Source organism: Cannabis sativa, chromosome X (genome assembly GCF_029168945.1).
Source record: "Cannabis sativa cultivar Pink pepper isolate KNU-18-1 chromosome X, ASM2916894v1, whole genome shotgun sequence".
NCBI lineage: Eukaryota > Viridiplantae > Streptophyta > Magnoliopsida > Rosales > Cannabaceae > Cannabis > Cannabis sativa.
Genome location: NC_083610.1, coordinates 76,826,321 through 76,970,499, shown reverse-complemented (window position 1 = coordinate 76,970,499; position 144,179 = coordinate 76,826,321). Strand labels below are relative to the sequence as shown.

Genomic DNA, 144,179 nt, shown 5'->3' with positions numbered 1-144,179 from the left:
GGTCCTTTGGACCAGTTCAGGTCCAAGATAATGTCTCTGTCCAGCCTCATCCCAGTGGATAGGCGATTGACATCTCCTACCATACAACATCTCGTAAGGTGCCATACCAATGGTACTCTGATAACTGTTATTATATGAAAACTCAATCAAGGGTAGGAACTTGCTCCAAGATCCTTCAAAATCTATTACACATGCTCGCAACATGTCTTCCAATATCTGAATGGTTCTTTCAGACTGACCATCTGTCTGAGGGTGAAAAGCTGTACTGAATCTCAACTTGGTTCCCATAGCTTTCTGTAAACTCTCCCAGAACTTGGAAGTAAATTTTGGATCACGATCTGAAATAATTGACTTTGGGGCACCATGGAGTCTCACTATTTCCTTAATGTACAATTCAGCATACTGTTCCACAACATAAGTCACTCACATAGGTAAAAAGTGCGCTGACTTGGTGAATCTATCCACTATCACCCATATGGAATCATATAACCCAATAGTCCTAGGCAACCCCACTACAAAGTCCGTAGTTATATCTTCCTATTTCCATTCAGGTATTCTCAAGGGCTGAAGTAAACCTGCTGGCCTTTGATGTTCAGCCTTAACCTAGTGACATGTTAAATAATTTGAAACATATTCAACAATATCACTCTTCATTCCCGGCAACCAATATATTGCCTTGGTGTCATTTGAAAGGAAAATGAAAAATAATTTTTAAGTTTTTACTTTTTAATTTTATTTATTTATTTTATTTTATTATTTATAAATTATTTTATAGTATTTAAACTATCAAAATGATGTGGACTAATAAAAATTTATTATGTGTATACAAGTATATTTGTCAACAATATATATTGGCACTTAATTGAATAGAGTTGTAAATAATATAACAGAAGTGAGATTTACAGGTTTTACCAACAAAAAAAAAATCTATTTGTGGAGTTAAGTGTTACAAATTGTATGATTCAAGTAATTTTGCTCCAATACAATAAACTTTATCACATTTACTATTTAATCGCAGGGCCGGCTAGAGGGTGGGGCAGCCGGGGCCTCGGCTCCAGGCCCCACAATTTTGGAGGTCCCAAAAAATAAATTAAAATAAATAAATATACATATAAAAACATATAATATATAAATATTTAACTTTACAAATTACATGAAAAATGTGTAGAACATATGATAAGTGGAGCTTTTATTGGCCTTGAGGTTCAAAGTTTGATCCTTTCCTTAATCACCTTTTATAATAAATAAATATTTAACTCTACAAATTACATGAAAATTGTGTAGAACATATGGTAAGTGGAGCTTTTATTAGCCTTGAGGTTCAAGGTTTTATATATATATATAAAAATATATTAAAGTACTTTTAATTTTAAAATATTAATGTACATTTTTAACGATATTATTAATAATAAACAAAATTGATATTTATTATCTATTTTTTTTCTAAATATATATAATTTAAACACATTTTTTTTCTTTTAAATGTGCTAAATATATAGCACTTCAATAGAGATGTTCTTAGTAATTAAATATTATTTATTACATAGAGATAAAAGAATTAAAATTGATATTGTGTCAAAATTTAATTAAAATTTATTTTTAATTTTTATTAAAAAAAATGTCTCGTTTCAAATGTCGTTCATGTGCCTCTCATCACTTTAAGATGGCCATGTTTAATCGATATCTCTATTTTTCTAAAGAATAAAAAATGTTTAAACGAGAGATACTACTACTAGTACAATATTATAATAGTAATAATAATATGTAATGATGATAAGAATTGGTGGAAGGACAAAGGAAGAAGGAAGGAGAAAGAAAGTTTAATCCTAACGCAAGGTATAGAAATAGTAATAGTAGAGCTCATTAGGTGGGGCCCACCTCTACCCTTGCTGTTGCTGCTCTCAATTGCAACTTCATTCATTCATTATGCCACCCTCACTTTTAATTATCCCTTCTTTTCAAAACTTTCGGTCTAACTTTTCAACTCTTTCCTTTCCTTCTTCTTCTTCTATACAAATTATGGTTTCTTCATTTTCATCTTAATGATCATCATAATTATGCATATTGAGTTTGTGGAGTACTTTAAGTTGGGTATACTAAACAAATAAAATCAAATCAATTTCTATTTTATTTATTTTCTTTCACTTTGAGTTGGTTGAGTAGTGAGAAATTAAAACAAAAGAAAATAGAAATTTATCATAGTCCCATAGATTATAGATAATAACAATAAAATATAGTAAGGAGCTACCAACAACAACAACTACTACTATTACTAATAATAAGAAAGAAAGAAGGAAACTTTGGCACTTAAGCACTAGGCACTAGCCAATAGGCGAAAGGGCATTTACTAATATAACTGGCAAAGGGCTCACAAGTTGATGTTATGATTGGATCATGAAACACAGCTCGTGGCCTTTTTTAATAAGCCTTTAACTTTCTATTCTTTTCTTTTTATATTTTAAAAAAGAAATAGTTTGTTAAGATAGGAATGAAGAGTGAGGAATATTAATTACAAAAATAAATAGCATCTTTTACCATATCTCAACTATAAGTCTATAACTCTCCAAGAGTTTTGTCCAATGATTTATTTTATTTTTTTATTTTTTAAATTATCTCAAACACTGTGTAAAATACTTGCTAATATTCTTTTCACTTAAATTTTGTTGATTCAATTTGCTTATATGTTTATAAGTCACATATATAGTTGCAGTTCAAAGTTAATTTAATACTTAAACTACCCACCCAATTAATATTAAAAAAATTAGCTCTAAATATATATATTTTTGTTATTCATCCTTAGATTATTATTATGCATTTGTTTTTTATCTGTTTAGTGTTATATCACTAAATTATTTAACAAAATAAAAATAATATAACTAGAGAAGTAGATTCATAAGTTGTGTAGATGTGATTTTGTTTGGATTTCATGTTGTTAGAGATATTATTACAATGGAAGAAAATCAAGACATTATAACACTATTGCAATATATTACAAGGATCAACAAAGAGATTAAATAAATGTTACAACAACATAATATACAACATATATACACTATATATATTACATATAAGAAATATAGAAGAAGATAAGAACACATGTAATATTAAATATGTATATATATAACAAGAGAATAATATATATACACTCACTCACAACCTTGAGTGTAGATTAGTAGGGATCACCATGACTTGAACAAGGTATTACACCTTTGTCCAAAAGCTTATTTCCCCCTATCTCTAAGCACTAAGGGAACTCTCTAGGAAATAGCTTTGGGAATTATCAAGCCTTAGGGTTTTCTAGCAAAGTGTTTTCTTGATAGAAAACTTCTTCTCCAAAATGAGCACCTTAGACCTCTTTATATAGTGTTTAGGATATCATCACCATTTGAAATTCAAACTCATAACCCCATAGATGTTATGGACTCAAATGTAACTCCTACACACACCATAACTCCTATAGCATTAAGAATTTCAAATTAAGAGGTGTAACATCTTTTTACACTCTTAATGTTGGTGATGATGGTGGAGGTTACTCATAGTAACAAGTAATTCCCAAATGTTACAAAAAGATGACAACTAATATACATTGTCATATGTTACATATTATTAGTTTATTACACATATTTAATCTATATATTATATTATTATAAATAATATAACAATCCCCCACTAGATTAAATATTATCTCTTTAGTAACAAACTTGTAACTTTTGTAACATTTATTTAATCAATCAAAAATATTATATCAAAATATAACATTCCCCCACTTTGATTGACTAAATACACACTTTTAAGAAGTCTTGCTTAGGTGCATTAGATAAAATGTCTTTCGACTTGAATTTTATTTTAGTGTAATTACCACAAAGTTTGATGAAATTTTGGTTGCCGTAGCATTGAACCATTATTCCTTTAATACAAACCGGTGATAACACACACACCCTCGCTAATGCTCACTTGAGACCGCATGTCTCGCTCTTGCACCGTTAATGGCCATGTGCAAAATTCCAATTCATGGACTCTCTAGAGAATAACTCCCAATTCTCATAAGAGGCGGCACCACCTCTAGTCCATATAGGTGGATTTTTAGTGTATCACCACTGTTTAGACACTTCTTAAGCTTAAGTGAGTTTTCTTAAGCTTAAGCTCCATTAAAAAACCTTTCGGTTTTAACCCTCAATTTTCACCACATGTACTCATTCATAGATGAGACAATTGAGTACCATATTTACTCTATTGACTTGTTATTACCTATTGAACTTAAGACTAGATGTTTACTAGTGTTAAGATAGGTTACCATCAATGAGCAAAACACTAAGGGAGTTTAGGTCTCATCCCTCAAAAATTCATGCTTTAATCTTGTACGGAGATTAAGCAATTTGTTATAACCTCTCACTATTGATTCCATGTGAATCATGCATGCCAAAATATAGTATTCACTTTGTGACCACTTTTCTCCTTAAGTACTTAAGCTTTGAAAATTCAATCATAAAAGATTAATTTTCACACAACTCAAATTCTCAATAATTTTGATACCAAACATATCAAAAATACACCAATTTAGACACCAAACATGTGTAAATTTTCATATTTTATTTTTAGACACCAAGTATGTCTAAACTTTCTCATATTAGAGTATACACCCCCACACTTTCACATTTCATTATCAAGACAATATCTTGATTTTAAAATATAGAAGACCACTTTGTCTCTATAATTCTTTTAATTAACTTCCTTCTTGAAATTATTTTCACTTAACTTTGACACCAAAATATGTCAAAATTTTACATATACACATAGCCAAATTTGATTTAGAATTTGAATTCAAAATCAAATAAATTAATCAATAATGTCTCAACACATTTTGATTAAATTTGTGGCTCACCCCCACATTTTTACCATAAAGTGTATATAAAATATCACTTTTGTGTATTTTCCTCTTCAAATGACTCTTTAAGGCCACTTTAAAAATACCATTTGACATTTTTAATTTTCTCAACAAAACTAAAATATCAAACTCACATTACTACTCATAAAATAATGTGATTATTTTTACTCATAATTTTAAGGTTATCTCCTTATTGAGATTAGCCCAAAATTATACCAAAGTTAACAAAATTCTCATCAATTTTGTTCACAACTTTGATCATTTAAGATTCAAAATTGCTTCTCTAATTTTGTTATCTTTTCACTATTTTTGAATCCACATTGATTCATTTACTTTTGAGTCCAAAATTGCTCTTCCAATTTATGGCTCATTTCACAAGTTTGGATTCACTTTTAATCCATTTGTTCTTGCTTATGACAATGCAAGTCCAATAAAAGTGTAACTCTCATAGTCCACTTTTTCTTATCTCAAATATGAGATGATTATCTCTTATAACCCAATAAAAGATGTCACTCTCAAAAGCCATCTTTTATTATCTCATAAAGTGAGATGTTCACTACCAAATTGAAAAAGAATTTAAAATATTCTTTATTCACAAAATAGACGATAATAATTTCCACATCAATAGCAATAAACACTATTATATTATTACTATCAACATTATTGTCATGCTATGTAACTCATATATTAATATAATATGTATGTTACTAATCAACATCTCATATGTAACATACACATAATATCAATATTAAATTCACAATATATATGTTACATATCTCATATATATAACATATATACTATAATATACATATATATCATATACACATAATATATACATTAATTACACAACTATATATGTTACATACCTCACACATATATAACATATATATACACATTAATATACATGATATATATTATATACACATATATAACATATATTATGTATGCATGTCTCATATAAATACATAAAAATAATTATTTCTACATATTTAATCTCACTAATATATATTATATCACATGCTCTACATATATATAATATATATTACTCATATATATACATGTTATATATTATATATCTCACATAAATACATAAAATAACATGATATAAATTTCAAATATCATATATATAATATGATATAAACACATGATTACATATATATAACTCATATATATATAATATATATTACTATTATATAAAATATAGTAAATCACATAATATATACCACCATGCTCACCCATGAATGATTTTTACATAAAATCTCTTATCCTTGTATTCTCACAATCTTGATTTATCACCTCTTCTATTGAAAAGGGATAAGCTTTTGATTGTTAGAGATATTATTACAATGGAAGAAAATCAAGACATTATAACACTATTGCAATATATTACAAGGATCAACAAAGAGATTAAATAAATGTTACAACAACATAATATACAACATATATACACTATATATATTACATATAAGAAATATAGAAGAAGATAAGAACACATGTAATATTAAATATGTATATATATAACAAGAGAATAATATATATACACTCACTCACAACCTTGAGTGTAGATTAGTAGGGATCACCATGACTTGAACAAGGTATTACACCTTTGTCCAAAAGCTTATTTCCCCCTATCTCTAAGCACTAAGGGAACTCTCTAGGAAATAGCTTTGGGAATTATCAAGCCTTAGGGTTTTCTAGCAAAGTGTTTTCTTGATAGAAAACTTCTTCTCCAAAATGAGCACCTTAGACCTCTTTATATAGTGTTTAGGATATCATCACCATTTGAAATTCAAACTCATAACCCCATAGATGTTATGGACTCAAATGTAACTCCTACACACACCATAACTCCTATAGCATTAAGAATTTCAAATTAAGAGGTGTAACATCTTTTTACACTCTTAATGTTGGTGATGATGGTGGAGGTTACTCATAGTAACAAGTAATTCCCAAATGTTACAAAAAGATGACAACTAATATACATTGTCATATGTTACATATTATTAGTTTATTACACATATTTAATCTATATATTATATTATTATAAATAATATAACACATGTAAACTAGTAATTCTTCGTCTATGTATACTAATTGATTTATATCCTTCATGTATTTTATTGGTGTTACCCGCATCTCTGGACAAGAGACGTGACATACGACTAAAGCTCAATAGGCTTTAGGTCCGTTGTTTAGTCTAAGAAGTGTGTGATTAAGGTACATGTTATTAATTTCATAATCAATTGATAATGAGATAAATAATTCATTTTAACAATTTATTTCTATATATTAATAATTTATTTCTATATATTAATAATGTAACTCTAATATTTTTAAAAGGTACATCATAGAATTTTTATATTTGCATGATTTTCATAATTGAGTTAGACATTTTATAACAAAATGAAAATTAAGAAACAAAACTCTCCAAGTATATTTTAGTTGGGCGGGACAATTCCTAATTATCTAAATATAATAATAGTATTTAAATAAAGAGTGGGAGAAAAAAGAATGAAAGTTATAAGAGACTCTCTTCTCTTGTGACCACATTACAAAAAAGGATTGTAGATACATAAAATAAAGTATTGTTTCTTTCTTTTCTTTTTTCAACCCAAAAAGAAAAAGAAAAAGAAAAGAAAGAAAGAAAGCTGTCAATAATACCTTCTTTCTTTCATTCTTTTTTAAAAACCATCCCAAAAGAACAGAACAGAGCTCAGTTGGAATAAACACAAGATCTAAAGACACACAAAATTTTTTTGCAGAAGAAAATGAAAGGAAGAGAAACCAAAGGAGCTCCTGCTGCAGCAGATCTCTTGGTTTGCTTTCCATCTCGGGCCCACTTAACCCTAATGCCTAAACCCATTTGTAGTCCAGCAAGGTCCTCTGACCCCAACAACCACCATCACCGCCACCGCCACCATCATCTCCATCATCACCTTAAGAAATCAATCACCAGAGGTAGTAATGGTCAAGCCAGTCCTGTTTTATGGGCTAAACCCAAGTCTTCAACGGGAACAGAGCTTGTCTCGGAACCCACTTCACCGAAAGTCACCTGCGCCGGCCAGATCAAAGTCCGGCACAAGACGAGCAACTGTAAGAGCTGGCAATCGGTGATGGAAGAGATTGAGAGGATGCACAATAGTAGGAAACAGAAGAAAGCTCGGCCTGGTTGGTCTGAGGCTCTTGGGATCAAGAAGGATGTTATGCAATTCCTCACTTGTCTCAGAAACATTCGCTTTGATTTTCGATGTTTTGGCTCGTTTCATAATGGAGCTGATATAACGACTGACGATGAGGACGAATTAGAAGAAGAAGAAGACGACGAATTAGAAGAAGAAGATGATGATGGTGAAACTAATCGTACCGAGTCTGAAGCTTCTAGAACAGTTTTCTCCAAATGGTATATGGTTTTACAAGAAGAACAGAGTAATAACAATGGGTTTTCTAAAGATGATCGTATGATGAAAATAGAAGAAGAAGAGGATGAAAAAGGATCGACCGGCGGTGAAGTTGCTGTTCCCCCGGCGAATGCATTGATGCTCATGAGGTGTAGGTCTGCTCCGGCGAAAAGTTGGTTAGAAGAAAAGCAAGAAGAAGAAGAAAAAGCAAAACAATCAGAAGAAGAAGAAGAAGAAATAGTAGGAGAGAAAAAGATTAGCAAGAACAGTTTGAAGTGTTTAATGGAAGCAGAGAATAATGAGTTAGTGGTGATGAGATACGACACTGATTTTTACAAGATTTCTTCTGATATTGCCAAGGAGACTTGGGTCGTTGGTGGGATTAGAGATCCATTCTCCAGGAGTCGAAGTTGGAAGAGATGATTTACTCCTTACCTTACTCTTTTATTATTATTATTATTATAAATAATTTCAATGTCTTTTAATTTTGATTTTTTTGGGTTGTTTAATTTGTTCTTGAAGGTTTTTTTTTTATTATTATTATTTCTTTTATGAGAAGAGTGAAAATGAAAGAGAGTGATGGTGTACAGCTTTTTTTTTGGGGGGGTTATTTAACCTTAAAAAGTACTGGATTAGAATTGTGTACAGCTTTTCTTTCCTCGATTTTTCGATAAAGATTTTGCTGCTTTGTACATTTTGGTGTTATATATATGGATGTATATTTGTATTTGACTTTTTTTTTTATTTCACTTATTATTGTTATTATTTCCAATTCCATTTATTTAAAAACAAAACAATATTTTATTTTTTTTGTGATAAACATGTTATCTCTATTCTCTTCTCACAAATTAGATTTCCACCGCGGTTGTTGTCGGAGCAATACTTTCATGTCTGGCTAATCCAACTAATATATTGAAAAACATCCAAAAATATGGATCCTAATTTTCAGGTAGTGCTCTACATTGGGTGATCTATTTTTCTTATAAATATCGGTCTATTTTCTTACACAAGGTCGAATTCTAACTTTACTTTCTCACTTATTCAAAAAAAAAACTTTACTTTCTCACTTTTTTTAATAATTAATAAGATAACCACTGAATTATATTTAATATTTTAGTTTTAATTACTTTTTACTTAAAAATACTCAAATACCTATAATATATTGTGATCGCTATAGCTCGTCATTTTAGTCGCAAAAATTAACGAGAAAGTTATCGCGCTTTTTGAGAATTGTACCTTGTAGGGTTGTCACCATAGTGTAATTTTACTTCTATTTTAATATAAGTTTAGCGATCATGCTACATAGGACACAAAAATGATACGGGATGTTACACGTTTAACATGACACAAAATTTATACGAGTTGTTTTCGTGTTCGTGTTTTATTAATTTTTCATGTCACGGGTTATGTTCAAATGACCCAAGCATAACATAATGACACTGAAAATAACAATTTAACTTACAATACGCTAACACAATACGAATATAATAAAGAATTTTGCAAATTCGACACGACACAAAATGTATCTTAATCATGTTAATGTCTGTGTTATAATATTTTGGTGTCACGAGCCATATTTGTGTCAGCAATTTTTCAATAAATTTGAGACCTCATTATCATGGCATGAATTGTAACCCTAGTTGAAAAACTGCTAGCCTAAATACTTGGTGGAGGGAACATAGATTGAATTTTATATACTTTTTAAAAGCTCAATAGTAACAACATTGTGTGTTTTTTATAATTTTTTGCTTAACATTAACAACAATGTTGATAATAAAGAAAAGCGTCGATGGTGTTGTTGTTGAAAATGATATAGAAAGTACCGATAATAATGTAGAATATTAAATCATATAATTTCTTTTATATTATTATTTGTGTGTGAGCTTGGTACAATAAAATACATTTTGTTCATATTTTGTGTTAAGTTTCAGCAAATAATTTTTATAAATATATTTCTTCATATTCTGAGTTATTTTCTCTCATATAATAATAATAATAATAATAATAATAATAATAATAATAATAATAATAATAATGAGACGAAAACAACCAACTTACCCTCACACTTATGGGCCTAGCTCTATTAAGCCAATATCAAAGTTTGGGGGCCTAGGCCGACTGTGAGTTTACTTTACGCAAGTCTGTTTAGGTGTGGTTTGATATGCTTATATACCAATTAGTCTAAAAGCATTTTGTTTTTAGTTGCATAGATGTGATTTTGTTTGGTTTACTTGTAAACTAGTATGTTAGAATATAACAGTTAGTTATTCTGTTAGTGGTTACTTTCAGTTAAATCTGTTATAGTTAGTTAGGTGACAAACAGTTGTAATCTTTTATTCTCTTGATTCTCTGTATTGTATTACAACAGTATAAATAAAGGCACACTCAATCTGGTTTAGATTGAGCATTCATTTCATTCAATTCACTTCCATCCTCTTCTCTCTGTTTCTCTAGTTTGCTCAAAGTCTGAACTCCATATTTGAGAGTTCTTACATAGTAGTTCTTCGTCTATGTATACCAATTGGTTTATAAGCTTCATGTATTTTAATAGTGTTATTTGTTTAAAAATACTACTTTTATTAATCAATTAATTAAATTTACCTTTAATTTTATATTTAATTGAAACATACTTCTTTTTATATGTATTGGACCTAAAATACTCTGACATAAGAGAGTCACATGGAGAGTATCTTGAAGTAACTGGGGTAAAATTAATACAATATTTAAAAACTGAGGTAAAAATGATAGACTTTAAAAAAGAGGGTAAAAATAAAAGAGGACAATATAAAAAGAGTATAAAATAGGCTTTACGCTCATTATTTGGCCCAAAATGACTAACGAGTTTTTCTCATCCATAAAGATAAGTCTGGACTTCGTGTCCGAATCTCATATGAATCTCTGGATTCAAAAGTTTCCCAAATATAACAGTAATATCACAAATGGTACTTAACTTAAAAGAATCTCAGAGTACAAAAACACCTTCAAGGGTCATTCGGGGATGGAAACTGGACGGATATCCGAGAAAATTTACAGTCTTAAAAGTTGTCTACATGGTACGCCTCTGACATGATTTTGAGAAATTTGGAGATCTGTCCCCTCTACCAACATTTGGAAGGGTACACTACAAAAAGGAAATCACCTTTTGGAGGGACACGCCCCCATTCTAACATTCCTTCCCCAACGACGTCGCACGTCCTCACCTGTCACTGTCAATAGTGTTGGGAATATTTTAGCAGGATCTAGATATACTAACAAGTATGTTGAATTAACATCATAAATATGAATATCTCTAAAATAATAAAATTAAACACATAAGAGTTTAGAAAACCTTACATTGATGGAAGCGGAATAATATGACTCCTTCCGCTCAGATCTCTAACCCTTGTTCCTTTCTGCCGCAGAGTATTATCAAGATCTGAGCTTGAATCTCTTTCTATCCTTCGGGTTGGTTACCACCATCTTTCGCACTATGATTGAGTACTTGACTTGCTGTGTGTGGGCATGGCACTCTATCACTAAGGGCGAATTGGTTGAAGAACAATTAAGGAGGTTTCGAAATCAGTATAGAAGGTGTCTCTCATCTACTAGTTGTCTAATAGAGTTAGAAACTAGATTTGGCAAGTTGAAAGAGTTGGATGAGATGAGAGAATCATGATCCTTTTATAGTGTTTCAACTAGGGCTTAGGTTTCAATTATATGGATTAAAAAGAATAAAATATTGTGTAAAAATTCACTAGAGTGGTTGCCCACTTAAGGACCACTTTCTAGTTATAATTTTGCCACTTTATTTCAACCACTTATTCTTCTTTCAATAATACCATATTTTCCAATTTCAAATCTATAAATGCCAAAGCTATTTATTTAATAATTATAATTAATTATCAAATTAAATTATCATTTATATTATTTATTAATTAGACCATACAAAGTCTCTTAATTAATAAATTAACCCCAAAAACTCTTTTCTTCACATTATGCCCTTGCTTAGTGAAAATTTATAAATAAGACATAGTCTAATTTTAAAATTATAATTGATTAATTAAGACCAATTAACTGAGTCTGCAAGCAGTATTATCTCAACTAGTGCAGGACCATGGGCCTATATAGCCTAGCTTCCAATAAGCAGAACTAGGTTATGATTTAGATGTAAATATCTGCTAGATCCATAGATATAAGATCAACCACTTATTAATTTCGCCTTGCGCCACTATAGATTTAGAATTGCACTCTCAATTATATAGAATGCTCTATATGTACGAGGATATAGATACGTTATGATTATCTATTGTTATAATCCTTGTTGCCCCTGATTTTGCCCAATATACGTGGACCAACCGGATGAGGACACGTGGATCAAACAGCTTAACATTTAAATTATTTGCTAAGTCTTTATGTAATAAGGCAGCATCCGGGACATGCCTCCCGGAGAAGACATAGGGAGCCCCATACGCTCCCGGAAGCCCAAGTAATACTAAGGCATCTCCGCGAGGTGTCAGGCTTCCCCTGAGCAATCAAGTCGCATTTAATGCCGCATGGGAGGAAACGTGTTGGGACTGCTACACGCAATAAAGTCTGACGGCACAACCCCCAATCTGCAGCTACGAAGTAATGATCATTTAAGTCTATTGACGGCTACACTGTGAAGAGTCACATCAGTCAAAAGACAATAAGGACATTCCACATAAAAGCCCTACAGCACCTAGGGATTTGACCATGCATTACTCATGGTATATTCATTGGGAATGCCCAACTTTATGGATACTTACAGATACACATGTACAATAATTCTGGGGATCACCCCACCAAAAACACTATAAATACCCCCTCAAAGCTCATTAAATGGGGTCGAGAATCTTGGGTTGCATAAGAGCAAGAAGAGTAAATACTCACCAAGAACATTCTCTGTATTTATAAAGAGTAAACACTCACCAAATACATTCTCTGTATTAAATACATCCATAAATAATATAGACTCGTGGACTAAGGCTCATTAACGCCCCAACCACGTAAAAATCCTTCTCTAATTTTCTTACAGCTCTCTAATCTTATAATATTTTATTGGTTGCCGAAAACCTCGGTCAACATTTTGGTGCTTTCATTGAGAGCTGAAGAAAGCTTCTGCAAAAATACACTTCACTTTACAAAAATGGTGGAGACTAGAAGTACTCGTCAACCTCGCCCTCTAGAGGATGCTCAAGATCCAAATGAGGAAGACGTAGCCTCAAGAGCAGCTGAGGGTTTTAAGGAAGAAGAAGGAATTCCTGATGATGACTACGAGGGAAACCTCGATGAGTATGCCTACGATGAAGGTAGCTACTCAGAGTTGGTGCTTCTAAGGCAAAAAGCTATCGATCACGAAGCTGAGATCGAAGCCCAAAAAGCACAAAACCAAAAAATGCAAGAAGTGATGCTGGCCATGCAAAAAGCCATGGAGGCGGCTGTCATCCACGTGCATCCCAAGGTAATGACTGCTGGACTCGGCAAGGAACCAGAGGAATCCTCGCCTAGCACCCAACAACAAAAGTCTAGGGAGCCTAGCCCCATAAGGTATCCCGCTGAAGGGAACCAAAAGAAAAACCCTACCTCTACCCCTGGGCAAAAGAAAAAGGCGCAGGATCCATGAAAGGTCCGCTCAGATTTCCCGAAAGGGAAAGGTCCGCAGAGGGGCAAGCTCCAAAAAGGGAGTCTTGGCCCTCAGGATCGAGAGGACCGAAAAAGCGTTTCCGTGCACCAGGAGCCCGGAGGTAGAGGAAGAAGAGGACAGAGATGTCCTCCCGTTGATTTGAGAAATCAAATCAATGGGAATCAAGGTGACCTCCGGGATCACCTTGACCAAAAAAGATACGAGCCCGCGGTCTCCACGAGTACGTTAAATGAAGGAATCATGGCGGAACTCGCCATACTCTGAAAAGATATTGCCCTGTTGTCGAGTGAATTTCGCAACACCAAATTATATTGTATTATTAATAACAAGAAGAATTTTATGTGTAAAGACAAGCGCGACTATTCAACCTAGAATGGCGAGTACTCGACTGGGAATGGGAAAAAATCAACGAAAGCTGGAATATAACAATAAGACAGAGAATTATAGTGGTTCAGTCAGATTATGATCTGCTTAGTCCACTGTAGCAAGGGATTCGTAGGTGCCATTTCATGGTGGATCACCTCTTTATATACAAAGCAGGTGTCCAATCGGTTACACAAGGATCACATTCATTGTTAATCCATTATTTACATATTGAATTGCAATAATTAAACTCAAGCAACGTTAACATTAATAAATGAACGATAGTTATCAAGTCCATCAACGTATGCGTCTTCCACATCTGCGAGTTGACTGTTCATGTCCCGTTGTTGAGCTCGCAAGGTCATCAGTACGTTTGGAACGTCAGCGCCCTTAGGTAATTGCCTCTTGTAGACATCGCATGTCGAGCTGGTAGAGCCTAATCATGCGAGTCTATATCGGTTTGTCAGGGCTATTTGGTCGTTGGGACCAAATCGCATCATAGAGAGGTTGTCTCTATGCTTTCGCAGAAATATAGAGGGGATACTCGCATATGTCCTGACACATGCGAGTTGGATCTACCCTGCATAATGCGAATTACGGTTATGTGATCCGACTTAGGTCGTACTCGCAATATCTCGCTGGTTTTATCCTAGGCGAGGTCTAAACTTCGAGAAGTCTCTCACGGACATTTCAGCTTTCATTGGAAATCTGAATACACGTGTCCTTTAAATAGGAGTCTGGTCTCGAGTTTCTAGGTGAGAGAAATCTCACTATAACACATGCCCCTAGTTTCGCGATGTGGCAGGTGCGGTCACAGAGGGAAACTATTGCTCGAGAGACAGGTGAAGGGTTGTCACGAGGAGGTGACCTTTTGGTTGTCCCATCGAGGGTTTCAAAAAACGACGGCTGTAATTATTACCTTTTATTGCATTTATGGTGCCACGTCACAAAAACTCCTCGGTTTTCGTGTAGGCGTGGCCATCGTTGGCCGTTGGATTGGGTGACCTTAGGCATTCCGGTTGCCACGTGTCGTGATCCCAATTAGTGAGGGATATGGGTATTTAAACCCTTTGATACGAATCAAATCCCCCATTTTTACCTCTTGTTTCTTAACTTCCTTCTTCCCTCCCTTACAAAGACTTCAAAACCGTTTTCATACTTTGCCCGGATTTCTACCGTTCTTCTAAAGTATCCTCAATCTCAGGAGTGATCGAGAGCAACCGCAGGAACAACTTGCCAAAACTAAAGGTTAGTTTCGAGTTCCATTGTGCTTTTTGCTTTCTGTGTTTGAGAAAGAATTTTTTTTTTCTGGGTTTTGGTATTTTGAGGCTTTTAGGAATGTATGTTGGTAAGGGATATGTATGAGGTTACGTTTTTTGGGTAAAAACTGGGTAATCCTATGAAAAATGACCTGTAAATCGGAATAACCGCATACTGTATAAGAAATATTTAAATAGGCGTTGTTTCATACTTTGAATACTCGCGGGTATTCGGATGAACAGTTTGAATACTCGCACACTGACAGAACTTATTTACTTCTGATTATTGGCTAGATCTTTTAGGATTTTATATGCTGTGAGTCGAATTGCGAGAGTATTAATCGCTATTCCAAATGGTGGGTGTGTCACAGTATTCTAGTGGTCATATATGCGGTTATATGCCCGTTGAGATACTGTGATACACCCAGCCATTTGCGACATGCGTTAATATTCAAATGAGCGTACTCCTTGGCTAATAGGTAGTCTCGGAACGGTGGGAGTAACTCAGTAATTTCAGGGTCAGGCTTGAGAACGCATGCCCCTTGAGTAACTGAGTTTCTCCTAGCCGTTTCTGGAGATATATCACTTGGCCCAGGATGCGCGACTTACTCGCATCTCTACTCGCATAAAAATGGGGTGGTCAGCATTCGTAAGGATGTTGACCATTCTAGCAACTGCGATTTTATAGTTTTAATGCGGGTGAGATCACTTATTTTTGTTTTCACACATTCATCACGCTGAAAAGATCTTCTATCTTTCAAATGAGCGACCTGTCGGATAGCCAACTGCTCGGCTCGGGAGGCCATGTATTCGATGGCGACGATGACCAGGAGGAAGACAGTTTTCTCCCAACTTCTATTTCAGAAGAGGAGGTCGCACCAATAGAGCTAGGCCCGATGTCTTCTGCAGACATCGAAAGAAAGGTGCAGGAACTCGCCGAACCTGGGGCCATCGACATTCGAGACAGCGAGTCTACGGTGTCGGCCCGCGACTACCTTATTCACTCGAGGCATGCTCCTGACGTCGAGGTCGAAGAGATGGACGATGACTGGACGGCCCCAGCTCGCGAATCAAGCGAGGATGAAGAAGAGGCGGAAGGGAGTGGGACAGACTCGGTCGATGACACCCAGCTGAACGAGCCTTTCGCGTGCAAGGATTTGATTTTGAGGGTTACCAAATTAGATTTCACTACCTTTACAAGATTAAACCTGCTGCGTCTTGCGTTTCAGCGACCTAAACCGACTCAGAGGGCGCACCTTCCTTTTACCAACCCTGCGATTATTCCCACAGAGGATGTGGTAGTCTCAATACCCATTCTCCGATGTGGGGTATCAGTCCCTTTCCACCCCTTCATCGCAGCCATCCTTAAACGGTACGGTGTATCACCCTTCCAACTAACTCCAAAAAGTTATCGCACTGCCCTAGCCTTTTACGCGATGTATATGGAGTACGTTCATAGGGCTTCCTCGGTAGAAGAGTTCAGCTATTTCTACGATATAAAAAGCGTAGGCCTTCATAACGGTTTCTACTGCTTTAGCAAATGGGCGACTTCTGAAATCAATGGAGTAGAAGGGATGGTGTCGAATATGGGAGACTGGAAATCAAAATGGTTTTATGTCTTCAAAGTCCCTGGGATTAGAACTGACTTTAATCGCAGACCTAGTACGTCGCGCCTTTTCTAACTTAGGCATTTTCTGCATTACTTTGAGTTTTTTATGCTAATTCACTCTTTCTTGTTCTCGCAGATAGACCAGCTCGACCCGCATTTGACGCAACTCGCAGAGAAACAGCTGAAATCCTCGGGAGCCTTCCGGTATAAGATCGCGACTGGCGATTACTGTGTACGACTGCCAAGCTGGGAGAACACCAGCTGATTCCAGAGAGCGCAAGTCTTCAAAGAGAGCCAGTATACAAAGAACCATCTGAGAGACAACAAGAGCGGATAGACAAACGCCTCTCCAAGCAAACTTCTCGACCAGTCTCAGGTAATTTATCTCATGTTATAAATTGATGCCTTGAATTTTATTTATACTTATCTTTTATTTATCCTCCCAGAAATGACTTTTTTGAAGTCCGCGCCCGTCCTTAAAATCAAGCCGAAGAGTGGAACAGCGACGACATCGCCCGTTATCGCCCAGAAGAGGAAGAGCGATGTTGTAGCTACTCTTGCCGCAGATTCTTCCAAGAAGCTGGCTAAGACCACGCAGGACAAAGGGAAGAAGGTCATGATCGAGCCAACTGTCCGAGCCCGCGATTTTCTAGCTATGCAGGAGAAGTTCGTGGGCGAGGAGTTCATATCCAAGGCGGAGAAGATCCCTTCTGAGGAGCTTGTTCCGCGTTCTGTGGAGTTGGCGTCGCAGTCGATGACTCTGTTTATGAAAGCTGTTGCCGCTGGTTCTAAGGAGGCTGACTCGCTGAAGAGGCACAATGCTCAGCTCCATGAGAACATGAAGAGACTGAAACAAGAGGCGGCTAGAAAGGACAAAGAGCTCGAAGACCTTCGCAAGTCTAAGGAGCAGGCTGAGCTCGAGGCTAAAAACTCTCAGGCGAAGATCGAGGAGATGGCTCGCGACTTGGAGGTCGAGAAGGAGAATGGGAAGAAACAGTATGATCAGGCAGTTTCTGATTATATTTACACCACTCTTTCCAAAATCCTAGACTTCGACTTCTCTATCCTCGGAGCAGAAGCCGCTGAGATGGCCGAGGCTTTTCGCGCCATGTCGCCCACTCAAACCCAAGGTGGTGGAGGGAATCTTCCTGAGGAGGCTGAGGGTGCGGATGCTGAGGAAGTCGAGAACGAGGCCGTTAGCAAAGTCGCGGATGAAACTGCTCCTGCTGCTCCAGATGCTTGACTCTTCTCTATGCTTAAACTGTTATGCTTTTTGAATTTACTTTTTTTTTAGTTTTTTTGCGGTACGGGGGTACTCGCACTCTGTACTTAGACAAATTTGCATTTTACTTTGGACAAATTTATATCCTCGCGGGGATAATTATCCTTTAACATTTTCGCAGTACACGGGTACTCGCGTTTTTAATATATATATATGCGACTTTAATTACAGCTTGGTGTAATAAGTAGAAATATTTACAATTACAAGTCTTTGACAAAATTTGAAAATTTAACAAACATGAGTCATTTCCTTTATATAATCAATAGTACATTCTGGCATATATACCCCCCTATACTTAGGATTTTTTTTTTTATGAAAAATGTCTAAGTATAAGTACAAGAGTGAACATAGTTTAATAATGCAAGTACTATTGATAATATAATTTTAAACTCTCGCCATTCCAAGCTCGTGGAATCGCAGTACCATCGAGTGTTGCGAGTAGGTATGTGGCATCACTAATTTTTTCCGCGATGAGATATGGTCCTTCCCAATTATCCCCAAAGACCCCATGTGTTGGGTTCTTGGTATTTGGCATTACCCTTCTAAGGACCAAGTCTCCTGCTCGCAGGACCTTTACTTTCACCTTGGAGTTAAAGTATCTTGCAGTTCACTGCTGGTAAGCCGCATTTTTTAAGTGCGCTTGATCACGCTTTTCCTCCAGAAGATCAAGGCAGAATAGTTGTTTCTCGTCGTTCTGCGAGATGTTGAAAACATCTCTGCGTAGGGAACCTGCCCCGATCTCAACTGGCAACATGGCCTCGCACCCGTAAGAAAGTGAGAAGGGTGTTTCGCCAGTTGTAGATCGAGGAGTTGTATTATAAGACCATAGGACTTGCGGTAACTCATCTGGCCAAGCCCCTTTGCGATCTTCTAGTTTCCCTTTAATAGTGTGTTTGATTATTTTGTTAACAGCTTCAGTCTGTCCATTGCTTTGCGGGTAAGCAACCGCGGAGAATGCCTTTTTGATTCCCAAATCGTCGCATAGTTGTCGCATCTCTTTACAATCAAACTGTATTCCATTGTCTGAGATGAGTTTGTATGGAATGCCAAAGCGACAAATGATGGAGGTATAGACAAACTCGCGCAATTTTGTTGCTGTGATGGTTGCGAGTGCTTTGGCTTCGGCCCACTTCGTGAAGTAATCTACTGCGACTACCGCATATTTGACTCCACCTTTCCCTTTAGGTAACTCGCCGATTTAGTCAATCCCCCATATTGCAAAGGGCCACGGACTTGTGATAGAATGGAGGTTACTTGGAGGTTGGTGGGTATATGTGGCTATTCGCTGGCACCTGTCACACTTCTTCGCAAATGCGAGAGCATCTTGTCGCAAGGTTGGCCAGTAATACCCTTGCCGCATGATTTTCAATGCAAGGGAGTTACCTCCGGTATGATTGCCACAAATCCCTCCGTGTACCTCGCGAAGTATATAACCACAATCTTCCCCGCTAATGCATTTGAGCAGAGGTTGACTAAAACTTCTGCGATACAACCTTTGGTCATATATTACATAACGGGCGGCTCGCTGTCGCAACTTTCTTGCTTCTATTTTGTCATCAGGCAAGAGCCCCTTTTCCAGATATGCGACGATAGGAGTCATCCAGGTGATCTCCTGAACAGTATTTATTTCCATGATCACCTCTTGATTTATAGTTGGGTGAGCCAATACATCTACCGGAATCACATCGAGCAATTCGGCTTCTCTAGTTGAGGCCAAACGGGCCAGTGCGTCTGCGTGTGAATTTTGAGCACGCGGTACTCGAGACACGACTACCTTTTTGAACTTCTGCATTATTTCACAGACAATGGCTAAATATTTAACCAATCTCCCGCCTCTTGCCAGATATTCTCCATTCACCTGGCATACCATGATTTGCGAGTCGCTAAAAGCCTGAAGGTACTCGACTTTCATTTCGAGAGCGAGTTTCAATCCTGTGATTAATGCTTCATACTCGGCTTCATTGTTAGATGCAAAAAATTCAAAACGTAAAGCAGCATGTACCTTAAAATTATTGGGACTGATTAACAAGATCCCACTACCAGAGCCTTCGCTATTTGAGGCTCCATCAACGTACAATGTCCACGTCTCTCTGTTCGCTATAGCAATGTCGCTTCTATCTTCTATGAGTGCTACCACGGTGCTGGGAAATTCAAGTATAAAATCTGCCAAGGCTTGCCCCTTGATCGCAGTTCTTGGTTTATACTTGATGTCGAACTGACTCAACTCCATCGCCCATTTCAAAAACCTCCCCGATGCTTCTGGTTTTTCCAGAACTTGCCTTAAGGGGTAGTTCGTCAAAACTTCAATACTGTGAGCCTGGAAATAAGGTCGCAATTTTCTTGACGATATTATCAAGGCAAATGCCACCTTTTCCATTTGGGGATAATGTTACGAAAATTCTGTTTATTACGCAAGTGTACGTATCAAGTAGTATCCCACGCAAGTGAGGTCGAACCACAGGGAATTGGATTAAGTACTACTAAACTATACTTATGATTCTATTTGGTAAAATAATAAGTTTGCAATTTTAAAAGTAAATAACTCAGAAATTAAAGAGAAAACAAACGAAGATTAATCAAGATAAGAGATTAGGGAGGTGAATCCTGTTGATAAGCTACCAACGTTAATACCTAATTGCTATCCTTATCTCAATGTAAAAGACAGATTATAAATTAACCTAACTCTTTTCAGATCTTTTAGGTTCTAAATAATATGTTCTCTAATTAACTTCTTAATTAGATCAACACAAAATCAGCATTAAGCAATAATCTATTAGTCACTAAGGCTATGTAAATACTTTCGTTTTACATCAAAACCTAGACTATCCAAATTTTAGCATTCCCAATTCTCACTTTTCAGATTTCGAATTAGGATCATAGAACATGTAAAAGGTGATCAAGCTTGCACATGAAATTAAACACAAATAAAGATAGTATTCACACATAAGATGAAGGAATGGCAATTATTTATTAACTAGGCATAAACTTAAACAACAATCATCATCCTCCCTTATTGGGAAATTTAGTTCATAATAACTCTAAAAACATCCATGATTAATTCAGAAATAAAAACAAACATAAAGAAGAATAAAAAGGGTAAAAGAAAGAAACTAGAAGGTGGTATCGCTCCGGGTCTTCAAGATAGCTTCCTCTCCACTTGCCTCCACTATTAGGTCTGTTTTTGCTTAGTTCTGACCTTCAATGTCGTATTCCTTATATAGGGATGAGTGGTGAGCCTCCAATTGAGTGAAAAATCAAAATTAGGTCAAATCTGCGATTTCCGTACCTAGTCGCGACTAGCATTTAAGCTGGTCGCGACTACAGGCAAAACTCGAAAAACCGAGTTTCTGCCAAACTCACGAAGTCGCGACCAGGGTCTCTGGAGGTCGCGACTACTGATGCTTCTGGAACCGAATTTTCCAATTTTTTTCCAAGTTTGTCCCAGTTTTTCGCCATTTGACTGAATTCGAACTTTAACACCCCGGGAACCTGAAATAATGAAAATCAAGCGTAAAACTGCTCCAAAAGATACCAATAGACGAGATAATGCTAACTTTAAAGACCCGAAATATAGGTTAATTATAACCTAACAAAATCCCCCAAACTAGATTCTTACTCGCCCCCGAGTAAGATAAAAAAAACTAACTACGCTATCAGATAATCACTACGCTGCTGACTCATGCTCTGTTTTCTTCCTTGCATAAACTAGAATTTTGATCCTACTAACTCTAACAATTAACTCGGATGCTCAATTAATAACACTATGTACAACTGCAACAATCTACTCAAATATGAAACATCGTTATAAAAGTTTTACTCTTTCCATTAGTTCCACAGCTCGATAACTCATAAGCTTGCATGTTTACCTTTCTCCACTAATGTTGACAGTATTCTTTGGAATCATTAGGTCTTTTCAAGGCTTAGGTAATATGGCTCAGATATTCAGGGATAGGCAAGAGACAATTTTGGCTCAAGATATCATAAGCACACAAACAGAACCCCCAAGCTTTTTACTTTTCTTTTTCTAAACCCCATACTGTTCCCAAGTTTACCAAGATTGAGAGAAGATACATTTCTTTATTTTCCAACATTACTGAAATCATATTCTTTACTTCTTTTTTTTTTTCTCAATGCTTTGTTTTTTTCTTTTTTTTTTCAGTGACATTGAATTACACAATTTTTTTTCTTCTTTCCTCTCAATCTTACACAAATTTTTCTCCCTCTCACTATTTCGTCACACTAAATGTTTCTTTTCCCCCAAACTAATCATATAGCTTATGATATCACGGATAATTATGGTGAGAATAAAAATTAATAGTGTGGTTGCAAAATTTCAAATCAGTGGGTGAAAACACAACAAGTTAAGGCTCAAAAGGGTAACTAGGGATACACATTATGGTAGGCTTGAAAGGCTCAAATTATCCAACAAATGCCTAAGTCATATTCCAATTGAACACTATCAAGGATTTCGCCTCAAAAGAATAAACATGCAAGTTCTAAGCTATCCTGTCAATCTTACCACAAACCATAGTAAAACAGTTATAACAATTTTCACAAATTGAGTATTTGCAGAAAAACACAGGTTTCTAAGCATCCAAACTAATCCAAAGAGTTAACAAAATCAAGCACACAGTTATTTCACAGTTTCAGATCACATCACACTAATCAGCAGTATACAACTATCATCAAGCTTATTGCCATTCCTTAACTAAAGCAAAAAACTAAAACATAAAATTAAAATGCAGAAATTAAAGTGTAGAATTTAAAATTTTTAAGCCTCTCCCCCCAAACTAAATATTACATTGTCCCCAATGTATACAGTAATATGCAGAGAGAAGAAACTTACCTGAGACCCTTTCAGAAAGGGTTGGGTGGTGGCGGCTGGTCATAGGGATAGAACCGAGGAGGTTGTGCCAAGTAGTTCGGGTCATCAATCCCAATGTTCATTCGGTTGATGAGAGAGTTGAGTTGCTGAACTTGTCCCTCATCATAGATACTCCTCTGCACCATGTATTGTTGCATGTGGTTGTTCTGCTGAATTATGTAACTCAGCTGTGCATGAGTGTATTGTGTTGTAGGATCGATGGGCCCAGGCAATTGTAGTGGTTGCTCCTCTTCTTCTTCTTCAACACTAGGCTCACGTTGCCGCCTACGCCCTTGCGGTGCATCAGGTGGTGGCTGACCATAGGGGTGTGGCTCTTTTAGCCTGTTGACAAAGGCGATGTCCATCTTGCAAAGTGGCAACACCGTGTTGTCAAACTCTAACTGGGGAACTTCATATGCCCCGCAGAGTTCTGTGATAACTCCCGCCAAACCAAAACCACCTCCCGTGGCTCCTTGCACGATTTGGTCAATGCTTTGCCTTATGACTTGTCCAATGTTAATGTTGTACCCCTTCATTATGGCGTACACATATTTTAGGCGATCCATTTGGACATCGGAAAAATGCTTGTTGGGCACTAACCGAGCACTCACAAAGTACAGCCATGTTTTTGCCACCGGGTTCAGCTCACACCGGTATAGAATATTGGGCGACCCCTCGGTACCATCATTGTCATGGAACCTCAACCCAGGAAATCCCACTGTCTCCGCGACATCCACCATATCAAACTGCTCTTCCTCCTCAATAATTCGGAGGCGTTGTTCCTCCCTAGTGTAATATGGGACAGAGAACATCACATTGAATGCGTCAGCAGTGGTGGGAACTTTCTTTCCACGAACCTTCACTTCCCCATTCTGGCGGTCGGGCCAATTCGCAAGGAATTCACAGGCCATAGTAACATTAGCCCGATCCCGAGTATCCACAAAGCTTCCCCACTTCATTCTCTCAATTTGCGCTCTGATCGTTTCAAACCGAGGTTGGCGCCTCAATGGATTTTCCGGGAATTCAATACCCCGATCTTCAATATAAGCTCTATTCTTCAACCTTACGAAGCGATTGTGGGCCTCGATACTACCAAAGCGGGTTCTATCAAAACCCGTTGGTGGTGGGTTCGAAGACGAACCTTCCTCAACATTCCTAGTCCTCTTTGGTGCCATTTTTTTCTTTTTTTTTTCAAAATTTTTTTTTCGAATTTTTTTTTTTTTTTTTCTGAAACTTTTTTTTTCTAAAACTTTTTTTTTCTAAGAAAAATTGGGCAGCACCTCCCCTTAAATTTTCTCTATCCCAAAAATAAAAATTCACTCAAACAATATTCCCAAACACTCAATACCACAATACAATAATAATAAACCCAATATCATCAATATTTTTGCACCACACACATTTATATCACTCAAAATCTAAAAGTAATTAATCAAATTCTTGAAAGAATGAAGAAAGTGATACTTACAAACCCGAAAAAGCTTTACTCCACCTCCATTGTTGAATGTTCTTGAAAGCTTGAGGTTGAGGGTGAAAACAATGGTGATTTTTGGATTTGGGTAATTTTTTTGGTGTGGGTTTTGATGATATGTGTAGATTGTTGAGTGAAATTGGGTTTTTGATTAGATTGGGTTTAAGGAATTTGAGAAAAGATGAAAAGATTGAAGATTGGAGATGAAAAATTGAATTTTTGAGATGAAAATAGGGTAGGGTCGGCTGAGAGGATTTGAAATTTGAATTTGGTTTGTGTAGGGTTGAATGAGGGGGAAAGTGTGAATTTATAGAAATTCTAGTCAGCAAGTCGCGACTTGGCCTAAGGCTAGTCGCGACTAGCTAACGATGAAAATTCAGGCCTTTCTGGAAAATCAGCAAGTCGCGACTGAGGTCGCGACTTGAGAAATAGGTCGCGACTAGGCTTAATGCTAGTCCCGACTACTGGGCTTCAGGTCGAAAATAATTTTTTTTTTTTTTCACGATTCAATTAAAAAGAAATAATGTCTGGTACTAATCTAAAAATTGAAAATACTAACAATATTAAAGCAGACTAAAACATAATCAAAAGTTTAACAAAATAATACTTGGGTTGCCTCCAAGAAGCGCTGTGTTTATCGTCATACAGCTAGACGCTGAGCCTTGCACTTCAAAGTGGCGCCAAGATCATGGCGGACTTGGCTTGGTCAAAATGACCTCCCAAGTAGAGCTTTAAACGCTGTCCATTGACTTTGAAAGTTGTTGGACTTTCACCTTTTAACTCCACCGCTCCATAAGGAAACACCTTGACCACCGTGAATGGTCCCGACCATCTTGATTTCAACTTTCCAGGAAACAGTTTCAGCCTTGAATTAAAAAGTAACACTTGCTGCCCTGGTTGAAACTCTTTCCGTATTAGACCTTGATCATGCCACTTTTTAGTTCTCTCCTTGTATATCTTTGCATTTTGATAGGCTTCGTTCCGAAACTCATCTAGCTCATTTAGCTGTAACAGTCTTTTCTCCCCTGCAGCTTTTAGTTCCATGTTAAGAGTCTTCATGGCCCAAAAAGCCCTATGCTCTAACTCCACCGGTAAATGACAAGCCTTTCCAAAAACCAACCGATATGGGGACATGCCAATCGGTGTTTTGAAAGCTGTTCTGTATGCCCACAGTGCGTCATCTAACTTCCTTGACCAATCTTTCCTTGATCTTTGCACTGTTTTCTCTAGAATCATCTTAATCTCTCGGTTAGAGATTTCAGCTTGGCCATTACTTTGGGGATGGTATGGTAAAGCAGTTCGATGTCGGACACCATATCTTGAAAGAAGTGCTTCAAACTGCTTGTTACAGAAGTGGCTCCCTTCATCGCTTACAATTGCTCGAGGAGTACCAAACCGAGTAAAAATGTTCTTTTGTAAGAAGCGGAGAACTGTCTTTCCATCATTTTGAGGTGTAGCTGAAGCTTCGACCCATTTAGACACATAATCAACAGCCAAAAGAATGTACTGATTGCTAAAGGATGAAGGAAAAGGACCCATAAAGTCTATTCCCCATACATCAAACAATTCAACTTCTAAAATTCCTGTTAAAGGCATCTCGTTTCTTCTTGAGATATTACCTGTTCGTTGACAACGATCACATGCCTTTACAAAAGTAGTAGCATCCTTGAATAGCGTTGGCCAAAAGAATCCACTTTGCAACACCTTTGCAGCTGTTCTATTTCCACTAAAATGTCCCCCACATGGTAAAGCATGACAGTGATTTAGGATAGAATACATCTCCTCTTCAGGCACACATCTCCTTATGATCTGATCAGCGCAGTGCTTGTAGAGGATTGGTTCTTCCCAATAGTAATGTTTCACCTCAGAAAAGAATTTCTTCAATTGTTGACGCGAAGGCTCGGGTGGAGTTATTTTTGCAGCCAAGAAATTAACATAGTCAGCGTACCATGGTACCATCAGGTTTTCCCTCACACTAAAGAGTTGTTCATCAGGAAATTGCTCATTTATTTGTACCTCCTTTGTATTCTGACTTTCTTGCAGCTCTAATCTTGACAAGTGGTCTGCTACCAGGTTCTCGGTGCCCTTTTTATCTTTTATCTCTAAGTCGAACTCTTGAAGTAAAAGTACCCACCGAATCAGTCTTGGTTTTGCATCCTTCTTGGTCATAAGGTATTTGATTGCTGAATGATCTGTGTAGACAATTACCTTATTTCCAATCAGGTAGGGTCGAAATTTGTCACAAGCAAACACTATTGCCAGCATTTCTTTCTCTGTAGTGGCGTAATTTAATTGAGCATCATTCAGAGTTCTGTCAACTCTTTGACCCAGAACCGCTCCAATGGCATAGTCACTAGCATCACACATCAACTCAAACGGCAGTTCCCAATTTGGTGAAGTTACTATCGGTGCTGTAATCAATTTCTCCTTTAAAATCTTGAAAGCTTTTAAAGAATCTTCTCCGAACTCAAATGGAACTCCATTTACAAGTAAGCTCGATAAAGGTTTTGAGATTTTAGAGAAGTCCTTGATAAATCTACGGTAGAAGCTAGCATGTCCCAGGAAACTCCTCACTCCTTTTACAGAAACTGGAGATGGCAAATTTTCTATTGTTGAAACCTTTGCCTTATCCACCTCAATTCCTGCCTTTGAAATTTTGTGCCCAAGAACAATTCCTTCTGTTACCATAAAGTGGCACTTCTCCCAGTTTAACACCAAGTTAGACTTCTCGCACCTTGTTAGTACTTTTTCCAGATTTTCCAAACAATGATCAAAGGAAGAACCAAACACTGAGAAATCATCCATAAAAATTTCAATACAAGATTCAATCAAATCTGAAAAAATAGCCATCATACACCTTTGGAAAGTGGCAGGGGCGTTGCACAAGCCGAAGGGCATTCTTCTGAAAGCAAAGGTACCATAGGGACATGTGAAAGTAGTCTTCTCCTGATCTTCAGGTGCTATAGCTATCTGGTGGTATCCAGAATATCCATCAAGAAAACAGTAATATTCTTGCCCCGCTAATCTGTCTAGCATTTGATCAATGAAGGGCAAAGGGAAGTGATCTTTTCTTGTTGCTTTGTTGAGTTTCCTATAATCGATGCAGATCCTCCAACCAGTGACTGTTCTTGTAGGAATCAACTCATTCTTTTCATTCTTGATCACCGTCATTCCACCTTTCTTCGGGACCACTTGCACCGGGCTAACCCACTTACTATCTGAAATAGGATAAGCAACTCCAGCATCCAACCACTTAACTACTTCTTTTCTGACTACTTCTTTCATGGGTGGATTGAGCCTTCTTTGAGCATCAATAGTTGGTTTGGCGTTGTCTTCCATGAGAATTCGATGCATCACTGTTGAAGGACTGATTCCTTTAACATCACCCAGTGTCCAAGCGATGGCCTTGTTATGAGCTCGAAGTACCCTCAAAAGTCTATCAGTTTCCACATCAGAGAGAGAAGCTGAAACAATAACTGGCAGCTTTTTATCTTGACCCAAAAACTCATACCTCAAGTGACTAGGAAGCACCTTCAATTCAAGTTCTGGGGGCTTTTCAGTAGATGGCTTTAGCTCTTTTGGAACCGCTCCCAATTCCTCAAAATATCTTCTGTTCAAAGGCCCATAGGAATCAAGCCACTTCACATACCCCATGACCTCTTGTCCTTCTTGCTCCGTCAATTCATCTTCAGTTAGACTCAGTTCAAGAGGATCATCTAGCAGCTTTTCCTCACTCACCATTTCATCAAGCAAATCAATGAAGAAACAGTTATCACTTGCCTTTGGGTACGTCATAGCCTTTAGCACATTAAAGACCACTTCTTCTCCTTGGACTCTCAGCTTTAATTCACCCTTCTGAACATCGATTAAGGCTTGGCCAGTTGCCAAGAATGGTCTCCCAAGAATAATTGGGACATTGCTATCTTCTTCCATATCCAAAACGATGAAATCAGCTGGAAAGATGAACTTATCAACCTTAACTAACACATCCTCAATGACTCCTCTAGGATGGGCTAGTGATCGGTCCGCCAATTGGAGAGTTACTGTTGTTGGCTTTGCTTCACCCAATTGCAGTCTTTTAAACACCGATAGAGGCATCAAGTTAATGCTAGCTCCCAAGTCACAAAGTGCATTTATTCCCTCAATTTTTCCTATAGTACAAGGAATAGTGAAACTCCCTGGATCTCTGAGTTTAGGATGGAGTTTCTTCTGTAGGATGGCGCTGCACTCTTCAGTTAGAGCAACTGTCTCATAATCCTCCATCTTTCTCTTCTTTGACAGGATTTCCTTCATAAACTTCACATAACTTGGCATCTGCTCTAAAGCTTCAGCAAAGGGAATGTTAATGTGAAGTCTTTTGAACACTTCCAGGAATTTGGTGAACTGGTTGCTAAGCTTGACTTTCTAAGCCTTTGAGGGTATGGTATTTTTACATGGTGATCAATATTAGTTGGTGGAGACTGCTGTGGCTGTGTTTGACTATCAGTAGCCTTCGTTGGAGTGGGTGTTGGGGTCGACATCGGTTGCTCTTCATTCTCCTTTTCTCCATTCACTAGTTGTGGCATTTCAGGACCATCATAATTTTTACCGCTTCTCAGGGTAATTGCCTTGCAGTTTTCCTTGGGGTTTACTTCTGTTGTGCTAGGCAAATTCCCTTGAGGACGGGTTGCTACTTGAGTTGCTAGTTGGCCCATCTGTGTCTGCAGGTCTTTGATTGAAGATCTAGTTTTAGTCATGAATTGAAGGAGTAAATCTGTCTGCAAACTAGAATTTCCACCAGAGGTTTGTTGCTGATTAAACTGTTGATTCTGATTCTGATTCTGATTTCATTGCTGATAGAACCCACTGTTTCTTCAGTTATTACCCTGGTTGAACCCATAGTTGTTGTTGTTGTTCTGTGAATAGTTTCCAATGGCTTTAGCTTCATCCATTGGCAAATCATCCACATCAGCTTGGCATTCTGAAAAGTGATGGCTTCCCCCACATAACTCACACACAACTTGGGCTTGTTTAGCTTGCCCTGCAATTATCTTTGTCAATGCCTCAACCTGTGCTGTTAACTTTGTGATGGCATCGACCTCTAACACACCAGCTACCTTCTTTGATTGACTCCTCTCAGTTGGCCACTGTTGATTGTTTAGAGCCATCTCCTCCAATAGATCATAAGCCTCATTAGCACTCTTCCTCATAAAGGCTCCTCCAGCTGCAGCATCTATTAAAGTTCTTGTGTTTCCTACCAACCCATTGTAGAAGTTGTGGACCAGCATCCACTTCTCTATACCATGGTGAGGGCACTTTCTGATCAGATCTTTAAACCTCTCCCAAGCCTCATGGAGAGATTCATTATCTTGTTGGCAGAAGTTATTAATTTCTCCTCTCAGCTTTGCAGACTTGGCTGGAGGAAAGAACTTTGACAAGAATTTCGTTGCCAGATCATTCCAGGTGGCGATAGAGTTGGGTGGCAAGGAGTTTAGCCAACTCTTGGCTCGTTCTCTAAGAGAGAATGGGAACAGTCTCAGTCGAATAGCATCATCACTAACTCCATTAACTTTAAAGGTTTCACACAGTTCCATGAAGTTAGAGAGATCCAGATTAGGATCTTCAGAAGGGAGGCCACCAAACTGAACTGAAGACTGCACCATCTGAAGTATGGCAGGTTTGATCTCAAAGTTATTTGCATCCACTGCCGGTGGCCTGATACACGACTGCACTCCCGTCAGAGTAGGGAGAATGTAATCTCTCAAGCTGCGGCCATTAGCTTGATCTTCTACTGCGCCACCATTGTTACCGTTATTGCCTCCATTGTTTGCAGCATTGGCAGCCATGATGTCTGAAGTTTCAGCAGTTGCTGAAACTCCCTCTTGCCTCTTGTTCTTTCGGTTTCTCCTACAAGTTTTCTCGATTTCGGGATCAACTGGTAATATCACTGCTTGTCCTTGACGGCGCATACACTTATGATTCCTGAAATAGATCACAAAAATATTGCAAGAAAAAGGTTAGAAAAATTAGCAAGAGAAAATATACCAAAGTAGAAGTTAGTATAATTTTGTGTAATATTAATCTTTAAACAATTCCCCGGCAACGGCGCCAAAAACTTGTTACGAAAATTCTGTTTATTACGCAAGTGTACGTATCAAGTAGTATCCCACGCAAGTGAGGTCGAACCACAGGGAATTGGATTAAGTACTACTAAACTATACTTATGATTCTATTTGGTAAAATAATAAGTTTGCAATTTTGAAAGTAAATAACTCAGAAATTAAAGAGAAAACAAACGAAGATTAATCAAGATGAGAGATTAGGGAGGTGAATCCTGTTGATAAGCTACCAACGTTAATACCTAATTGCTATCCTTATCTCAATGTGAAAGACAGATTATAAATTAATCTAACTCTTTTCAGATCTTTTAGGTTCTAAATAATATGTTCTCTAATTAACTTCTTAATTAGATAAACACAAAATCAGCATTAAGCAATAATCTATTAGTCACTAAGGCTATGTAAATACTTTCGTTTTACATCAAAACCTAGACTATCCAAATTTTAGCATTCCCAATTCTCACTTTTCAGATTTCGAATTAGGATCATAGAACATGTAAAAGGTGATCAAGCTTGCACATGAAATTAAACACAAATAAAGATAGTATTCACACATAAGATGAAGGAATGGCAATTATTTATTAACTAGGCATAAACTTAAACAACAATCATCATCCTCCCTTATTGGGAAATTTAGTTCATAATAACTCTAAAAACATCCATGATTAATTCAGAAATAAAAACAAACATAAAGAAGAATAAAAAGGGTAAAAGAAAGAAACTAGAAGGTGGTATCGCTCCGGGTCTTCAAGATAGCTTCCTCTCCACTTGCCTCCACTATTAGGTCTGTTTTTGCTTCGTTCTGACCTTCAATGTCGTATTCCTTATATAGGGATGAGTGGTGAGCCTCCAATTGAGTGAAAAATCAAAATTAGGTCAAATTTGCGATTTCCGTACCTAGTCGCGACTAGCATTTAAGCTGGTCGCGACTACAGGCAAAACTCGAAAAACCGAGTTTCTGCCAAACTCACGAAGTCGCGACCAGGGTCGCGACCAGGAAAAAGGGTCGCGACCTGGCTCTCTGGAGGTCGCGACTACTGATGCTTCTGGAACCGAATTTTCCAATTTTTTCCAAGTTTGTCCCAGTTTTTCGCCATTTGACTGAATTCGAACTTTAACACCCCGAGAACCTGAAATAATGAAAATCAAGCTTAAAACTGCTCCAAAAGACACCAATAGACGAGATAATGCTAACTTTAAAGACCCGAAATATAGGTTAATTATAACCTAACAGATAACGCGTCTCGGCATCCAGTAATCGCTTACTGACATAATACACCGGGTATTGATGTCCTTGGTCCTCGCGTATTAGTACCGAACTAATCGCATATTCTGACACGGCTAAATAGATGGATAGGACTTCACCAGTCATTGGCTTTGACAAGATCGGAGGTTGCCCCAAGTGTATTTTTAAAGTTTGAAAGGCTTGCTCGCACTTTTCGGTCCAATGGAACTTTTTGTTGCCTTTCAAAATCTGAAAAAACTCCTTGCACTTATTAGAAGATCTGGATATAAAGCGGTTTAAAGCTGCGACTTTACCTGCGAGGTTTTGAACCTCCTTTGGCTTGGTTGGTGATGGCATTTCCACCAATGCCCTGATTTTCGCAAGATTGGCTTCTATTCCTCGCTGATTAACCATGAACCCAGGGAATTTCCCAGAGCCAACTCCAAAGACACATTTCAGAGGGTTTAACCGCATCTTATACCGTCGTAGTATATCAAACATGGTCTGTAAGTGGGCAATATGATCCTTCGCATGTTGAGATTTTACGAGCATATCGTCAACATATACCTCCATGGTTTTTCCAATGAGATCTGCGAACATCATGTACACTAGCCTTTGATAAGTCGCACCTGCGTTTATTAAACCAAAAGGCATTACTTTGTAACAGTATAGTCCTCGATCAGTAATGAACGAGGTATGCTCCTGGTCTGGTTCATACATCGGGATTTGATTATATCCCGAGTATGCGTCCATGAAACTCAAGAGTTCATGACCTGCAGTGGCATCAACAAGCTGGTCAATGCTAGGAAGGGGAAAGCTGTCTTTGGGACAGGCTTTGTTTAGATCTGTAAAGTCAACACATGTGCGCCATGAGCCATTAGGCTTAGGCACAAGTACGGGGTTCGCTAACCAATTGGGGTAAAACGACTCCCGTATAAAGCCGCAGGCAAGGAGGCGGTCAACTTCTTCTTTTAGCGCTTGGTACCTCGCGGGGTCCATTTTGCGGCGCTTTTGTCGAACACCTCGCACCTCGGGGTCAATGTTCAAGCGATGACACATGACTTGCGGAGATATCCCGACCATATCTGAGTGTTTCCAAGCAAAAACATCAAGATTTTGCTTTAAAAAGGTCGTTAATTGTTCTCGCAGCTGAAAATTTAATTTAGAACCAATTTTTAAAACTTTATTATTATCTACAGGATCTATAGGTACCTCAATTGTGTCTTCCGCGGCTTGGGCTGCGGCGGTGTGATCGAGGATTCTTGGATCCAAGTCTGGTTCATCTATGTGCGGTACTCCTCGATTCTGAGGATATCCTGGCGAGGAGGTGGTGCCTCCAAAAGATAGATAACATTTACCGTCCTTCTCTTTGCGAGTTTAACTGCCGTGTTGTAGCATTCCCGCGATTCTGCTTGGACTCCCCGCACAGAACCTACTCCAGCGGGAGTAGGGAACTTCATTGTCAGATCGAGGTTATGATTTTCATCTCCTTCAGGATCGGTCGACCAATTACGGCGTTATACGCTGAGTACTGGTCGATTACTGCGAAGTCCGCCATTGACTTGGCTGTTACTGGGGCAGTTCCTAAAGTGATTGGGAGTTTGATCATTCCTTTTATTGTTATGAAGTCTCCCATAAAACCATAAATGCTCGACGTCATAGGTCGCAGATCCTTCTCCTACAACCCCATTTGTTTGAATGCTTGGAAATTCAGCAGATTCACTGAACTCCCATTGTCGACAAGTATGCGATGGACATTATCCCCGCCAATATTGGCGATTATGACTAGTGCATCGGAATGCGGGTGATGGACCCATCTCGCATCACTCTCCATGAAGGTGATGTCGTCGCATTCCTTCTTAAACAGCTTCTCGGGCCGCTCACTAAGATTGCTCACATTGGTGAGCGGCTTCTCCTTGGCTTCTCTAGCATATCACTCTTGTGACCTGCGAGAGTCCCCTGCGATATGAGGTCCTCCAATAATAGTTAGGATGCTGCGAGGTGTTCTGGAGCCACTCACATTTTGGCTTTCTCCTTTGTCATCCGCTTGGGGACGACTTTCCTCGCTCTTCTTATACTTGTCGAACTTCCCTCTCCGAATTAGCTCCTCGATTTCATCCTGCAAGACCCAACATTCTAAGGTAGTGTGACTAATGTCCTTGTGGTACTTACAGAATTTTTTAGGGTCTCTCCTGTCGCGGTTTCCCCTGATGGGGGGCGGCTTCTTGAAGATTCCGTTTCTTTCTTCGATTGCGTAGATATGGTCTCAGGAGACTGCAAGTTTAGTATAGTTGACGAAACGAGGTCCACCTTTCCTTTTCGGCGAGGATTCCTTCTTTGGAGGAGACTTGGCCAACTTCGGACTTCGCTATCTCCGCGGGCTGCGTCTCCATGGGCTTCGACCCCTGGAGTTCTTCCCTCGGGGACTGCGAGATCGTGAACGCGGTATAGGTGACCGGTGTTTGTCCTTTCCCTTCTCTAACTCTGCTAGAGAATTCTCGATTCTCTTGTGGGGTTCGGCCATGGCGAAGAATTCAACTAAGGATTCGGGCCTTCGAGCTTGTAACTCCTTCCAAAAGTCGGTCCTCGGCAAGATACCTGTTATCAGCATGCAAACAAGCGAAGACTCGGGAGCCTTCTCGACTTTTGTTACTTCTGCATTAAAGCGTTTAAAATAGTCTTGTAAAGACTCACCAGGTTCTTGTTTGATGTTGGCCAAAGTCGTATAAGGTGGCCTATACGTCATTGTGGCCTGGAAATGTGTGAGGAATAAGTCGACGAAGGTTTCCCACGTCGATATCGACGCCTCAGGTAATTGGGTAAACCAATCATGGGCATTTTCCTCGAGTGTTGCTGCTAGAATGCGGCACTTTGCGAGCTGTGGTACCTGATCCACTTCCATTATAGTATTAAATTTTTCAAGATAATCTATCGGGTTAGAAGTACCTTTATATTTGAGGGATCCAGATAGACGAAACCCCTTTGGTAGTTGAGCCTGTCGCACTTCTGTAGTGAAGGGCGAGGTACCATGCAACTTGTATATGAGCTTCCGTTGCTGCTCGAGCATTTTCAAAGCCTGCAGAAGCATGCTTTGGTCAATCCCTCCAGTCGCAGGAGCCGGGGATGCTACGGCTGCGGGACTTGCAACTACTGCAGCGAGATTTGCTGGGACATTGATCCCATTGGTCGCGATCGCCGCGGTAGGCGGGTTATTATAAGTGTTGGCACCCTGATCCTCCGCATGGGGATCACGGAGTGTCTCAGTATTACGTGGGACGCGAGAGCGTGCCCTAAAAACTGCGTTGAGGTGATCACGCAGATCACCTCGATGTACCTGGTAATGTCCTCCCTGTTGCGTCTGTACAGAGCCGGACCTTGTGTACCTGCTTGGAGTGCGACCATGCGATGACGAAGAGGCTGATTCTGCGTCGTTGTCTCTTGATGGTCGACTGCGAGGATTACGCCGTTCAGGGTCTTCATCAAATTGTGTGCTTTGGTTTGGATACCTTACGGATTGATCCCTCGATGTTGGATGGTTCAGGTCCAAACCTTCAAGGTTGGTTCTCCGTTCCCTGCGTACACGGTTAGTATGACGTCTAGAAGTCGTTACTTGAGGGTTATCGGTGCGAATAGCAGGAACTCGAGGAGGGCGTCCGGCTCGGTTTTGTCCATCTACTTCGGCCTGTAGCGCGCGTAGTTGATCCTGAATCGCAGCATATTGATCAGTGGTGAGCTGGATCATTCCCTCGGATACCACTGCCGGATTAACAGGGGGAAAATTCATAGTTGCTGGTGGCGTGGATGTGTCCCCGACTTGAGGGTCAGTTGTTTCTGGGAATAGGTTGAGAGGTCTGATATTGCTTCTCCCTACTCCGCCGTTAATGACGTCCACAGGTGGCACTCCAGTTCTAGATAATGGTACGTTCATCATCCCAATGTTGATGGACCCGTTGTTAGCTCCTCCGTTGGTATGATTTCCAGCCATGATGATATTCTTCTTTAAAATGAATGAAATCTTAGCCGATTTCCCACAGACGAAGCCAAATGTTGTCGAGTGAATTTCGCAACACCAAATTATATTGTATTATTAATAACAAGAAGAATTTTATGTGTAAAGACAAGCGCGACTATTCAACCTAGAATGGCGAGTACTCGACTGGGAATGGGAAAAAATCAACGAAAGCTGGAATATAACAATAAGACAGAGAATTATAGTGGTTCAGTCAGATTATGATCTGCTTAGTCCACTGTAGCAAGGGTTTCGTAGGTGCCATTTCATGGTGGATCACCTCTTTATATACAAAGTAGGTGTCCAATCGGTTACACAAGGATCACATTCATTGTTAATCCATTATTTACATATTGAATTGCAATAATTAAACCCAAGCAACGTTAACATTAATAAATGAACGACAGTTATCAAGTCCATCAACGTATGCGTCTTCCACATCTGCGAGTTGACTGTTCATGTCCCGTTGTTGAGCTCGCAGGGTCATCAGTACGTTTGGAACGTCAGCGCCCTTAGGTAATTGCCTCTTGTAGACATCGCATGTCGAGCTGGTAGAGCCTAATCATGCGAGTCTATATCGGTTTGTCAGGGCTATTGGGTCGTTGGGACCAAATCGCATCATAGAGAGTTGGTCTCTATGCTTTTGCAGAGATATAGAGGGGATACTCGCATCTGTCCTGACACATGCGAGTTGGATCTACCCTGCATAATGCGAATTATGGTTATGTGATCCGACTTAGGTCGTACTCGCAATATCTCGGTGGTTTTATCCTGGGCGAGGTCTAAACTTCGAGAAGTCTCTCACGGACATTTCAGCTTTCATTGGAAATCTGAATACACGTGTCCTTTAAATAGGAGTCTGGTCTCGAGTTTTTAGGTGAGAGAAATCTCACTATAACACGCCCGAGTCTCCCGGAGACAAAAAGGGGACGACTCTGACAGACTGTGAGGACCGGGAGCCATGTGCTAAGCACATCCTGGAAGTCGAGCTCCCCAAGAACTTTAAGATGCCCGAAACGGCAGCTTATACCGGGAACTCCGATCCAAGCGACCACTTGTCGCTGTTTAATCGTGTCATGACGGTCATGAGAGTCAGCAATGCCGCGAAATGTCTGTGCTTCCCGCTTACTCTAAGCGGGTCCGCGGAGGAATGGTTCAAGAAGTTAGAACCAGGATCCGTGGGTTGTTGGAACAAGTTACAGACCAACTTCCGAAGACAATTTGTCGCCGCACGAAAGGTCAACCTGGAGGTCAGTGCCTTGACTAACATCAAGCAACTGCCCACCGAGACCTTGAAAAACTACATAAAGAGGTTCCGAGAGGAAGCCTCGAAGACCAAGAAAGTTGATGACGGACAGCAGCTTGCCCTTCTCCAGGCAGGCATCCGTACAGGAACTCCCTTCTGGAACGAACTACAACAAGAGGGGGCTGCTAGCCTTCAGGACTTCTAGAAGAGAGTCCAAAAATATATCAACCTTGAAGAGGCCCAAATAGTGGCCTATGGAGGATACTATACCACCGGGATAGCAGGGTACATGCCCGAAGCACCGCCCTCGGGTACTGTCCCGACCGCGGCTCCATCGATGAGCGGCATATAGTTCTCTGCTACTCCTGGATATAGTCAGGGCCAGGCCTTGGCACCCGCATCATCCCATTTTGGAAATCCCTCAGGGATAAATGGACAAGCTCCCTCACACTCTGCTCCAACCACTAGCCTGGCAGGCCCTTCCCAGGGCTCAAAGAGTAAACGATCCTCCAAAGGCAGCACCCGGACAGAGGAGAAATGCCAAAAAAAAGGGATACACTCCCCAGTACACCCAGTACACGGAGCTGACGGACTCCCAAGAGCGTGTGTACTTTGCTACTAGGCAAAATACGCACTACCGGAGACCACCTCCTTTATACAAGGATAGCTCCCGGAGGGATCCAAACAAAAGATGCGAGTACCACAACGACATTGGTCATAGCACCAACGAATGTAAGAATCTCAAAGACGAGATTAAAAACCTGATCCGATTGGGCCACCTCTATGAGTGGATCAAGAGTCGGCTGCCTCACCTCAATCCGGGCCAGGCGACAGGGGTTGTGCCCCAGGGAACACCGGGGGGTGCAACAGGAGTATTGGCTCCAGTTGCTCCCGCGGGCGATGCCCAACACATCCCCGGTCTGCCGACCAGACCCAACGGGAGGGTAGCCATGATCTCCCGAGGACCCCATATTGGAGGAACCACCCGCAAAGAACTAAAGCGATACGCGGGGGCCGTAAAGCACAATGAGGTTTGGGAGGTTACTCAACTCCCAGCTTAAAGGCCCCGGCTGATGGATCAATCCATCACGTTCACGGAAGAAGACGCCAATAAAGTGGTGGCCAGAGTCTTGATTGACAATGGAAGTTCCGTGAACTTACTTTTCAAGGAGGCCTTCACTGCAATAGGCCTGACGGACCGAGACCTCTCACCCAGTGGTTCCCAACTCACGGGGTTTAATGGAACGATGCTTATCCCAATGGGAAAAGTGAGACTTCCAGTCACCTTGTGCTCGGACACCCCCAGAGCACATTCAAGTACTGCACTTTTGTGGTGGTGGACTGCCCGACCGCTTACAACGCGATCCTCGGCCGACCGGCCCTGGTAGACTTTGGCACAGTCACATCCATTCGGCACCTGTGCTTAAAGTTCCCTACCCAGGAAGCTGGAATAGGGACGGTGAGAGGAAATCAGGGGGAGGCAAGGCAATGTTACAATTTTGCAACCTACCTGCCCGTACTGATGGTCCGGGAAACCATTGAGCCAGAAATGGCTGAAGAAGATGAGTTGGATCCCCGAGTGGGGCTCGAAAAAATTGTGAAACCAATGGAGGATGTCGACGAAATATCAGTGTGCGACCTCGACTCCACCAAAGTACTCCGGCTGGGAAAGAGCCTAGATCCGGAGGAAAAAGAAAAAATAATAAAAACACTGAAGGGTGCCATCGACATTTTTGCATGGCGCCAAGAGGACATGACTGGCATAAGTCCCCACGTCATTACCCACGTCCTCAACATCAACCCGGACATGCCACCAGTCCAACAAAAGCGACGCCCTCTCGACTCGGTAAAGGCCGAGGCCCTAGAGAAAGAGGTGGACAAGCTTCTGACGAACAGCATGATCCGCGACGTATACTACCCGGAATGGCTAGCCAATCCGGTCCTGGTGCCCAAGCCGAACGGAACTTGGCGAGTTTGTATAGATTTCACCGATCTAAACAAAGCTTGTCCGAAGGACTGCTTCCCGCTGCCCAGGATCGACCAGATGGTAGATGCCACTTCCAGATTCAAATTACTATCCTTCATGGACGCCTACGCCGGGTATAACCAAATAAAGATGCACACGGCGGACCAAGAGTGCACTAGCTTCAGGACCGATAAGGGGGTATACTGCTACCTAGTCATGCCTTTCGGACTGAAGAACGCTGGAGTGATCTACCAAAGAATGGTCAAACGGATGTTCAAAGGCCTCTTGGGACGAAACATGGAGGTATACGTGGGCGATATGCTCGTCAAGTCTAAAGCATGCAATAGCCATGCAGATGACTTAGAGGAGTGTTTTGAGGTAGTCTGGAGATACGGCATGAAGCTCAATCCAAAGAAATGCACCTTTGGGGTCAAATCGGGGAAGTTCCTAGGCTTTATCGTCAGCCAGAGGGGGATTGAGGCAAACCCAGAAAAAATCCAAGCTCTCCTGAGCATGCCATTTCCCAAAAAGCATAAAGATGTGCAGAGCCTAACCAGAAAGGTTGCTGCCCTGAGCCATTTCATCTCCCGGTCTACAGACAAGTGCATCCCCTTCTTCAACATACTGAAGAAGTGTCAAAAGTTTGAGTGGTCAGACGAGTGCGAGGAGGCATTCAAAAAGTTGAAAGAACATATGGCCAAGCCTCCTATCCTATCAAAGCCCGTTCTCGGAGAGGACCTATTCATATATTTGGCCGTCTCCGAGCACGCGGTCAGCGCTGCCCTAGTCCAGGAGGAAGAAAAAAACTCAACATCCCGTGTACTATGTTAGCAAGCGCATGGTAGGAGCGGAAACAAGGTACCCCATCATCGAGAAACTGGTTTTCTGCCTCCTGATGGCCTCAAGAAAATTAAGGCCCTATTTCCAAGCACATCCGATCAAGGTACTGACCAACCACCCACTCCGGCAAGTCCTCCAAAAACCAAAAGCATCCGGTAGGCTCCTCAAGTGGGCAATGGAGTTAAGTCAGTTCGACTTACACTACATTCCCCGAATCTCCATAAAAGGCCAAGCCTTGGCAGACTTCATTACCGAATGTAATGAAGCAGAGGCAACCGCAAATGCGCCAACACCATCGGTCCCCACATGGAGAGTATTTGTGGACGGAGCCTCCAATGAAAATGGATCCAGAGCGTGGGTGGCAATGATATCCCCGACCGGACTGCGACTCCAAACAGCCCTACAGTTCGACTTCTCAGCTTCAAACAATGAGGCCGAATACGAGGCCTTGATAGCAGGGCTGAGGCTAGCGAAAGCCGTAGGGGCCAAGAGAGTGGAAGTCTACAGTGACTCCCAGCTGGTCGTAAATGAGATATCGGGAGATTACCAAATGCGTGGCGAGCGAATGGCCGCGTATGTAACAATAGTCCGGGAACTACTCCACGAGTTCACGGACTACAAAGTAGAAAGAATCCCCCGGGAAAAGAACGCTCACGCAGACTGTCTGGCTAAGTTAGCTTCAGATAGTGAAATCGAAGGGCTGGGGGTAGTACCAGTGGAACGCTTGGCAGAGCCAAGCATCAAAGTAAAAGAGGCCATAACAACGGTTGGGCAAGAACCCAGCTGGATGGTCCCCATCATAGAATACATAACAAAAGGTGAGTTGCCCCAAGAAAGGGCACTGTCTCGAAAGATTCAGTATCAGGCTCATCGTTATGTAATGATGGATCAAATTCTCTACCGAAGAGGACTCAGCATGCCTTATTTAAGGTGTGTATCGGACCCTGAAGCTAGACAAATCATGCTAGAGGTCCACGAAGGGTTCTGTGGAGATCATACAGGAGGACCCAGTCTCTCAAAGAAAATATTGAGACAGGGATACTTCTGGCGAACAATGAAAAAAGATTGTATAGACTACGTCCAAAAGTGTGATTCGTGCCAAAGGTTCGCGAACATACCGAGAGCTCCTCCCAATGAAATTACCCTGATGACTAGTCCCTGGCCCTTCGCGGTTTGGGGAATAGATCTTATTGGGTCCCTGCCAACAGGAAAGGGAGGAGTAAAGTATGCAATAGTAGCAGTAGACTACTTCACCAAATGGACGGAGGCTAAGCCCATGAAGACTATAACTGCTAAAAAAGCACTAGACTTTGTTATCAAAAACATAGTGTGTCAATATGGCCTGCCTCACAAAATAGTCTCTGACAATGGAAAGCAATTTGATTGCGAAGAATTTACTGACTTCTGCAACCAACACGGAGTAGTAAAAAGCTTCTCCGCGGTGGCAAGGCCATAAACAAACGGACAAGCAGAAGCAGTCAATAAAATCCTAAAGGTTACCCTAAAGAAAAAGCTGCTGGCCTGCAAAAACATCTGGCCCGAAGAGTTGCCAAGAGTGTTATGGGCCTACCGGACGATCACCTCAGAAAATATTACCAATAGCCAAAAATGTAACTTAGACTTTGTTTAAAGAGTTTGTACCGTCTAAGTGTATACAGCCTCCGCATGTTAAATAAAACTGAGTGCCTTAAAAACAAAGTTTCTATGCCACTCAGGGGGGTACTAAGGTATACCACACAGACAGACAAAAAACAGGCTAAGTAAAATATCCTGACCCAAAGGGCAGGTAAAAAAAAAAAGAAGTATGCACAAAAAAGAAAAAAAAAGCATATGTATAAACATCCTGACCCAAAGGGCAGGTCCAAAAGAAAGATATGTGCATCAAATAAGATCATATATAAATATATAAAAATCCTAGCCCTAAGGGCAGGTCAAAAAATATATACAAAGGGCCCGGGGACAGGCCTTAACCAATGTTCCCCCTTAAATAAAAACAGCTATGAAAATGAAAATTGTCTTAAATACAAGATAATTGGCTGTAAATAAAAAAAAAAAAGAGAAAAGTAAGATAAGAAAAATCTTGGTTGAACTCGGAGCGGCCTAGTCGATGCGAGGAGGAAGGCGAGGACCAATGCGCGCCTCCAGCATGGCATCGAGCTTCTTCTTCTTCTCCCGGAATTTTGCAATCATCTCTGCGGGTTTGGGATAGAAGTTAAGCTTGATATTCTGGTCATTTGTAGACCAGGCCATGTAGACGCCATCGTCGAAACGCTTGACGCACCGGCTGCAGGAGGTGGGAGAAAGGAGCTCATCTTTCTTAGCCTTCTTCAAGGCTTGGTCTTTAAAGTCCTTGAGCTCCTTCAGCTCCACGGCCAGGTTGGCCCTAGACTACAAGTCTGCCTGGTGAACTTCCTTTAAGGACTTCACCTTGGCAGCCATTTCATCCAAGGCTTCCCTAGCCTCCCGAAGCTCACGCTTGGCCTTAGCAGCAGCCTCGCCCTCCGCCCTCAGCTCCTCCTGGTGCTTGGCCTCCAGCCTATCCCTCCGAAGGGCCTCCTCCCGGATCATCGCCTCCGCTTGTGCCTCCCTCCGCTTGGCCTCTTCCTCACTGGCCTTGGCAAAGGCCTCCCGGCGCTCGGCATCCTCCTGGTAAATCCGCCTTTCAACAGTCAAATCCTGAAGTTCTTCATGACTTCGTCCATGCCCCCAAAGTAGGACAAGATGAAGCCATGGTTAATTAGGTTCTTGGAAAGGCGGTCGGCCTCGGCAGCAAGCTGGGAAAAGATACAAGTATGAGTAAAAGTCCTTAAGAGAAAATAATGAGGAAAAAAGTAAACTACGAAATACTTACCACGGTGAGGGAGTGGCTGAGATCCTGGACTTGGAAGATGGAGTTCAAGGATGCACAAGCAGCGAACCGCTTGGGTGCACACCGGGTAAGCTGAGACGCAAACTCGCCGGTCATCTCCGCGGCAAAGGGAGCTAGGGTGGGCCCGAGGAAACGACCGAACCAATCCGACAGGGGGTCGAAGTTTAGATCCCACGGATTCTGGTAGTTCGGATCGTTAAGGGTATTTTTCATTTCAACTCGCAAAACCCTCCTCAAAGCCTCCACGTCAGCATGCCCCCGGGAGTACTTGTCCATGGCGTAGTTGTGTTTAGCTATCCGGAGTTCCTGTCTCGCCTCATCTCCAGGAACCGGAGTCAGCACTATGTTGGGAGGCGCTGTATGTTCCTCCACCTCGGGAGAGATCCCGGAATCAAGTGCGGGGGCCGGAGTATCAGCTCTCCGCTGCCGCTTGGGCACCTCCTCGGCAACCATCTTGCCTTTGCGCTTGCGAATCAGAGCAACTTCTTGCTCTTCTTCACTTTCTTCAACTTCCTCAGGAAGAGCCCATTGCTTTTCTTGACCTTCTTCAGCTTCCTCGGGAAGCACCTCCTCCTCATCCACTAAGTCAATAGTGTCTGGAGGAGCACTGGAAGAAGCTTTCAAAGGAGTGGCCACCTGGGAAGAAGTTAAAGGAAGCAGAGCTTCAGGAGTGTGAGCTCCGGCAAGTTCAGCCAAAATGGCATCCATGGAATTACCTGCTACAACAAAATTGAAAAAGCAAGTGTTAGAATATCCATGGAAAACAGTAAACACTCAAATAAAGCAATCAAGCTAGTCCTACCCTGACTCTCTAATTCGGCCCTAGCAAAGTTCCGAATCTTAACGCTGGCAGCATCATCCCCGAGATAGCTCCGAAGGCCGGAACCAGCTGGAAGAAATGTAGGCCGAAGGGTCCAAGGGAACGGGCTCCGGAGGACCAGAACCCATCCGGGATCGACCTAGGAAATCTCCTAAGTTGGAAAAATAATAATCCTTCATATGGTCTCCCCACCGGGTCGAGGGCATCCTAAACCTATGGAGACGCTAATCGAATCCTACAGGCCTAAGACTGGCATATTTGCCAACATAAGGAACATAATGTACTGCTAAAGGAGACTTACCAGAGCCAGAAGTGCTGGCGCCAGGAGCCCCAGTGTTTGGCACCTAAACCGAAGGCTTTGGCCTAGGAGCCCTCCTCTCAGACGGGCTCCCAATGCGAAGGGGCTTCCCAGCGATCGCCTGGCTTCTCCTCTCGACCGGGCTCCCCACTCGAAGGGGCCTCTCGGAAGCTGCCTGGGCCTTAGAATAAGCCTTCTCCTGGACCTTCCGGTAGAGATATTCCTGGTACTTCTTCTCTGCGGTGGCGATGAGTTCATCCCGGAAGGTCCTCTCCGCAACAGGCACCCTCACATTCAGACAGATAACCTTAGAAAGGTTAGAGTCCTCCACTGATTGGTGTGGCAGGATAAGCTTGGCCTTCCGGCAATTCTCCATCGTGACTAGGCCCCCGACGTCAAGTTCCGCCTGGTCGTAGGTTGCAAAGACCTGGGCCCTCCGGAGAAAGACCTGAGTAGGCGTGGTCCGCTCATAGGGGGGAATCCTAACCCACTCTGTGAGAAGCTCCGGGTGCTTCACTGCTCGGAACCCGGAGGAGAAGAAAAAGCGGTGGCGATACTCCTTAACATGAGTTTGCCTATTATAAGGGACCACCCCATCATTGGAAGGGTGGGCCCGGAATCCGTAAAAACCATCTTTAAATTTGTCCCCCTTCTTGGGGACAGAAACAAGTTCATAAAAATACAAAATCTCCGTCGGACTGGGAGAGCCCCATCCCCGGGCGGAGTAAAAAATAAACAAGCCTGAAAGCAGGCGGTATGCTTGAGGAATCAGTTGGTATGGCGCAAGGCCGACAAAAACTAAAAAATTAATAAAATAGTCTTGGAGAGGAAGCATGGCCCCGGCCATCAGGTGCGTCTGGCTCCAAGCCCCGAAGCCGCCATAGTTATGGTTGGGCGTCTCCGCATCTCGGGGCGGCCGGTGATACGTCCCGGATGTTGAGGGTTTGATTCCAGCCACCTCCACGATGTTCTCCAGCTGGTGGGGGCAGGTTAGGGTGGAATGAAGCTCAGCCGCCTCCCATCCTGTGGCCCGAGACTTATACCCCTCCTGGGCAACGGGACCCAATGAGACGTCTTCGAGGATAGCCAGACGCTTACCGCTCTTCTTGGACGACTTTAAACCGGACGCAAACATGTTTTGATTCTGAAAAAAGAGTTAAGATTCCAGCAGTTAGGCCCCATACCAAACCCTAAACCAAAAAAAGGGAATGGGGGTCCCCTAACCACTGGAAAGAGGCCCCTTCGGGACATCTGTCAACCAGAAAACCCTAGAAGGATTTCTAGACAAAAGTCGGGTGCAAAGAACTCACAGAAGGCAACATTGCGCGTAAAAGAAAAAGAAAGGGCAGAAAATCGAGAAAAACAAAGTCTTCTCTATGCCCTAGAAGACCAGTACACAAAGAGCGTATGGTCCTTTGCAAAAATAACAACAAGTACGTGACAAGAGTAACCCTAACACCAGAGAAGATGAATCTAGACTTGTTACGTGAAAAATTCAAAAGAATACATTCCCAGAAACTTCAGATACCAAACCCAGAAAAAATAAACAGATAAGTAAAGCATGCCATGTACACAAACAGTAAAGCAAGGGATGCGAGAAACTTACAGTGAAGTGTTGAAACTGGGGGTTCTGTTGTCGATCAAACAAAGGAAAGGTAGATTGACAGTGGTGAATGAAGGTTAACAGGGAAATTTGTAAAGTGTTCGAAGGTGTTCTCTTGGTCTGAGGATTTTTTCTCTCTGGGAAACTCGAGCAAAGTTGGCAAGAAATGGGAAGTAACCGAAAAGAAGGAAAGGTGGTGGCTTTTATAGGCAAGAATGCATGAGGAACAGGCATTATCACCTACCAATCGAACGGCTGGGGAGGCGCACGATTCGAATTCCCAAAAATCAACGGTTGGATTGATTCGTAATTAAGGCGGTGGAAACGTTCAAGTATCCGTCTGACACCATTAATGCGCCGTATCAATCAATGGGCGTGAAACGAATCGACCTCTGCAAAAAGTGAATCGCTGCATTAAAGGCTATCATTAAATACACCTTCATGCGCTCAAAGCTCGTGCCAGGAAACCGAGGAGTCGACCGGAGGCACTTGAACAAGCCTTGTTTTATTTTTCAAATAAACAAGGCTTGGGGGGTAAATGTTGCCCCTGATTTTGCCCAATATACGTGGACCAACCGGACGAGGACACGTGGATCAAACAGCTTAACATTTAAATTATTTGCTAAGTCTTTATGTAATAAGGTAGTATCCGGGACATGCCTCCCGGAGAAGACATAGGGAGCCCCATACGCTCCCGGAAGCCCAAGTAATACTAAGGCATCTCCGCGAGGTGTCAGGCTTCCCCTGAGCAATCAAGTCGCATTTAATGCCGCATGGGAGGAAACATGTTGGGACTGCTACACGCAATAAAGTCTGACGGCACAACCCCCAATCTGCAGCTACGAAGTAATGATCATTTAAGTCTATTGACGGCTACACTGTGAAGAGTCACATCAGTCAAAAGACAATAAGGACATTCCACATAAAAGCCCTACAGCACCTAGGGATTTGACCATGCATTACTCATGGTATATTCATTGGGAATGCCCAACTTTATGGATACTTACAGATACACATGTACAGTAATTCTGGGGATCACCCCACCAAAAACACTATAAATACCCCCTCAAAGCTCATTAAATGGGGTCGAGAATCTTGGGTTGCATAAGAGCAAGAAGAGTAAATACTCACCAAGAACATTCTCTGTATTTATAAAGAGTAAACACTCACCAAATACATTCTCTGTATTAAATACATCCATAAATAATATAGACTCGTGGACTAAGGCTCATTAACGCCCCAACCACGTAAAAATCCTTCTCTAATTTTCTTACAGCTCTCTAATCTTATAATATTTTATTGGTTGTCGAAAACCTCGGTCAACAATCCTAATAGTCAAAGATCCTCTATAGATGATCTACACTGAATAGGGACAAATATACCGTTCTACCCTTCAATGTATTTTATCCTTAAAACACTTAGCTAGTTATAAATGTTATTTCACTAAACTAATATAATTACTAAAATGAGATCTCAATCATTTATCTCTATTAAGCCAAGATTGAAGGAAATCATCATTTCACTTCTAAATACTTATAGAGGTAATAGATTCCATATCTTAAATCAGCGCTCTCACTCAATTGAACTACCATGTTCTTAAGATGTAAATATCTGCTAGATCCATTGGTTAGCTCCCACGAACAACTTGAAGAACATAAATAATACAACTAAGTTAAACCTAACCATATCAAGATTAAGATCCATAGATATAAGATCAACCAGTGATATTTGTTGGAATTTATTTTACCAGGATCTTAGATCTACTCACAAGTATGTTGTTTAACACCCTAAATATGAACTTTCTAAAACGATAAAAAAACACATATAAAGTTAAGAAAACCTTACATTGGTTGCAGCGGAATAATGTCTCCTTCCACTCAGATCTCTAACCCTTGTATCCTTTTGGTCGCAGAGTATTATCAAGATCTGAGCCCAAATATCCTTCTCTTTGTGTGTGATCCTTCACAGTCTTCCAATCTATGATTGAGGTACCACTTGCTGTGTGTGGGCACTACTCTATCACTAAGGTTCGAAATTGAAAAGAGGAAAAGAGAGAGGGATAGGGTCGGCTACAGAGAGAGAAGTGGAAGGCTCAGTTTTTCTGAAAAAGCAATCTTTGATTTTCTGAGAAAAAGGTTATTTTGAACTGAGCCATCACTTTCTATTTATAGGCAACTACTAGGTTTAGGTTAGTAATTATTTGGCATTAAAATAATGAAAATATCAATTTGAAAAACCTGCTTAAGTGGCCGGCCAAGGTGTCTATTGGGCCTTACTTGGTTTTTGCAGTTTTCACAATTTTTATTTCTATTTTCTCAAAAACGCCAATTTTCCAATTCTAACATTTTAAATGCCAAAACTAATTATTTAATAACTAAAATAGATTATTAAATAATATTGTCATTTAAATTAATTATTAATTAGACATATAAAGTCTATTAATTAATAAATAAACCTAGAATCTCTTTTTTTTACAATTTCACCCCTGCTTAGTGAAAATTCACAAATCAGACATAGTCTAACTTTAGAATTATAATTGATTAATCACAAATCAATTATTGAGTCTTACAAGCAGTATAGCCTCAACTAGAATGGGGACCATGGATCTATATGCTGAGCTTCCAATAAGTGAACCGAATTTACTAAGTAAATCCCTACTTATTAATTCCTTGTAGAATCCACTCTTAGAACTTAGAATTGCACTATCAGACTTATATAGAGCATATTATATGTTCCACGATATAGATATGCTATCTCATTTAACCATTGTTATAATCTTATTGTGATCAAAGATCCTCTATATAGATGATTTACATCGAGATGGGATAATTTTACCGTTTTCACCCCTCAACGTATTTTGCCCCTTAAAACACTTAGCTACCTGTAAATGATGTTTAGTGATCTAAGAATTAGTCACTTAAACAAGAGCTCATCCATTTACTTCTATTTAGCTAAGCTCGAAGGGAATCATCACTTGACTTCTATACACCAGTAGAAGCTATAGATTCCATATTTATGTTCAGCACTCCCACTCAATCATACTATCATGTTCCCAAAATATACGTATCACCCTGACCCAAAAGTAGGCTTAACTAATAAATCAAAGAACATGAATAGAACTCTTGAGTTGAGCCTAAGCATATCAGGATTTAGATTCTTTTAATCTTAAGATCAACTACTGATATTGACTTGGAAAGATATAATGGTAAGTTTATAATATCTTAACTAAGTTCAATATCGGTCCAGTCCAATGTATACTCCATACATTCGAAACTAGCATACTTTACCAACGTCCTGGAAAGAACATAACACTTACTCCAAGTGTAAGTACACATCATCGCTGATTATCACATCAGTGTAAATCCAAAACACTGATGAAACAGGGACTTAGTCTTTTGATTCATATAATCACAATCACATTCCACTGTGTTGACAATACTGTAATTGTGAATAAACATATGATCTGGACTTAACAGATTTTGTGTGTAAATGTAATAAACATATTAAACCATTAGCATGTAAAATTCATGCAAACATAAATCACTTCAAATTTCTTATATTGATAACTAATCAGATTGTAAAGGGTTTTATTTAGGGCACAAAACCCAACAATATTGTCTTAGAAAGATATAACGGTAAGTTAATGATATCTTATCCAAGATCAATATCAGTCCAATCCAATGTATACTCTATACATCCGATACTGGTAAACTTTGCCAATATCCTAGAAAGGAAATAACACTTATCCTAGGTGTAAGTATACCTTATCGCCGATTATCGTGTCAGTCTAAATCGAGTGTATTGATAAATCATGGGACTTAAACTTATGAGCATATAATCATGATTATATTCCACCATGCTGACGACACTATAATCATGAACAAATATATATATATGTTCTGGACTTAATAGAATCCATACATTAAATATAATCATGAAATAAATAATGTGAACCATGCAACAAAGAATGATTTCTGATCTTTTATTAATTAGTAATCTCATTATATTGAAGTAGGTTTTAGTTAGGGAAGACAACCCAACAAACTCCCACTTCCACTAATATAAAACTAAATTTGCATTTCAATTAATCTCAATACAACCTTTCTCCACCATTACATATCTGTAATCACAAAATCACAACCTTTCTCCACCATTATATATCCTTAATAGGATCTGACAGGTTGTATTCAATACAACCTTTCTATACTATTACATATTCTCTCTGTAATAGGATCTGAAAAGTTGTATTCAATACAACCTTTCTCCACCATTACATATTCTCTCTGTAATAGGATCTGACAGATTGTATTCAATACAACCTTTCTCCACCATTACATATTCTCTCTGTAATAGGATCTGACATTTTGTATTCAATACAACCTTTCTCCACCATTACATATCCTTAATCACAAAATCCTTGATATTGTAAAATTCCTCTCTATATATCTACTCCTCTAGGGATACTGAATTCTTTACTTTTTGGCAACTACTTCTGTGTTAGTCAGAAAGCAACACTAGTAGTTAATTCATTATTGGTACAATGCAGGGCCGGCCCAAGCATTTTGGGGGCCTTGTGCGAAATTTTAAAATTGGGCCCTTTAGGAAAAAAAAAAACAAACAAAACAAAACCATGTACATTAAAACTACAATTTTGTTAGTAGCTTTTTTTAAAAAAAAAATTGCTTCATAAATTTTCAATTATTTTTTTTTTATTTATGTATAAATAATAGGAAAAAAAAGAAAAAAAAAATAGGCCCTTTAAAAAAAAATGGGCCTTAAAAAAATGGGGGCCTTGTGCAATGGCCCAAGCTGCCCAATGCTTGGGCCGACCCTGGTACAATGCCAAAAACTGTATAGAACTTTCTAAAGGTTGAATAAGTATCTTTCTTGCCACTTTAACATTCAGTCTCACTAGTAGAGTTAGAGATTCAAATAGGTTTTTACACTTCTCCAAAATCACTTCTCCACCCCTAGAGTAATCACCATCTCATTAGTAAACTTTCTAGCATCAAGCAAGTCTAGAAGTCTCATTTAGTGTAGTCTAAGAGTATTAAAACATCAACCTTATCGACTAACATATAGTTCCTCTTCTTGATCTTAAGATTTATTTAATTATCTTCCAATGTTCCTTTCTTGATTAATCTGATACCTACTCATTTCTCCCACTCAACAGCAGGTGTCTGGTATAATGTATTGCAAAGCATACCCGAGACCTCACACCATTGATCCTAAGGAATTCTTTCCTTGGCCTTATCTTTTCTGAAATAGTTGAAACTTTTCCTTAGATAAATAAAATCTATGTCTAGGAGCCAAAAAGCTTCCTATAGAGCTAGCCATTAAAGAAAAAAAATGCTCCAGCATCTTACTAAAGTAAGTTGCTTGCACTAGAGTAATTAAATCACCAGGCATACCACAAGCCATAGGTTTAGATAATCTTAAAACTATAATACTAGGAACAGGAAGTTTTGCTATGTCCATTGAATAGACTTGTCAAAATTTTCTTTCTTGTCCTTGCAATAGAAAGCCTTTGGTTACTCCATATGAATGGTTTTAACCATAGTTCTCTTGGCTTTGCTTCTTAGTTCCTTAATCTGACTATCCATTACTTGTTTAAACTAACAATAGATTTTTAATCACAAGTGTCTTCCAAGTCATGACAGGGTGAATTCCTTGAAACCCTCCCACTACGACAAGGTACCGTGACTATCTGTCTAAGAACCTAAGTGGTATTGTCCTCATCAGTTGTGTCAATACAACAGAGGCAGTGGGATCATCTTATATAGAATACGATGATAGAACATTTTAGAATAGAATAGTATCTCCTCTACTTTGTTACTTTATTTTTAGATTTAGTCATATTCTTAGAAAAGTAATATTTGTTGAAACAAATACGTTCTTATCTTAATGACCATAGGATGGTCCACCCCTAATGACTTAGAGTAGCTATCAAACTTGTAAAACTTAGTTAACAGTTCTAGCTTTTCTTAAGTTCATGATCAGGACATCCATGAATCTAGTAATGGTTTACACTAAGTACACAACCATTCCATCATTTTGAAGTTTTCCTATCACTAGGTATATGCCTAGAAGGACTTAGGCAGCTATAGTAACTAATCATAGACCTTATACTATCATCAATATGCAAATCAAATTTCTATGGAGGTAAGCTTGGATATAATTCGAAGTTCAACTTAATGAGCTTTGAATTGCATATCTACCAAATATTTCTCCACCCCTATCAGTTTGCAAGATCTTTAATCACTTACATTAATGTTTTTTAACATTGCTAGAAATTCATGAAATTTCCCAAACATTTCAAATTTCTTAGCATAAGGTAAAATCTAGAGTAATTGTCTAAAGAATTTAATGATAACTCATATCCAATCCTAAATGTACATCCTTATGTTCAAATACAGATGATCCTACTTTCAAGTAGATTGTTATAGTGAGATTTCTCTCACCTAGAATCTCGAGACCAGACTCCTCTTTTTTAGGACACGCGTATTCAGATTCCCAATGAAAGCTGAAATGTCCGTGAGAGACTTCTCGAAGTTTTGACCTCGCCCAGGATAAGACCAGCGAGATATTGCGGGTGCGACCTAATTCATACCGCATAACCATAATCCTCATCATGCAGGGTAGACCCAACTCGCTTATGTCAGAACATGTGCGAGTGTCTCCCTCTATACCTCCGCGACGAGTATGGAGACCGATGCCCTATGAGGTAGTTTTTGGTCCCAGTGACCCAACAGCCCTAACAGACCAATATAAGTTCGCATGTCCAGATGTTACCAGCTTCAACATGCGACGTCTACAACGGGCAATTACTTAAGGACGCAGGCGTTCCAAACGTATGTGCGATCCTACGAGCTCAACCGACGGAACATGAACGGTCAACTCGCAGATGCGAAAGACGCATACGTTGATGAATTCAGTAACTGTCATACATTTATTAATGTTAACGTTGTTTGAGTTTAGTCATTGCAATTCAATGTGTAAATAATGGATTAACAATAAATGTGATCCTCATGTAACCGATTGGGCACCTGCTTTGTATATAAAGGGGTGATCCACCGTGAAAATGCACCTACGAATCCCTTGCTACGGTGGACTAGCGAACGAAATGCGGCGAACCACTTTATAATTCACCGTCTCATTTATTTTTCCAGCTTTGTTGTTTACTCTCGCATTCCTATTCGAGTACTCGCCATTCTAGGTTGACTACTCGCATTTGTCATCTCTCAAATAATTCTCTCTTTTACCAGTTAAATTGTATTTTTTGGTGTTGCGAAATATCAGTAACAACATAGATGTAGGCATGTTTTCTCTTTGCAGAGAATGATTTTGTCAAAACCACTATGAACAAGATACAAATTTCATAGATATAATATTGCGGTTATGGTCCTTTGATGACTTAGGTTTAGTTACAATAAAGAGTTCTTAGAATAGTCCAAGTAGATCCTGGTCACAAAATACAAAACTCATATTCCATACATAAACATACAATTCGAATCTATTCACAGAAAATAGATATTAACAACTTGGGAAAGTTATACTGAATGTTTAATGTATTTTTTTTAGAAATTGAAATTTAAAATTTTTATTTGGAATCTAAAATTTAAAATCAAAAACTTAAATTTATACTAAATAATCCTTGAGTAATGATTCTTTCTTGGACCACCACTACTGAATATGGTTTATTAATGTGATGAAGTTTTCTCATCCTTATCTATGTATGGACTCTTTTTTTTTTTTTTTGAAATTACTTCATATATTAGTTTTTATTTATTTTTTTTTTTAAATTTACGATTTGAGTTGTTCTAATACCTTTTTTCAGTGGTTTCTATGTGAGTTGCTATTTAGATTTTAGTTGCAATTTAGGTTGTTCCATTAATTCATATACGGACTTCGATGTGAAATTTCCTGAAAAATACAGAAAAAAAAAAAACTAATTTAAAGTGTAAAAATAAAAAAAAATAATAAAAAAAAAAAACCCATTTTTTTTCTTCATAAGAAGGTGACAATACTTAGTATTACACTTGTCCTACACCCCTTGTCAAAATAATCGAATTAAACTGAAACGAATTTCACTCTTAACAGTTGGAAAATTTATTGTTGAAGACTGCATACAATCATATTTTGTAAATTAAAAAAGAAATATACAATCAATTAACGAAATAGTTGCAAAGCCACATCAGTAAAAATAATTAATAACCTATGGGGTGTTCAAAAATTTGAGGATTTTTCTGTATATTAAAAAAGTGTGTGTGAGTGTGAGTGTTCAAGTAGTACTGCTGTACCATTTGACTGAGTTCTCTAATAGTTCATGGTTGTTGCCTGGAATTTCCTGAACCCTGGAACCATTTTTGTATATCTTAAAGGTTGGAATGGTGGTTACTCCTTCTGTTTTGACCAAGTAAGGGTAGTCCTCCACTTCTACCTTGAGGAAATTCACTGATGGGAATCTCTTGCACACTTGTTCCAATGCTTGAAACACTCTTTTTTGTTTTGCTTTGTTACAAAACAACACTACACACATTCCTGTCGTCACGTTATTCAAAAAAAAAAAAAAAGAAAACCACTCATTAGTCTCTACTCTCTCTCTTTCCTATTATTCTATGTATGTATACAAATCATATGAATAAGAAGAATAATTAATAACCAGGTGAAGTTACTATGTGTCTGAAACGTTCAGTGCTGGAGATTGAAACCAAGTTGGATCCCAACTTCATGTCCTTAATGTCTTCACCATGTTGTCTTTCGAGTTGGATTTTAGCCTCAAACAAAGCTCGCCCAACTTCTTCATTCCCTGGCATCTCTCTTATAAGAAATTCGTAATCTTGAATTGCAGCTTCCCACCTCTCCAACTAATTAATCATACAATCTTACCAATCAGTCATAGGCATTTTTATTTTACAAAAATACCATATTTCACACATATATAAAGTTTTTTTAAAAAATCTATTTATTTTATAAACATGTTATATTTTAAATTTTAACAATTATATAATAAAAAATAAAAAAAAAATATATATAATTGTTTTCCTTTAGAAAGATATTTTATTACGGGGAATTTTCATTTTTTATAGTGTTTTTTGGCAAAATTTACAAAGATATAATTTTTATGAGAAAACTTAAAAAACAGTTTTAAGTAATAAAGTTAGAGTAACTAGAAGGTAGCCAGTTACTTCCTTAGGGTAACTTAACTTAATACTTTTTTTTACACATTTTTATTTTTTTCTTTTTTTCCAGCTGGTGCTCCAATCAGTGCTTGATTTTTCCTTTCAAATATTAAGAGTTAAGAGAGAGAGAGAAAGCATATGTGGGTTGGCTTGGTTTGCATTACCTTGGCATTAGAGTCGGCTCTACGTAGCCTGGCCTTGCTATAAGAAGGCTGTACAACAAGAGCTGCAGTGCAGTCTTCAATGGCCTTTTCGAATTGGATGAGCTTAGCGCGACAAGCTGCCCGGTTGCATAGTAAAACAGAGTTGTACGGATCTTGTTCTAGTCCTTGACTGTATACAACACAGGCATGGGAGTACTTTTCCGCCTTGAACAGAAGATTACCCGTTGATCGTGCCGATGAAACCGCTTTGGCTCTCTTTACTGATGTCATGATCTCCTTGTTATTTGGATCAAGTTTTGCTGCTTCTTCAGCTGCCACTACAGCATCATCAAACCTGTTTTTCAAAACAAGACAAAATACATATACCATTATACAAGCATTTTTTTTTTTTTTATCATTTTCAATTGTGAAAACTAGCTGATCTGATTGTTATACAGAAAGGAAGAAGAACCCGAAAGAGTTAAAACTTCACTTAGATTATTAGATCAAGTGGGGTTGGAATAAATTGAAATTGATCAAGTGGGGCTGGATGTTACTTTTATATATACTAATTTTTAATCTAAAGCATAATCATTACGTTCTTAATTTGGAATTGTCTCTTGCTTACCCCCTCTCCCCCATTTTTTTTTTAATTAAAAAGAAGTGGAGTGCTTTGTTGAAGTTTGCTAATGGTGGAGATAAGCTTTAAATGGAATCAAATGGCAGGGACCCCAATCTGATTGTGGTTTCATCAAAAATAGATAGCATGTATATTGAATGCCCCCTTTAGAAATATCCTTAATTAGAAATGGAAAATTGTTAGTTATATTGGTAATGTACTCATTACACTTGTGAAAACAATGTAATATCTTATTATGTGGCATAGCACTGCAAAAGAGTCCCTTTTTTCAATTTCAGAATTCGTTTCATTCTTATTATGAAGGTTAATCACAACATTATTGATAGTAATTGTGTCAAACCCAACCTGCCAGAAGCCAAGTAAACTTGGGATCCAATCATTAACCGGTAAGCACTAGAAGGCATGCCAAAGAAGTTGGTGCAAACATCAATGCTGAAATTGGCTCCCTTTTGGTATATGGCGTATGCCTCTTCATGTCTTAAAAGCCTAAACAGAGCCTCTGCTTGTAAAGTAAACAACTTGAACAAACAAAGCACAAATTAACGTTAGATTGTAATCTTGTTAAACAAGACATGGTATTAAAATTTGAAAAAGAGTTGAGGCCAACCAGTGGAGCTGAATTGGCACCAGAGGATATTGCAAATTGGGTCTCTGTCAACAAAGTATTCCAGTTTTGGAGTTTACGAGCTTCGTCACAACTCAGTAGACATCTTTCAAGAGCTTCAGCTTTGTACGTGTCTTTTGTGTTAGTATAAGGCCCAGATTGTTTGTAGTAATACAAAGCTTTCTCTGCCTGTCCCAACCTGAAACGAATTTTAGTTTGACACAGTTTCAAAACACAGAAAATAGACACAAAGAAATATGAATAATAATATATATATATATATATTATATATATATATATATACCTGAGATACAATGTTCCCAAACGATGATGAGCTCTGTGATAAGAAGGGTCAATTCTAATGGCTTCGTTACATTCACAAATTGCTTCAATAAGTCGTCCCAAACCAATCAAAGCAGCACTTTTGTTGCTGTGATAAGCTGCCTTACTGGAGTCCAAAGCAATGGCTCGATTATACAAAGCCAAAGCATCTTTAAATCTTCCTTCCTTGTATGCCTCATTTCCCATTCTCTTCAACGCTTCAGGCTCCAACTTATTATTCGAAATCCCTCGAAACTCATCACTGTTGTTCCTCACAATGTTTCCATAGCCATTTTTGCTAGTTGCATAGCTCATCTCTTGATGAACTTGAAGGCTTTTAGAAAGTGCCAAAATAGTACTTCTAGACGAACAGGTTGGAGGAGTAGTGGTATTATTACTCAACGGTTGCTTCAAGTTACCCAAATTGTTATGTCCCAACACCATCCCACCATTAATATTAATATTGGTGGTACTTGTTTTGGACAGAGCTTTGGTATCGTTAACTCGAGCGAGTTGGAGAGAATTATTGGGTGTGGACTCTCTTATTCTCAGCTTTCTCTCTTCCCCTGAACCATTAGATTTGGAGGAAGAAGTTGAGCTTCTTGCAGCGTCTGAGATTCTCCTCCCTTGAATTTTCCTCTGTGAAACTGAATTCCTAGTGGGTTTTTGGTGTAGTTTCATCACAGCTTCAATGGTGGGCTCTGGCGAGGTGGTGCTTCTATTTTTGTGGGAGCCATGATTGTTGGGCTTGTTGGGGTTTTCAGAGCTTGTTAGTGAATGAACAGCAGGGGATTTTTTGGACCAGTGGCTCCAACGGTTGAAAATTCCACTCATGAAACCACAACCAAACTCATTGCTTATTCTGTAATTGGCAATTTCTGCCATTACTGCTATCTTTCTGGGCTATGAAACTATAAATCAGAAAACAACTCGAGAGAGAGAGAGAGTAGAAGGAGACAAATATGTTAGGAAAAATATGGTTGAACATATAAACAAAATGGAAGTGTCATAGAAATAGGAATATTTATATATATTACAAAAAAAAAAAAAAAGATTGGCTTGTCTGTGAAGGAAGAAGAATTTATGTTTCAATATACTCCATCTGTGTGTGTATATATATAGGGGAGTATACATATGTTTATAATTTCATGGCCTCCTAGAGTGGCTTCCAAGAAATCAACTTTATTTTTGGGAAAAAATAACATGTAGGGTCAAGGATATCTTGTGAAAATTCCTACAAAGGATTTTCTTCCCTCTTAAACATAATTAAGTGCCTTAATGTTAATAAAAATTAACCACATGACTAGTGCAACTGTTCATAATTGACAACTTAAAAGTGATATTTAAGACTTGAATTAGTATGATTACATTACAAAGTTGTTGATCAATCTTTACTAGTCAAAATTATTATTGTTGTTGATGAAAGCAGCTCATTACTCATTATACATTTAAGAGTCAATATTCTCTTAAAATTAACCACACTGTAATTTAATTTTCACTTTTCATTTGAAATATACGTAGGCTTCCTTTTTTTGTCAACTTTCTTTTTATTATTGGTATTGTTAAGTGAGCAACACAACTGAAAATTCAATTCATTGAGCCGACCTCAAATATTGCTTTTCAATAAATTGAGGGAGATGTGACTTTCCATGTTAGAACAAATAAATTTAGAGCATTATTATTGGATATTAGTGGTGTTTAACATTTTTTATAGGTAGCAATTTAAGATTAATTAATGATATTTTCTAAAAGTTTTCTTTTAAGCTATATGAGACTAGTATTTAATTACATCAATAGGAGTATGATACCAAGAAAGATACTAAACACAACAGTATGCAAACAACTTTTTTTTTTTTTTTGAAAAAGAACTAGAGAACTTTCAATAAAGAAGCAGATACAGAGTTTAGATACAAAATAATCAGGCCAATATGGAAGGTAAAGAACCATTCCAGATATACTCATTGTCTAATCCTAAGCTTGCTTTAGCATGATAATGAGCTAACGTATTGCTATCCCGTAGTACATGAACTATAAACAAGTTAGGATTGAACAACAATAAGTTGTTAATACAATTAATAACATCACTAAGAACAGAATTATTACAATAAGAGCTATTAATCTTATTCACCACATTTTTGCAATCTGGAGCAATAATCGAAATCGGCAACTTGACTGCTTGAATCCAAGATATAGCTACTAGGATCGCTTTACCCTCTATCACTTCAGGAGGAATCACACCTGTACAAGGAGTTACAAATCATGCCTTTAGATGATCACCATCATCCCCAGCCATAACTCCATAACTGTGCCTCTTGAAAACAAAATTAATAGTTGCGTCAGTATGGACTATCCATCGCCCGAGAAGAAGCCGAGATACCTGGTTACTCATATTTTTCATGTGTGCTGACAATTTAAATTGTCCACAATGAGCATTAACATATTCATACAGATAATTGGCAGCATAATCAAAAAGTTGCGTGAGAGAAAATCCCATTTTATTATGAAATATATTATTACGTTGATTCTATATTGCCTAGATGAAGCAGAATAGTAGAGCCAAATTATATTTATCATAGAAGTCAAAAGCACTAGCAATAAACATATGCATGTCACTATCTTTATGTGTATTATAATAACTGAAAAACATGGAGTGTTTCTAGGCTTTTTTAGCATGACTACATTCAAGGATAGCATGTTTCACAGTGTCCGTTTTGACAAATGGGACAAATCAGAGAGGGAATGATATGACAAAAAGATAGAGAAGAGGCAACATGTATTGAATGGGAGAGAGCTCGCCAGATCAAGTGTTTAACCTTTGGGGGTGCACCAGAAGACCAGATTTTAGACCAGAAACACTTACAGGCATCATGTGAGGAAACAATGGGCATATCCCTAGATTTAAGAGCTAAATAGTAAGTAGTTTTGACATTGAAATTCCCTGTAGGGTCAGGACCCCAAATCAAATTATCCTTACAATTCTGTCCAGAAATTGGGACACAAAGGATTTCCTCAATGAGTGCGCTATCAAAATAGCTATGGAGCTTACCCAGATCCCAATCACCAGAAGGGGAAATGAAAAAATATAAGCTAGAATCAGGAGGGGAAGAAGAGGAATACGATTTGAATTGAAAGCCAGGAAGCCAATGATCCTCTAAAGTATTAATATCCATACCATTTCCCACTTTCCAAATTACTCCTCTAAGAGAAAGAGGGCCTATGACCAGAAACAGCCTCAAGGATGGAGAAATTAAGAAAATAACGAGCTTTAAGGGTAAGACTCAATAAAGAATCGAGGTTTTTAAGAACTCTCCAAGCTTTCTTAGCAAACATGGCCTAATTAAAATGAGTTAAAGATTGAAAGCCCAATCCTCCCACAAACTTAGATTGACAAACACTTTGCCAGTTTTTCCAATGGACTTTACAAGATTCATTGGAGGATCCCCACCAGAATTTAGAAATCAGGGATTCAATTTCTTTACAAATCTTGGTGGGAATATGAAAATAGGCCATAGCATATGAGGGAATAGCTTGAAGGACACCTTTAACAAGTGTTTCCTTACCCGCCCTTGAAAACTATTTATGATTCCAGGTTTGAATTATGGTGGCAATTTTATCTTTAAGAAAGGTGAAAGCAGGGTATGTCACACGAGAAAGACATTGAGGCAACCCAGATACTTAGTAATGAAATGCCTATTTTCAAGATGAAAGGTATGAAATAATAGATCTCTAACTTCAGTATGAGTATTCAGAGAGAACAAAATAGAAGACGTGGAAAAATTTATCATTTGTCCTGAGGCTTTTGAGTAAGTAGTAAGCGTATGATGCAAGGCCTCACAAGAATGTTGATTAGCTAAACAAAACAAAAGGCTATCATTGGCAAAGAGAAGGTGAGATATGGGTGGAGCAATTCTAGAGATAAAAATGCCCCAAAGAAGTCCCCTCCCCTAATAATTCCTAAGAATTGTAGAAAGGCCCTCAGAACAAAGAATGAAAAGATAGTGGGACAATGGATCACCTTGCCTAAGGCCATAAGTGGGCCGGATGGTTCCACTGACATGACCATTAACAGAGAAAGAGATAGAAGCAGTGGTCAGGCATTTAAAAATAAGGGAGACAAAGTGGACAGGAAAGTTATAATGGAACATAAGATGCCGTAGGAAATCCCATTCAACCCAAACCTTTAGCAATGTTGAGCTTAAGGGCAACCCACCCCTGCTTACCTACTTTCCTATTAGTGATAGCATGCACCGGCTCATTAGCTATAAGAATGTTATCATGAATGACATGACCCGAAACAAAAGCACTTTGACAATGGGAGATAATCTTTCCCAGAACCAGCTTAAGCCTATTGGCAAGAATTTTGAATATGACTTTGTAAAGAGTAGTGCAAAGGCTAATGGGCCTAACATCTTTTAACATATTGGCATGCTGCTTTTTAGGAATTAGAACAATAAGGATAGAATTAATATCAGTAAAATCTGCACCCCTATTAAGGCAATCAAGGATAGCATTGGTGAATTCATCACCTAAAACAGACCAATTTTTTTGATAGAGAAACACATTAAGACCATCTAAACCTACAACCTTCTCCCCTAAAAGCTGGAAAACAGCTTTTCTCACCTCATCGGCAGTGAAATCCTGAGCAAGAAACTCAATTTCTTGGTCCTCAAGCACAGGTCCCAAAGAAGCAAAAATTGAAGCAGCAGCTTCAATATCACTGCCTTGGGAGGAGAAAAGGTCAGAAAAATAGAAAGTTATCCAATCAGCAATACCATCTTGGGTGTTGACAACAGTTCCATCTTCAGTCTTAAGGTACTTAATATGATTGGACTTTTTTTGAGAAGTGGCATACTCATGAAAAAAAAAATTACATTCTTATCCCCCACATTAAGCCATCTAACTCTAGCCCTTTGTTTCCAATATATTTCCTCCTGATAAAGCATTGCATCTAACATAAATTGTAACTGAATGAGTCTATAGTTATCATCCTAAGTGAGAACATCTTTATTTTGGATACTATTAATGTCATGAATAAGATGTTGGATTCTAGCCTGAAAAAGGTGGTTACTGTTTTTATTCCAACCCTAAGAGAGGAAATGCAGCAATTTTGCTTAGCAAGGAAACTATGAAAATGGCTACCTGAAGAGGAATGGGTATTACACTCTTTCCAAGTAGTATCCACCAAGGTGTAAAAACAAGGGTCCTCAAGCCAATTATTTTCAAATCTAAACCTTTTATTAATAAAGTTGAGAGGATTAGGATTGGTATTGGTTAAAACAAGCTTTAAGGCACGATGATCTGAACCATAAAAACCTAAGTGATGGAGACTATTATCTGAATAGAGGTCACACCAGGATTCAGAAACCACAACCCAGTCTAACTGTTCTCTCACCGTTTTATTAGTCCAAATATATTTGTTAGCAACATAAGGGAGAGGGCATAGCAAAATTTGCAAAAAAGGTCATGGAAACCTGATCAAGGAGGCTACCCCATATTTTATCGTTATTGAAAAGATAATTATTAAAATCCCCAATAATCAACCACATGAATATATGTGGAAACAATGTTAATATATATATATATGGAAGAGGTTTCAATGGTTACATTTTAATTGTAACCATGATGGTTACATTTTTTTAAACCATTGGATTACTATTAAATGGTTGTGATTAATTTGGAAATTAAATAAAAATAAATAATAAATAACTTGTAACCTGAAAGTAACCTAATCATTTATTTCCTTATAAAACTTTAATTAAAATTAATTATATTTTAAAATTAAATTAATTATAATTATTAATTAATTTTTTGCAATTTATTACTATATAAGGATCTTTTAGCAATTTATTTTTTTATACTTAAATTATTTAAAATTTTATAGCAAAACTTTTTATAATTTAAAATTATACACATATAATTTCATAATTTAAATTTTATTATACTTGTAATCTTAATTTTAAATTATTACACTTAATTATTTAATTTTTTTATTTAAATATTTAAAAAGTAAAAAATGAAATAAGTTGAAGGATTTTTTAGAAAAAAAAATGGTTGCACTTGTTATCGATTGATTAGCTTGAAGCATCATACTTAGTTCATATAATTGTAACAAAATAATTAAATATAATTTAAAAATAATTAATTATTTGAAAATTTATTATAAGAAGAGAATTTTAATTTGTGTCAAAAGAAGTTTAATTTTTGTAAAATAAATAAATTTTATTGTAAATGTTATAATTAAATGGCTTAATTATTAAAATAATTCAAGTAAGGATTTAAATATAAATATTAATTGCTAAAAGAGGTCTTGTTGAATATTTAATTAATTATTTTAAGAAAATAGTTAATTATAATTAATTAATTCTAAAAAAAGAATGTCTACTATTTAATTAATTATTTTAAGAAAATAGTTAATTATAATTAATTATTTTAAGAAAATAGTTAATTATAATTAATTAATTCTAAAAAAGGAAAGTCTACCTATTAGTAACCTGCTATTACAGGTCAAAAAAAATGTAACCATATGGTTACAATAAAAATGTAACCATGGAATAGTCACCCATATATATATATATATATATATATGGAACCACATGAATTGTACTAAAAAAAATAAACGATTGAGATTGTCAACTTCCAACTATTGATATATGCAAATCTCACTAACATGTGTAGATTTGCAAAATAAAAGAGAAAAAAATTAGTAATTAGAATAATTAGTAATTTTACTTTAGAATTTTTGATGCTACTTGATTTTGCTACTTATGTTGAAATCTTTTCTTACTTTTATATTTAAATATTGACATGTTTTTGTAAATTAACAATTTTATTCTTAAATTTTGATAACTATCAAATCATACCACTCAAAATAAAATAAGAAAGATTCAACATTTTATTTTTAGTAAATGTTAAAAAATTAATTTAGATCTTAAAAAAATCATTTTAAATGATTAAGAAAATAAAAAAAATTAGTAAAACTAATTAAGTAATTTAAAAATTATTAATTTTTATATATAAAAAAAATCTATTTAGATCTAGAAAAAAGTAGTTTGAAATTCAATTTTTGCATAACTAATTGTTATGGGAACAAATTTATGTTTATTTTTTTTTTCCAAAAATTTAAACTTGTTTAAATAAACATAAAAAAAATTTAGTGTAATTTTTATTTTACTTTTTTAAAAAGTAACTTCATAATTTAATTTCTAATTTTTTATTTTATTTTTTATGATATGAGTTTGTAAATATAAATAAGCTTGATTTTTTCTTTACAAAATCATAGTTTATTTAAATTATTTATTGGGTTTTCAATAATTTTAGTTTAATATTTTAAAATATGTGTTTATAAATAAAATAATGTTTGAAAATATATATATATTTTTTGAAATAATTTAAGTTTCTTAAGTAAAATTAATATATTTTTTTATTAATTTAATACTCTTATCAAGTTTTTTGATGATTTTTTCTATATATATTTTTAATTTTTAGAAAAAGATAGGAAACCTAATAGAATGGATAATGCATGATTATGTAACTATTATATTTAAGGAAAATTTTTTAATAAGTCATATATTTTAGGGAGTAAAATCATATAGTATTAAAAGTTTAGTGGGCAAAAATACTATGAAGTATAGATCTTCCAAGATGTTGGTGTTTCATTTTGATATTTCTAAATGAATAAATATAAGTAGTGAGCTTGGAGATCACTATATATGATCTACTAAAATTTAATATCACAATTTATAATGTGAGTATATTTTATAATTAATAGTATATATAAAATAATTGGATAACTAAGAATAAATTAATTAGTAACTAAAATAATATTAACCATTTTTGAAATATTATGTGAGTGAAACTAAATATTGAGTTTGAATATAATAAAGGGTAAATAATATTTTGGACCCTGTATTTTGTAAAAGTTACTAATTTGACCATCTGTTTTGTAAAATTATAAATTGGATTCTTTATTTTCCAAAATGATAAAAATAGGATCCTGAACTTAATTTTCAACAATTTTATTTTTTGATATAACCAATTTTAAAACAATTTTTAACACGAACAGATACAGAAAATATAACTAGTTTTGTCATAACATCTCTAGATCGAATTATTATAAAGTATTATTTTGATAAAAAAAATTAGTTCAGGGTCCTATTTGTACAATTTTAGAAAATACAAGGTTCATTTTTTTATTTAACAAAATAGATGATCAAATTGGTAACTTTTAAAAAATATAGGGTCTAAAATAGTATTTATTCTATAATTAATTAGACTTAATGTAATCAAAAATTTTAATATTATGATAATATTCCTATATTTTAAATTTTTACTTTAACAAAAAGGGTTAGGCTAGCTACTAGTAGTCAAGACAAAGTAAATTAAATTTAAATATGATTTAATTTTTTTTTTAAAAAAAAGTTAAATATGATTGACCTAAGTAACATTAGTAATAATGAGTTATTAATTAGCAACTTCTTATATTGCTTATTAAATTATTTGGACTCTTAAAGCAATTTATTTTAGCATTTCACTTTTAAATAAGGATGGAAATTTGAAAATTGGAAAGAAAATCCATGGCGGCAGTCCATTTGAGAATAAAAATATTAATAATTAGGATTAAGCTGGTAACCTTTTTTTCTTTTCTCTTTCACAAAAAAGAGCATGGTGTCTATTATTATTTTGATTTATATTTATAACAGAATGCTTTATCTTGAAATCGCGTGACCCAAATTAGACCTTGTTGTTGGTGAATCTAATCAGTGGTTATTTAGTTTGAGAAAATAAAAATGAAAATGAATTAATATATAGATGTTTAATTAGATTTTAGAACAGAGACGGCAATTAATTAAGGAACTGTTTGGCCTGGACCACAATTTACAACAGTATTATTGATAACCAGCTGTAACCTTTTCCTATCCTAATTAATTTGGTTTCTTTTATTTCTTTCCATCGTTATACATTTTATTTATTTTGGTTCTTCTAATCTAAACAATAATATCCCTATCTTTTTCTTTTTGGTCTTTGGAACATTTTTTTGTCGTCTTTCTAACAAATATTATAATAAAAATAAAATCAACGAACTTTTTTTTTAGTCGTAGAATGTTTTTAATAGATCGTTCAAGAACAATTCGTGGGAAATATGGGATAGAAAGATATATATATATATAGATATGATTTTATTCACAGTATTCCGTGATGTACGACAGCCGTTAGATGAGTGATTAATTTGATTTGAGAGTTGAAATTGATGTAGAAATAATTAAGACTAAAAAATAGTAACGTAGTCTGACACTCGTACCTTCAGACCCATCTAATATACTACGGAATACATTCCGTAAAAATATATCACCGAACAAAATCGTGTCCCATATATATATATATACAGAAGAAAAAGAATATTATGTATATATGTGTGTCTTCAAATCAACCTACAATAATGATAATACATATTCTCATTGTGTATTTATTTATAATTATTATTAGTCGGTGCCGGCTTGTAATAACCCTCTCAACATAGAAACAAAGAAATCCCAACCCACAATTCTCTAAAGGCTTCTCATCTATCATAATTAAATTATCTTCTTTAAATTTTTTAAATCATTAAAATAAATTTCGAATTAAGATTATTTAATTTAAGAATTATTATTTAATTTTACTAATAAAAATTCAAGAATATAATTTATATAATTAAACAAATTTTAAATCAAACAATTTTAATAATATAGAAGAAATTTTTTAACGATGAGAAAAGTTAAGAAAAAGCTTAATTATAATCAAACTTAAGACAAATCATTAATAATTAGTTAGCACGTAAAAACAGTTAATTAAGGTCTAATTAAGAATTTTGATATTATTAATATATAATAGACTCAAACTAAACTCCTATCTCGTCTACTTTCAGTGTATTTATATATATAGTTTAGGTATACTCTCCTTTAAAATTAAATACAAATTATAAATTGATGAATATTAGATTAATTATGTGAATATTGTTAGATTTTTTTTTATGAATGATATGAATATATATGATTGAAAACATATATGTACTATGAAAAAAATGATGCTATTGATTTATTGAACTTTAATTTCACACAATTTTTGAATCTACAAAAGAAAACCAACTAGTTTCTGTAGGTAATCAGGCTTCTAAGATCTTTCTTTACCTTTTTTAAATGAAGTTTTTTACAAAATGAATGAGGAGTTTGGGAACCGACAATACTCTATATTTATAGATAATATACTTTATCATTATTTGTGTTATATTAATTGTGTAAATATTTTGACAATTAATTTTAAAAAATCAAATTGGAAAATAAAATTATAATCTAACTATATTTATAACTAGCATGTTACTAATACTTAGTATGTATATATATATATATATATATGGGTGACTATTCAATGGTTACATTTTTATTGTAACCGTATGGTTACATTTTTTTTTTAACCTGTAATAGCAGGTTACTAATAGGTAGACTTTCCTTTTTTAGATTTAATTAATTATAATTAACTATTTTCTTAAAATAATTAATTAAATAGTAGACATTCCTTTTTTAGAATTATTTAATTATAATTAACTATTTTCTTAAAATAATTAATTAAATATTTAACAAGACCTCTTTTAGCAATTAATATTTATATTTAAATCCTTACTTGAATTATTTTAATAATTAAGTCATTTAATTATAATATTTACAATAAAATTTATTTTTTTTTACAAAAATTAAACTTCTTTTGACACAAATGAAAATTCTCTTCTTATAATAAATTTTCAAATAATTAATTATTTTTAAATGATATTTAATTATTTTGTTACAATTATATGAATTAAGTATGAGGCCTCAAGCTAATCAATCGATAACAAGTGCAGCCTTTTTTTTCTAAAAAATCCTTCAACTTATTTCATTTTTTACTTTTTAAATATTTAAATAAAAAAATTAAATAATTAAGTGTAATAATTTTAAAATTAAGATTACAAGTATAATAAAATTTAAATTATGAAATTATATGTGTATAATTTTAAATTATAAAAAGTTTTGCTATAAAATTTTAAATAATTTAAGTATAAAAATATAAATTGCTAAAAGATCTTTATATAGTAATAAATTGCAAAAAATTAATTAATAATTATAATTAATTTAATTTTAAAATATAATTAATCTTAATTAAAGTTTTATAAGGAAATAAATGATTAGGTCACTTTCAGGTTACAAGTTATTTATTATTTATTTTTATTTAATTTCCAAATTAATCACAACCATTTAATAATAATCCAATGGCTTAAAAAATGTAATGAGCGATTCTGAATAAAAATGTAACTATCAAACCTCTTCCATATATATATATATATATATATGTATATATATATAGGTTAATAGGTGGGGTGGTACTACTCACTCATATGTTTGTACCGTACAAATTAATTGTAATTAGAAAGGAGGAATATAGTTGAAAAGGTTAGGAAATGGCCAAGTAAATGCTAACATATACTTTTATTATTATTGGAAAGGAACGTAAACAAGGCAAGATCAAGCAATGTTGCTTATATGATCATTATTTATTATTAGTATAGCTATAGTCTATAGAGAGGGACCAACCTTAAATCTATCCAATAAATTGTGAGACATACAGTACTATTTGCCGACAAATTAATTGAAAGAATTTGTACATTATTCTTTTAACAGGGTCATTATAGTAACAGGGAAGACAAAGTAGACTTAAAGTTGGGGCACTAAGACTGAGTAGCCGATTTATACATATATATGAATCATACACCTTGGGACCTAACTATAACTAAAAGCCAAGAATGTAGTCAGACTTTACAACTTTGACAAAATTATATTTATATACTGATTTTAATTAAAATATATAAAAAAAATAAGGAACATAATGATGCCATAATATTTTAGCTATAGTTTACTAAAAAAGAAAAAAAAAATTGTTAAAATATATTATCAATGTCGAATATCATCTTTAGTATCATATCGTTAGTGATGTAATTAAGTATCAAATCTTATATAATTTTAAAAAATAAAATATAAAAAAAATATTGCTAACTAATCATAAAGTATCACCTACAAAATATATTATGCACTACTAATATCTATTAGTAATATTATTTACAAAAGTATATTTATAGTGCCATTTTAATTTGACAAAAGTTGTAGTGGTGACTCAGTTTGTTTATTTTTTTTTTTTAAAAAAAAAAAAAAAATAGTTGTGCTATAACTATATTTACTAAATTGCAAAAAATTAATTTTTAAAAAAATTTATAAAGAAACTACACTTAAAAACTTGAAAACTAAAGCTGATAAAACTTAAATTTTAAAAAGGGTTGTTATGGTTATGGACTTTGATTAAAAAATTCTAAAAAAAAATTATTTGTACTAAAATATATTTACTTATTTAAAAATAAAAGTATTTAAAATAAATTATATTATAATAAGTCAATAACATTTAAATCTTTGATTTTTTTATTTTATTTAAAAAAATATTTATATTTATTGGATATATAATTTCTTATGTTATCAAACCACATAAATTAGATAAATTAGATGTTTTCTATTTTTTTTATAACAGATTAGGGTTTCTTTTATACTTATATTTTTTTTTCTTAAATGTGACAAAAAATAATTTGAAAATACAAATGCATAAAAATTTATATTTTGGAAGAAAAACTAATAAATAATGATACAAAAATAAAAATTCTATAATTTTTATATATTTGTAATTGTAATAAATTAATTTATAATATAATTATCATTATAAATAGAATCTTAACAATTCACAACAAATATATAATTTATTAAATATTTAGTGCAATTTCTCTTTACAGTTCATGTTGCATCTACTTTTTTCTCACAGTACAATTACAACTAATTTTTTATAATATAACTGTCCCAAACTAGTCCTAGCAAGTCTAAAACTCAAATTCCCTAGAAAGAAAGATAAAGAAGATTAAGAAGAAGAAGAAAGTAAGATAAAACTAAATAACATCATCGACTTTGGTAAGGTAAAAGAAAAGTCAATTGAGATTGAGTTTGAGTATTGACATATATAACTATGTACAAATTGACATGATGACATGTAAAATTTTGTTTAATTATTGTTAGGATATTAATTTAAGTCCCATATAAGAAGAGTAGGCAAAAGTTATCTTATATATGCTCTACTAATTCTCTTAGTATGTAGATTTTTAGGAAAGTGCTCAAAAATATTATATTAATGTGAGAATTAAAGTGAGGTAGCGGCCCAATATAGTAGAAAAACAGGACCCAACAAGTGATATTTATAGGGAAACTTACAAAAATACTATAATTGGGATTAACTTTTACAAAAATACTGTCACACGAAAATCTTTTCAAAAATACTGTGTTTTTATAAAACACCAGTAAAACATAAAGCAGAACAACTCAAAACAACAGTAGAACACCAGTAAAACACCAGTAGAATACCAGTGAAAACTTAACACAGTATACTGCAGTACGAAACTTATAAAAAAATACAGTAAAAAAGTAAAAAATACCGCCTGGCAGTATTTTTGTAAAAAAATGGCGAAAGTTAGTATACCATGAAAATTTCTCTATTTATATGGTGTCTTGTATTGAAAGTCTACCTGATATTGCGGTAATCAGGAAGCGTGTCCCGTTGATGATTATGACGCGGTACAAGATGGAGATTGGTGTTTAGGGCCTGTGTTGAAAATCTTCCTGAAATAGTTTATGGTTAGAACATGATTTTTCGTTAGTGATAGCGACAGCACAATGTGGTTTCGCTGGAGGGGAGGTCACGAGTATGTAGTCCTTGGTTTGAGGAGAGGAGTGTTGGGGTATCAATCTGTCCTACATCAAAATAATAGGCACGAGTTTCCTTTAATACATGTTCCAACAACTCCATTAGTATGAGGCATTTTGGAAAAGTACCAAAAATAAAACTGTGAGAACTTAAGCCCAAAGCAAACAATATCATACTAATGTGGCCTGTGTAGAAAATCTTCCTGACAAAGTTGATGGTCAAAGATTTTTCTTTTGTGATAGCTCTTAAATTAAATATATTTCAATTGAAAATGATGATATTTATTGAATAACATTCAAAAAAAAAAATCAAAAAATATACTTAATCAAAAATAAAAACTAAGTATACTTTTTGTGAACTTTTCAGCACGTAAGTATACGTATCGTTCACAAGTAATAGACTCACAAGAGTGAGGTCGATCCCAGAAGGACTATAATTAATTACCAAACAATTAAATTTCTTATTTTATTTGGTGACATTAAAAATAAGAAAAGATATTTTATATCTGCTAAAAAAATAAAGAAAACAAATAATTAAGGTAAAATTAATGATGATTAAAGCATAAGGTGATTAATTTTGATTGAATATACTTTATTTGGTTTAATATAATTTTATTCTCAAATTTTGATTTTCATGTGATATTGGATTTACTAAAGAAACTTATATTCGAACTAGGACTTATAAATCTCAATCTACATGCTAACTTTCTACTCTCGTGATAAATTTAACAAATAGGTGGCATTAAGCATAAAAATCTTAAATGCTACACAAACCTTATAGGTACTCTCATGCTATATCAAAATTTGTGTCTATTTCACTATAGCATAATCAATACTTACTTCCCAGATTTAGCATTGAAACCATAAAATATTTAATTGGTGATCAAGCAATTAAAAGTAACTAAATACGAATGAAATAGATACACATAGAAAATTGGGGAAGAACTAAATCATATTAAAACCAAAATAAAGTGTCAAACAATCTCCATTAATAACCTAATAAAAAGTATAGCTACTCATAATCATTGTAAATAACTCACAACAATTAATTAAGAACATAAGAAAGAAGTAGAAGAAAAGAACTCGCTGAAAAATATTGATAAAAGTCTCAATAGCTACTTTCTACTTCAATTTTCGTCTCTAATGATTGTTGGTTTAAAACGTGTCAAGAGGGTTCACTATATAGCCTCTCAGTAGGGTTAAAACCCTAATTTTCGTCATTTAAAACAGGTGGGTCGCGACACTACCTTGTGTTGGAAGTTATTTTACCAGAATCTAGATATACTAACAAGTATGATTATATTCTATTAATCTAACACCCTAAATATGAATTTTCTAAAATAATAAATTAAACACATATAAAGTTGTAGAAAACCTTAATTGGTGGTAGTGGAATAATATGACTCTTTCCGTTTAAATCTCTAACCCCTATTCCTTTCTGTCGCTGAGTAATAACAAGAGGTGAACCTGAATCTCCTTCAAGTGTTGGAATTCTTTACAATCTTCCACACTATGATTGGGTACTGACTTGATATGAGTGGGCAAGGTACTATTATCACTATAGGGACGAAATTTAGAGAGAGAAGAAGAGAACTTGAAAATTAGAGAGGAGTCTCTCTTTTCTATTTTCTAACAGATCATAGACTTATGAACAGTTATCAGGTTATGATTCTGTCATGTTATATTTATAGGCTTTTATCTAGGGTTATGTCTAAATTATATGGTGTAAAAAAAGATAAAAAATGGCTTAAAATTCACTTAAGTGGCCGGCCACTTAGTGGACTCCATTAAATTTCAATTTTGCCATTTATTTAATGATTCATCTTTTTCTTTCACAAATAAAATATTTTAATTTTAAACATTTAAATATCAAATCTATTTATTTAATAATTACAATTAATTATCAAATAAAATTTTCATTTAACTTATTTATTAATTAGACCTTACAAAGTCTCTTAATTAACAAATAAACCCTAAAACCTTTTTTCTTCTCAATTAAGCCCTTCTTTAGTGAAAATTCATAAATAAGACATAGTCTAATTTAGAATTCTAATTAGTTAATTAAAAATAATTAACTGAGTCCACAAGCCAATATTATCTCAACGAGTGTGGGAACCATGGGCCTATATAATCAAGCTTCCAATAAATAGATTTTCCCTAACTTATTCATTTCTCCTGAGTCCACTATAGATTTAGAATTGCACTCTTAATTATATAAAACACCCTACATATTCTAAGATATAGATACACTATTAATTATCTATTGTTATAATCCAAATAATCAAATATCCTCCATAAATAATTTACATCGAGCACGGATAAATTTACCGTTCTATGCCTCAATGTATTATTTTATCCTTAAAATACTTAGCTTCCTATAAATGATATTTCAGTAAACTAAAATTATTACCAAAATAAGAGCTCTTTCATTTATCTCTATTAAGCCAAGCTCAAATAAAATTATCATTTCACTTCTATGTCAATATAGAAGTTATAGATTCTGTATCTATGATTAGTGCTCCCACTCAATTTTACTACCATGTTCCCAAGATATAAGTATTTGGTCGATCTAATTGGTCAGCTTTAAAGAACAACTCAAGGAACATAAATAACACAGTTGAGATCGAACCTAACTATCTCAGGATTAAGATCTATTGATCTAAAATCAACTAAGTGATATTGACTTAGAAAGATATAACGGTAAGTTTATGATATCTTATCCAAGTTTAATATCGGTCCAGTCTAATGTATACTCCATACATCCGATACTAGCATACGTTACTAATATCCTATAAAGGACATAACACTTATCCAAGGTGTCAGTAAACTTTATCATTGATTATCACATCAGTGTAAATCTAGTGCACTGATGAATCATGGGACATAAACTTTGAAGCATATAATCACACTTACCTTCCACTCTAATAATATCATTGTAATTGTGAATAACTATATGTTCTGGATTTATCATTTTGTACATTAAACTATAATCATGAAAATAACATGTTAACTTAAATGACTTCTAATCTTCTATTGATAGCAAATAAGATTATATTGAAATAGATTTTATTTAGGGCATAAAATCCCAACAAATTCTCACTTGCACTAACATAAAACTAGAAGTGTATTTCAATAAATCCATTGTCTTGATATCCGTATCAAGTATAGTGTGTTTCACTATACCCAAATAACGAAAACTGTAAGGCTGTGATAAGCAATAGCTTTCTCCATCATTACTTCATTTGTGTTCATAGAATATTATGCAATATTATTTTCCTTATATGTATTACTCCTCTAAAGATACTAAAATTCTTTACTGTTTGATAAGTGCATCTGGATTTATGGAAGACACATCTCTAATTCTATCTAAAATGGAATAGAGATAAAACAATCAAGAACTTTCTTCAATTTGAATAACTTTCTAGTGTCTTTCAAAAGAAACTCAGTTGTTTAGCTTCACTGGTGGAACTAAATTATTATAGATGGGTTTTTACACCCTTCAAGAATAATTCCTTCACCCTTAGAGTAACCATCATCTCTGATATTAAGTTCTAAGTGAATGTAGATATAAAGATTCTATATATACACCCCTATCATCTAACATATAGGTCACTTTCAGAGACTCTTTGTTGATTGTCTCCAAATATTCTTTATTTGATTACATCTTTGATGGCTCCCACTCAACAGTAGGAGTCTGGTTTAATGCATACACAAGTGTGCATTTAACCTCTTACTATTGATACTTAGGGATATCTTGTTGTGACATTTTATCTTAATCTAAAAATATAAATTTCTTCTTGACTAAGCCATCAACATAGCATTCTAGTATTAACAATAATGTAAAATATTTGCTTTAGATTAAGTAATCAATAGAGATACCATAAAATATTTCATAAGGACCAGGAAATGTGCTTAAATCTTTTGAATAGACATTGGAAATTTTCCTATCTTATGCTCATTATTCTGATAAATTATTGCTATCTATATGAATGGTTAGAGTAACTTTTCTTTTACTTTATTTTTAAAGTTCATTTCTTGCACATATCATAGTAGGTTATCACTAGTGTCATCCAAATAATAACGAATTGGAATTTTAAAATCCTCCCACTAAGATAAGGTGCAGTGATTTTATGTCCATGGACTTTTAATGGTATCAATTTATTAAGGGATCTCAATCCATGGCAGATTATCTAAAGATGAAAAGGATGTGGGCTGACTCCTTAGCTCTTGCAGGTGAACCTTACCCTGAGAGACATCTTATTTCTAACATTTTATCTGGTTTAGATGCAGAGTATTTATCCATTGTTGTCCTGATTGAGTCTCAGGCCAATACCACTTGGAAGCAACTGCAAAGTATGTTGTTAAGCTTCAATAGTCGACTTGAGAGGCTTAATGTTCTCTCATCAAGTAGCAAGTTGGTAGGAAATGCCTCTGCAAATTTTGCCCAGAAACTTGGATCGAGTGGTCATCCAATACGGGAGGACAGAGGAGGTTCAACACAGGTCGAAATCATGGTCGAGGACAACAAAACACTGGTTACACAAGAGGAGGTAGGTATAGAGGAAGAGGTCAAGGGGGTAGAAGCACTGGTCCCAAACCAACTTGCCAGGTGTGCGGCAAGTATGGACACTGGTCCCATGACGAAAGCTACATGGGAAACCAGCCAAATACTGCAGGAAACCAAGACAAGCATTTATCTGCTCTTGTAGCAACACCTGAGATGCTCAATGACGACTCATGGTATGCTGACAGTGGTGCAAGTAAACACCTAACAGCTGATGCTAACAAGCTGCAAACCAAGACCGAATATGAGGGTAAGGAGTTAATCACAATTGGTGATGGCAGCCAACTACCTATTTCACACATTGGTACAGGTTATATTCCAACAAACACTTCAAACTCCCTACTGTTGAATAATATGTTGCATGTACCTAGCATATCCAAAAATCTTATTAGTGTTTCAAAACTGACAGCTGACAATAATGTCTCAATTGAATTTTTCTCTGATTTTTGTTGTGTTAAGGATCAAAGCATCGGGAAAGTGGTTCTGCAAGGGACTCTTAAAGATGAATTGTATCAACTCAACTCATCACCAAAGCCACACAAGTTCACTGCCCTTTTTCTGCTGTTGCTGTTAACAAGCCACCCGTTACTCATGTTAATCATCATTCCCTAAAAGACATTTGGCATAGGCGTCTAGGACATCCATCTGTTAATGTTTTAAATCAAGTCCTTAGAATGTCAAATGTAAAATTTCCTTTGAATGAAACTCAACACTTTTGTGGTGCTTGTCAATATGGTAAATCGCATGCACTACCTTTTCAGAATTCTTTGTCTAAAGCTACTAGTTTACTTGACTTAGTGCACACTGATTTATGGGGGCCTGCCCCATAACATCACACACTAATTTCATATACTATATACACTTCCTCGATGACCATAGCAGGTATACATGGCTATACCTTCTTAAAAATAAATCAGCTGCATTGCAAGCATTTATTTAGTTCAAAGCTATGGTAGAAACTCAATTTGGGAGGAAAATAAAAACACTGAGAAGTGATTCACGTGGGGAATATCAGGCTTTTTCAAGTATAGTAGCACAAAATGGCATATTGTTTGACCATTCCTGCCCAAATACTTTAGCTCAAAATGGTCGAGCCGAACGAAAACATCACCACATTGTTGAAACAGGACTTACACTCCTTACACATGCAGCAATGCCTCAAAAATATTGGTCTCATGCATTTCAGACTGCTGTCTATTTAATTAATAGACTTCCAACCTCTGTTCTTAATCACAAAACTCCTATGAGGTTTTGTACTCAAACAACATGATTATAAGTTGTTGAGGGTATTCAGTTCAGCTTGTTTTCCCTGCCTTCGAACTTAACAAACTCATAAATTTCAGTATCACTCCACTAAGTGTGTAAACTTAGGGTATAGTGATGTTCATAAAGGTTACAAGTGTCTCAGCTCGCATGGTCATATATATCTCAAGACATGTCATTTTTAATGAAAAAGAGTTTCCTTGTCAACACGGTTTTTTTAATAATTATCAGCCAGAAAAAGAAGTGACACTCTCTATCCCTCACTCGTGGATTGATTTACCATTCAATACAATGTCATCTCAGTCCCATGCAGCATAACCTTCCCAGGATTCTTTCTCACAAGATCAGGTAACACCCTCTTTTGATCATGGTTGACCTATCTTTGCTGTACCATTTCATACTTTAGATTTGTTTTCCCAAGAATCACCTAGTTCAGCTACTGCTAGCCCTGTCACTACTACACATCAGCCACCTGATCATGCAACTTCACCCATTCAACATCCACCTCCTCGAGATATATCACCCGTGACACAACCTGCTCCTCTCATCTCTTAACACCCTATGATTACCTGTGGCAAAGCAGGCATTTTCAAGCCACGGGTCCTTGTGTCACAGGCTGCTTCATCTCCTCCTACACCTGGTGTACCTCTTACTGTTCAAGAGGCACTCCACCATGAGGGGTGGAATTCTGCTATGAACACTGAAATGGCAGCGTTACGACGCAAGAGAACATGGGTGCTTGTGCATCCTTCACCTCACTTAAATGTTTTTGGAAATAAGTGGGTTTACACGGAAAAATTTGATGCAAATGGGGTACTTCAGAGGCTTAAGGCACGGTTGGTGGCTAAAGGATTTCATCAAAGGCCTGGGGTAGATTTTGGTGAGACTTTCAGTCCCGTCATCAAATAATCCACAGTTCGTGTTGTCTTGACTATTGTAGTTGCACACAATTGGGACATAAGGCAATTAGACATTAATAACGCCTTCTTAAATGGTACATTGGATGAAGATGTATATATGGTACAACCTCAAGGATTTGAAGACCCAAACAAGCCACATTATGTCTGCAAATTGCAGAAATCTATCTACGGCTTGAAACAAGCCCCTAGGGTCTGGTATGAGCAACTGAAAAACACACTATTGTAGTGGCAATTCGTGAACTCGAAGGCTCCCTCTTCATTCTTTATGCTGAAACATTCTGAGTATGTCATTATGGTCTTGATTTATGTCGATGATATTATCGTGACATGGAGCAAATCAAGGGAGTTAGAAAGCTTCATATCACGGCTAAACAAGACCTTTTCACTAAAGGATCTAGGGGGCTACATTACTTCCTAGGCATTGAGGTTTTTCGAGATGATACGGGGTTGTATTTGTCACAGGAAAAATATGTATCTGAACTTCTACAAAGAGTGAATATCGTCAACCTAAAGCCAAGTCCAACACCTATGACAGCAGGCAAACCTATGTCCATTCATGATGGTGAACCAATGGTCGATCCCTCTCACTACAGAAGTGTCATAGGTGCACTACAATATTTAAGCCACACCAGACCCGACATTTCCTTTGTGGTCAACAAGCTTAGTCAGTTTCTCAAGTGTCCTACCAGTGTTCATTGGAATGTCACAAAATGTGTACTACGATATCTTAAAGGAACCCTGCAACATGGAATCCATATAACACCTAGCGACAGACTCACACTCACGGGTTTTTCTGATGCTGATTGGGCTTGTTGCCCTGACGACCGAAGATCTATTGCTTGTTACTATGTTTTTCTTGGAGACTCTCTGATATCATGGTCTTCCAAGAAGCAAACAGTTGTTGCATGTTCGAGTACCGAATCGGAGTATAGAGCATTAGCTCAATTGGCTGCAGAACTTACATGGCTTCAAGAATTACTCAAGGAAATGGAATTCAAGCTTCCAGCAGCCCCTATAATATGGTGTGATAATATGAGTGCTAACGCTCTTGCTGCCAATCCCGTTTACCATGCTAGAACCAAGCTCATCGAACTTGATGTGCACTTTATCAGAGACAAAGTACTTCAGAAGCAATTGGAGATTAGATACATACCATCACATGATCAGATTGCAGACTGTTTGACAAAAGGGCTTTCACACTCCAGATTCCAGTTTCTTGTTGATAAGCTCGGAATGACTTCATCACCCTCTCGCTTGAGGGGTGGTGTTACAGAGTAAAAATATGCAAGGTACTTTTGTCATTTTTGCAATGAGGTGTACTCCCAGGTTGTTGGAACTTTTCCAATCCAGAAGCAATCATTACAGTTGTCCTTTATTTTCGTTAGAATAGAATCTTTCGATTTATTCTCTATGTAATGATTGTAACAATTTACTCCACGTGTAAGGTTGAGATTGTATCATCCTCATCTTTGTAATCTCTCTAATTTCTATAAATGGAATTGCCCTGTATCAGTCTCATTCGAGCTGATCATTTTACTGCTGCATTCTCTTTGAAATTTAACTTTTCTCTTATCCCACATGAGAAGGTGGCTTTTCATTAAGCTGTTTGACATACACTCACGCTCCCAAAACATAGATTCATTGTTTGCCAATCGTTGAACGGTAATTTACTTACTCGTGATTTACTTGGCTGCATGTTGGCTTGCAATCGGATTCTCTTAATTGTCCAGTTTGTACATGAGTCTCATGCTGATTTATTATTTGAATTAATGCACCTTCTCCAAAATGATCATTCAGGAGGTTCTTGGTTGGCTTGGTCATTTCGATTGGCCTATGGTGTTTTCGATTTGGAAGGATTGGTGTACCGAAGGACTCATGGATTGGGTTTTCAACGTAGTACGAAGGACTCATGGGTTGGGTTTTCAACGTAGTACGCAGTGGCTGCTACTATTTACTTCATCAGTCTATTTGTGGTTCGCTAAGGTTATTAGTGATCAAATTAAATTTTCTCTCAAAGCCTAGAATTAAGAGTTGTAATATGAAATCATTTTAGCAAGAAAGATCTCAAAGTAATTGCTAGAATCGAAAACATGTAAGGTGTTGGGATAGCTGCTTTGGCAGTGTGTTTTGGTTGGTGATTGTTTGAATAAAAAGTTTTCTTTCTTTAAAAATATATAAATATATTTTCTTTTAAGATTAGTCTAAATATTTAGAGATTGATATAAGATTTGTCTTTGCCTTACAATCTCGTTTGTCTTTTTTGGTTTACAAAAGCACAAACAAAATATAAAACCGAATAAATTAATGTACTAACAAAATTCACTAAATTCGCTTTATTGATTGATACAACTAAAATTGAGGATTTAGGCTACTGAAATTTGATGCGACATATATGCACAACTACCACATATATTTCTAATCATATATAGAAATAGATAAACATAATAATTTTTTTTAAAAAAAAAAAAAATAGAGAGAGACGTGTTATTTTATATATTCATCATTAATTTATTTTAAAGCAATAAAAAAAGTTATTGATTTTACTTGGAAAAAAAGTCCTTTGATCATACTATATATGTGTTCACAATTACTATAAAAAAAAAAAAAACTGCTAAAATATCGAATATTTTAGTCGAAATTTCATTTATAAAAGGAATTTTATTTATAATTTATTTATTTTTATACTTTTGTTTCACAAAATATCACATATATATATATATGAGTGGTTCTACAATTATTACAAAAAAAACTATTATGGCTATAACTTTTAGTCACAATATAATTTATTTTACTAAATGTAATTTTTAGTCACAACGAAATGTTACTTGTGACTAAAACAGAATATTTAGATACAAGTTGTCAGTAATTTAGTTTTAGTCACAACAAGTATTGTGACTAATACCTTTAGTAACGAACATTTTAGTCATAACATAGAAATGATAATTTATAATTATTCACATTTTTTTTCACGTTTAGTCACAAGTTTTGTTGTGACTAAAAGTAAGATTTTTAGAGTGAATACGCTCCATAAAAAGTGCATCAATACATCCCTTACTGTTTCATCATCCAAAAAAAAATTAATCTAATTCTTTTATGATTGTGTACATTATTATTATTTAAAATATCATGCAAAATTTTGAAAAATTTAGAATAGTTTATAATATAAAAAATAACGTTTAACTTTCAACAATCTATTTTACATGTATATAAAATAAAAGAATTACACGGTGTAACTAATTGTTTGAATCTGTTTTCGATGTGTTTATATTTTTAAATAGATGTCATAAATTACTGCAACGTACATAGTCATAAACTGACTAAACATGTTTTTTCAAATAACGAAACAAATAAAGCGAGCTCGGTAGAATTTTCTTAAACTTTTTCACATGTGGTACTTATTTATGATTTTAGTTAAGATAAATTTTGGGCGAGATTTTTATAATAATATGTACGCTGAATTTATAAAGATATAATATAATTTTTTGAAAGGAGGCGATTTCAACGATTATATCAAATATGTAACTATCATGGTTACATTTATTTTTAACCAAAGTATCATTGTTGAATGGTTATGATTAATTTAGAAAATAAAAGAAAAATAAATAATAAATAACTTGTAACTTAAGACTTTATTTCCTTATAAAAACTTAATTATTAATTGATTTTCTGTAATTTGTTAATAAGTAATTAAAGATCTTTTAACAATTATTTTTTTAAACTTAAATAATTAAAATAATTGCAACAAAACTCCTTATAATTTAAAGTTATTACACATATAACCTTAATTAATAAAAAATAGTATGAATGACCTCTAATTAGAGTTAATTTTACTCTCAATCTTATTTTTAACACTTTTAAGTGCCAAATTAGTGTGTAAGTCCAAAATTGGTTCAAGTTAAAAAAAATGAAAAATTAAGTAAAAAATATAATAAAAATTAAAAAATTAATGATTGTTAATTATTTTCGCTATTCGTTGAAATCATCTATATCAATCTAAAGATTGTAAAAAGGAATTATCAACGTAGATTACTAATTAATTGAAATTGTTACTTCTTTTTCACAAATAAACATAACAGTAGAAAAATCACTACTACAAAAACACCCTTTAGAGGCGGTTTTTAAGCCCTTTAGGCGTCGGTTTTCGCGAAATTCGCTACCGACGCCTATCAGGGCGACGCTAAAGGGTTTATTTGAACCGACGCCATATATACCCCTATGGCGTCGGTTATTAGCTAGGAACCGACGCCATAGGGGTATATATGGCGTCGGTTCCTAGCCAATAACCGACGCCATATGTGGCGTAGGAACCGACGCCAAAACTCCTCAGATTTTAGTTTTTTTCATTTTTTTTTAATTTAATTATATTATTTGAATTTTATATTTATTAATTTATATATTATTTTATTTAATTTAAATTACATATTTATTTAAATTTTAAATTACATATTTATTTAATTTAATTATATATTAATTACATTTTAAATTAAATAGTAATTAAATTTGGGTAAAAACATAATTTGATTTCATAAAAATAATTAAATATTACACAAACATGTAAAATTAGTTAAAAATATTAATAAGTTAATAAATCTAATTACAAGTTAATCTATAAAAATTACATAATGAAGAAAAATTCTTCGACCTTTGAACCTCAATCGTCACCGTGAATCACCGCCATCAATTGTTCGATCCACTTTCGCTGTAGTGGTAAAATTTCTGTTTTTGGATCGTATTGCTTCTTACCCCCAAACTGTTAAAAAAATTAAAAATTTATATTAGTTTATGTATATGTATATTATATATTTGTTATTATAAAATTTATATACTATGATCAATAATTAAAACTTACAGCTTTTTGATCTTCTATGTAACGGTTGGGGTTGGCACGTGCGACGATGTCAGTGATATATTTCAAAACATAAAAACCGCATTCTTGGCTTGTAGGTTGTCTTGGACAGTTTGCTTGTGAAATTCCTTGCCACGGGCCAAGATACTGATGTGCGTCCCCTATATACATGAATGCCCTGTTTGGAAAAATTATATTAGCATTTCAATTCGTTAGTTAATTTAAATTCGTTACATAAGAAGTCATTAAATAATTACCTTCCGATCATTTGTTCTATTTCTTCAAGAATTGGGCGGCCTTTTAGAGGGTTTAAATGGATAATTTTCTTTGGCGCAACCACCACTAGCGTCCAATGCATCCTAGAAAATTATATTGGAATATAAGTAAGATAGTATAAAAATAATTTGAAGACATAATATAGAAATGAACAATTAGCACTAAAGAATTTAATAAAGTTTACCCGATATTCCAAGGAATAAAGAACATTTGGTGGTTGCTGTTCATTAATGATAACCAATTAGCCAATCGTCTTGCCGCATAGTCAAAAGACTGACTCTGTTCTTCATCGCTGATCCCATGCACTGTGAGAAGCTCTGGGTCGTAAAACTTGAAAATTTTTCTCAGACCGTTGATGCTCTCCCATATGTGCCTGCCAAAAAAAAGTGTTAGTGCCTTATAATAATTTAACTATAATTTGATATAAGGTTAATTAGATTAAAGAAGAGTATACATCATTCCAAACAGCATTCTCTGGTTGCCGATGTAGTTACACGTAGCAACTCGTCGCAAATCCTCTCCAGATAAAATGATCTGGGTACGCGGTGCAATGAATCCTCGGGGGACAGAAATTGTGATTATATCACGTTTATCTTTTAGCCTTAGGAATTCATGAATCATCCATTTTAGCGAATTAGGGATCAACGCCATCTTCTCTTCCGTGAACAACTCATCTTCCCGTGCACCACGGCTTTGTGGAGAAAGCATCGGAGCTTTCCCCTTTGACGCATCACGTCTTGAGGGCGGTTGAGCGAGTGGACCCTAAACAAAACAGAACATAATATATATATATCAAATTTTATCTAAATTCTACCGAAATTTCGGCAGCATAACGGTTGTAATTGAATGACCCCAAAAATTTTGAACATGGCTGTATAACGACAAATAACACATATATAACAGTAGTTTGTTCATCCATCCCACCGCAGCACATATATTCGCAGAACCTACTTCACTACGGATGAATATTGAAGATATTCAAACTCCACTAATCATTAATAATTAATTTCAGTTGAGAAGTTACCTGGGTTGTTAAAATTAAGTGTTTAGGCCAAGGAAGGAACATCTGGTACACGTCCCTAACATATCTGAACTCTTCAAGTGGGACTGGGATTTCAGCGTCCTCTTGCAGGATTTCCGAAACCATGATCCGAGCATGTGAATCATCGTAATCCTGGCAGTGAACTTTGATCTTACCCACATGCTCGTACAAATACCCTCGGGCCACAATATTGTCGATGTTGTCAGAGCAGAGATGTACTTGCTGATTAAGGGCCGCATGGTCATCAAAATTGTATAGGATACCTTGGTCGTTGAGGGAAATGAACTCCTCAGCATAAATTTGTGGTTGTACCTCATCCTGAGGAGCGTATGGTTGTGGAACATACGCCTCACCAGCCACCTCTCCTTCTTCCTCTTGTTCGGCAGCGTTCCTCTGCTGCTTAAGGGATTGGACTTCGGCTTTTAATTGTTCAATCTCCTTCGCTTGCCGAGCCACAACATCAGACACTTCCCTTTTCTTCCTGCCGAACAGTTGAGATGCCCTGGTCAGGAACCTACAAATCATAAAATGCAAATTAGCAACGATTTCATTTGTGTAACTAAATAAATAACATTTGAAGTAATAGCATACCCAGCAGCCCTGACACGTCCAGGATGCTCTGGTGTCCCGAGCGCCTGCGTGAGGATATCGTTTTGGCCCTGGACCTGAATTTGTCCCTGACTAAGCTTCTCCTCTAATTGAGCCTAATGCACGCATATATTCAAGCAATTAGTATATGAATTATATACACTAACTCATGAGTAGAACTCAATTAAGGATTAATATATACTTACTATTTTCTCGGCAATTTCCTTGTCGTAATCAGTGACAAGTTTTCTACTCTTGGTGCGAGATTTAATCCAAACACGGTGGCGGGGAGGATCTGCAACTTCGAGGTCCTTTTTCTACATAACGTTATAACAATGAAATGAGTACCAATTAAATTGTATAGCACATTATAGCACATTAAATTTTTAGTATTACTTACCACAGCTTCCCGTACGTTCACCATTCCACTCCGACCACTTCGATGTCTGGATTGAATTTTTGAGGAACGTTCACGTTGCACCTTACTCAATTCCTACAATGCCAAAAAAATACATTAGATACATGTACTTGTATTTAAGAGTTTATCTTAGTGTTAATATAATTAGCGTACCAGAAATTCAGGAGTTAGTCTACTTTCAACAAATTTGCACCAATCAGCAGCGTCGATCTCCGGGTGCTTTTCAGGGACTTGTGCCAGTCGTCCCAGATCATTCTCTTTCAACGCGGGCATTATGATGTCTTTTGTCATCCTATTCTTGAAGTCTTTCATTAACTTCCCAGCTAGGATGAGACAATCATGTTTGAAGGTGTCCGGCACAATGAACCCCGTCTATTTTGAAGGAAAACAAACACGGTTAGAGTCAACATTTGGAGTAATAGAAAAACAAATCAAAATTCTAACAAATAATAGCTTACCTGAATGTCTTTCCAAACTTTATTTTTCAGAGTCTGGTTGACTTCTTTCCAATTTTTATAAGCCAACCCTATTGTCTGCCGACATCTGACTCCCAGAGTGGATACGAGCTTCGCGTAGCTTTTTCCACAGTATTGACCTTTATCATTAACTTCGAGGGCCACTCTTTTGCCCTGATCCATTAGTTTGGATATTTCATTCATTTGCGTCGGCCCTCGTGTAGGTATTGTGGTTGGACACTCATTTTCTGCTCCCGAATCAGATCCTGATTCTGAGTTCGCCATGTCTACACCATTAACAAACAAACATCAAAGTTAGCTACATATATAACAAGTAGTGTATATGAAATATTAAAAGCATAAACAAATTGTTAAGTATTCAGGACCATTCACAACCACAATATAAAGTAATGAAGATATCAAGTTACCAATTAGACACGTTTTCTTTTCTTTTTTTGTTTATGTTTGCCTGAATCACAATTGACCCATATTCTCTCATTGATATCGTTTCTAATGTATTCAGCGTCGTCTTCCTCAATGTTACGATCAATTCCCATGAGTTGCTCATGAATTGGTTGTCCAACAATGAAGTCATCGTAACATAAGTCAGCATTCTCCTCATCCTCTTCAGTCTCTAAGAACCTCCTCTCTGGTGTCGATAAAACAATAGACCATTTATCATTAGCCGGATCAGAAATGTAAAAAACTTGAGCTGCTTGGCTAGCCATGATGAATGGATCATTCTTGCTTCCTCTCTTACTTAAATCAACCAAAGTAAAACCAAGCTCGTCAGTTTTTACTCCAACGTTGTTGTCAACCCAAGAACACTTAAAAAGTGGAATTCGGAACGCAAAATAATTGAGCTCCCATATTTCTTCAATGACCCCGTAATACGTCATAGTACCTAAAACAGGGTTTCTATCTTTTGCACTTGCAAAGTGCATAGTTTCTGCGACGATACGTATACCACTATTTTGAACCTCTCGAGCATCATCTCTTGACTTTGTATGAAAACGTTTACCCCTTACAATGTACGCTTCATGCTTTGCAACCGCAAAAGTTGGTCCAAGGGCAATACGACTCAACACATCAGATACTCCATGATTCTTCGTTCAACTTTGCTATAATGGTATTCCTTAACCACCCAATGAAAGTTTGACGATGTTGGTCTGCAACCCATTTTTGTTTATTTTTTTGATTTCTTGGAACCATTGATTGTAACAGCTCCATATGGTCACTGTAAAACAAGTAAGATAAATCAAGTTGTTGTTCATCGTGACTTAAGTAATGTTAATCAAACAAAAGGTACTTACGTTATATATGGTTGAACCTCTGCGTTATTGTTCATCACGACTAATTGAGCTTGATCTAGTTCAAGCTTGGACACTGTGACCATTGTCCCTTTGCCCCTTAATCCTCTATCAACATCATCTGGGTCAGTTCTTGGTTTGCTAATTCCTATTGCCTCAACTCCAGCCATGTACTCTGAACAAAATTCCACAGCCTCTTCAGATATGTAGCACTCAACCATACATGCTTCTGGCCGATAGTGGTTACGCACATAACTTTTAAGTACCTTCATATTTCTTTCAAATGGATACATCCATCTCGCCCACACCGGCCCACACAGCCTTGCTTCTCTCACTAGATGAACCATTAAATGGATCATGATGTCGAAAAAAGATGGCGGAAAAAACCTTTCCAGGTTGCACAATGTTTTGACTACATGTTCATGTAATGCATCTAACTTATCCAATTCTAATTCCTTCCCGCACAGCCTATTAAAGAAAATGCAAACATGTGTCAAACACCCTCGAACATTTTTTGGCAAGACTGATCTAATGGCAATTGGAAGTAGATGTTGCATTAACGCATGACAATCATGTGATTTCAGACCCATTAGTTTCAATTCAGTCTCATTCACCAAGTTTTTGATGTTAGACGAGTAACCATCGGGTACTTTCATATTTGCAAGTGATTTGCAAACTGTTTGTTTCTCTTTTTTGGATAAAGTGAAACAAGCAGGAGGCAAATATAAACGTTCACCTTTCTTCTCAGGTGCCAGAGATTGTCGTATACCCATTTCAACGAGATCTAAACGACTATTTAGACCGTCCTTAGTTTTGCCGGGAATATCAAGTAAGGTACCAATATCAAGTAACCTTTTGTGCTTAAGCCTGATAAATTACTATAAGCAGGGAAATCACTGACAGTCCACAACAACACAGCTTTCAGATTAAAAAATTCTTTTTTAAAACCATCATAGACCTGAACCCCGTTCTCATACAATTCTATTAAATCGTCAATCAATGGTTCCAAATATACATCGATATTATGTCCAGGTTGTTGCGGGCCTGATATCATTAAAGAAAGCATGTTAAATTTCCTCTTCATCACTAACCAGGGAGGAAGATTGTACATAACTAGGAAGACAGGCCATGAACTATGACGACTACTTAGAGATCTATGTGGATTTACTCCATCCGCGTACGTACCGAGACGAATGTGTCTTGGTTCAGATTTGAATTCAGGATTTATGTAGTTCACTTTTTTCCAAGCTTGGGAATCTGCAGGATGTCTAAGTTTTCCATCTTTCACTCTCTTGGTCTCATGCCAAATCAAATTTTCAGAATGTTCTGCACTACGATATAATCGTTTCAGTCGCGGAATCAAAGGCATGTACCACATCACTTTTTGGGGGATAAGTTTCCTATTCTCCTTACTCTTGTTTACTTTATGCCGGGATAAACCGCAAGTCGGGCAATAATTCATGTCTGCATATTCCTTACGATATAAAATGCAATCGTTCGGACATGCATGAATTTTTTCATACTTCAATCCTATAGAATTTAACGTTTTTTTCACTTCATAAGTAGATTCCGGAAAGCAGTTGGCAAATGGTAAGATATCTTTAAAAGCAGCTAAAAATTGAGTAAAACATTTATCGCTCACTCCATTTTCTGCTTTTATGTTGTAAAACTTTACCATTGTTGGTAATCTTAGTTTTTTACAACCATCGAACAGAGGTTTATCAGCATCACTAAGAAAATTATCGAATTTCTCAGGATCATTAAGAAATTCCTCCTGTGCTTCGTTAAGCAAGTCCAATGGATAATCATCGAAATCATTACCCTCGATATCATCTACCCCCCGCTTTCCTAATGGATATGGATCATTAGGTAAATGTTCGCCATGGTAATACCAATTAGTATAACTTCTATTGAAACCTCGTAAATACACATGGTCCTTAATCATTGTAATATTCCCTTTAGATACATTACAACAATCTACACACGGACAATGAATACGATCGTGATTTGTAGAATTCTTTAAGGCAAACTCTAAAAATGCATCGAACCCTACTTGAAATCGCAGTGTGTCTCTCTCCTCACGCATCCATGATTTATCCATAACAAAAATCCTATCCAAAAAAATTCAGTATTTAGTAACTACTTATAGCTAGTTACTAATTACACAATGTAACTAACTAAGTTTCTCACAATTTATTCATATTAATTTATAAATTACTCAAATTCTCGTTTTAGATTAGTTCATATTATTAGGTTGTTTTGTTGATTAGAATGTTATTAAAATGTTAAATATTTTTAATAAATAAAATTGAGGGGAAAAATTTTTGGTAAAGCAATAAAGGTATTAACTAATATTTTCCCCTTTTAATTAACTTTTGCTCTTTATTTTCTTTGAAAAATAAAAATCCACATTGAACCTCTCAAATGAAAGAAAAAAAAAATAAAAAAAGAAGGATTTTATATGTTTATTTTGTTAATTTATTTAGTAACTAATTATATCTAGTTACTAATTACACAATGTAACTAACTAAGTCTCTCACACAATTTATTCATATTAATCTAAAAATTACTCAAATTTTCGTTTTACATTAGTTCATGTTATTAGGTTGTTTAGTTGATTATAATGTTGGTAAAATTAAAAAGTTTTCATAAATGTGAATATTATTATTTTTTATGTGACCTAACTTCTTATTACTATGTTATAATTAACTATATTATGAATGGTTTTAGTAAGATTTATCCTAATTCTACCGAAATTTCGGCAGCATAACGGCTGTAATTGGACGTTCCCAAAAATTTTACAAGTGCCTAAAATAACAAACAAAACAGATAAACAATACAAAATTAATCCACCCATCCGACCGCAGTACATGTATCCGCAGAACCTACTTCACTACGGATGAATATTTAAGATATTCAAACTCAACTAACATGCATTGATAATTAATTATATATTAAGAAAAAGTTAGTAAAAGTATATACCTATAATTGCAAGCCCAAATACGCTACACACAAAATTATGCCGAACCCCTATAATATAAAGAAATACAACGAAATTACAAAATTAATTATTTCATAACTTATAACTAGTTATAAAAAATTGTAACAAGTTACTTAGTTACTAAATTATACATACATATATATAATCAATTATATCTCACACTATTATCTCAAAAAAATAAAATTATATCACACACTAATTCCATTTTAAAATTTTTATTTCTAAACTAATGAAATCCCTCCAATGTCATTTTATTCACAATAAATATATATTGCAAAAAATATATAAAATACAATTACAAAATTTATTTTCATAAAAAATATACACACACTATATACACACACACAATATATACACACATTATATACAAATATTCAATAAAATATACAAATACATATATATACTAGGTATAAATTATTACCTAATAACCGCAATCCGACGACCACCGTAAAAAATCCCGACACTATACACATAAAACACAATAATATTACTAATAAAATAAAAAAACTCAAATAATAATTTACAAAAACAAAAAATAAAACAATATACATAATACAATAAGAATAGAAGCAATATTTATACCTTAAACGAGGTTGAGATTGAACAATTTCTCAACAAAAATGGGTGGCCGGATTTCACACCCAAAATTTACTATTTGGGTTCGGATGAAGCTTTTAGAGGCTAAAAAATCAGAACTTTTTAGGTGTATGTTATTAAGTATCGAAAATGGAGGATTTTAAAAAAAAAAATGGGCTGAAATGGTTGAGAAATGAGGGAGATAGGGTGGGGAGAAGGTGGTGGAGGCGAGGGTTTTGGCTGAGAAATAGGGTCTCTGGTTTTTCTGGGTTGATGAGTGAAGTGGGGAGGAAGAAGGAAGGTCGAGCAAAGGGATATACCCTGATCGACCCTATGGCGTCGGTTCCTTCATAGGAACCGACGGCATAGGGTATTTCAGAAAAAAAAAATAAAAATTAATTTCCAACCGCCTCTAAATGGTATAATGCAATTTTATACCTACGATTTTTATCAAAAAACCGCCTCTAAATGTCAATTTCGAACATACCGGGTATTTTCACACCCTTTAGCTTCCCTTTTTATAAATGGGGTTGAAAAAACTGCCTCTAAAGGCTAACATTGTAGTAGTGAATAGCAAGCAAATTATTAAAAGGATAAATATCATTTTGGACCTTGTATTTTGTAAAAGTTACCAATTGGACCATCTGTTTTGTAAAATGATAAAATAGACCATGTATTTTCCAAAATAGTACAAATAGGACATTGAACTGATTTTTATCAAAATAAAATTTAATAATCCGATCTAAAGGTGTTATGACAAAACTGTTTACATTTTCTGTATCTATTTGTGTTAGGAATTTTTTTCAAGTTAATTATATTAAAAAAAATTGTCGAAAATTAAGCTTAGGGTCCTATTTTTACCATATTGGAAAATACAAGGTCCATCTTGTCATTTAACAAAATAGAGAATCCAATCGGTAACTTTTACAAAACACAGGGTCCAAAATAGTATTTACCCTTATTAAAAACTAATGAAAAATTTAACTGTAGCTAGTTGAATAGAGAAATAGATTTGTGGCATAGATGTAGGAGATTATATCGAAATGAAAATTCACATAAAGTTAGGTTGGGACAACTGAAACTCTAATTTCTAAATTTTTTTATATAAAGGAGAAAGGTGGGTCAAGCGGTTGTTGCAAAATAATAATTAGATGTAATTTTTAAAAATTAATTAATTATTCAAAAATTTATTTCAGAAGGGTGGAAGTCTAAATTTTGTAAAAAAAATAGAATTTTATTGTAAATATTATAGTTAAATAAATTAAATGTTAAAAATATTATAATAGGGACTTAAATATAAAAATAAAATTATTTATAAATATTAATTGCTAAAAGGGGTCTTATTAAATATTTAAATTAAAATTAATTATTTTAAGAAAATTCTTAATTTTGATTAATTTAATTCTAAAAAAGAAATTTTTACCTATTGGTAACCTGCTATTACAGGTAAAAAAAAATATAATCATTATGGTTACAATAAAAATATAACCATTGAGTAGTCACCTAATTTTAAAAATGTTTTTCTTATATATAATTTCGTGATACAAAATTTTTGCTTGCTTCACAAATGTGTCGTGTCTTCTGTTTGAATTTATGATAAAATGTATAGGGTTCTATCTAAAAATAATAGGATTAGTAATTCATTCATTTTATGTATGGTATTTTATTTTCACATATTAGTGATGTGGGACTAATGTTAATACACCCACAGGATCGAACGTGACATTTGAAAGAACTCTGCAAGGTGAAATTGGGAAATTTGTGGGTGTACACATTGAGAAATTTGTAGATTTTGAAACAGGTCAAAGACCCCAATACTGGAAACATGCACACATTAGTCGAAATGTCTTAAATAGAGGCTAAAGGAGGACAACAAAAGTGTTTAGTTTGGCTCGTCTTTTTGGACCGATGGCACTTTGGGCTTACAACAGATCACAAATAGCTCTTTTATGGTTCGTCTTTTTGGATCGGTGGCACTTTAGGCTCACAACGGATCACAAACAACTCTTTTATGACTTATCTTTTGGACCGGGGGTACTTTGGGCTCACAACGGATCACAAGAGGCTCTTTTGGCTATCGAATAGTCATTAGAGTTTACTTTGGCTCTGATACCATGTTAGAATTTGGAATGAAAGTGGCTAATAGATGCATGGGGTTCTATCTCAAAACCTATTGGCAATGAGAGGAGTAGCCCATTCTGCTAGATATTTATATATATGATATGAAGCATATATGATCATGTATAAAATACAGAATTAATCAAACCTGTATGCACTATGAATAAATGATCGAAATAGTTTCAGTCATTGATTCTTTGAGTTTTAATCCCACACTATCTTTGTATCTACAAAAGAATAGAAAACCTATTGGTGTGGGTAATCAGGCTTCCAAGCTCTCTCTACTCTCTTTTTAGTTGAATTTACTGTTTTCACAGAGTAAATCGTAAGCTCGGAAACCGAGACCCTATATATAGCTGAGACATTCTATCAAAGTCTCTACCACAATTAATTGTCAGAATATTTTGACAATCAATTAAGAAATTAAATTAATTAATAAATCGTAGTATGACCATATATTTAGAATATTCACTCATATTACATTTTGATTTGTGATAACGAATAGTTGGTGAGATAAAGCAACATCAATTTAAATAATTTTATACCAATATTAGAAATATTCTAATATTAAATATAAAATATTCTAATAATTAAATTCATCTTACATATAATAATTTTATTTTTATATATCTAGCAATGTGATACTAACTCTAATAATTTTAAAAAATAGCAAAATTATCGTCGTGGTCACTGCTCACTAAAGAGTCCTTATGCACAAGAAAAAAAAAAAACTCTTACTATAAAAAGATATTAATTTTCTTATATTGAATTTTATATATTTTAATTTAATAAATAATATATATAACATTTAATTATAGCGAGGTTATATTAATTATGGCCAAGATATTTGAATTGTATTCAGAATTTAATCATGATCAAATTATTCAGATTCTATTCAAAATTTAATAATAGCTAATATACCATAAAATTTTAATAATATTCCCTTCTTCCTTCTATTTTAGAGGGGTGGAGTTTTGGGTTTTCTTCTAAAAGAAATCTTTTAAAATGTCAATTATTATAAATAATATGTTAGATGTTTTAAAGCTACGAAATGTTAGCTAAATGGTGAAGGAGATCTGGGAAAAAAAGAGAAATCATGGATTTAAACTCATAATCTTTAAGCTATTAAGTTATTAATTGATTGTAAATATTTTACTATACCCTGAAAAAAAAAAATGAGTTGTATAATCGAAATAAGTGACTTAAACTTATTAAGAAAAAAATGCCAATCAGCTTTCTCTCTCAACAAAAAAAAAAAAGGTTTGCTGATCCTATTTGGCATCAACTGATTGGACATGTGAAGACTTATAATGCCATGAGTCCAATAATAACTTTTAAAAATTGTAAAAATTCAATCCATCAAGTTGTAGTAGCTAGGGTTCCAAATTAACTATAAATCTTCACGAAAAATTAATTATATGAGCATATATGCTCTAAATAATTTTCTCAAATTTCAATTCATGAGGTCATATATATGCCATACAATAATGACGATTATTATTTATTTACTTAATCTGCATTTAAATTTTATACAAGGTAGTGAGGCAGTAAATTAGGATATTTAAAAGTCATATATATTCATATCTGTATATAAATATATTTATATATCTGTGTGTGTTACACTAATTATTAAATAATAAAAGCTCAACGCGGATAACATAAAATAATGTAAAGAGAGAGTGGGTAGACAGCACAACACTTTGTTCAACTTTATATTTATATAAATATATATACCAGAAAGGCCATATATTGGACCCATGCATAATATAATTATATTTATATATTCTTTTGAAAGGTAAATGTGTACATATATATAAGAATTGAATAGATGAACTCTAATCTAGTTCATGTTATGGAAAAAACTTGTTCTTTACGTTGCAATCTCGACAGAAGAGAAAAAGAATTCAGGTTAAGTGTATATAAGGTTTAAAATGCAAGGCTCAATAAATATATATACTCAAAAGATGAGAAAGGTGATACGTGTATATAAGGTGGTTTGGATTTAAAGTGTTTGCACATGAAGAATACTTTTGTATATATGGGCACAACCACAGCATTTAGGCTTGATTTTTAAGGCTGCTATATATATATATATATATATTTAAATATATATATATATAGGTGATCGATCAACATATATATGAAACCAAAAATAAAAAGAAAAGAAAGATTTCAGATGTGGAAAGAGTGTGGGCACGTGCATTTTACGTAAAGATTAAAGAAGAAAACATATGGATCACGTGATCCAAGGCCATTTAATTTATTAACTAAAAGCTGGCGAATCTTCAGGTCTAAGCAGATTGTGGTATCATGCACATTACATTGGGATCGATCCAAATTCTCAACAAGACATTCTTATTAGTTTCAACAGTTTTATCCTATCCATTTATACAACTTTCTTCCTTTTATTAACACATATAAAAACTAGTAATTTATATATATGAATATATAATTAAAGGAGTACTCATTATGATGAGTACTTCCACATGAGTCTCATAACAAACAAACCAATGATAGAAGCAAACTTCCTATACGAGACATGTGTATACAAAATAACAAAACAAAATTCATCACAATTATTGATATTATTTTTTTTTATAATAATAATACTAATGCACTACTTAAAAAAAATAAATGAAACTGTTACTTGTACTCAACCTTATTTTGTGGGAATCCTGTATGCACAACCAATTAAATTTTTTAATTTGAGCTACATTTATCAAATTATTAGAGAGCCAGAAGCCAGTTGTACTGCTCATTATTTTCGTCACCAATAATTTGGTTATATGTAGTATAAAATACATATCATCATGTTCATGTTATATATATATACGCATGATCCTACTTCTTTAATTAATTCATATTGCAACATTTATATATATATGGAAAGAGAGAGAGAATTCTAGAGAAGATCAAGCATGGAAAGCTGATTCTCAAATGTACCTTGGTGATCACAGTGTTAATATTATCATTATCAATCATCTCCCAAATAGTACGTACGTTGCTCCACATTATAAATATATATAATACAATTTTTTGGAGATTTTCATTTCTTACTTTTTTTTTCAACTGATCCTTTCTATTTTCTATTACCTTATTTAATTATATATATAATAAAATACAGTTTTTGGAGATTTCATACTTTTAACTACCAAACCTTGTAAGGACTAAGGAACGTTTGTGTACGAACTACTAAGCAAGAGAAACATATATATAATATGGACAAATGCTAAAGTCACCCAATGATGCCTACTATCTTTGTAATATTACATATGATTATAATTGTAATTTAATATTGAGTCTCTCACATATTTTATTTAAATAAAGATTATAGAGAACCCTTAATTAATTAATTAAATATTATAGGACGTCACCTTGTAATAGTATTAGACATTTTGGTATCCTATAACAATGCTCTATAATATATGAGTAAATGAGAAATGCTAAAGGAATGAATAATACCTAACACTGATGTATAATATGATGTTTTTCAATTGAAGCTAGCTAGCCAGAAATGTAAGATTATTATTAAATTATGAGAGCAATTAATAAATTCATCATGAAATTTAATTAACTTACATATTTACACATAATTATATAACATTAATTAATTTTATGTATCCTTTTATATATACTGAATGACATTTGAAGAGAAAATTGATGATTTTCTTTCCTACAAGGGGTTGTTTGGCTTTGTTTTTAGTTTTTAGTTTTTAAAATTATATTTTTAAAAGTGAGAATAGAAAATATTTTTGTCATTTAAAAAAATTAATGGTGTTTGGCTCATGTTTTTTAAAACTATTTTTAGATATTTTTCTTACTGAAAAAATATTATACATCATACCACGACATGAATCCATCCCACCTTGGCCCCTGGACCCTGGACCTCGGAGTCGGACTCAAACCCCAGACTCGACCCGGACCTAGACCTCGGACTCGACTTGGAGTCTAGGGTCTGAGTCCGAGTTGGGGTCAGGGTCTGAGGTTCGGGTTCGGGGTCGAGGTTTGGGGTTTGGGTCCGAGGTCAAGTCTGGGTTCGCATTTGGGTTCGAGTTCCGTGGTTTGGGTCAGGGTTCAGGTTCGGGTCCAGGTCGGGGTAGGGGTCGAGGTCCGGGTCAGGGTCGGGGATCGAGTCTGAGTCCGGGTCATGGTCTGATCAGGGTTTGGGTTCAAGTTTGGGTTCGGGTCTGGATCCTAGATCCGAATCTGAGTCGGGGTCCAAATCTAAGGTCTGGGTCCAGGGTCTAAGTCCGGGGTTTGGGTCTGAGTCCGGATCTGGGTATGTGAGCAAAAATATAAAAAACAATATATTAGATAAAAAAATAGAAATTGTTTTTGAAAATAGAAAATAATATTTTTATGTTTTCTGTTTTCTAGTTATTTAAAACTCAGTTTTCAAAAAACTGTTTTTCAAATATTTGGCCAAACACCCCTACTAGTTTTTAAAAGGAAGTTTTCTGCTTTTAAAAATTGAAAATAGTTTTTAAGTTATGAAGTCAAACAATCCCTAACTTTTTCTATTCTCTAGACATATGTATAGTGTAGTGGTAAAGCTAGGTAATTTGTCGAGTATGACACAACACCAAAATAGAGTTTTGACATTAGTTAGTATTATTGATTGACACAATTTAACTAAGATTTGATGTGCGTGCGTCACTAAATCAACGATCAATAGCATCAATTAATAATATGACGCAAGACAAACGTATCACTAGACAAATGGTGCTATTGATTGATGCTCATGGCTAAAAAAGAAACCCACATTTAAAAAGTCCATCAATCATTAACCCTAAATGCTCCTTTCAATCTCCCTCTTTCCATTCCAAAATTTAGGTCTATATCAAGGATAAAAGTTCTCGATAAAAGTTAAAATGTCATCCTAAAAAGTTCTCATTAGAGTCTCTTCATTAGAAATAAGTTTCTACCGAGGACCAAAATTACGTTGTCAGTAAAAGCTATACCGAGGAACGTAGAAATGTTCTCAGTGGTAACCTTGCAACCCATTTGACTGATTTATATCGAGAATATAGTTCTCGTTATAACCTTTTATTGAGAACAGTTGCTGTTTTATTTTTAATTTTTAATAATTCATTTTCATACTAAATATATTAAAATACATTTATTTTTTATATTAATATTTCTCAAATAATGATAAAAATATAATTTATTAATAATAATAACATACATTTGTATTTTTTACATTTTTAAGTTTATAAGTTTAGTTCCCTAAGTACTAAATATACAAATAAAAGAATTCACGAAACAATTAGACACTAAATATAAACATAACTATCGACTTGGTCTTTATTCATCAGGATGATCAGATTTTTAAGGTGGATTTCTACGATCCCTGAGTGACAGAATTTTTCATATCGCTAGTTCCTCCAACTGTCTAATATGTCCCTGCATATAAGTTATGGCATCAGCTCCAACATATACACCAACCTAAGATGCATGAGATTGGGTAAACGTAGGTGGCGCTTCCATCTCTCTTGTGCTAATTAGGCACCCATACCCTTTTTGGTGTCCATGATGTCTTCCAAAAATAGTTTGGACAACTGATAAATCTTCATCTTCTAGATTGATCACATTGTCGGGCTTTTCAGTATTTTGGGTGGACCATATTTATTGTGTCTCATGTATGACAGTCAATTTCTCCTATTACACAATAAATGAATTAATTATATATAAAATTTATTTATAAAAAGAATATAAAGAAGATAATATTTATTTAAAATAAACATATGTTTCTTTTGCAGTGTCAGTCACTCGTCCCTTGTCCTGTTTTATGGTGAGTGATTTGCTAAGCATCTAGGATGAGTGCCAATCGCTTAGGCTCTAGATCGCGTTGCAACATAGAAGCTTTTTTATTCAGAGTATAATAACAACAATAAAATAAATATGATAATTATATTATAAATTAACCTAATATACTCTTTTATAACACAAATCAGGTATAGATTGAGATCATATATGGCTCTACTTTTTCAATTTTTTTCCTATTTAATGTGTTGATCTTTGAATGTTTCTACCAAAAATAAATATGGAGATATTAATATGTAAAATTAAAATAGTTTAGTAAAAAATTCAATTGGCATTGAATAAAATTAAAGTAACTTCACTTCAGGTTGTTCAAAAAATACAATGACCTTGACCACTAGTTTATAGTGCCTCCAATATATTGAGTTCTGGAACTATTCTTTTCCAAGTGATCTTTCAATTCATGCTTGAATTTGCAATATTTTTTGACAAAAGATTTATCAATGGATGTTAAAATATAGCAAAGGGTGATCTAATCCATATCTTTCGCGATCAATATCGAAGATATTGTCATATAAAATAAATTTTATTAGTGAATATAATATACAATTAGCGAGAAGCAATATAATTGTAAAAATAATTTACCTCTACTCTTGACAATATCCAATCTTCATGAAGTTAGGTACTTGTGCACAATATTTGTAGTTTGGGACTGTGTGCTGTCATACAAGAAACCCTAATTCCCTCAAAAAATCATAACTATAAGAACTTACCTCGTTGTATGTTTTTCCTATATTTTTCTTGTGTCGGATGTCCAAGTTGTTCTTGCTTGTTTTGTGTGCTTAATCCCTTATGACATCCGCGTTTCTTTGGAGGAGTTGTTGTAGTATGTTCACGTAAATGTTAATAATATAAGTTAAACGCATTCAGCCCCAATATTTGTCGGTCCAAGAGGAGGATCACATCTTTCATAACTCCCGTGAGAACATGCAACATTTGGTATATCTATGATATACAAGTATTAGGAATATTATAATAATATTAATGTCACAATGTATTAAAATACAAATTAACAATATATATTTAATAAATTACCACTTATTCATCACTAACGTAATCATCATCATTATAAGTTTTTTCTAAATTAAAATTTTTAGGGTTGTACTAATTTTCATTTTTATCTTTATCAGCTTCATCGTCATCTTCATGTTCTATTTCTTCTATGTATTCATCCACTACTTCATATATGTCTTCCTCTTCCATTTCATCCATGCAGCCCTCCTCAGTTGGATTATTATCTTAAATATCCACAAATTTCGTTGGACCCTTATACGTTGAAAGTTAATTTTTGGTAATGAACCAAGATCAACAAACAATTAAAAATCAGATGAATTTGTGTCATGCATAACATGTACTAAAATATCTTCTAAATATTTTCCAATTTGCAGAATATCCCACACATTTAGATGATGAACTGCTTAGACGACTTTCTAGTCAAATTTATTTTTTAGATAATCATTGTAGAAAACTTAGATAGCTTGAGTCTCTAGAATGAATTTATCATCTTTGAATCCTTCAAAACTAATGTTGATACTAATGATGTTTTGTTCAGACTTCAATCTCTTTGAGGGCTGATTAGTGTCAATCTATTTACAATTAAATAATACAATAAAACATCCACTAAGATATGACATAACAACAACTTCTTTTAATTGGCCATAATAAGGTCCAAATCAGGGATACACAAACCTAAAACTTTTCTTGTTTTTAGAATCCCTTTATCTTTCAAAGAGGCTCTTCAACAAGAAAAGTTGTTCAAAGCAATGAAAACAAAAATGATTGCTCTTATAAAGAACAAAACCTGGCTTTTAGTTCCACTTCCAGATGAAAGACAACCAATAGGATGCAAGTGGGTAAATAGGATAAAGGGAAATCCTAATGGCAGTGTTAACACTTTCAAAGCAAGGCTTGTGGCCAAGGAGTTCCATCAACAACCTGGTTTTGATTTGACAGAGGCTTTCACTCATGTAATCAAACCAGTAACTATCAGAGTTGTGCTAACTCTAGCCTTGTCAAGGAATTAGATAATAAGGAAACTTGATGTCAATAATGCCTTCCTCAATGGAGACTTGAATGAGAAAGTCTACATGATTTAACCTCTAGGTTTTGAAGACCCCACCGCCAAACATCTTGTATGCAAGCTCAACAAAGCTCTTTATGGTCTCAAATAAGCACCTAGAGCTTGGTTTGACAAGCTACAACAATGCTTACTCTCATTTGGATTCACTACCTCAAAAGCAGACACTACCTTATTCATTCAACACTCTGCCCAAGGCATCATCCTTATTCTTGTCTATGTTGATGACATTCTCATAATAGGCAGTAATCCACATCACATAGACTCACTGGTCACTGCACTCAATTAAAAATTTTCCTTAAAGGACCTTGGTATACTCAACTATTTCCTTGGCATAAAAGTCAATTACACCACAGAAGGCATGTATCTCTCTCAAAGAAAGTATGCTGAAGATCTTCTTGCCAGAACCAAAATGCAAGGTGCTAAACACTCAAACACTCCCATGACCAGTGGCCTGCAATTGTTAACATATGGTAGTGATCCTGTTGAGGACATTCAACTATACAGATTTGTTGTTGGAGCTCTCTAGTACTTAACAATTACCAAACTAGAATCCTTTTGTGTGAACAAGGTCTGCCAGTTCATGCAAAATCCCCTACAAGCTCATTGGATAACTGTGAAGAGAATCTTAAGATACCTCAGTGGCACTCTTCACTTTGGCTTGCATCTAAAACCCCCCACCACATTTGACTTAACTGCATTTTGTGACGCAGATTGGGCTTTTGATCCCAATGACAGATGCTCTACTTCAGGTCATGCCATCTTTCTTGGACAAAACTTAATTGCCTAGTACAACAAGAAACAGACCACTGTTTCTAGATCCAGCACTGAAGCTAAATACAGGAGTCTGGCCAACACAGTTGCTGACTTAACTTGGTTGCACTCCCTATTCAATGAACTAAGAATTTCCCCTTCTCGGATTCCTACTATCTGGTGTGGAAATCTCAGCACCATAATGCTCACTATGAATCATGTTCTTCATGCTCGAACAAAACATATAAAACTTGATCTATACTTTGTTCGAGAAAAAGTACTCCAAGGTTTTGTCCAAGCTAAACATGTAACAGAAACTGATCAGTTAGCTGATGGCCTCACAAAAGCAGTATCCAACAATCGATTCATCACTTTTAAAAACAAACATACAATTGATGATGGACCAATTGCAAGTTTGAGGGGGAGTATTGGAAGAGAAGACAGCTAAAGTTGCTAGATTAGTCTGTTATTCTTGCTGTCATAAACTAACTCTTGTAACTAATTCTTTTTCTATCTCCCTGTACCTATATAAACTACATTTGTGTAGTGTAACCAAAGTCATCCATTCTTTGATCTTCATGTTCTCTTTCTTTGATCTATCTCTCAATGTTCTTCTCTTTCTTATTCATCTCTTTTACTCTATTTTTCACCAATTCAACAATGTCCAAAAAATCTCATAGACCTAAGAATCACAACGGTAGTCTACAACATAGATCATAGCATTGATAAAAATGGTAGCTGCGCTTTGATAAAAATCATTGGGGGTACTTACAAACATTGTAACTATCTCCATTATAAGGGATTATTCTATCACATAATAATATTGAAAACAAATCATATGTTTTAATAAAAATTAGATATAACATAACATTCTATTAAAATTATAAAAGGAGAGATAACATGTCGCAACAACAATTTGACCATTTTATGTGTCTTTTTCATGGCCTGTATAATAAAATCGAAAACATTAACTGGCCATCATCAAATTTTTAGATGTGACCTAAAATATACACAAAAAAAGAAGAAGAGTGAAAACTGTGATCAAGCACAAAAATTATAAGATAATTAATGTTCATCGAACACATCCAAGCGAATTTCTACCACAGTCAGTAAAAGATGAAAAGAAAAAAAAATAAGGAGGAGAACTTATTATAAATTGGATTTGTTTTTATGTTTTATTTTGCGTGTTTATTAATTTTATTTTTAAAAAATATATTTGTTTTTAGTTTTAATCAATTTTTTTTCAAAAAAAAATGATATTTGTTTTTACCTTGATTAGGTTTGAAGTAAGTTGTTATTTTTTTTTAATATTTGAAGAATTTAAGCATTATTTCCTAACAAAAAACTACTTAAGCATTAAAAATATTAAATAGAATCTTGTTATTTTTTGGTTATATTTAAAAATACTTTGATGAAAATTAAGTTTGTGAACTATAAATATAAATATGGTGACTAAAAAAGTATTTGTCAATTTATTTTTTTTCTATGTTTTTAGTTAAACATCAAGTTCAAATCAGTATTGAGCTAAAACAAATTCAAATGGTCCAGAAGAATGTTGAGGAAATTACATAAAATATAGTTTTTTTTTTCTTCTATAATTTTGAATGATAAATATTGGAGTGCATTTTTTTTTTTGTATTTTTACATTTTCATGGAATTTTATTAAAAATTAATAGTGGTAACGGTTATAATAAATAATTCCTACGGTGTTGGAAATATTTTTGTTCTTAAATGTTAAAATAAAATAAATTTTAAATAATGTATTTTTTTTTTTTTTTGAGTTATTTTGTAGGGAAATAGTTCATCTTAAAGATGATAGGGAATTTTACATCTACACTATTCTCATCTAATTTATAAAAATACCTTCAGTCATTTTCTATTAAAAATATAAACTCGAGAGTTTTAATTTTGTAATGCACAACATTTGAAAAAAAAAAAGGTAATATAGTGATTAGTTATATTATTCTTTATCTCTTTCTTCTTTCTCTCTCATTTTTCTTTTTTATTTTAAAAATAATTTATAACCACATCGTTACTCATTTTAAAGTATATGTTACTTCCCTATTTTCAGAAAAGAAACTATTTGATTACTATAACTAGTTACTGTTTTATAATTTTTTTAAATTTTTAATAACACACATTTTAAAATTTTGTTAATTGAATTATCTTATATTATACAATAACCATTTAGCTTTCAAAATAACAAAAAGTATATAAAATAATTAGTTTATAAAAATATAATAGCTTGTTACATTACATGACAATTTATTAGTTTTGAAAATAATTTTTAAGGTTACCTAAATGTATTTTAAATTATAATCTTTCAATATAACTTAAAAATAACTAATTAATTACTAAGATGTATACAAATAAGTTTTAGAGGTAACCAAAATATATCTTAAATTATATTATATAAAAATAAAGTTTTTTATAAAAAAATGTAACTAATTAGTTTCTTATCAATGCTATTAGTATCTAAAAAGTTACTTTTGAAAAAGTAGAAAAATAAATAAAAAAAAAAACTAGAAAATGTCATATTTGGCTGACTTGACATACTAATAATAGTAATAATGGATTAAAAAATATATATTATTATAAACAAGGGGAAACTTATAAAAATACTAAAATTTGGTTTAATTTTTATAAAAATATTATCATATAGGAATTTTTTCAAAAATATTATATTTTTATAAAACAAAAGTGGAACGCAAAGAGAACATCTACAAATAAAAGTGAAACAACTAAAAAATAACCGTAAAATAACATTGAAAACTTAACATTGTATACAGTATAAAATTTACACAGTATTTTTGATAAAAATTCTACTCTACAGTAAAAAAAAATAAAAAAGTTAGAAATTTTAGTATGTGGTGTAAATAATGTAACAAAACTTAAGCCCATTAAACTATGAAATTTGGCATTTTTGAAAAATGAAAGAAAGCCTAAAATGAGAAGCCCATTCAGCCCAAAGAAGATATGCATGGATTGTTTGAAATGATATTTGATAAAAGTTTGGGTTTTATATTCTTTATTTGATCTTTTTAAAGGTTCTCTTAAATATTTGGATATTTTCATAAATACCTATGATAAAAATAATAATTATAACACGTCAAAAAAAAAAAAATTATTATAAAAACTTGAATATACATTTTTTTTTTTATATATATGTTAACTGATTTTAATTTATTTATTTTACTTAAATAAATACTGCAACAAATCAAATATTTTATTTGATTTGATTTATAATATATAATTAATTATTTACTAATAAATTAAAATATTCTAATTATGGTTAGACTTAATTATCAAATATTTCAGTTACCCAATTTAATTTTCTGAATTAATTATCAAAATATTCTGACAATTAATCGTGGTAGAAACTTTGATGGAATATCTCACTTATATAAATATAGGGTCTTAGTCCTCAAGCTCACTACTCGTTATGTGAAACACAGTAAATCCATCTAAAAAGAGTAGTGAGAGCTTGGAAAGCCCGATTACCCACATCAATTTGTTTTTTTTGCAAATCAAAGCTTATGTTGGATTGAAGTTCAAACATCAATGACTGGAGGTATTTCGATCCTAAGTGTATATGTTCGTTTATTTCACATTTTATATACACATTCATATATTTTATTTTACATATAAAATTTCTAACAATTAATTTCTTCTGTAAGTGATGGTGTAGGCTCCTCTTGCTCAAATGGTTGGGGTGAGTTTGGGTAATGTGGACTGTAACGTCCCCGCTTCAAGCCTCCATTGGGCCCTTACACCCACGGACTAATGGCTCTTATACACGAGTACGCCACACTCGTCGCTTTGGATTGATGTGACCCTACGGACCGACACGAGTGTTTTCAGCGTGCTTTGTCCTCACTCACACGCATCCTGGGAAAACTTCCCGGGGAGGTCACCCATCCTTGAAATTGCTCCGAGCCAAGCACGCTTGCGTGGAGTTCTTTCGAGATGGGCTACCGAAAAACAAGATGCACCTTGTTGACATAGGTAGTACCCGATCAATCCATTTAAGCTCTCTTCAATGTGTAGTCCCATACCTACGATCTCGAATCATCTCACTTGACCTTCCCTAGGCGGTGTGGGATTGCACAGCTTACCCGGTATATCCCCTTACGGATCACGGGACTACTGACTGTCACAATCACCCCCCCTTACGGGGTTCGACGTCCTCGTCGACCACACTTCCGGCTGGGTCAAGGCTCTGATACCATTTGTAACGTCCCCGCCTCAAGCCTCCATTAGGTCCTTACACCCACGGACTAATGGCTCTTATACACGAGTACAGTCAGTAGTCCCGTGATCCGTAAGGGGATATACCGGGTACGCTGTGCAATCCCACACCGCCTAGGGAAGGTCAAGTGAGATGATTTTGAGACTGTGTAGGTATGGGACTACACAGTTGAAGAGAGCTTAAATGGATTGATTGGTACTACCTATATCAACAAGGTGCATCTTGTTTTTCGGTAGCCCATCTCGAAAGAACTCCACAGTTAAGCGAGCTTGACTTGGGAGTAATTTTAGGATGGGTGACCTCCTGGGAAGTTTTCCCAGGAAGCATGCGAGTGAGGACAAAGCATGCTGGAAACACTCGTGTTGGTCTGTAGGTCGGTCCATCAATCCAGAAGCGGCAGTGGCGTACTCGTGTATAAGAGCCATTCATTCCGTGGGTGTAAGGGCCCAATGGAGGCTTGAAGTGGGGACGTTACAAATGGTATCAGAGCCTTGACCCAGCCGGAAGTGTGGTCGACGAGGACGTCGGACCCCGTAAGGGGGGGTGATTGTGACAGTCAGTAGTCCCGTGATCCGTAAGGGGAAACACCGGGTAAGCTGTGCAATCCCACACCGCCTGGGGAAGGTCAAGTGGGATGATTCTGAGACTGTGTAGGTATGGGACTACACAGTTGAAGAAGGCTTAAATGGATTGATTGGTACTACCTATATCAACAAGGTGCATCTTGTTTTTCGGTAGCCCATCTCGAAAGAACTCCACAGTTAAGCGTGCTTGGCCTGGAGCAATTTCAAGGATGGGTGACCTCCTGGGAAGTTTTCTCAGGATGCGTGTGAGTGAGGACAAAGCACGCTGAAAACACTCGTGTTGGTCTGTAGGGTCAGTCGTCAGTCCATGAAGCAGCCAGAGTGACGTACTCGTGTATAAGAGCCATTCATTCCGTGGGTGTAAGGACCCAATGGAGGCTTGAAGCGGGGACGTTACATGGACGGTATTGGTGATTCTAACCTTGAACTGAAGGATCTCAATGTCAGTGGTAGTCAAAATTAGTAATATCATTCAACAAATGCATTATATCATCATGACTCCTTCTAAACAAAGGCTCTCCAGTTACCTTTGCATTATGATCCATCCAAATTTTTGTTTCATCATCCAAGCTATTATAAAAGAAGAAAATAATACAACTACTTGAGAAACTGTGATAACATCTCTCTACCAGTTCATTAAATCTCCCCAAGCAAAATAGGATGGCTCATTGTGTTGTTGGAGAAAACTCATTAGAAAATTTAGGTGTAAATTTTTTTTTATGTACATTGCAAGTTAAACACAATAAAAACATTAGTCAAACTAAAATAAAAAGACCAAATTAGAATAAAAATTAATTTTATTGATATTAATAAAATAATCCCCGACAACATTGCTAAAAATTTATTAATGTAAATTCAACACATAAGTATATGTATCGTTTATAAGTAATAACTCACCTGAGTGAGGTCGATCCCATAAAGACTGTAGCTAGGGTTTTAGGGTTAGTAACAAGTGTCGGGTTGTTGGTATTGGTACCATTGCCATCAGGAGCTATGATGGCGCTATCAAAACTCTCAGTAATGTTAAACACATTCTTGAATTAAAGAGAAATTCGATATCTCTTGGCACTCTTGATGATGAAGGATTTGAGTACAAAACTGGTAAGGGAACTATGAGGATCACTAAGGGTTCATTACTTGTCATGATAGGCATTAAGAAGCATGGTTTATATTTTCTGGATGGAAAAACAATGACCCATGCACAAGCTGCAGCAGTCACCAAATGCAAAATCGATTCTAAGTTTTGGCATGCTAGATTGGGTCACATCAGTGAGCAAGGATTAGTGGAGCCATCTAAACAAGGTTTACTTATGAACTATACTCATGCAAATTTACCTTTCTGTGAGATCTGTGTGCAGAGAAAACAACACAAGATCAAGTTCTCAAGGAGCAATCATAGAGCAAAGCAGGTGCTGGAATACCTACATGCTGATCTTTGGGGTTCAAGCAAGGTCAAAACACTTGGTGGTAATCAATATTTTCTATCTGTTATAGATGATTATACCAATAGGCAAGAGACAGAACTAGAAGAGAAATAAGACCCCCTACCAGGTATGGAGAAGCAGACATCATTGCCTATGCTCTTGCAGTAACTAAGGAATCAAAGGAAGCAGTGCCTAAGAATTATCAGGAAACTATCAACAACAAACATTCCAAGAAGTGGAATTTAGCAATGAATGAAGAAATTACTTCTCTGAAAAAGAACAAAACATGGATAGTGGTTCTCAAACCAGAAGGACAGAAGGTTATAGGATCCAAATGGATTTTTAGAGTCAAAGATGGATTAACTGAAGATGAACCAAAGATATACAAGGCCAGATTAGTTGCAAAAGGATTCACTCAAGTTGAAGGGATAGATTACTTAGAAATCTTCTCTCTAGTTTTTAAAATGAAGACAATAAGAATGATGATTGCTATAGTTGTTCAACTTGATTGGGACATACATCAAATGGATGTAAAAACAACTTTTCTAAATGGAAAACTTGAAGAAACTATATCCATGGAACAACCTGAAGGATTCAAGGTGGAATCCGAAGAAGGAGAATTAGTCTGTCTGCTGAAGAGGTCTCCACATGGTCTGAAGTAATCCCCAAGGCAACGGTATAAGAAGAATGATTTTGTGGTTACAATGGTTGGCTACATCAGATCAAAGTTTGACACATGTTTGTATTTCACAAACTTAAACTCACAATCTGCTTATCATGGGAAAAGATCAAAACAAAATAAGCAAATTGAAATATGTTCTAAACAGTGAGTTTGAAATGAAAGAGATGGGAGTTGCAAGAAAGATCCTAGGCATTGAAATTCAAAGAAATAAAAAAGAGAAGAAGTTGTTACTTACACAAAGGTCATACATTGAAAAGGTTATAAAAAGGTTCAATATGAAAGATGGAAAAGAGACTCAAGTGCCATTAGCTGGTCATTTTGTGTTCACTACAGACCGATCCCCAAAAGATGATAAATCAAAGAGAAAAATGGAAGAAATCCCATATGCAAAAGCCATTGGAAGTGTAATGTATGCAATGATAAGCACAAGGCGTGACATTACCTATGCTGTTAGCACTTTGAGTAGATTTATATCCAATCCTGGTGAGGATCATTGGACAAGATTAAAAGGGCTTCTAAGATACCTAAAGACCACTTCCAACTATGGTTCAAAGTTTGAGAAGACTGGCAACACACTGAAATTGGAAGGATTTAAGGATGCTGATTTACATCCAACAAGGATACCAGAAAATCGATTACAAGTTATTGTTCCAGTTGAATTCTTGCTGCATAAACTGGAAATCACAGTTGCAACATGTGGTTGTATTATCTACTATGGAATCACAGAAGCTTTCAAAGAAGCAACATGGATCAAGGGAATTCTATAAGAGATCAGCATGTTAAAAGGGAAAGTCTTAGTGTTTTCAGACAGCCAATCAACAATTCATTTGAGCAAGAACCCTGTTTATCATGAAAGATCCAAACATATTGATATAAGAATGTTTTGGATCAGGGACAAGATAGAATCTGGAGAGATTGAATTGGAAAAAGTGCCCACAGAGGAGAACTCTACTGATGCAGGAACAAAAGTGTTGCCAGTGAGCAAGTTTAGTCATTCCATGGAATTGCTCAACCTTGGATTTGTTTAGAATCTCAAGTTCACTCCCCAAGTTTATGTTTTTTTACTAGTTTTCTATGAATTAAGGTGGAATTTGTGGTTAGTAATCCATAGAAAACCAGTTTTGGAATTAACTTTCTATTCTTAGAAAGTTGATTAGAAAGTTAGTCAATAGTTAGTTGAACTTTGTTTTAGGTGTTAGTTAGCTCGGGTTGTGAGCTTAACTAACCTATATAAATAGTGAATTGTAATCTTAATTGAGACAAGACAATAGAGATTAAGAGAGCAAGAGAGAAATATGAGAGAGATTGAGTGATGAGAGGAAGATTGTTGAAGATGAAGAACCATGGCATTCATGGTGTCTCGAGCAGCTCAACCATAGTGTTTTGAGAGCTAATTTCTCTCTGTGTGATTCTCAATTTTTATTACTCTCAATTGGTGTTTGTAAATAACCTTGCATAGTGGAAGAACTCCTTGGGGGAGAGTTGGAGTAGGACTCACATTGAGATCCAAACCAAGATAAATTCTTTGTCTCATTCTTTTACTTTTTCTCTGTTTTATGCTTTAATTGTGCTCATTACTGGTTTGGTTTATTTTTCTTGTTTGATATCTGGTTTGTATGCATTGCTTCGTGTGTTTGTGTGTGTTGAGTTTGTGTTGTAGAGAATTACAATAGATATTAAACATATAAACATTAGCTCTAAAAGTACACACATATCTTCATAATTTATTATTATATTATTTTGTATGTATATATTTTTCATTTATTCACAATAATATTATGTTAATGTTGTATCAATAAATAGTTTAAAAAATAAGCAAAATATAACTATAGAGAGATATTTACAAAAAAAAAAAAAATTATAGTTCATAAAAGAAATTTCACAATAGAAAAAAATTCAGGACAAAAGTCTACACTTAGTTGGGTTAGTTGGGGGGCTTAATCCATTTTATTGTAAGATATCTTTCTATAATAATTGTAAGATATCTTGTAAAATTCAATTCAATTAATTTATTTTTTAAAAAAAAAATGAATTTGAAAATGAAGCAAGAGACGGTGACTCTGGTTCTGGTCAACCTGGCCGGGATCATGGAGAGAGCCGACGAGTCCCTGTTACCGGGTGTGTACAAAGAAGTTGGCGCCGCCCTCCACACCGACCCAACTGGACTTGGTTACCTCACTCTCTTCAGGTCTATGGTCCAGTCCTTGTGCTACCCACTCGCCGTTTACTTCTCCCTACGCCATAACCGAGCTCACGTTATCGCTCTCGGCGCTTTCCTTTGGGCCGCTGCCACTTTCCTTGTCGCCTTCTCTTCCACTTTTCTTCAGGTACTTTACTCTTACATTACGTTACTTCCAATTCCAAACATAGAGGAGAACAAACAAAGATTTCGGTACCTTTTCAGTTTTAGTATTAATTATAATTAAGCATTGTGGATTGGTTGCTTTCCCGATTGGATTGGATGACATCTTAGAAAAAGAAGTATCTTTTATCATTGTATCATTCATAATAATAGGAGCTGATTGAATTGAAATTTAGGTGGCCGTATCAAGAGCATTAAATGGGATAGGCCTTGCTCTAGTGGCTCCTGCAATTCAGTCCCTTGTGGCTGATTCAACGGATGAGAGTAATCGTGGTATGGCTTTTGGATGGCTCCAATTAACTGGGAACCTTGGCTCTATAATCGGTGGCCTCTCTTCTATATTGATAGCTCCAACAACTTTCATGGGAATAGCTGGTTGGAGGATCTCGTTTCATATTGTTGGGATAATCAGTGTGATTGTTGGGGTGTTAGTGCGTGTCTACGCTACTGATCCCCATTTCCCAAATGAAATAAAACCCAGCAATGAGATTTCTCGGAATTCATTTTGTTCAGAAGTCAAGGTGCTTGTAAAAGAAGCTAAGGCAGTCGTTAAAATATCATCATTTCAGATTATTGTGTTGCAGGGTGTTACTGGTTCTTTTCCCTGGTCGGCTCTTGCATTTGCACCCATGTGGTTGGAGCTTACAGGATTCTCTCATGAGAAAACTGCATTTCTTATAGGCTTGTTTGTGGTTTCTGGTTCCCTTGGAGGACTTTTTGGTGGTAAAATGGGTGATGTCCTTTCTGTTCGTCTACCGAATGCTGGAAGGATAATCCTGGCTCAAATAAGTTCGGCATCTGCTATTCCTCTTGCAGCCATACTTCTACTGGCTTTACCTGATGATCCATCAACAGCAGCCATTCATGGTTTGATCTTGGTTGTAATGGGATTTTTCATATCTTGGAATGGTCCCGCCACGAACAAGTGAGTACTACTCTTGTTTTTTTTCTCTTTCAATCTTCTTACTTGACAATTCAGCAAGTATGCCCCTCTAGTCATAAGGCTGCTAAAACTTATTAAATCAAAATTAGAAGTGAATTGAGGGGAATTTTGATATAAGATGTTATGGTCCTTCCTTGCAGTCCTATTTTCGCAGAGATAGTTCCTGAGAAATCCCGAACCAGCGTTTATGCATTGGACAGGTCTTTCGAGTCTGTGCTCTCATCATTTGCTCCCCCTGTAGTGGGGTTATTGGCTCAACATGTTTATGGTTATAAACCGGTTGCTAAAGGGTCCTCTGCATCTGAAGAAATTGCTGCAGATAGAGAAAATGCTGCATCTTTGGCCAAGGCTCTGTACACAGCAATAGGAGTTCCAATGGCTCTCTGCTGTCTTATCTACTCATTCCTGTATTTAACCTATCCAAGGGATCGGGAGCGAGCTCAAATGGAAGCTTTGATAGAATCAGAGATGATGCAGATAAGATCAGAATTACCTGTAGATGGGCAACATCGTCATCAAGTTCTGTTATCTGGGTCAGAAGTGGAGGAAAGAACAGTAATTGAAGTGGAGTATGAAGAAGATGCTAGTTTTGATTTTGATGATGATGTTGATAGTGATGGTGATGAGAATACCTTGCTGCACCGCCAGTTGACCTTTGCCAATCCAAGTGCTCTGTAAATATAATCTACAGGCAGACCTTGGCTTAAATTCCACAAATCTACAATATCGGAAAAACTTAAGCTTGTGAAGGCATACCCTGCTTTTTGCAGGTATAAACCTTACTAAAGAAAGTAACAGGCGGTAACCATACAAAAAATGTTGACAGTGTTAGCTAAGATGCCAACTTCAGAGTCTCTGTGATCCCAACTAAGAAAAAGGGGAGATGGAAATTCAAAGCTTGATGGTAATGTAATCTATGTTACCCTCAATTTTGTTAAGTGGTGAAAATTCTAGTCCTATATAGAAAAGATTTTAGGTTTTGCTTACAAATCAATGGACAGTAAAGAACTAGCGAGAAGTGTTTTCTTCATTCGTGTATCTACTAACATTTCTTTTGTATACAACTTTTGGGGTTTTCCAGTTACAATAAGTAAATTTGAGAATGTTTAGTGAACATGCCAATGCATTATCCTTTTTTTTCTTTTTTCCATTGCATATTCGTAAAACATAGCAACTCGTGTTTAAGATAGTACAGATTTATATGATTGCATCATATTCAATATTCAACTTTCTTATGTACAGATTTTGGACATAGTTTAGCTATTATATAGCATATACATTCCATAAAACAGTATTTTCTAAAAATGCGGCTTTGAAGCAGACAGATGAAACGGCAACATATGCTCAGTTGGGTTTTTTGGCTGAGATCATCACAAAAAGGCCATTCCTTACACATGTGAAACCAACTAGCCCAGAAGCTCTACAAAGATCTTCTAGTTCGCGTTGGGATAGGAAAATGTAACTTCCTGATATTTGCCTTGTATTCTGGAATAAGAAGCATAATATTTTAGCTTATAGATTCCAGTCACTATAATGAAAAATACAGCAAATAGAAGCAGAAATGTGAGCTGAGATAATTCTGGTCCAGGCAATGATAGCAAAGTGGGTAAGGTCAAGTTCCCTTTCACATGTTATAACATTAGGAAGACAGCAAGTAAATTTCAAGTTGAAGAGTTAACCTGGCGTATATTCCTCAAGAATGGGAAAAAACTAAAAGGCCCATCAAGTATGTAGGTTGATGCAACAAACACTCCACCAGGTCGTAAAACTCGACTAATTTCAGCAACCTATAAAGTCAAAACCATTTTGATGGAAGCGTTTGTTTACTTGGTGACACTTTCATTGTTTAAAACCCAATGAAATTACAACAGTGAGTATGAAACTCCCCTACAACTGCTTACTTACAGCTGATAATGGTGAAGGCCAACAGTGTAGAGCTGCACCAGCATGAACGGCATCTATAGAACTTGATGCGAAAGGGAGCCTAGAGATATCTGCCCTAACCAAAACTATGTTCCTAAAACAAAAATAAAACAACTCAGATACATGTCAAACATAAAATTTGACACAATTAAAAGGCTTTCACTAAAAAGTTGCAAGTAGTAGCATATGGACCATTTAGAGAGGATCAGAGGATTATATTTTTTAATGAGAACTGCAAATACATACTCTTTGGGAAAGTTTTCCTCCTGCTGAATGAATTCATAGCACTGCTTCAACATGTTCTCCGAGTAGTCGAGTGCAACAACAAGAGAAAAAAGATTACTCTTAGCAAATAGTCTCGAGAATAGCCCGCTCCCACAACTCGCATCTATAATATTTCCACCCAGGACTGGCTTTATGAATTTTTGAACCAGATCAAACTGCAGTAAACATTATAACATACATGGTTCTTTCTTAGCAAAGAAAAACGCAAGTCAATGTCCACACTTACCATGGAATTTCAACATATATAATATAAGTTTAGAGTCTCAAGAAAGTTCATTATTATTAGCAGCATAATATTACGCTACATGGTACATACTTCCCTATTCAATGGTTTACTATCATTGAATAAAGAATGTATGTAGAGTTTGTATATCCTTGGAGAGTTGAAACGGAAGACAAAATGTCACCTCTTTTTCAGGGCCAGGGAAACCACCTAATACGGAAAAGCTTTGACGCCAACCCCTTTCATAAAGAAATGATACCAAAGGTGTCCTGATCGACCAACAAACCAATAATATAAGATTAAAACATATCATAACATTTATAAATAGAGTTGTAGATTCATGTGGTATTGAGCAAAGCCCTGAAAATGACATGCTAAAACATAGTAAACTATATGAGATATATATGTATTTCACTTCACATGATTGATTATTAGACAGATAAATTTGCATCCAACAAGTCACAAGATACATAGAAATCCACTAAAGATAAATCTGCCGAATAAGTTGAAACTGACAACCATTAGATAGTTACCTGAAAATCTCTGTGGAAGCGGGCATGGGTTCACCATAGTTCTTAGTCCCACTTGCAGCCGTGAGCTCAAGATGAGTCTCATTGCCAAAGTAAGTCTTCTTACAAGTGCCACATTGTAAACTAGACCCAGAGACTGATTCCCTGCAACCAATGAATCCCATACAACAGTTAAAAGAGCAAGAGGTACCAAATTAAAGAACCGACAAAAAAGTAAACAAATCAACACTAAAATAAAAAGAGCACAACACAGTTTAAGCTTCTTTTGAGAGAAATACCAAATGGGTAGTTTTAATTATGATGAAAAAAGAAAATTAAAAACCATACACAGATAAGCCCAGTTCGCCGCCGGTCAACGCCAATGGTTCGTAGCATATCGGACAAGCTAAAATGTTGCTCCTTTTTTTATTATTAATGTCTTCATCATTTTGGACAGCAGTAGGAGTAGGATCCTGTTGTGGTAGATTAGATAGAACCAAACTTATTTCAAGTAAATACAAACATAGACGTGGGGAAATATATTATTGAAAACATAAAGATTACAGTGGAATCGGTTTGGAGGAAGACAGTTGAAGAAGCTCGAACACGTAGGGGGAGAAGGCGTTTGAGAGTGTTCCTACAGGGCTGCTGAGTTTGATTGATGACCCAATTTCTTGAATTGATCATTCGACTCTGTTGCACGCCTACCCACGATAGGCTTCTCACCAATGTCACCATTCTCACTTTCTCTCTAGAACAAAGGAGTAGGACAGGAGACGCGTTTCAGTTTTGGCCGGGAATATATTGATGGCGTATATATCTTTTTGCTGGAAAATATTTAAAATGAGTTTTGAGGTACTAATCTCACCTAATATAAATTAAAGAAGGACCACAATTTTTGGACATATTATTTGCTTCACAATAACTATTATCATTTTGAGGACAAGAAGACCCATGAAGGAGCCTTCCTTTATGTTTTTGACATCAAGAAAGCTTTAATTTTAATTTTTCTACTAATTATATAAAATGTTTTGTAAATTTTTGAGAAATTCAGAAAATTTTAATCCGCTGAAAATAGTGCTATAAATACAGGTCGAGTTTTTTGACAAGAAATGAAACCAGCACGAGTCTGGAAGGTACAAGCACGATTAGGCACGAAAAAATACGGGCTTCAGCACGACACGATACAATACCCCAAATTGATAAAATATACCACGAAAAATATGTCCTTAAACACGACACGCACGAACTTACGATACTAACTAAAAATAAGCTTCAAACAATATATTGCACGTGTCTTTCTTATTTTATATATTTATAAAATAGTTGGTACCTTATTTTTATATTGTAAATTATTTTAAATTTTAGAAGTTTTACATAATTTTTCAAACACTATTATGTGCATTGTATGTATAAAAAAAGTAAAAATTAAAAACACAAATCAAGTGCATTGATTTGATACACTCATTTTTTATGGGTGCACTATGTAAGCACCCAAAAGTAAGTATCATTCTCAAGTTTAAACCATAATGTGCTTTCAGATTTTTTGGGGGGTTAGTTGTTAAAGATATTGTTTCTAATTGTACAATTTTCTTGATGTTTGTTTTTGGGATTTTATTTAGAATCCTGTTGATGCCACTAATGTCTAATTAATGATAGTCGTGATTTCTTTTGAACTTTTTACTCTAGAGTAGTATTTTCTGAGTATTTTTCTAACACAAAATAAATAGATAAATAAATAAAGCATCTGGTTTGTTAAAAATGTTTAATGAGCATCAATCACCAATTCACTTCTCATAATTTAAGCGCAGAGTTTCTAAATTCCTATTCTTTAGTTTTTTGAAATACAATAAGTGAGTAACTTGAATATTGAGTAGTTTTACATGAATATTTTCTAACTTGAATACGGAATTCAATTTCATCCTTGACAACCTGGTCTCGAAGCTACATGGTTGGAAGATGAAATTACTTTCAAAAGCTGGCCGTGCTACCCTTATCAAATTTGTGGGACTGGCCTTGCCAGTTTACACTATGCAAACTACCAAGCTCTCCAAAAAAACTTACTTCCAGAATTGATGGTATGATCAGGAATTTTTGGTGGGGTTGTGAGCAGGGTAATCGTGGTTTGTGCTTAAAGGCTCGGGACCACTTATGCCTTCCCAAATCAAGAGGTGGACTCGATTTTTGTAAGTCCATGGAATTGAACTAGGCTATACTGGCAAAATGGGAATGGGCCCTTCTTACTGATGAACAGTCTCTCTACTGCAGGGTGTTAAGGGCTAAATATCTAAAGAGTAAGACGTTCATGGAGGCAACCTATACAAATTCAGACTCTTGGTTCTGGAAAAATGTGGTCAAATCAAAAGTGATTCTCAGGAAAGGGGCTTGTAAACTTGTCTCGAATGGGGAAGATACGAATGTTTGGTCGATCCTTGGGCTGTTCATGGCAATGAGTTCTATCCTAGACCCATCACTTCTTGTCCTGAGAGGGTGGTTAAGGTGGCAGATCTGCTTAATAATAATGGGGATCGGGACATTGCCATGCTCAAGTCCCTGTTTGACTCTGATACTATTACTAACATCCTAAAAGGGGGATAGCCTTGTGGCCAAGGGAATGACAGATGGATCTGGACTAAGGAAGTGAGCAGTAAATTCACAACAAAGTTTGCTTATTTGATACAGGCTTACGAGAGAGCCCCTGCCTGTGTGGTTGCGCCGACCTTGTGGAACAAACTTTGGAGCTCCAATATTTTAGAAAGACGTAAATTTCTTTGGTGGGGTATCCTTTCGAATGCTCTGCCTGTCCGTGGTCTACTGGCAAGGAGAATCCCCATTGATGATGACTTATGCCCGTTGTGTGGGGAAACTGCGGAATCGATGGAACACATGTTCCTCTATTACAACTTTGCTTACCATCTCTGGAGGTCCTCCCCTTGGGGGTGTTCCCGATCCCTGACTCTAGGGGTCGAGTTTGGGATTGGGTTAAATTTCTTTGGAACTTGAAGTCGAATGGGGTGGACTCTGACAAGCTGTTCCTTTATGCTTCAATCATCGTTGACACAATATGGAAAAACCGTAATGAGAAGGTACATAACTTTCACCCGAGTAACATTGCAATAGCCATTGACTCTATTTTTCATTGTTATACAGATTATGTTTCCTGCTTACTCCCTTCGGCGTCTCCGGTGGCTTCTCCGGCTTGGACCCCTCCGCATGAAGATTGGGTCAAAATCAACTGTGATGCCAAGATTGGTGGAGATTCCATGTGCATTGCGGCTCTGGCTAGGAATCACTCTCGAACTGTTGTGTGGGCTGCTGCTACCAAGCTCAACTTCAGAGATCCTCTGATTGGTGAGGCGGCGACGTGTCATCTTGCTTTGGACTCAGCTAGACTCAAGAACCACAACTATATTTTGGTGGACAGTGATTCAAAATTGGTTATCAAAGCACTGAAAGGTCTTTAATCTATTTGGAATATTGATAATTATGTTTCTTTATGTAATCAACTCTCTAAAAACTTTTTTTCCTGTAATTTTTCATTTATTTCTCGTTGTTGTAATTTTGCTGCCCATAATGTGGCTAATTGGGCGTTTGCCCAGAACATCTCAGGTTTTGTGGAGCCCTCCTCAATACCTGATATTATCCTTTGTAATGACTGTGAGGTCTAATTTTCTTCTCTATCAAACGCTTTATTTTCAAAATAAAAAAAAGAACACCCACAATTTTGTGCTGACTATTGGACCCTACAAATCAACATATACATATACTCCAAGGTTTGAGTTGCCCTATAATTGTTCTTTGTTAACTTAATTCTAGCCATCTGTGGATAAGGTGTGACTAATTTTGGCATACATTTATTGTGAAGCCTATTTCAAGACATAGATGCTTTTGTTTAATTTGCAAACAATATTTGGAGGAGCCTTGTATCGCGAAGGTATTTTCATGTATACTTCCTCATGAAGGTCCCCATGAAGAAAGTCATTATTGATTTCTAATTGGTGGATATTCCAATTATTTATAGCAACTAAAGTAAGGAAAATTTTTAAGGTATTGAATTTTGCAACAGGTGCATATATTTGAGAGAAATCAATTCCTTGCCTTTGGTTGTAACCTCTGGCGACAAGTCCAGCCTTGAATCGTTCTACTTCTCCATCTTAGTTATACTTGACTTTGTACACCCATTTGTAGTCAATAGCTTTATGGCCTGAGGGTAATTTAATTATAATTCAAGTGTTATTTTTTTTTCTAAAGGTTTAGTTTCATTGTCCATGGCTTTGAAGCCAATGTTTGAGCTGAGAAGCTTCAACATAATTTTGTGGTTCAGTTTGAGTATAAGCTGCAAGTACAACAACTCTAAAATGAGGATGAAGTTTAATATATGATAAAAAAAAAAAAGGCTAATTGGATGTGTGGTGGAAGCTGCATGACACACATAATCTGTCATATGTGCTGGTTTAATAATTATGCGACCCATTCTTGTGCCGAAGGGGGTTGTTTAGGTCAACATAGGGTTGTTGCATGTCAAGTGTGGTTCTTGTGAGCAGGGAGCCTGTGTCACTGTTTGTGATTTGGAAGAATTGCTTGGGAAAAGCATTTGTCAATCTCTGAGGGAGAAGTAGTAAAAGAGAATGGGAAGATGTTTTCATAGAATATAACATCATAAGAAATGTATCTTTGATTGGTCTCAATATTAAGAAGTGTGTATGCCCTCATGCTCGAGGGATAACCAATAAAAACAGAGGCACAACTCCTGGGAGGGAATTTGTGTCTTTTGGATTCTAACGTAGAACCATATGCCAAACATCCAAATGATCGAAGATGATCATAGTTGGGAGGTTTACTATGTAACAACTCGAAAGAGTTGCTTCCTTTAAGTAATGCAGAAGGAGATTGGTTTAGGAGGTAAGTTGCAGTTTGAATTAGGTAGGGCTAGTATGTTGGGACTTATTTTACCAAGATCTAGATTTATTAACATGTATGTTGATTATAAGACTATAATCTAACATCCTAAATATGAATTTTCTAAAACAATGTATTTAACACACATAAAGGTATAAAAAAAATCTCATATTGGTGGCAGTGGAATATAATGTCTCCTTCCGTTCAGATCTCTAACCCTTGATCCTTTTTGTCGTAGAGTATAATCAAGATCTGAACCTAAATCTTCTTCAATTGTTGGAATTCTACACAATCTTCCACAAAGGCCTGAGTATTGACTTGAATTGTGTGGGCAATTCCTCAATTCACTATAGGGGTTTCAAAAATATCAGAGGAAGGATTCGAAAATACAATAGAGGCTCTCTCTTTATTTTTTTAAGTTGTCTGACAAAATATTCTAATAATAGGTTAAGAAATTAACAGCATCTTATTCTATTTATAGGATTTCTTCTAGGGTTAGGTTTAGAATTATATAGAATTATAAAAGATAAAATAATGGCTCTTAATTCAACCCTATAGTCGAACCCTTAGTGGGCCCTACAAGGTTTTAATTTTACCATTTTATTTAAGAACTTATCTTTTTCTTTCACAGATACCATATTTTAATTCTAACTCTATAAATGTCAAATCTATCTATTTAATAATTATAAATAATTATCAAATAAAATTTTCATTTAACTTATTTATTAATTAGACCTTACAAAGTCTCTTAATTGATAAACAAACCTTAAATCCTCTCTTTCTTCTCAATTAAGCCCTCGCTTAGTGAAAATTCACAAACATGACATAGTCTTATTTAGAATCCTAATTGCTTGATTAAAACCAATTAATTGAGTTTACAAGACAATATTATTACAGACAATGTGGGGACCATGAGCCTATGTAACCAGGCTCCAAATAAGTAGATCCAAAATTTACCAAGTAAATTTCTTAACTTATTAATTCCTCCTAACTCCACTATAGATTCAGAATTGTACTCCTGATTACATAGAACGCTCTATATCTTCCAAATATAGATACGCTATGAATTATACATTGTTTCAATCTAAATAATTATAGATCCTCTATAGATGATTTACAGCTAGTAGGGACAAATTTACCGTTCTACCCCTAATTATATTTTATCCTTAAAACACTTAGCTTCCTATAAATGATATTACAGTAGACAATATAATTACTGAAATAGAGCTCTTCCATTTATGTTTGTTAAGCGAAGTTTAAAGAAAATCATCATTTCACTTCTATATAATTATAGAAGTTATAGATTCTATATGCATGATTAGCAGTTCCACTCAATTGCATTACCATGTTCTCAAGATGTAAGTATTGGGGCGATCCATTGGTCACTTTTAACGAACAAGTCAATGATCGCAAATAATACAGTTAAGCTAGAACCTAACCATCTCAGGATAAAGATCTTTTGATCTAAGATAACTAAGGGATATTGACTTAGGAAATATATAACAGTAAGTTTATGATATCTTTTCTGTTGGAAATTATTTTACCAGGATCTTAGATCTACTCACAAGTATGTTTATTAACATCCTAAATATGAACTTTCTAAAACGATAAATTAAACACATATAAAGTTTAAGAAACCTTACATTGGGTGCAGCGAAATATAATGACTCCTTCCGTTCAGATCTCTAACCCTTGATTCCTTTCTGTAGCAGAGTATTATCAAGATCTGAACCTAGATCTTCTTCTCTGAATCCTTGATGCTGAATCTCCTTTGCTGATGATCTTTCTTCACGATCTTCCTCACTATGATTGAGGTATTGCTTGATGTGTGTGGGCACTACTCTAATCACTAAGAGAGGTTCGAAATATGAGGGAAGAATAGAGAGAGAGAGTGGCGGCTAGAGAAGAGAGTGGAGGCTCAGGTTTTTCTGATTCAGAAAGTGTGTTTTTCCTAAAGCCTTCACTATCTATTTATAGCATTCCACTAGGGTTAGATTTGAATTATATGGCATTAAAATAATAAAAAAATCAATTTAAAAAAGATACAATAGGTGGCCGGCCATGGCTTTAGTGGATTGGGCCTTGCTTTTTGCAATTTTGCAATTTTAACACCTTTTGTATCTGATTTTCTCAAAAATGCCAATTTCCTAATTCAATCATTTAAATGCCAATTCTAACTATTTAATAATTATAAATAATTATTAAATAATATTGTCATTTATCATATTCATTAATTCATGAATTATAATTGATTAATCAAAACCAATTACATGAGTCTTACAAGCAATATTATCTCAACTAGTGGGGGGACCATGGGTCTATATAACCGAGCTTCCAATAAGTAGATCAAGAATTTAGCACTAAAATTCACTAACTTATTAATTCTTCGTTGAATCCACGCATAGAACTTAGAATTGCACTCTCAGTATATAGAATGCTCTATATGTTCCACCATATAGACACATCACTAGTTATCCATTGTTATAATCCTAATGTGATCAATGATCCTCTATATGAATGATCTACACAGTAAAGGGATTAAATTACCGTAACAGCCTACTATGTATTTTATCCTTAAAACACTTGACCCCGTATAAATGATATTTCAGCTTATGTGAAATGAGATCTCCACCATTTATTTTCGTTTGGTCAAGCTCGAAGGAAATCATCCTTTGCTTACTATTCGCCAGATAGAAGCTATAGATTCCATGTTTATGCTAGCGCTCCCACTCAATTGCACTACCGTGTTCCCAAAATGTACGTATCACCCTGACCTAAAAGTAGGCTTAACTAACAAATCAAAGAACACGAATAGCCTTTCAAGATTGAGCCTAATCATAACAGGATTAAGATCATTTGATCTAGGATCAACTTGGCGATATTGACTTGAATAGATTTTACGGTAAGTTTAATTAAATCTAAATCAAAGTTCAATATCGGTCCCTTCCGATGCATACTCCATGCATCCAACCTGAGTTTTACTTTAACCAATGTTCTGGAAAGAACATAGTATTTCTCCAAATACAAGTAAACTCTTGTTGTAGATTATCATATCAGTAAAACCCTGTGTCTGATAAATCTAGGAAACTTTATTCACATAGTCATGTTTACTTTCCAATGTGATGACAACACAATAAACATGATCAAGTATGTGAAAAGGGTTTAAGATGAATTTATAAATCAATTAGACAGGCAATTGATAAAGTGAACCAAAACATACACAAATTAATGAAAAATACTTCTGTTTCTTTATTGATGTTGAATAAAATAGATTACATTGAAATGGAGTTTTATTTAGGGCATAAAACCTAACAAACTCCCACTTGCACTAATATAAAACTAATTAGTACATATCAATTAATCCTATATTCTGACGGTGCTTTTCAAAGGCTGTCACGGCCAAGACTTTGGTAAATGGATCAGCTAGGTTGTCCTCTGTGTCAACTTTCTCAACTAGTACATCCCCTCTTGCCACGTATTCTCTGATAATGTGATACTTCCTTTCAATGTGTTTGCTTCTCTTGTGGCTTCGAGGTTCTTTACTGTTTGCTATTGCTCCATTGTTATCACAGAGTAGTACCAGAGGCTTTTCCATTCTAGGAACAACTCCTATCTTTGGTGAAGAACTTTCTTAGCCGGACAAGTTCTTTAGCGGCTTCTACGTCGCTATGTATTCAGCTTCCATAGTTGAGTCCGATATCGCGGTTTGTTTAGCACTTCTCCAAACCACTGCTCCACCCCCAAGAGTAAACACCATCCCGGATGTAGATTTCCTGTCTTCAAGACTTGCCTGGAAATCTGAATCAGTGTAGCCTATGGGATTTAAAGCACCACCCTTGTAGACTAACACAAGATTCCTTGTACTCTTTAAGTATTTCAAAATATACTTAACTGCATTCCAATGTTCTTGTCCTGGATTAGACTGATACTTGCTCACGATTCCAACAGCATAACAGATGTCAGGTCTAGTGCATAACATTGCATACATTAGACTTCCAACTGCAGAGGCATAGGGAATTCTCGCCATGTCCTCTATCTCGAGGATCGATCGGTGATCGTGCCTTAGATAGACGAATACCATATCTAGAAGGCATGTTTGCCCCATTGGTGTTGTTCATGGAGAATCTCTCTAAGACTTTGTCTATGTAGGTTGTTTGAGAGAGAGCAAGAGATCTGTTCTTCCGGTTTCTGATAATCTGAATACCAAGAACATAGGCTGCTTCACCCAAATCTTTCATATCGAATTGAGTGTTGAGCCATTCCTTAATGTGAGTCATTTTCTTGACATTGTTTCCAATGATCAAAATGTCATCAACATAAAGGACCAGGAATACTACTATTTGGTCTTCCTTGAGTTGGTAAACACAAGGTTCATCTTCATTCTGAAGAAAGCCGTAGGTCTTGATGATTTCATCAAACCTCTTGTTCCATGAGCGAGAAGCTTGCTTAAGTCCATAGATAGACCTGTTTAACTTGCAAACTTTCTTTTCCTGCCCAGGAAGAACATAACCTTCTGGTTGCTCCATATAGATGGTTTCTTCAAGTACCCCATTAAGGAAGGCAGTCTTGACATCCATTTGCTAGATTTCATAATCGAAAGCAGCAGCTATGGAGAGAAGAATTCGGATGAATTTGAGCATGGCAACAGGACTAAAAGTTTCCTCATAGTCCACGCCTTCTCTTTGGGTATAACCCTTGGTTACAAGTCTAGCTTTAAAAGTTTCGACTTCGCCTCCAACTCCTCTTTTCTTCTTGTAAACCCACTTGCATCCTATCGGATGATAGTCGTCAGGTGCGTCTACATATTCCCAGACTTTGTTCTTTTTCATGGAATCCATTTCCGAATCCATGCCGGCTGACCATCGTTTCCGTTGCGGACTAGCCATTGCCTGTTTATAGGTTAATGGATCGTCATCAATACCGTCACCTACGACCATATTGATTTCACCATCCAAGCCATAACGAGCAGGTTTTGTTGAAACCCTCCCACTACGACGAGGTACGGTTGTCTTCTGAACAGAAACTTTAGTAGTAGATTTCTCAGTTTGTTCAACTGAGGGAGTGGGATTGTCCTCTTCACGTGTGGAAGAGAACGGAACATTGGAAGGACTTATATCTGAAAGCATTTCCTCCAACACTACTTTACTTTGTGATTTGAAATTCTTAATATAGTCATCTTCAAGGAAAGTGGCATTTGTAGAAACAAACACTTTATCATCCTTGCGACTATAAAATAGTCCACCCCTAGTCTCTTTAGAATTACCGACAAACATGCAAACTTCAGTACGTGACTCAAGTTTGCCGTCTTTCTTTCTTAAGACATGAGCAGGGCACCCCATGATTCTGTAATGGCGTAAACTAGGTGTACGACCATTCCAAAGTTCTAAAGGTGTCTTAGGGATTGATTTAGATGGAACAACATTTAAAATGTCAGTTGCCCTCTGAATTGCATATCCCCAGAAGGGCGTAGGTAGAGTTGAAAAACTAAGCATAGACCTAACCATTTCCAAAAGCGTGCGATTCCGTCTTTTAGCAACTCCATTTTGCTGTGGAGTGCTAGGGGCGGTTAATTGGGATTCAATTCCAAGTTCAATTAAATGATCTTTGAACTGCATATCCATATATTCTCCACCCCTATCAGTTCGCAAGATCTTTAATGATTTACCTAATTGGTTTTGGGCCAAAGCATGAAATTCTTGAAACTTTGCAAATGTTTCAGATTTCTTATGCATAAGGTAAATATGTCCATATCTAGAGTAATCGTCAATGAAAGTGACAAAGTACTCATAACCACCTCGGGCTTTGACATTCAAAGGTCCGCAGACATCGGAATGCACTAACCCTAGAGGGATTTTGGCACGCTCTCCCTTTGCAGAGAAAGAACGTTTAGTCATTTTTCCTTCCAGGCAGGACTCGCAAACTGGCAATTCACCTAAGACGACATTTTTCAATGGACCGTCTTTGGTTAGCCTATTGAGTCTATCAAAGCCTATATGACCTAAACGTAAATGCCATAGATATGTTTCATTATCATCATCGATCTTTTGCTTTTTGTGGGTTCTAGGTTTAGCTACTTTAAAAAGTTCGTTATGTAGGGCAAATGGTGTTTCTGGTCTAAGAACATAAAGCCCTCGTTCCATGGATGCAACACAAATCTGAATGTCATTTCGAGAAATGGTAGAACCAGAATCCGAAAAATCTAATTTGTATTGTTGCAATTGTAAACATGAAACAGAAACTAAGTTTCTACTGAAATTTGGAATGTATAAGACATTGTCTAATTCCAAAATTCTGTTTTGAAACTTGAGTTTGGCTTTTCCTCTAGCTCTAACCGAAACCATTTCGCCATTACCAACTTTAAGTTTCAACTCTCCGGATTTCAAATAATTCCAATTCTCAAGCAATTGCAATGAACAACTTACATGGTTTGTAGACCCAGAATCAAGAATCCAAATGGATTTATCATTCTCTAACACACATGATTCGAAGACTAAAGCATTACTGCTTATTCGTTTGTTAATTGTTGTTCTTGCTAGTTCATTTTGTTGTGAAGTATAACTTGAGGAAGTGGAATCACTTTCTCTTATCTTCTCAACTAAGCTTGAAGTAGTAGGATTTATGGAGTTATGAACTATTTGCTCTTCAGAGTGAACAATTCCCAACTTACTCGCTTCGGAATTTAAAGTCCATCATGAGCATATGTGAAGTATTACTCTGACAATGAGTTTATAACTTCAAGTTCAATTGCTAAGATATTAACTACGAGTGGAATGAGAAGGGGATTATAGACACTACAACACATCAATAAAACAGAAGTAAGGTTTTGGTTCAAAATTCATACACAAGTTCAGAAAATAACAAGTAATGACATATGTTATAGAAATACTAAATCTAACATAGTTTATTTTCCAAGGTTTCCAACATAATGAAATACAGTGTCCCGGTAGGCGAGAGTCAAAGATAACATTAGTTGAATAGAGTTGTCAGCTCATCTAAAATTAAACATTTTAGCAACCTTTTATTCGATCAAAATGAGAATCCAACGTTGTCCCGGTAGGCGAGAGTCAAGGTTATTCTCATTTTATGAGCTTCCACCATTGTTTCATGTTTTATGAGTTTATCTCTAAGTAGTCACCGTAGGGGAGAGTTTAAATAGAGACGAAAACTCACAAAACACTTATCAAATGAAATCTTACGGTGTTAAAAGTGTTCAACGAATAACCATCCATAGGGGGACGAAGTCTAGCGTCTCGAGGTTATATTGAAAAAGTTTAACTATTGTAAGACCAACAATGGAGATCGAATATCTTTTGATTAAAAGCTCATTATTTAAAAAAAATATATATATGTATTTTGTATAATCATAACATTCGATATTATAATAATGAAAAATTACAAATTAAAGTTGGTTTAAATAAAAAAAAAATCAACTTTAATTAATTTTCAATTATTATTTAATTTGAAAAATTAATTCAAATAAATATCGAACAAGTTCCATAATATAATAATGAAAAATTACAAATCAAAGTTGGTTTAAATAAAAAATCAACTTTAATTAATTTTCAATTATTATTTAAATTCGAAAAAATAAATTCGAATATTTAAATGGAACAAATTTGAAAATATCTCACTTAAGTTGTTTTAGAAGAATCTAAAAAATCAACTTAAATATCTTTCAAATCAGATTTAATTAAATTTAAAATTAAGTTGTAACCACTTAATTTGAAGATATTCCATTTTAAGTTAATATTCGAAAAGATATTAACCTAAAAAATATCTAGAATATTCCATTTTAAGTTAATATTCGAAAAGATATTAACTTAAAAAATATCTAAAGAATCTTAATAACCAATGCCTAAAATTCCTCAACTTAATTTTAAAATTTTGAATTCAAAAAGATATTCAGATTTAAGTTGGTTAGTTGTAGATAACTAAATATCAACTTAAATAGGAATATTTAATGAAAAATTTAAATTAAGTTCTAGAAAGAATCTAGATGGTTATAATTCTATATTTAATTAAATACAAAAAAATACATATAGTTTAGCTTAGAATATAAAATTCTTTAAACTATGATTTTCTAAATTAATTTCAAAATAAATGAAATTAATTATGTTGCTAATTCAATTTTAATTAGGTTAAACTAGTGTAATTAACCTAGTACAGTCATTCAAATCAGGCAAATGGGCCTTCACAATTGGGGTGGTTTGTGTGAGGGGGTGCTCGGTTCAGTATGTCGTACCCACTTCTATGGCTCCCAACTCTCACGCAAGGCCCAAAAGAGAGGAATTTAACCTTAATAAGAACAACTGTTATTAATTGAATATGCCCAAAAACTAAATGGGCCTAAATAAATTCTATCAAGAACTATGATAATTTATTTTAGCAACATTAACCTATATGCATCTATAATAAAATTAAACACATAGGCTCACACAGGCACACTTTGGATGGGTCCTATCATGTTGCTAGGTCATACACAGATGAAAGAAGATTGTAAATATACCTGTTACAAATTATTATCTTGACCAAGGGAGCCATCAGATCATTAGATCTGGCAAAAGGTAACCATGGCTATTTGCAATCAAGTAATAATAGGTTTTGAAAACTTACAAACAAGTTAAAAAACACATACTCCTGCAACAAGGTTAGTTGGATAGTTGGATGTAGGATTTATTTAATTTTAAATTAAATATTTAATTTCGAGAAAAAAAAATCGAAAATTTTTAAAATTTTTTTTTTTGAAAAATTCGAAAATTAAAAAAAAATTAAATTTAAAATTAAACCTACAATTTTGAAAAATTAGGTTTCAACCAACCTAAATATCATTTCAAAAATTTGCTAACTACTTTTAAATTTTAAATGTTATTTTATAAATAAAAATTAAATAAAAAATTAGAAAAGATAAATAAATATCTTTTTCAAATTTTAAATGTAATTTAAATAAATAAAATAACAAAATTTAAAAAATTAGCAAAATATCTTACATCTATTTAAAATTACATGATTATAAATATCTTATTTTAAATTTAAATAAGGTCAAAATATCTAAAAAGATTTAAAAAAAATCTTAAAAGATAAGATATAATTAAAAATATCTTAAAAGATAAGATATTTTAAAATATCTTAAAAGATTTTATAAATATCTTATAAAATCTGACCTTAAATTTAAAAAAAAAAATATAATCAAATTTAAAAATAAGATAGATATTTAAGCAAGAAGATAGATATTAATTCTATTCAAATTCAAATTACACTAATATCTTGAATTAAATTTAAAAAATATTAAATTAATTCAAAATGATAATTAGAATTGAATTAGGAATAGTAATAGTATAAATACAAAACTATACAAAAAATTGGAAGTTAATTCCATGAAAAAGCATGAAAAATTGAAGAAAAACAAAAAAATTCGAAACTGTACGGACAGATTTGCGATCGCAGGAAAATATCAAGATAAAATTTCCGATTTTTTCAAATCTTCAAAAAATCATAACTAATTCAAATAAAATCCAAATTAAGTTCTGTAAAAGGCTAACTTCCTTAATTTTTTCCAAACTATCCAATAAAAATAATTCCAGAGATAAAATCGCAATTATTTTTTACGAAAAATTCACAAACATCAATCAATCATCAAATAACACTCAATACAACATGATACCATCCAAAGAACATACAAACAATCGTTTTAAAGTCTAAATTTCTTGCAAGTAAATCAATTACCATGGCTCTGAGGCCAGTTGTTGGAAATTATTTTACCAGGATCTTAGATCTACTCACAAGTATGTTTATTAACATCCTAAATATGAACTTTCTAAAACGATAAATTAAACACATATAAAGTTTAAGAAACCTTACATTGGGTGCAGCGGAATATAATGACTCCTTCCGTTCAGATCTCTAACCCTTGATTCCTTTCTGTAGCAGAGTATTATCAAGATCTGAACCTGGATCTTCTTCTCTGAATCCTTGATGCTGAATCTCCTTTGCTGATGATCTTTCTTCACGATCTTCCTCACTATGATTGAGGTATTGCTTGATGTGTGTGGGCACTACTCTAATCACTAAGAGAGGTTCGAAATATGAGGGAAGAATAGAGAGAGAGAGTGGCGGCTAGAGAAGAGAGTGGAGGCTCAGGTTTTTCTGATTCAGAAAGTGTATTTTTCCTGAAGCCTTCACTATCTATTTATAGCATTCCACTAGGGTTAGATTTGAATTATATGACATTAAAATAATGAAAAAATCAATTTTAAAAAAAAAGATACAATAGGTGGCCGGCCATGGCTTTAGTGGACTGGGCCTTGCTTTTTGCAATTTTGCAATTTTAACACCTTTTGTATCTGATTTTCTCAAAAATGCCAATTTCCTAATTCAATCATTTAAATGTCAATTCTAACTATTTAATAATTATTAAATAATATTGTCATTTATCATATTCATTAATTGAACCATACAAAGTATCATAATTAATAAATATGCCCCTATTAACTCTTTCTTTACAATTTCGCACTTACTTAGTGAAAATTTCACATATAGACATAGTCTAATTCGTGAATTATAATTGATTAATCAAAACCAATTACATGAGTCTTACAAGCAATATTATCTCAACTAGTGGGGGGACCATGGGTCTATATAACCGAGCTTCCAATAAGTAGATCAAGAATTTAGCACTAAAATTCACTAACTTATTAATTCTTCGTTGAATCCACGCATAGAACTTAGAATTGCACTCTCAGTATATAGAATGCTCTATATGTTCCACCATATAGACACATCACTAGTTATCCATTGTTATAATCCTAATGTGATCAATGATCCTCTATATGAATGATCTACACAGTAAAGGGATTAAATTACCGTAACAGCCTACTATGTATTTTATCCTTAAAACACTTGACCCCGTATAAATGATATTTCAGCTTATGTGAAATGAGATCTCCACCATTTATTTTCGTTTGGTCAAGCTCGAAGGAAATCATCCTTTGCTTACTATTCGCCAGATAGAAGCTATAGATTCCATGTTTATGCTAGCGCTCCCACTCAATTGCACTACCGTGTTCCCAAAATGTACGCATCACCCTGACCTAAAAGTAGGCTTAACTAACAAATCAAAGAACACGAATAGCCTTTCAAGATTGAGCCTAATCATAACAGGATTAAGATCATTTGATCTAGGATCAACTTGGCGATATTGACTTGAATAGATTTTACGGTAAGTTTAATTAAATCTAAATCAAAGTTCAATATCGGTCCCTTCCGATGCATACTCCATGCATCCAACCTGAGCTTTACTTTAACCAATGTTCTGGAAAGAACATAGTATTTCTCCAAATACAAGTAAACTCTTGTTGTAGATTATCATATCAGTAAAACCCTGTGTCTGATAAATCTAGGAAACTTTATTCACATAGTCATGTTTACTTTCCAATGTGATGACAGCACAGTAAACATGATCAAGTATGTGAAAAGGGTTTAAGATGAATTTATAAATCAATTAGACAAGCAATTGATAAAGTGAACCAAAGCATACACAAATGAATGAAAAATACTTCTGTTTCTTTATTGATGTTGAATAAAATAGATTACATTGAAATGGAGTTTTATTTAGGGCATAAAACCTAACATTTTCTACTTTTAATATTGGTCCAGTCCGATGTATACTTCATAAATCTGATACTAGTATATCTTACTAATGCCCTAGAAAGGACATTCTACTTATATGAGTGTAAGTAAACTTTATCGCTAATTATCACATTAGTATAAATCTAGTGCACTAATAAATAATGGGACTAAAGACATTGAATCATATAATCATAATTACTCTCTATTATGATGACATCACTGTAATTGTGAATAACTATATGTTCTGAATTTAACAGAATTGTATATTAAAACTATAAACATGAAAACTACATGTAAACTTAAATGACTTCTAATCTTCTATTGATAGCAAATAATATTATATTAAAATAGGTTTTATTTAGGGCATAAAATCTCAACAAACTCCCACTTGCACTAACATAAAACTAGAAGTGCATTTCAATTAAGTCATTGTCTTGATATTCATATCAAGTATAGTGTGTTTGAATATACCCATATAATAGAAATTGTAAGGTTGTAGCAAGCAATAGCTTTCTCCACCATTACTTTCTTTTGTGTTCATAATCAATTATAGAACATCATTTTTCTATATGTATTACTCCTCTAGGGATACTGAATTCTTTACTGCTTGATAAGTGCATTTGAATATATAGAAGACACAACTCTTATTCTATCCAAAATGGAATAGAGATAAAACAGTCAAAAACTTTCTTCAGTTTGAATAACTTTCTAGTATCTTTTAAAAGTAACTCAATTATTTAACTTCAATGGTGGAACTAAATTATTATAGATAGGTTTTAACACCCTTCCAAAATAATTTCTCTACTCCCAGAGTAATCACCATCTCACATATAAAGTTTTGAGTTGGTGTAGATATAATGATTCTAAATACACCTCTATCATCTAACATATGGGTCACTTTTAGAGATTCTTTCTTGATTATATCTCTATGTTCTCTTGTTGGATTACATCTTTGATGGCTCCCACTCAACAGTAGGAGTTTGGTTTAATGCATACACAAAGTGCGTATTTAATCTCTTACAATTGGTACTTAGGGACATCTTGTTGTGACATTTTATCTTTATCTAGAAATAATAAATCATAGCATTCTAGTATTAACATTAATGTAAAATACTTGCTTAAGATTAAGTAATCACTAGACATACCATAAAATATTTTATAAGGATTAGGAATTGTGCTTAAGTCTTTCGAATAGACATTGCAACATTTCTTATCTTATCTTCATAATTCTGATAAGTTATAACTATCCATGTGAATGGTTAGATTAACTTTTTTCTAGTTTTATTTAAAATTCATCTCTTAAACATATTATTGTAAGTCATCACTAGTGTCATCTAAATTATAACAGGCTAGAAAAATCCTCCCATGATGATAAGGTACTATAATTCTATGTCCATGAACTTTAGTAATATATATTACTATTGGAACATATACAGGATCAAGAATAAGTTCCACTAGTTTGCTAGTTTGTATAATATAATATATCTATGTCTAATCAAAATATGTGTTATAGAGATTCTGTGGTATTTTAAATATATTATAGAGTTCAATGTAAATAATCTTTGAACTGCATATATCAATAACTTAACTTCTCCATGAGATCACAAGATCTTTTATTAAATAAAATCATAATAATTATTTAAGAAATGACAATTATTCATAAACATTGAATTTAACTTCAAGTGTTTATGTGGTATTATCTCTTTGTAGAGATTATTATACCATAGATTTTTCTATCAATAATAAATGTAAAACACATAATAACATGATAAACAAATAAATATAATTTGGCATTGGCATACAAGTCATAGAATATAAAGCTTAATTTCATAAAAGCAATTCATAATAAAATCCTTTTGAAGAGAAAAATTTAAATTAATACTTTAAAAATTATCACAATGAATTGTCTGCAATAATATGAAATGGGAAATAAAATTTCCAAACTAAATTGAAAATAAATTGTTCAAAAAATAAAACAATTAATTCAAAATGATAAAAACTCGAGTTTCATCTTCAAGTTTGGACAATCTCCACCCTTTTGTCCAACTATCTGTCTCAACTCACTAAGATGATAATCCAAGTCTAAGCAGCTGGAGTTGTAATAAGAAGAACACAAATATGGTTAGTAGATCTAGAATTAATAACCCAAATGGATAATAATTCTCTAAAACACATGAATTCTCAACAAAATTAGAAATACCTTGATTCTTTGCCAAAAACTTACCTTTTTCGTTGCAATAATTGACTCATTCCGCTTAGATCTTTAACCCTTGTATCCTTTCTGTCGTAAAGTATCACCAAGATCTGAGCTCGAAACTCCTTCAATTGTTTGGATTCTTTACAGTCTTACACACTATGATTGAGGACTAACTTGCTATGGGTGGGTATGCACTCAATCATTAAGGCTGAATTTTAATGGTGAAGAAGACTATAGGATTTTGAATTAGAAGAAGAGAAAAGAAGAAGAAGAAGTCTCAAACTCTCTAGTTGTCTGACAAGAAGAAAACTAGGTCAAGAGTCATTGGTTGGATTATGAGACCATTCTTTTCTTTTTATACTAATTCACATAGGGTTAGCATTGATTTATTTAGAATAAAAATGATAAAATAATGGCAAAAAATAAACCTAATGGCCGGCTATGAAGTGGGCCCAACACTAGTTAGATTTTTGCCACTTTTCTCAACCATTTATCTAGTTTTCACAAATACCACTTTTTCCAATTTCAATCTTATAAATGCCAAAACTATTTATTTAATAATTAAAATAATTATCAAATAAAATTGTCATTTATAATATTTATTAATTAGACTCCACAAAGTCTCTTAATTAATGAATAAATCTTAAAATCATATTTCTTCACAATCAAGCCATAACTTAGTGAAAATTCATAAACTAGACATATAGTCTAATTTTAGAATTATAATTGATTAACTAAAATCAATTAATTCAATCTTACAAGAAATTTGTCTCAACTAGTATGGGGATCATGGGCCTATATAACTGAGGTTCCAATAAGCAGATCTAGAATTTACCAAGTAAATTCTCTAACTTATTAATTCCTCCTTGCACCAATATAGATTTAAAATTTCACTCTCAATTATATTAGAACGCTCTATATGTTCCACGATGTAGATACACTATGAGTTATCCATTTGTTATAATCCTAATAATCAATGATCATCTATAGATGATTTACATTGAGTAGGGACAAAATTACCGTTACACCATTCAATATATTTTATCCTTAAAACACTTAGCAACCTATAAATGATATTTCAGTGAACTAATATAATCACTAAAATGAGTGCTCTATCATTTATCTCTATTAAGCCAAGCTCGAAGGAAATCATCGTTTCACTTCTATGTCTGGATAAAAGCTATAGATTCCGTATCTATGATTAGCGCTCCCACTCAATTGAACTACCATGTCCTTAATCTATTAGAATATTTTATTTATGGAAATTATTTTCTAATTAAGGAAATGATTTTCTATTTAAGGAAATAAATAAATAATTGATTTTCTGTTAAATGAATATTTTATATTCATTGAATCTGGACAAAATCAATTATGTAATATTCTATATATGGTCAGATTTCTATATTCATTACCTGATTTGATTTCCTGAATTAATTGTCAAAATATTCTGACAATTAATGTGGCGCAGATACTGATGGAGTATCTCACCTATAAATATAGGGTCTCGGTCCCCGAGCTCCTCACTCATTCTGTTCATAACAGCAAATTCCATCTAAAGAGAGTTGAGAGAGCGAGGAAGCCCGATTACCCACATCAACCAGTTTCCTTTGCAGATCAAAGCTTATGTGGGACTAAAGCTCAAGAATCAATGGCTGGAGGTATTTCGATCCTTATTCATAGTGTATTTATGTTTGATTTAATTCCGCATTTTATACATAAACATATATATTTCAGTTTATACATATAAATGTCTAACAGTTGGTATCAGAGCGGATTATATATCTCTGCCTTGATTTTTTTTTTTTTTTAGTTTCATATATATATATATAATCGGGATTATATAATATAAAAGTATATATAAATTATATATAATTTATATTATAAATGAAGAACCCCGTAAATGTATATATTCATACTCAATTTATTTTTTATATATACATATATATATATATTCATCTTCATATTTACGTTCATATATATATATTATATACATTCATGTATACCGTATAATATATATATGTTTCTGAGTATACACTTTCATATTATATTCATTGATTTCTTTCCATATAATTGATTATCATATTCTTTTATATATCTTTATGATATTTTATATGGTTTAATGTGTATATGTAAGTATATATGTATATATATACATATCCAGTATTGGTTTTTGTTTGTATATATATTTTATATACATTTTCTTTTCATTTACGTATATATATTCATATTTATATATATACTTTTATATTAATATTTCATAATCTATATGTTCATATATATATGCACATTCATATTTATATTCATATACTGTGTGTATACATATAATTTTCATGTATATATGTTTATGTATAATACTCAATGCTTTCATATTTTTGTTGCATAAAATTGTATGTAATACTCTCTTTCATACATTAATGATGATTTTATGCAGTATATATACATTGTATACGAGTATATATATATACATGAAAGTTTTATTTTTCGGTCTATAATTTTTCCGTTTTCATTTTCGGTATTTATTTTAAATCCTCTTTTCATTACTATATTCATATAATATTTTAGATCGATTTTATGAATGAAAAGGATTTAAAACCCATCTGAAAACTGAAAAATTCTCTTAAGAACACGATCGTACCCGAAAGAATTTTTTATGAAATTAAAGTCTACATTTTACGTGTTTTCGATGCTTGAAATCAATATGGATCTCTTAATTTATTCATTTAGATCATTTTGGAATTGGTTTCATGAATTTTGGTCATCGGTGTTGTTTTTCATGGCAGTTTTTCAAAAAAAAAAAAAGGAAAATTAAGAAAAATTTAAGAAAATTCCGAAATTTTGTTACTTTGATTTATTTTTGGAATTTTATTTTATTTCCTTATTTTTGTTGATTTAGTCAATTAAATTACATTTGTTTAACTTTCCATTCTTATTTAACATATATCTTCATATATTATATGTTATTTAGTAATAAATTATTATGGAAAGTTTTTAATTTGGTAAATTAATTACATGCTTTATTTTTACATGTAATTACAATAATTGTGATATTTTAAGAATGTGAATATTTAATTATTCTACAATTAAGTGCGCAATTATTATATTTATTTACCAATTAAGTAATTTATTGATTAAATTAATTGATAATCTGCCATTAAGTATATTCTTTAATTTTGCATTTAATTGATTTCATATAATTAATTGTACTAATTTGTATATTTACCTTATTTATACAAATTAATTATTAGTACAAATAATTAAGATATTATATGGTTATCAATGCATAATTAATTACATATCATGAAATTAAGCATTTAATATATTATCATACAATAATTGTTTTAATTTGTATTTATTTGGAAAATTTATTTTTAATACAATTAATTTTGATTTGTATGATTTAAATGCTATACATAAATTTCTTTTATAGTGCTAGATATATTTAGAAATGTTCAAACATTAAGATAGGTTGAATATTTTATCTAGCACATTAAGTTTCATAAAACTTCATAAAATTATTCATAAAACTTCCTAAAATGAATAAAATATGAATAAAATGTAAGTAATTTTGTGGTTTGACATAAGAAAACATGAACTTGGGACAAATGCTCATATCTAGAACGGTTTTTAATGATCTTCGGACGACCACACTAGGAGCACTAATCTCAGTGATTGTCTACTATGTTAATAACGAAATTACTTTTAGGTAGAGCCCAATACCTAATGTCAAAGTGAAAATATAATTTTATATAATTAGGGAGTAGCCACAGCATCCTTATTTGTATAAAATTATACATTAATTAAAATTCACCTTAATGGACATAACTTGTAATTAATTATATAGGCATAATAATCTTACCCTACAGGAATTTTATTATATTTGTATAATTAATTAGGATAATATGTTAAATTAAATTCTCTTAATTTACCCCACAGGGAGTTATGGGGATTTAATTTAATAGTGTTATCACAAATTTAATTAAAGATAGATAATAAACCTTCATTTTCCAAAACTAATTGTTTAATTAAATCTATCATAAAGTTCATCTAATTTTATTAAATTTAAAATTTAGCCCACAGGCTATTTTGGATTTAGTAAAATTTTAATCTTCAGTTTATACTTTGGTGTCTAGTGAACCACATAATTTTAAATAATTAGGGAGTAGCCACAGCATCCTTAATTATATAAAATTATATACATTAAGTGGATCAAGATCACATAATGGACATGAATTATGTGAACATAATAATCTTACCCTACAGGGATTTTATTATATTTACATAATTAATATGTTAAATTAAATTCTCTTAATTTATCCCACAGGAAATTATGTAGATTTAATTTAATAATTTTATCATAAAGTATAAAATTTTGAAACATTTATAAATAATTAAGTGTTTCATACCTTTCATTGAGATAGAAATATTAAACTTTAAGTTTTTCATAAATTGTGTAAATCTATCATAATCTACATCTAAATCTAATCTTATTAAATTAAAAATCTAGCCCACATGCAATTTTTGTTTAATAAGATTTCATATGTAAGCATGTTTATTCATTGGTAAAAACATGATTCATTTAAACCTCAAAACTATATATGTAATTTTATTACATCACTATTCATAAATTTCTTCCATAACAGTAGAAATTTCCAAAAAAAAATTATTCTGATAACTTAATCTAAAATGTACAGTTTTTACTGTATAATTAAGAAAAATAAATCACACTTTATTATCACCAATAAATTTTAATTTATTGTGTATGAATTCATTCTAATATAGTTAATGTGATTATTAACACATAGTGGATTATTTTAGATTGTTATTCCACATTCATAATTTCTTGCAAGGTTTACAAATAAACCTAAGAAAGTCAGTAACTGTGAGCAAATCTTATCCACAGACAAGATAAGTTCTCACATTTAGAAGTTTAAGGAACAAGCAATATAGTAGTGGCTTTGTTTTAAAATTGGCAAAGACCTTTATGTTCCAAGATTCTATTGAAACTTGATTTAGACACATTTAGAGGTCTTTACTACAAATGATGTCACTCATAAAGATATGCAAGTTCAATCTGACAATAAGAAATGTGTTATTAATAAGAATTGTTCTACATTATAGCACCAAAAATTATGGAACATATCTCCATAAATAGAATAAATGTTAGTAAATGGTGGGGGATCTTCATTACACTAGATTTTACTAACTTTATTTAGAACTTGTGTGAATTTCATTAAGAATATGTATTCCAACAAGTCAAAATCGGTGCATACTAGAATTCTATCATATTAGAAATCATACAAGTCAATTAATTTTGAAGACATGGACTCAAATTTTGCATCTCTTTTTTAACGATTACTCACATAAATAATTTTTCTACAAAAGTATAGATTTATATGTTTCAAAGACATTTAAATCTTAAGTAGAGAAATGGTGCATTTTGCATATTAAGATAGTGAGATCAGATATAAAATGGAGAATACTACATTAAAATTTGTGAGTATGGATAAACTCCCAGTCTATTTGCAAAGTTTCTTTAAAAGCATGGGTTCATTGCCCGATACATATGCTTGGTACACCCAAATTATAGTGTGTAACAGATTTAAGAAACTAAGCATTTTTTGGACATGGGGTGGAGCCTACATAGCAAACTCCAATCTTTCCTAAATCTTTGTCTATTGATACTCAACAATGGGGTGTACATATCGAATCGTGTTCTAACCAAAGTTGTTTCTCAAACATATTTTGAGTTGTGATAAGGTTGAAAACTGACTTGGTGACATGTACACATTTTATAAATACCCATATATAGTTAGAGTACAATTGTCAAAGAAAAGATCTGAGCCCTAAACCATAAATGAGCATATTTCATTTGAAAAGCTATAAGGTTTAAGGGTTACATATTTTATTATCCATCTCACAACACTAGAACTGTGGAATTAAGAATTGACTTGATCAGTGGGAGTGATCAATCTAGGAACCTAGTTTTAGAGAAAGATCATTCATATTTTCTCAAACTTCCACCTCAAGTGTTAGATTAATTATGATTCACAACAACCCATAAGGTTAATGGTTATTGAGAATTCATAACTAATCATTAATAATCTACAGGCCATTGATAAAATTCTAATAAGTTATGTTATTTAGTAATTGCTAAAATAACATGCATATTGAACCATTTGCTCTTTTAAGAGTTTGTTGGTCCATCCTTAAGATGACTTATTAGAACAATAAGATCAATATTTTCTAGTGATTACATTTTGTACAATAAGAGTTCAACTACAATATTAATTTGAGACACAAATTAAATTATAGAATGATAAAGAATTGAAGTTTTAGTACAATATGCCACGAATGAAGAAATGAATATCTTAAAGAACAATAAAGTTTATCTTTAGTAAAGTAGCCTAATGGGGTGGAGAACATTAATTAAGCATAGATTTTTTCACCAATAATATTCATTAGGCAACATTGAGAAACATAAAGATATAAAAGAATATTCATTGCTAAGAAGTTCATTTTGAACTAAGAATCAATAACAAAGGAGATTTACATTCTCAATTGTTTTTATAAAAGATTCTATCATAGACCTTGGCATTTGTTGCTTGTTTTAATTCATTAATCCATTCCAAATAGTGAACTAGAGGAGAAGGTATATAGACTGCCATAAAGATTTTCCTCTAATAGTGGTGAACATATGCAAGCTTAAAGTGTCTACCTATAGATTAAAACAAATATCTCACAAATTGGTATTATATCATCTTTTCCTTTAGGTTTGAAAAGAGAATTATGGAAATAATTATATACCAGAAGGTTAGTGGGAGTAATATTTGTTTTATACGTAGACAATATGTTACTTGCAAATGATGATAAAAGTTTTCTATATAAGTTGAAATAATTCATATCTTAAATTATTATTTTGAGATAAAGAATATAAATAACATATATAATTTTAATTAATTAGAGAGTAGCCACAACATCTCTGATTAAATAAAATTATGTATAACTTTTATCTTTAAGTGTGATAAATTCAACTTGAACCAGCATCTGAAAAATGGTCTGGAGTGAGAATAAATTAAGAACATTCATTTGTTTCTATTTTAGAAGCCTAATGTATGCCTAAGAGTCTGAATAAGACTTTGCATTACATTTGTTTCAGGATCGTTAAGTAGTATCAGAATAACTAAAGTTAAGACCACTTTATTTTTCATATAAAGTGATGAGGTATCTTTAAGATACTAAAAATTATATTCATACATATTTTAAGATAAATTGACCATCTGGAAATATAGTTAACCAATTAGATTCTAACATACTTCACTGGTTGTATTGATTCACATAAATCAATATTTTATTACGTCCTTAAGATTACCAGTAAGTTATATTGTAGAGAATCTTTATTGTTATTTTCACTATAGAAGTCAGATTCATTTATTGTTTTGAGGATACATCTCGTATGATGTATTATAGAGTTTCATAGTAGGCCTAGAGTTCAGAATTACAGTTTCATTAGGCCATTAAGAAAATTTTGCGATAAATTCAGCTACAATATTTATGGCTAATAACTCTAAGAGTACTGGTCGAAGCTAGCATATCGACATTAAGTATTTAGCCATAAAAAGGCGTGATAAGTGGTCATTAATCACGCAAACTGAATTGGGTGATCGCATAGATCCTTGACTAAAGGCATGCCGCAACACAAATTCAAGGATCATAAAGTAAATATGGGATTCAGTTAACCCATATGCAGTTTTTTTTATTTGTACAACCAAAAATTATTTAATGAAACTCTAATTTCGATATTTTCTCATATTTATGTGCACCTTAATTTCATCTGAGAAAATTATCGTAAGAGGACCTGAATAAACATAAGGGTTAGGGTTTATTCACTTAAGTACATTGCCACATAAAGTACATTGTTATATAATAAATATATCGTAATACATGGAAGATAATACTCGACTTATAATGAGGACATGTCGCTATGATTCGTATGTTTATTATATAATGAGGAACGTTGGGTTTGAATATTTTAGTTTAAATGCTGACCAAGTGGGAGAATATTAGAATATTTTATTTATGGAAATTATTTTCTAATTAAGGAAATGATTTTCTATTTAAGGAAATAAATAAATAATTGATTTTCTGTTAAATGAATATTTTATATTCATTGAATCTGGACAAAATCAATTATGTAATATTCTATATATGGTCAGATTTTTATATTCATTACCCAATTTAATTTTCTGATTAATTGTCAAAATATTCTGACAATTAATGTGGCGCAGATACTGATGGAGTATCTCACCGATAAATATAGGGTCTCGGTCCCCGAGCTCCTCACTCATTCTGTTCATAACAGCAAAATCCATCTAAAGAGAGTTGAGAGAGCGAGGAAGCCCGATTACCCACATCAACCAGTTTCCTTTGCAGATCAAAGCTTATGTGGGACTAAAGCTCAAGAATCAATGGCTGGAGGTATTTCGATCCTTATTCATAGTGTATTTATGTTTGATTTAATTCCGCATTTTATACATAAACATATATATTTCAGTTTATACATATAAATGTCTAACATAATCTACATGTCACGAGAAGATCCATTGGTCGACTTTAACGAATAAATTGAAGAACATAAATAATACAATTGAACTAGAACCTAACCATCTAAGGATTGAGATCATTTGATCTAAGATCAACTAGGTGATATTGAATTGAATAGATATTACGGTAAGTTGCATACTCCATACATCCAACCCAAGCTTACTTTAATTAATATCCTAGAAAGGACATAACACTTATATAAGGTGCAAGTAAATTAAATTGTAGATTATCCTATCAGTTAAACCCTGTGTACTAATAAGTCATAGGAATACATTTAATCACACAATTTTGATTACCTTCCATTGTGTTGACAACACAATAAACAAGAATATCATTGTGATAAGGATTTGGATGAATTTATAAATCAAATAAATAAATAAATGATCACATGAATCAAATAACACATTAAACAAGTAATGAAATTAAATTTGTTTCTTTATTGATAATTGAATAGAAAAGATTACATTGAAATAGAGTGTTATTTAGGGCACAAAGCTCAACACATAGACCTCTTTATATAGTGTTTAGGATATCACCATTTGAAATTCAAATTGATAAGTCATAACATCCATGGATGTTATGGACTCAATAAAGAGATGTAACGCATGCACACCATAACTCCTATAGAGATATAACTCATGCACACACCATAACTCCTATACCACTAAGAATTTTAAATTAAGATGTGTAACATCTTTTACACTCCTAGGGTTGGTGATAATGGTGGAGGTTACTCATAGTAGCAAGTAACTCCCCCAAATATTACAAAAAGATCACAATTGTTATGTGTTACATATTAATTTGTTACACATATTTAATCTACACAATATATTATTGATAAATAATATAATTAACAATTCCCTACTAGATTAAATATTATCTCTTTAGTAATAAATTTGTAACTTTTGTAACATTTATTTAATCAATAAAAAATATTACATCAAAATATAACACATCAAAATATAACAGACAATATTAAGGTTTTAGCTAAGTACCACTAACTTAGATTGGCTGCAAAAGTCATTGAAAAACCTAGGCTAGGCTAATTCAGGCAAAAGGATCACCCTGCTATGATTGTTTCTTGAACATATATAATAAAGCAATACAATTAAACACCCAATGACTACCACCTAATCTCAAAGCAAACAAAGTACTCAAGTGTCTCTTTGTTTCATTTTTGTGAATAATTTCTCATCCTAAAACATAGTTTCAGTAATTGGGCCATTATAACTTTCACTAAGAAAGTCCAAATTGGGTGATTCAAGTGACTTCAGAAAACTAAGACTCAGTGTTTCAGGTTTTGCAACATAAATTGGTCCAGAAAATGAAATAAATATAAAAAAAATTGGATAGAAAAACAGAAGGCTTTAATTACACTTATGTTAAGATATCTTTGGAGAACGATTTAGACAATTCAAAAGAGGGATTAAGGGTCTTATCTTCAAAGTTTTGGTTGAGAGATTTTAAAAAGGAAACTCATTGGAGAGCTTGGAGATTGAAAAGACAGAAGAAAATGCCATTCACTCATATCTCATACAACTACTTATTCTTCACAGATATTTACAACCTTGAACTATTAATCCCTGAAATCCTAAATATTAACGTATCAAATAAGTTATATGGTGATTAATGATAATATAACACAGAACATTAAATGGCACCGTAAACAAATATCTAATACATTCTCTACCTACAAAAGTACAAACTACAACATATTTTCCATAATATTTAATTCTTTCAAACCCCTCATTATGGCTCAACTTTTTCTCATTATATCCGATGCCAGTTTTTATTAGCAATTTAGCATTTTCCCTTTAATACAAGCAAACATGATTGATAAGTAAATGACAAGAGACAATGCAAATGAAGATCTTACTTGGAAAATCTGTTGTGCTCCACCTGCAGGTTAGTAGTTTATAGCAGAATAATACCAAAACCAGCAAAGAATCAACAAAGAACAAAAGGAATTTTTGAAAGTCTTACTGAATTGTCATAAGCAACCATATTAAACCCAAAAAGAAAGAAAAAAAAAAGAAGTAAAGAAACCATGTCTGCTTCTCAAAATGTCTTAATTCCCACTACAAAACATCTACCCCTGTTTCTGGTTCTTATTCTGGTTCCCTTTCTTATTACGCCTAGAATATGTGATCAAAGGTTTAGCAGAATCTTGGTTCGTTGAACAAATTGGAGGTGAAGGAAGATGAGCAGAGCCTGAAACAACAGCAAATCCATCATTAGTATCAGTACCCTTCTCCTCATTTGCCTTGTGAGACTCAGAGGAACCTGTGGTTGTTAACATTGGAACCAGAGATTCCAATTTGAAAACAATTTCTTTTTCAGCTTCTAGCACAGACACTTTTTTCTCCAGTTCATCAAATTTGCTCCAGTCCCCATTTTGCTTCATGTGAACAATCTCCTCAATTATTTTTCTCTCGGTCTTCTTCACATCATCCAACAATTGCTCTAACCTTTCAACTTTTGGAGTTTTCGCCTCAGCTCCCTCGTCAAGTTTTTTTGCTCGATCTTCCGCCACTCTAGTTCTCTCGGTAGAGTCTCGAACTTTCTCATCAGCTTCCTTAACTCTCAATTCAGCATCCACAACTTTCAACTCAGCAGCTTTAGTTCTTAAATTAGCGTCTACAATTTTCTCCTCAGCAGCCTTAGCTCTCAAATTACAGTCTAGAACTTTCTCCTCAGCAGCCTTAGCTCTCAAATTACAGTCTAGAATTTTCTCCTCAGCAACCTTCAATCTGTTTCGCATGGTATCATAATTCTCTTTGACAACTCTTGTCTCAGAATTATAAATCCTCAATCTCTTAACCTCATGATATAGTTGAATATTTTCTGACTCTAGCTCCTCGATTCTGTTCTTCAGCTTGGCTTCTCTATAGATCAGAGTCTCCTCGACCCAGTCGAAATCAGTGGTCATAAACGCCGATCTCAAGCCCGAAATGAGCATCGAAATGCTCAGTTCAGCTCCTTCGTCATCACTGTCGTTCAGACTGCAGTCAGGTGTAAACTCGACCTTCATTATCAACTGAACTGAACTGTCACCAAAAAAGAAAGAAAAAGATGAGAGCTGAAATGGAGTGAAACTGTGAAAGTAATAAGCTGGAAATCGAAAGCAGAAATGTTATTTCTAGATTCACAGATAAGATATTATTCTTCACTACACACAGATTATCAAAAAAAAAATCTCTAAAATAATATAAGA

General features: G+C 34.6%; 6 protein-coding genes, 1 long non-coding RNA gene and 1 other non-coding gene across 10 annotated transcripts in view; 3 read left to right on the top strand and 5 right to left on the bottom strand.

Annotated features, from left to right (window-relative positions):
- Positions 1-7,403: 7,403 nt before the first annotated feature.
- Positions 7,404-9,015, top strand: LOC115698149 (nucleolar GTP-binding protein 2). Its single transcript, XM_030625330.2, has one exon. It carries the CDS (start codon positions 7,654-7,656, stop codon positions 8,704-8,706), a length of 1,053 nt encoding a protein of 350 aa, XP_030481190.2. The 5' UTR covers positions 7,404-7,653; the 3' UTR covers positions 8,707-9,015.
- A 21,037-nt stretch (positions 9,016-30,052) lies between these two features.
- LOC115703337 (small nucleolar RNA R71) lies at positions 30,053-30,159 on the top strand. The gene has a single exon (XR_004009110.2). It is a non-coding gene; the product is annotated as a small nucleolar RNA R71 (small nucleolar RNA).
- A 23,675-nt stretch (positions 30,160-53,834) lies between these two features.
- Positions 53,835-57,822, bottom strand: LOC115698158 (inactive TPR repeat-containing thioredoxin TTL3). Of its 2 annotated transcripts, none has more exons than XM_061105326.1 (6): positions 56,623-57,822; positions 56,322-56,517; positions 56,060-56,232; positions 55,096-55,429; positions 54,425-54,616; positions 53,835-54,290 (listed from the first exon to the last, which is right to left on the bottom strand). In XM_061105326.1, the coding sequence occupies exons 1-6, from the start codon at positions 57,522-57,524 to the stop codon at positions 54,279-54,281; spliced, it is 1,809 nt and encodes a 602-aa protein (XP_060961309.1). In that variant the 5' UTR covers positions 57,525-57,822; the 3' UTR covers positions 53,835-54,278. The 2 variants fall into 2 exon arrangements, with proteins under 2 accessions (XP_060961309.1, XP_030481199.2); XM_030625339.2 differs by having other exon boundaries at positions 54,412-54,616; positions 56,623-57,814.
- Positions 57,823-81,278: 23,456 nt separating this feature from the next.
- LOC133032544 (uncharacterized) lies at positions 81,279-82,558 on the bottom strand. Its single transcript, XR_009685167.1, has 3 exons — positions 82,486-82,558; positions 82,029-82,384; positions 81,279-81,929 (listed from the first exon to the last, which is right to left on the bottom strand). It is a non-coding gene; the product is annotated as an uncharacterized LOC133032544 (long non-coding RNA).
- Positions 82,559-84,114: 1,556 nt separating this feature from the next.
- On the bottom strand, positions 84,115-90,344 carry LOC133031873 (uncharacterized). Its single transcript, XM_061105624.1, has 6 exons — positions 89,537-90,344; positions 89,097-89,144; positions 84,808-85,091; positions 84,503-84,721; positions 84,332-84,424; positions 84,115-84,248 (listed from the first exon to the last, which is right to left on the bottom strand). The coding sequence occupies exons 1-6, from the start codon at positions 89,664-89,666 to the stop codon at positions 84,123-84,125; spliced, it is 900 nt and encodes a 299-aa protein (XP_060961607.1). The 5' UTR covers positions 89,667-90,344; the 3' UTR covers positions 84,115-84,122.
- Positions 90,345-109,223: 18,879 nt separating this feature from the next.
- Positions 109,224-111,817, top strand: LOC115698167 (uncharacterized). The gene is made up of 3 exons (XM_030625350.2): positions 109,224-109,725; positions 109,937-110,685; positions 110,844-111,817. Exons 1-3 carry the CDS (start codon positions 109,426-109,428, stop codon positions 111,379-111,381), a joined length of 1,587 nt encoding a protein of 528 aa, XP_030481210.1. The 5' UTR covers positions 109,224-109,425; the 3' UTR covers positions 111,382-111,817.
- Positions 111,809-114,571, bottom strand: LOC115698174 (uncharacterized methyltransferase At1g78140, chloroplastic). Its single transcript, XM_030625361.2, has 8 exons — positions 114,208-114,571; positions 113,992-114,116; positions 113,668-113,808; positions 113,319-113,403; positions 112,873-113,066; positions 112,609-112,720; positions 112,383-112,490; positions 111,809-112,188 (listed from the first exon to the last, which is right to left on the bottom strand). The coding sequence occupies exons 1-8, from the start codon at positions 114,379-114,381 to the stop codon at positions 112,048-112,050; spliced, it is 1,080 nt and encodes a 359-aa protein (XP_030481221.1). The 5' UTR covers positions 114,382-114,571; the 3' UTR covers positions 111,809-112,047.
- Positions 114,572-142,932: 28,361 nt separating this feature from the next.
- The window catches only part of LOC115721317 (uncharacterized), a 1,563-nt gene continuing 316 nt past the window's right edge, over positions 142,933-144,179 (bottom strand). The window contains exon 2 of one of the 2 annotated variants that reach the window (XM_030650591.2): positions 142,933-144,012. In XM_030650591.2, coding sequence (XP_030506451.2) covers positions 143,055-143,996 — 942 coding nt within the window. In that variant the 5' untranslated portion in view covers positions 143,997-144,012 and the 3' untranslated portion in view covers positions 142,933-143,054. The remainder of the gene's footprint in view (positions 144,013-144,179) is intronic. The other variant, XM_061106326.1, reaches the window with a different exon arrangement.

Excerpts from the sequence above, each read along its gene's own strand:
- LOC115698149 (XM_030625330.2), top strand. The coding sequence starts at position 7,654 with ATGAAAGGAAGAGAAACCAAAGGAGCTCCTGCTGCAGCAGATCTCTTG.
- LOC115698158 (XM_030625339.2), bottom strand. The coding sequence starts at position 57,524 with ATGGCAGAAATTGCCAATTACAGAATAAGCAATGAGTTTGGTTGTGGT. Across the intron at positions 56,518-56,622 it reads TTGGGAACATTGTATCTCAG|GTTGGGACAGGCAGAGAAAG; the intron begins GTATATATATAT and ends AATTCGTTTCAG. Across the intron at positions 55,430-56,059 it reads GTTTACTTGGCTTCTGGCAG|GTTTGATGATGCTGTAGTGG; the intron begins GTTGGGTTTGAC and ends TTTGAAAAACAG.
- LOC133031873 (XM_061105624.1), bottom strand. The coding sequence starts at position 89,666 with ATGTATATTGTTTTATTTTTTGTTTTTGTAAATTATTATTTGAGTTTT. Across the intron at positions 84,722-84,807 it reads AAGTTTGGAAAGACATTCAG|ACGGGGTTCATTGTGCCGGA; the intron begins GTAAGCTATTAT and ends CCTTCAAAATAG. Across the intron at positions 84,425-84,502 it reads GACTAACTCCTGAATTTCTG|GAATTGAGTAAGGTGCAACG; the intron begins GTACGCTAATTA and ends TTGGCATTGTAG.
- LOC115698167 (XM_030625350.2), top strand. The coding sequence starts at position 109,426 with ATGAATTTGAAAATGAAGCAAGAGACGGTGACTCTGGTTCTGGTCAAC. Across the intron at positions 109,726-109,936 it reads TCTCTTCCACTTTTCTTCAG|GTGGCCGTATCAAGAGCATT; the intron begins GTACTTTACTCT and ends ATTGAAATTTAG. Across the intron at positions 110,686-110,843 it reads AATGGTCCCGCCACGAACAA|TCCTATTTTCGCAGAGATAG; the intron begins GTGAGTACTACT and ends CCTTCCTTGCAG.
- LOC115698174 (XM_030625361.2), bottom strand. The coding sequence starts at position 114,381 with ATGGTGACATTGGTGAGAAGCCTATCGTGGGTAGGCGTGCAACAGAGT. Across the intron at positions 114,117-114,207 it reads TCCTCCAAACCGATTCCACT|GATCCTACTCCTACTGCTGT; the intron begins GTAATCTTTATG and ends CTACCACAACAG. Across the intron at positions 112,721-112,872 it reads GAGGAAAACTTTCCCAAAGA|GAACATAGTTTTGGTTAGGG; the intron begins GTATGTATTTGC and ends TTTTTGTTTTAG.